The sequence below is a fragment of the Erpetoichthys calabaricus genome, chromosome 15 (assembly GCF_900747795.2).
Source record: "Erpetoichthys calabaricus chromosome 15, fErpCal1.3, whole genome shotgun sequence".
Taxonomy (NCBI): domain Eukaryota; kingdom Metazoa; phylum Chordata; class Cladistia; order Polypteriformes; family Polypteridae; genus Erpetoichthys; species Erpetoichthys calabaricus.
This window is the reverse complement of record NC_041408.2, coordinates 91,216,787-91,360,965: the sequence shown is the minus strand read 5'-3', so window position 1 is coordinate 91,360,965 and position 144,179 is coordinate 91,216,787. Positions and strand designations below refer to the sequence as shown.

Here is a 144,179-nt window from a genome sequence, read left to right as displayed (position 1 = left end):
ATACTGACACTAGAGGGCGTCCTGCTTAGCAATAACGTAGTGTAACTGGTTTAGAACTGAGATTGACACTAGAGGGCGCTCTACTTAATAGGAAAGACCCAGGAACTGAGATTTAATATAATTAATACTGACACTAGAAGGCACCCTGCTTAGCAATAATGCAGTGTAACTGATTTAAAATGGAGACAGTCACTAGAGGGCGCTCTACTTAGTAGGAATTACCCAGTAACTGAGGTGTAACGTAATTAATACTGACACTAGAGGGCGCACTGCTAGGCAGTCATGCAGTCTAATTTAGAATTCAGATTGACACTAGAGGGCGCTCTACTTAGTAGGAATGACCCAGTAACTGAGATGTAACAATACTGACACTAGAGGGCGCCCTGCTTAGCAGTAATGCAGTCTAAATGATTTAGAATTGAGTTTGACACTAGAGGGCACTCAGTTTAGTAGGAAAGACCCAGTAACTGAGGTGTAATTAAAAGTGACAGTAGATGTTGCCCTGCTTAGCAATAATGCAGTGTAATTGATTTAGAATTGAGTTTGACACTAGAGGGCGCTCTACTTAGTAGGAATGACCCAGTAACTGAGGTGTAACATAATTAATACTGACACCAGAAGGTGCTCTGCCTAGTTTAAATGCAAATGACTGCTTTGGGATTGAATGTGATATTAGATGGCACTCTATATAGTAGGAATGTCCCAGTAACTGAAGTGTAATTAAAAGTGACACTAGATGGGATGGCACCCTGCTTAGTAGTAAGGCAATTTGACTGAGTTAGAATTGAGATTGACACTAGAGGGCAATCAGTTTAGTAGCAATGACCCAACTGAAATGTAACATAATTAATACTGACACTAGAGGGCGCCCTGCTTAGCAGTAATGCAGTCTGACTGATTTAGATTTGAGATGGACACTAGAGGGCGCTCTACTTAGTAAGAAAGACCCAGTAACTAAGATTTAACATAATTAATACTGACACTAGAGGGCGCCCTGCTTAACAGTAATGCAGTGTAACTGAATTAAAATTGAGACAGTCACTAGAGGGCGCTCTACTTAGTAGGAATGACCCAGTAATTGAGATGTAACATAATACTGACACTAGAGGGCGCCATGCTAGGCAGTCATGCAGTCTAATTTAGAATTCAGATTGACACTAGAGGGCGCTCTACTTAGTAGGAAAGACCCAGTAACTAAGATTTAACATAATTAATCCTGACACTAGAGGGTGCTCTACCTAATATTAATGCAAATGACTGATTTGGAATTGAATGTGATATTAGAGAGCACTCAATGTAGTAGGAATGTCTAAGTAACTGTGGTGTAATTAAAAGCGACAGTAGATGGCGCCCTACTTAGTAGCAAAGACCCAGTAACTGAGATGTAATTAAAACTGCCTTCTCACTAGCGGGTACTCTGCCTGGTATTAATGCAACCTGACTGATTTGGAATTGAGAGTGACACTACAGGGTGCTTTGCTTAGTAGAAATGTCCCAGTAACTAAGGTGTAATTAAAAGTGACACTAGAGAGTGCAGTACTTAGCGGCAGAGGGCCAATAATTAAAATACAAAGCAGCGACAGTATAGGACCTACACACTTGACATGGAAAGGCCCAGAGTGGAACTACATGGTGCATTGAAGAGGCAGAAAAACCCAAAAACTAAAACAGAGTAAAGCATTAAACCAGAAGGCACCAATAACGGATGTGGTGAAGTAAAGTGTGACAGTAGACAGGACACTGCTGACTTCCAGAGGATCAATAACTAATGTGGAATTAGGAAAGACAACTCAGAGCCCACTATTTAGCAGGAGAGGGCACTCTAATGAGTCGGTAAAGCTCCATTATTCAGGTAGAGTAAAGAGGGCCACAAGAGGGCGCACTAATGACTTGGAAAGGCTGCATTATTTAAGTTGAGTAAAGAATGACAGTAGAGGGCGCCCTCCTAAGTTTGAAATTCAATTACACGGCTGGAACAGACAGCGCCACAAGAGGGCGCACTGATGACTTGGAAAGGTGGTTTTATTCAGCAGAATAAAGAGTGACAGCAGAGGGCACAACATTCAAACCACTGCCAGGTGAAGTGAATAACAGAAAGTGAATAACCCTCTCAATGGGGTATGTCAGGCAGCCATTGAACACTCCGCTGTTAAAGATGATGTGTTGGAAGCAGGAAACACGGGCAAGCGGAAGGATCTGAACGACTTTAGCAAGGGCCATATTGTGACGGGTACACGGGTGGGTCAGAGCTTTTCCAAAATGGTGGATCTTGTTGTGGTGTTCCAGGTTTACAGAGATAAGCGCCAAGGAAGGCCAACCGGAAACCCAAAGACAGGGTCATGGCCAGAGGCGTAGCTAGGGTTTTCAGTGCCCGGGGACAACTGAAGATGTCGCGCCCCCTCCTGTTTGCCAAAATGCAATGGGGAACATCATTTCGGCGCCCCCTGGATGCTGCGCCCGGGGACAGATGTCCACCCTTGCACCCCCTAGTTACGCTACTGGTCATGGCTGCCCAAGGCTCACTGATGCACATGGGTGGTAAAGGCCGGCCTGTGTGGTCCAACGCCACCGAAGAGCTACTGGAGCACAAACTGCAGAAAAACTTAAAAAGTTAGCCGTTAGAGAAAGGAATCAGAACAAGCAGGGCATCACACAGGGAAACACGCGGGTATGACATCGTCTTCTCATTGACATGACTTCCTCCTAAGGCTCTGGTCAGCTCAGTTCAGCCGTGAGACGCCCCCCCACATTCACTTTGTCTCATCCCATCTGCCGTGACTCCTCTTCACTGTTCCACAACTCAGCAACTGACGACACCGCAGTGTGAGACCTCAAAGTGAACAGCCAGCGCATCACTTGCTCCGCTTACCTCTTAAAATCGAGTCTGCGGTGGGCGTTGAAAGGCAAATAGTGACGAGAAAATGAAAACTGGCAGCATCGGGGCACGGCGACGGAAGTTCAGCTCTCGACTGCTAGCTGCTCCCGCCAATTACATTACGTCAGAGGATTGAACGGGTGCTACTTCTGTTACTTTCTATTTCATTATTCTGAAAAAAGGTGTAATGCTGTAATGAGCAGCAGTGGCCGTGCCAACTCTGACTGAACAAGACTTAAAGTGTGCAGTGCGGAAGATTAATGACATTGAGAAAATGAAGCTGGAAATGTTTAGGACCTTCCTACTGTCACTGAACACTTTGGTGGACTACTTGATGACAAAGTGCTTAACAAACAAACTAATAGTAGATAGATAGATAGATAGATAAGTGAAAGGCACTATATATCTATCTATCTGTTATATAGTACCTTTAACTCTATCTATCTATCTATCTGTTAGATAGATAGAGTGAAAGGCACTATATATCTAATAGATAGATAGATAAATAGATAGATAGTCACACATGTGTGAAAGATGGTTTCCTTCCAGGCTCACCTAGGGGATGTGGTATCACCCCAGGACAATAGGGGGCGCCGTTGCTAACAGTCTTGTCTCCTGTTTCCCTCACATCACTGAGAAACCGCCCCTTGACATCAATGGATTCAGAGAGGCCCCGCCCCTTCCAGGTCTGGCTGATTTAAATGGAAGAGATCCCCAGAAAGTCTCATTTGGATCTGAGTCCAGACCAGTACTATCCAGAAACGCCACTAGAGGGTGATAAGAGGTTATTGCCTGATTTTGTGCTGGCACCACTGTTAAGTTTTTTTTTGTTTTTTTTTTTGCGCAGTTGGCACCCAAAGTAGTACTGGACTCACTCTACCTTCTCACCCCCCCCCCCCCTTTACAATATATGTATATATAAAAAACTGAAATCTCTCATTCATAGAAGTATTCAGACCTTTCATTCACAACTTCGTGGAAGCCCCCTTTGCAGCAATTTCAGCTTCTAGCCTTCTTGGCAAAGTCTCTATAAGCTTTGCACACCTGGTTTTGGGCAGTTAATCTTATTCTTTCTGGCAGATCCTCTCAAGTGCTGTTAGATTGGATGGTGTCGTGATTTTTGACCTTACTGTAAACATGTCATCACTTTGTCATTATGGGTTATTGTGTGTACACTAATTGATAAAATGACAAAGTGATATATTTACAATTACATCTACAATACAACAAAGTGTGCAGATACTGAAGGGGTCTGAATATTTTGTGAATCCATTATGTATAGCCTGCGGTGGGTTGGCACCCTGCCTGGGATTGGTTCCTGCCTTGTGCCCTGTGTTGGCTGGGATTGGCTCCAGCAGACCCCCGTGACCCTGTGTTCGGATTCAGCGGGTTGGGAAATGGATGGATGGATGGATTATGTATAGCACCTTCCCTATATCTATCAATCTGTCTATCAATTATATAGTGCCTTCACATCTGTCTATCATTATGTATCACCTTTCTCATCTGTCTTGCACATATAATGCCTTCCAAGCCCATATTTTGTATAGAGCCTTACAAAGTTCTTTCCATACCTTTACATTTGTTTTATATAGTGCCTTTCAAGGCGGTTAATTTCTATACTTCACCCTTCATACGTTTTATCTATTAGACGGCCCTTTTACCTTTTCTCCATCACTTCAGCGCTTGCCTCCCACGCTCCTTCTCCCAGGCTGATCCGCCCTGAGACCCCACCGATGTCGACTCCTCTGTCTGCCCTCCGTTCATTCGCCGCACAATTCAATCGGTTTTCGCCTCTTTTAGAATCAATGACGTGCAGGGGCTTTTGACAGGTCCTTAATAGCCCACCTAACAGTCATTTTTTTTTTCTTTTAATCAATAAGGTAATTCCGAATTCCAACAAAGCTGGAGGCCGTTGTTATGTGGTAAACGAGTGGCGATCATCGATCTGCGGGCCCCTGCAGTCATCTTTTTGATGGACGTTACTTAGCCAAACAGCAGGGGCCTCTTGTATAAACTCCGTGCGTAGAATTCACACTAAAACATGGCGTACTGACAAACCTGGAAATGAGCGTTCGCACAAAACACTTCAGATGCATGAAACGGTGCGTATGCCAAGTTCCACGCACTTCTCTCTTTTAAACCCCAATGCAGGTGAAATTTAACGCACATTCACGCGCCTACAGCCCCACCCCGACTCCACCCAGAATTTCACATATTTGAATATGCAAATCAATATAAATAGCCCCATCCGTTCGGTGTTTTGTTAACCCTTAACTACTCGCGCTGCTCTATTTTGCACACCAATCACAGTTATTTTTGTCCAACGTCCTTTTACTTGAAACTACTGGCAGCATCCGCCATCTTTCCTCAGCTTGATTCACTATACAAGTCCCTCCAGTGTGCCCCCAGCCGGTTTTATGAGTGCGATGCCCAGTCGCCAGTTCCATATGGCGCATTTGGTGCGTGCCTATGTATGCCAACGCCGAGACGTCCTGTCTGCAAAGAGCATTCAATAAATGAAGGGACACGTGGCACCAGCGCGAATCCTGCAGCTGATTAAAGTGTTACCAGTAAAAGAACGAGCTCTGGAGACCCCGAGGGACCCAAGGAACGAATTTGGGAAACCCTTCATTAGAACATGGGTTCCCAAACTTAGCCCTGGTGACCCACCCCACTGGGGCTGCAGGTTTTTGACCATTCAATAACTGAAATGACACGGGACACCTGCGCAAATCCTGCAGTGGATCAAAGTGTGACCGGTAAAAGAACGAGCTCTGGAGACCCCGAGGGACCCAAGGAACAAATTTGGGAAACCCTTCATTAGAACATTAGAACAGGGGTTCCCAAACTTAGCCGTGGGGCTGCAGGTTTTTAATCATTCAATAACTGAAATGACACGTGACACTTGCACAAATCCTGCAGTGGATCAAAGTGTGACCGGTGACGAATGAGCGCTGGAGAAGTGGAGCAGGTTTATTTTCAGATAGTCCTAGACTGGGATTAACTAATATGGTATTAAATTACAGTAAAACATGTGGAATTTAATGTTATTGCAATATTTTAAAATCCAGGATTTTAAATCACCTGTAGCTCGCAAACCGTTTCAACTATTGACCTGAAATGTGGTACACATATACTACGTGACGTCTACTATCCGCTTTCGGGGTGATGATTGACTTTCAAGGTTATTCCATTTTTATTCTTATGTTATTTTGTTGTAGAATCAACACTCGGCAGCGCGCAGCGGGGCGGCCGTGCGGCGCATGCGTACCTGCGCCGTTGTCATTCCCTACCTCTTCATATCTTAAATCATTCTTAAGTCTTCAATCTGCCTCAAGTGCCAGCTTGAGTGAAAAATTAAGGAAAAGTAATTGAAACACAAACACCGACTTAATCAGTTTTAACGCGAAAAGATGCCGACGAAAGAAGAGAAGAAGCGGGCCGCCAGGATGGAGAAAAGAAGAGCGGCTCGGGAAGCAGCAAGCGCATCAACCTCTGAGCAAACGAATGATAAACGTACAGAGAAAGAAAGAGGAGGAAAACTAGGAATGTCCGAGTCAAGTGGATTCACTGGTACGTTATCGTGCAGTGCCCCGTTACCGGTACTGTATATATTCGTTTGTCTATTGGAGCTGATTATTTCAAAAAGGGGTCCTACGGCGGGCGCTTCTGGGGGTGATGTTGGCCTGTCCTTTTATCAGCCGCTTTACCGTTAAGGATCGTGAGCGGTAGAGATCGGCCAGTTTCAGCTTACCGGGTCCGACTCGTTCCTAGTTAATGTAAGGATGGACTGATACTTCCTCTCCCCTTACAGAGAGCTCCGTGACCACAGGTTTGCGCTTTATATCCCTAACGGCTGTCAGCTCAATCCCCACCTCTGACTCGCAGTCTGCTCTACAAACAGATTTGAGTTAAAGAGACATTTGTCAACATTCCCCGTAAAGTGCCTCAACCAAACGAAGTAACGTTGACTTAAAATTGTTCTTTAAAGCCATTATGGGCAGCTCACAATGAAAGGTGCTATATAACCCGTGCGCATTCAATTTCCAAAGAAGCTTTTAGCTGCAGCCCCGCACAATTTAAAGCCAGCAGCACAATTAATGTGCGGAAAATGCAAGCCGCGTAGGAAAACTGTGCCTGCTGTGTAAATGATCGTCGGTGAGCTTAATGAGAATAAAAAGTTAAAAATTAAACTTGAAACGAGTCACTTCTCATCGCCCACTCTGTAATATTTTCACCTTCTTGATGTTGAGAAAGTTTAACTTATAAAAAATGCAAATAAACAAAACATGGAGCGAGTTAACATAGAAGGGTCTGAATGTCCACCTGTAGAAGGCAATAATCAGAAAGAAACTGGACACGCTGGACCTACAGAGAGCCTGCCATATCGGCCTGTCAGTCAGCTTGTGTCCTTCTATCCATCTAGGGTCATTGTTGCCGCGTGTACCTAGCGCTATTCAAACCTAACCAAACAGTAGCTATCTACCAAATATATAGTGCCTTTCACTCTATCTATCCATCCATCCATTTTCCAACCCGCTGAATCCGAACACAGGGTCACGGGGGTCTGCTGGAGCCAATCCCAGCCAACACAGTGCACAAGGCAGGAACCAATCCCGGGCAGGGTGCCAACCCACTGCAGTCACTCTATCTAACTATTATAAGAGAATACACAGACAATCGTGAAGTGCTGGGGCAACCTCAGGAAAAACTCCTATAAGTGAAACAAAATACGGCTAATAGAAACGTCTGTGGAGACATCCCAGTGATAAGGACTTCCAGCAGGAAGAGGCGGGTCTAGGGGGTCTTGACGTGAAAATGGTAACGCCCCCAATCTTACAGTCTGCAGAGGGAGGAAGAGATAAGGTGTTAGTAAACCGCGCCATCCTGTGGTGTGGTGTGGTGTGGCAGCAAATTACCGTCACCTGAGCCTGTAACCTGTCCCTAACGTGCATGTGTGTGACTCTGTCCAGGGCCAGCACCACCATTAAGGTGAATAAGGCGCAAATTGAAAGAGGGAGTTGGGGGGGGGGGACCCAGCCGCACAGGTTAGCTACCGAACTGTCAGTTGGTGCACTAATAAGCTTGGCCTAGGGCACAAAATATAATAGGTAGATAGGTGGAAGATAAATAGATGGATGTGAAAGGCACTATATGATAGATAGATGGACATGAAAGGCACTATACAGTATAATAAGTATAATAGGTAGATAGATGGATATGAAGCACTATATGATACATAGATAGATATGAAAGGCACTATATGATAGATAGATAGATGGTTGTGAAGCACTATATAATAAATAGATGGATGTGAAGGCACTATACAGTATAATAAGTATAATAGGTAGATAGATGGATATGAAGCACTATATGATACATAGATAGATATGAAAGGCACTATATGATAGATAGATAGATGGTTGTGAAGCACTATATAATAAATAGATGGATGTGAAGGCACTATACAGTATAATAAGTATAATAGGTAGATAGATGGATATGAAGCACTATATGATACATAGATAGATATGAAAGGCACTATATGATAGATAGATAGATGGTTGTGAAGCACTATATAATAAATAGATGGATGTGAAGGCACTATACAGTATAATAAGTATAATAGGTAGATAGATGGATATGAAGCACTATATGATACATAGATAGATATGAAAGGCACTATATGATAGATAGATAGATGGTTGTGAAGCACTATATAATAAATAGATGGATGTGAAGGCACTATACAGTATAATAAGTATAATAGGTAGATAGATGGATATGAAGCACTATATGATACATAGATAGATATGAAAGGCACTATATGATAGATAGATAGATGGTTGTGAAGCACTATATAATAAATAGATGGATGTGAAGGCACTATACAGTATAATAAGTATAATAGGTAGATAGATGGATATGAAGCACTATATGATACATAGATAGATATGAAAGGCACTATATGATAGATAGATAGATGGTTGTGAAGCACTATATAATAAATAGATGGATGTGAAGGCACTATACAGTATAATAAGTATAATAGGTAGATAGATGGATATGAAGCACTATATGATACATAGATAGATATGAAAGGCACTATATGATAGATAGATAGATGGTTGTGAAGCACTATATAATAAATAGATGGATGTGAAGGCACTATACAGTATAATAAGTATAATAGGTAGATAGATGGATATGAAGCACTATATGATACATAGATAGATATGAAAGGCACTATATGATAGATAGATAGATGGTTGTGAAGCACTATATAATAAATAGATGGATGTGAAGGCACTATACAGTATAATAAGTATAATAGGTAGATAGATGGATATGAAGCACTATATGATACATAGATAGATATGAAAGGCACTATATGATAGATAGATAGATGGTTGTGAAGCACTATATAATAAATAGATGGATGTGAAGGCACTATACAGTATAATAAGTATAATAGGTAGATAGATGGATATGAAGCACTATATGATACATAGATAGATATGAAAGGCACTATATGATAGATAGATAGATGGTTGTGAAGCACTATATAATAAATAGATGGATGTGAAGGCACTATACAGTATAATAAGTATAATAGGTAGATAGATGGATATGAAGCACTATATGATACATAGATAGATATGAAAGGCACTATATGATAGATAGATAGATGGTTGTGAAGCACTATATAATAAATAGATGGATGTGAAGGCACTATACAGTATAATAAGTATAATAGGTAGATAGATGGATATGAAGCACTATATGATACATAGATAGATATGAAAGGCACTATATGATAGATAGATAGATGGTTGTGAAGCACTATATAATAAATAGATGGATGTGAAGGCACTATACAGTATAATAAGTATAATAGGTAGATAGATGGATATGAAGCACTATATGATACATAGATAGATATGAAAGGCACTATATGATAGATAGATAGATGGTTGTGAAGCACTATATAATAAATAGATGGATGTGAAGGCACTATACAGTATAATAAGTATAATAGGTAGATAGATGGATATGAAGCACTATATGATACATAGATAGATATGAAAGGCACTATATGATAGATAGATAGATGGTTGTGAAGCACTATATAATAAATAGATGGATGTGAAGGCACTATACAGTATAATAAGTATAATAGGTAGATAGATGGATATGAAGCACTATATGATACATAGATAGATATGAAAGGCACTATATGATAGATAGATAGATGGTTGTGAAGCACTATATAATAAATAGATGGATGTGAAGGCACTATACAGTATAATAAGTATAATAGGTAGATAGATGGATATGAAGCACTATATGATACATAGATAGATATGAAAGGCACTATATGATAGATAGATAGATGGTTGTGAAGCACTATATAATAAATAGATGGATGTGAAGGCACTATACAGTATAATAAGTATAATAGGTAGATAGATGGATATGAAGCACTATATGATACATAGATAGATATGAAAGGCACTATATGATAGATAGATAGATGGTTGTGAAGCACTATATAATAAATAGATGGATGTGAAGGCACTATACAGTATAATAAGTATAATAGGTAGATAGATGGATATGAAGCACTATATGATACATAGATAGATATGAAAGGCACTATATGATAGATAGATAGATGGTTGTGAAGCACTATATAATAAATAGATGGATGTGAAGGCACTATACAGTATAATAAGTATAATAGGTAGATAGATGGATATGAAGCACTATATGATACATAGATAGATATGAAAGGCACTATATCATATAGTGCTTCATATCCATCTATCTACCTATTATACTTATTATACTGTATAGTGCCTTCACATCCATCTATTTATTATATAGTGCTTCACAACCATCTATCTATCTATCATATAGTGCCTTTCATATCTATCTATGTATCATATAGTGCTTCATATCCATCTATCTACCTATTATACTTATTATACTGTATAGTGCCTTCACATCCATCTATTTATTATATAGTGCTTCACAACCATCTATCTATCTATCATATAGTGCCTTTCATATCTATCTATGTATCATATAGTGCTTCATATCCATCTATCTACCTATTATACTTATTATACTGTATAGTGCCTTCACATCCATCTATTTATTATATAGTGCTTCACAACCATCTATCTATCTATCATATAGTGCCTTTCATATCTATCTATGTATCATATAGTGCTTCATATCCATCTATCTACCTATTATACTTATTATACTGTATAGTGCCTTCACATCCATCTATTTATTATATAGTGCTTCACAACCATCTATCTATCTATCATATAGTGCCTTTCATATCTATCTATGTATCATATAGTGCTTCATATCCATCTATCTACCTATTATACTTATTATACTGTATAGTGCCTTCACATCCATCTATTTATTATATAGTGCTTCACAACCATCTATCTATCTATCATATAGTGCCTTTCATATCTATCTATGTATCATATAGTGCTTCATATCCATCTATCTACCTATTATACTTATTATACTGTATAGTGCCTTCACATCCATCTATTTATTATATAGTGCTTCACAACCATCTATCTATCTATCATATAGTGCCTTTCATATCTATCTATGTATCATATAGTGCTTCATATCCATCTATCTACCTATTATACTTATTATACTGTATAGTGCCTTCACATCCATCTATTTATTATATAGTGCTTCACAACCATCTATCTATCTATCATATAGTGCCTTTCATATCTATCTATGTATCATATAGTGCTTCATATCCATCTATCTACCTATTATACTTATTATACTGTATAGTGCCTTCACATCCATCTATTTATTATATAGTGCTTCACAACCATCTATCTATCTATCATATAGTGCCTTTCATATCTATCTATGTATCATATAGTGCTTCATATCCATCTATCTACCTATTATACTTATTATACTGTATAGTGCCTTCACATCCATCTATTTATTATATAGTGCTTCACAACCATCTATCTATCTATCATATAGTGCCTTTCATATCTATCTATGTATCATATAGTGCTTCATATCCATCTATCTACCTATTATACTTATTATACTGTATAGTGCCTTCACATCCATCTATTTATTATATAGTGCTTCACAACCATCTATCTATCTATCATATAGTGCCTTTCATATCTATCTATGTATCATATAGTGCTTCATATCCATCTATCTACCTATTATACTTATTATACTGTATAGTGCCTTCACATCCATCTATTTATTATATAGTGCTTCACAACCATCTATCTATCTATCATATAGTGCCTTTCATATCTATCTATGTATCATATAGTGCTTCATATCCATCTATCTACCTATTATACTTATTATACTGTATAGTGCCTTCACATCCATCTATTTATTATATAGTGCTTCACAACCATCTATCTATCTATCATATAGTGCCTTTCATATCTATCTATGTATCATATAGTGCTTCATATCCATCTATCTACCTATTATACTTATTATACTGTATAGTGCCTTCACATCCATCTATTTATTATATAGTGCTTCACAACCATCTATCTATCTATCATATAGTGCCTTTCATATCTATCTATGTATCATATAGTGCTTCATATCCATCTATCTACCTATTATACTTATTATACTGTATAGTGCCTTCACATCCATCTATTTATTATATAGTGCTTCACAACCATCTATCTATCTATCATATAGTGCCTTTCATATCTATCTATGTATCATATAGTGCTTCATATCCATCTATCTACCTATTATACTTATTATACTGTATAGTGCCTTCACATCCATCTATTTATTATATAGTGCTTCACAACCATCTATCTATCTATCATATAGTGCCTTTCATATCTATCTATGTATCATATAGTGCTTCATATCCATCTATCTACCTATTATACTTATTATACTGTATAGTGCCTTCACATCCATCTATTTATTATATAGTGCTTCACAACCATCTATCTATCTATCATATAGTGCCTTTCATATCTATCTATGTATCATATAGTGCTTCATATCCATCTATCTACCTATTATACTTATTATACTGTATAGTGCCTTCACATCCATCTATTTATTATATAGTGCTTCACAACCATCTATCTATCTATCATATAGTGCCTTTCATATCTATCTATGTATCATATAGTGCTTCATATCCATCTATCTACCTATTATACTTATTATACTGTATAGTGCCTTTCATATCTATCTATGTATCATATAGTGCTTCACAACCATCTATCTATCTATCATATAGTGCCTTTCATATCTATCTATGTATCATATAGTGCTTCATATCCATCTATCTACCTATTATACTTATTATACTGTATAGTGCCTTCACATCCATCTATTTATTATATAGTGCTTCACAACCATCTATCTATCTATCATATAGTGCCTTTCATATCTATCTATGTATCATATAGTGCTTCATATCCATCTATCTATTATAGTGCCTTTCATATCTATCTATATGATAGACAGGTAGATAGATGAAAGGCAATTATATAGCAATTTCACCTTTACATCTGTCTATTATATAGCACCTTCCATATTCTATCGATCTAATCCTGCCAACTACGCCTATCTATCTATCTATCTAATCTAAGGCACCACGTCCAGTTTCATGGTTAAAGGCTTTGAGAGGTCGGTCCCCCTCTATACTATGTCAGCTTTTGTATTTTGCCTTTGCCGTTATGAAGCATCATTAAACAGAGTTGTTCTCCATAAAGATCCAGACATGCATCGACTCTTCTCTCTTTTCGTGCTTGCCGGCTGGACGCCTGACCCTCCACACAGGCGCGGCACTCAAACTCTCCGCACGTTCTGCACATCAGACTGGCTGCTCAAGGCTCCAGCAGGTGCCGGCCTGATGAATTGCAATCAGAATACTAACAAGGTTTCAGTCCAAAGGGGCAGCCAAGAAATTCAGCACAGGCCACGCTGTCCACACTTTATACAACTACAATAAAACTGGCAATAAAATGAATATAAAAGCATCCATGCAAGAAATGTATTTTTTTTTTTTTTTTTTTTTTTTTACAAAATCCATAGAAGGTTTTCGGCACAATAGGGGGACACAGCTGAGTGTTTACAAAAGGACTGAGAAGTTCAAAAATGGTCACATGGGAGGAGAGGGTTGTCCATCCATGTCCACCCCCAATGACAACACTGAGCAAGTCCATACCACAATTCTGATTTTGGCCAGTGGTCCACCTTCAGCCCATAAAAAGCAGATTACTGCTCGCTGCAATTTTTTGGTTCTGCTTAAGCTTTATAAACACACTGGTGAGGCCTCATCTGGAGTACTGTGTGCGGTTTTGGTCTCCAGGCTACAAAAAGGACATAGCAGCACAAGAAAAGGGCCAGAGAAGAGCAACTAGGGTGATTCAGGGCCTACAGGGGATGAGTGATGAGGAAAGATTAAAAGAGCTGAGCCTTTACAGGAGATGAAGAGGAGACCTGACTGATTGAAGCGTTTAAAATGATGAAGGGCATTAGTCCAGTGGATCAAGATGGTGACTTGAAAATGAGCTCATCAAGAACATGGGGACACAGTTGGAAACTTGTGAAGGGGAAATTTCACACAAACATTAGGAAGTTTTTCTTTACACAAACAATGACAGACACTTGGAATAAGCGACCAAGTAGTGTAGTAGACAGTAAGATGTTGGGGACTTTCAATTTGATGGTATTTTTAGAAGAAATAAGTAGAGAGAACTGGCAAGCTTTGTGGGGCTGAATGGCCTGTTCTTGCCCAGAGTGTTCTAATGCATGAGATTCCAGAAGCAGATCCACTCGAGGGAGCGGATTATTTAGAAAAGCCACGGAGGCTTAAAAGGCCACTCGTGACACCCGTTTTCAATTGTGCCACCACAGGCTCATTTTTGTTTCGTTTTCCATGTGATTGCAGTAAACTGGGAGACCCCGTTGGCACCCCAACATTTCAACAGTTTTGCTTGGCCCTTAATTTACCACCTCCACCCTCCACGCTTGTTTCTGTGTAATGCTGCTTGTGGTCTGCCCTGCTCCCTGCATGTAGAGCCTAAGGAGGCGGGGCCCTCTCATCACGCAGCAGCAGTACTGAAGCCTAAGCTCTGGAATGTTCTACACCTTTGGCATATTATTATGTGTTATTTTTTTTTTTTTTTTAGATTTGCTTTGCAAGTGCCTTGAGCATGAACAAGTATTATTATTGTTATTGTTGTACACTGGAGTTCTCCAGCTCTTCATCGCTACTTTTGCAATAAGGGTGATTACAGTTACCGATTTTATAATTTGACTGCGTTTTGTTTTTGCATTTTAAGATAAGAAAAAAAAAATATTTTTGCTTCCTTATGTTCCTGTCTTGTTTTTCCCGATTATTATTTTTGAAATCTTTTCTGAATTCATCTTTAAATACTGGGGTGGGCTGGCACCTTGCCCGGGGTTTGTTTCCTGCCTTGCGCCCTGTGTTGGCTGGGATTGGCTCCAGCAGACCCCCGTGACCCTGTAGTTAGGATATAGTGGGTTGGATAATGGAAGGATGGATGGATGAATCTTTAAATATAAAGATCTTGGCTTCTTTTGTGTTGGATCAGAGGTTTCATGGTTTTCCTCCTCTACGTTTTTGAACATTCTGAGAATTTTGTTATTTAATGTTCTGTAGACTCGGTGTGCTGGTGCACTCACCATGGAGATGCGGAGATCAGATTATTGCTTCATTATCTAAACTCGGCGCTGGGGACCTGCTGTGGCTGCAAGTTTTTGTTCCAAGCAGCTTCTGGTTTTAATTGGACGCCTGGGCTAATCAAGAGAACTGTTATTGCCCGGATTCTTTGTTTCGGAAACAATATAGAAAATAGAAAACTATATATATTAAAATGTACCAAGCAGTTATATGGAAATAATGTATTTTTTTTTTGTTTTAACAATATAATTCTTTGCATAGGGCGGCACGGTGGTGCAGTGGTAGCACTGTTGCCTCGCAGTTAGGAGACCCGGGTTCACTTCCCGGGTCCTCCCTGCGTGGAGTTTGCATGTTCTCCCAGTGTCTGAGTGGGTTTCCTCCCACAGTCCAAAGACATGCAGGTTAGGTGGATTGACGATTCTAAATTGGCCTTGGTGTGTTTGTGTGTGTCCTGTGGTGGGTTGGCACCCTGCCCTGGATTGGTTCCTGCCTTGTGCCCTGTGATGGCTGGGATAGGCTCCAGCAGACCCCCCGTGACCCTGTGTTTGGATTCAGCGGGTTGGAAAATGGATGAATGGATGGAATTCTTTGCATTTATATAGCAGTTTTCTCACTACTCAAAGAGCTCAGCAATTGCAGGTTAAGGGACTTGCTAAAGGGCCCAACAGAGCAGAGTCCCTATTGGCATTTACGGGATTCGAACCGGCAACCTTCTGCTTGCCAGTGCAGATCCCTAGCCTCAGAGCCACTTTAATCTTGATTTTCACTTTCATTTTTCCAGGTGTTCTAATTCTTCAATTAATCCATTATTGTCTAATGAGTGGCTCTGACGCTAAAGTAGCTGCAGCCTCTCGTGATTCAGTGCTGTTTGCTCTGCTCATTTTTAATTGTCATTATTAAGATAAAACAAAGGGGGGAAAACTGCACAGAGAAAGAGCAAAATACAAAAGAGAGTTAAGCATTTAAATCTCTAGTAAAAGCAGAAATATTTGTAAATGTCTTCTAAATGTAAAACTTAGGCTCCTGTGCTTTTCTAAATGTAGAAGAGGAGAAAAAAAAAATACCAGCTAACTAAATGAGAGGAGCGTCATCAGGGGTTGACATCAACTAGGAATCTGACAGGAACAAAAACCCACAGCAACAGGGGCTCCCCAGGGCCAAGTTTGTGAACCCCTGTAATCGTGTATGAGAGTTTATTATTTATGATGTTACTGCGTCACGTAAAGTGTGGGCCATATAGCAAGAATACCATACCATGATCCAGAATTATGGGTGGGCTATATAGAATTGATACAGTAAACACAAAGAATAAAGTGTGGGCCGTATAGCAAGAATACTGTAGCAAAATATAAAAAGTGACATGTAGGCTGTACAGAATTTATAAAGTATGTACAATAAAGTGTGGGCTGTTTGACATGAATACATTAGATAGATAGATACTTTATTAATCCCAAGGGGAAAATCATATACTCCAGCAGCAGCAGCATACTGATAAAAAACAATATTAAAGAGTGATAACAATGCAGGTATACATACAGACAGTAACTTTGTATAATGTTAACGTTTACCCCCCCAGGTGGAATTGAAGAGTCGCTTAGTGTGGTGGAGGAACGATCTCCTCAGCCTGTCAGTGGAGCAGGATGGTGACAGCAGTCTGTCGCTGAAGCTGCTCTTCTGTCTGGAGATGATCCTGTTCAGTGGATTCTCCATGATTGACAGGATCCTGCTCAGCACCCGTCGCTCTGCCACGGATGTCAGACTGTCCAGCTCCGTGCCTACAATAGAGCCTGTCTTCCTCACCAGTTTGTCCAGGCGTGAGGCGTCCCTCTTCTTTATGCTGCCTCCCCAGCACACCACCGTGTAGAAGAGGGCGCTCGCCACAACCGTCAGATAGAACACCTGCAGCATCTTATTGCAGATGTTGAAGGACGCCAGCCTTCTAAGGAAGTATAACTGGCTCTGTCCTCTCTTATACAGAGCATCAGTATTGACAGTCCAGTCCAATTTATCATCCAGCTGCACTCCCAGGTATTTATAGGTCTGCACCCTCCGCACACAGTCACCTCTGATGATCATGGGGTCCATGAGGGGCCTGGGCCTCCTAAAATCCACCACCAGCTCCTTGGTTTTGCTGATGTTCAGGTGTAGGTGGTTTGAGTCGCACCATTTAACAAAGTCCTTGATTAGGTTCCTATTCTCCTCCTCCTGCCCACTCCTGATGCAGCCCATGATAGCAGTGTTGTCAGCGAACTTTTGCACGTGGCAGGACTCCGAGTTGTATTGGAAGTCTGATGTATATAGGCTGAACAGGACCGGAGAAATTCCAGTCCCCTGCGGCGCTGCTGTGCTGCTGACCACAATGTCAGACCTGCAGTTCCCAAGACGCACATACTGAGGTCTGTCTTTAAGATAGTCCATGATCCATGCCACCAGGTATGAGTCTAGTCCCACTTCTATCAGCTTGTTCCTAAGGAGCAGAGGTTGGATGGTGTTGAAGGAGCTAGAGAAGTCCGGAAACATAATTCTTACTGCACCACTGCCTTTGTCCAAGTGGGAGAGGGATCAGTGTAGTATGTAGATAATGGCATCCTCTGCTGCCACCTTCTCCTGGTATGCAAACTGCAGAGGGTTGAGGGTGTGGAGGACCTGTGGCCTCAGGTGGTGAAGCAGCAGCCGCTCCATGGTCTTCATCACATGTGACGTCAGGGTGACAGGCCGGAAGTCATTCAGCTCACCGGGATACGATACCTTTGGGACTGGGGTGATGCAAGATGTTTTCCAAAGCCTTGGGACTCTCCCCTGTTCCAGGCTCAGGTTGAAGATGCGCTGTAGAGGACTCCCCAGCTCCAACGTACAGGCCTTCAGCAGTCATTATTAGCAAGATACAGAATTAAGTGTGCACTGTATAGAATTAATATAGGAACATCATCAAGAATTAAGTATGGTCTGCATAGCATTGATACTGTACCGTGATACAAAACTAAGTATGGGTTGTGTAAAACATATACAGTACAGCCATATACAATAAAGTGTATCCTGTATTGCAGGGATACCATAGGAAAATAAAGAATTATGGGTGGGCTGTATAGAACTGATATATTGAGATCAAATGAGATATATATAAACAACTATATATAATAAAGTGTGGGCTGTATAGCAATAAAGCTGTAGAAAAATTTAAAATTACATGTTGGTGTTCCCTGTAGGGGGCGGTAGCTGCCTAGTTGGAATATCCCTTTTGTAATTGTGGCTTTTTAAGTAACCAAAAACTAAATAGATAGGATATTCAAAGGCGATACCTCTCCCATAGTTATACGGCGGTAAAAAATCACGTAAGAGAAAATAATTTAGCTTTCTTTAATGACGATTTACACAGCATTACAGACATGAAGCCTATAGCAAGACAATACCAAGGTGGGATCTTCATCCATACAGTCTGCCATTATTCGTCGCTGCGCTGGAAGGCTTTTCAGGACGGATGACGATATCACCCATCCGTCCGTCGGCTTCAAAGTGTCTGTCTGTTGTCCAAGTCTTTTTTACTGGTTTCTCCACGTGCAGGCCCTTACTTAGGTTCCAAACAAGGGAAGAAGAGTTTGTGCTGACTTTTAACAGAGGACGACATAGTAGACATCTGTCTTTAGGCTGACTATACATTCCTCCAGCTATCTTTGTCTATCTTGTCCTAGGCTTGGCCCAGCAAATCTAAATGCCGAGCTCCTCTGTGGTAAATCTGGCTCAGCTATGCATGTACAAAGAAAAGAAAAACAGATTTAAAATGTCTGCACAGAGACAGTGACATCTATATTTCTCTTCTGGTTCGTCCTGCTTCGATTTCAAAACCGGTCCCGTCCACACACAGCCGACACGGCATTTCTCGATTCCTATTCGTTCTCTTCCATGTCGTGCACTATACTGGCCTGCTGAGTGTAATCCATCCAACAAGTACTCGAGGTGCTGCCACAACGGTAATGTAGCTTTACCACCTCTGCGGGAGCCTCCTGTGTCTTTACAGCAGCTTCTTACACAGCAAACATCAGAAGCTAAAAATGATTGTGAACACATTCGCGAATACAACTCTTCTCTAGCGTTTGCTTCCATGGGTGCATAGATAACAGCCTCCTGGCCACGGACCATACTGTTTTAAAATACATGGGCAAATTTATCACCAAATCTCTCCATTATACGCCAACACTTCTTCCTCTCCAGGATATGGACAGTTGTTTTTGACACAGCACAAGCTACTGAAGTACGCTTACAAAATAAAGCAAACTCTGCATGCAGCGAAAATGTACTTCTCCAGCGAGATTCCATGCTCAGGACCTTCAACCCCTTCGCTAAATCATACAAACACACGCATGAAATCACTCAGTCCAATCCAACAGCATCTGTACGAATGGTTTTCAAGGAAAACCCTGGACAGGATTTATGATGATACAATGCCCCGACATGTCACACCGACATTGCAGCGATTTTCGTCGGAGAAGATGGCGAACCGCCTGCCGAAAGGGACATTTGCGTCTATCCCATTGGCAACTCCTGTAAACAGATTTCCACGCTCAATATGAATTGCGATCCTATGGTTTACTCACTTTTATTCCCTTACGGAGACATTGGCTGGCACAAAGATTTACAACATGTTCCCGATAAAAGAACCGCCAAGCGAATAAGGCTTACTCAATGCCAATTTTACGCGTACAGATTAGCCATGAGGAATACATTTAGTATTTTGCACTCCAGCGGCAAACTATTCCAACAGTATGTCGTAGATGCGTATGTTAAAACAGGGCGCGCGTCTCAACTATCTCAGATTACATCAAGATCTCCGCATGGAATAATACAAAGAACTATCAGACGCACTGCAAGCAAACGCTGAAAATAACAACGTACGTGTAGGCAAAATGATCAGATTACCGTCCACATTTCCAGGAAGTCCAAGATACATACAACAAAACTATCAGCATGCCATGGCCATAGTACGTAAATTCGGAAAGCCCGATTTATTTATCACTTTCACATGTAATCCTGCTTGGCCGGAAATTTTACATGCACTGTCGGATACCCAAAGACCGGAGCACAGGCCTGATATTGTAGTACGAGTCTTTTGGATTAAGCTGCAGAAATTACTTCGAGACATTCTACAACAACATCTTTTTAGGGTTGTTATTGATTATATTTCTGTGATCGAATTTCAGAAGCGTCAGTTGTACGTGGCTTTTTCTAGGGTTAGATCTTTTGACTCATTATCTGTCGTCTCCACCAAAACACCTATTCACAACTGCGTCTTTCAAGAAGTATTTATTTCTTCTTGATTTCTGAATTCCTTTCTCACTGTTTTCCGTTCCTGTTCTTACACCGCCGTATGCTATGGCGGGCATCGGCTAGTTAAACTTATTATAACAGTAGCCTGTACAGAATTTATAAAGTACAAGTATATACAATAAAGTGTGGACTGTTTCACATGAATACATTAGCAGCAAGATTCAGAATAAAGTGTGCACTGTATAGAATTAATACATTACATCTCGCCTGAAGAAGGGCCCTGAGTTGCATCAAAAGCTTGCATATTGTAAGTTAGCCAATAAAAGGGGTCATTTTGCTCAACTTCTCAATACAGTAACATCATAAAGAATAAAGTTTGGCCTGCACAGTATTGATACTGTACTTGATACAGAATTAAGGATGGGTTGTATAAAACATGTACAGTACAACTGTATACAATAAAGTGTATGCTGCTATTACAGGGAAACCATAGTAAAATATAGAATTATGGGTGGGCTGTATAGAATTGATATCAAATGATATATATTGTATATATAACTATATTCAATAAAGTGTGGGCTGTATAGCAAGCATACCATAATAGACAATTAGTACACCTGTATGGAATTGATACAGCAACAACATAAAGAATAAAGTGTGGGCTGTATAGCATGGATACTGTAGCAAAATATAAAACGACATGCTGTCTGTAAAGAACTTATAAAATACAAGAATATACAATAAAGTGTGGGTTATTTTTCATGACTACATTAGAAAGATACAGAATTAAGTGTGTGCTGTATAGAATTAATACAGTAACATCATAAAGAATAAAGCGTTGCCTGAATTGCATTGATACTGTACCATGATGCAGAATTAAGGATGGGTTGTATAAAACATATACAGTACAACTCTATACAATAAAGCGTATCCTGTATCGTAGGGAAAACTTAGCAAAATATAGAATACATTGTGAGCTGTATAGGATGGATACAGTAGAACAATATAGAATATATATGGGTTGTATAGAACTGACAATAGCAATATAAAGAATAAAGTTTGGGCTGTATAGCATAGATACAACACCGTGATAGAAAATTAAGGATGGGCTGTAAAGAATATAAACAGTGCAACTATATACAATAAAGAGTGTGTTGTACAACATTGAGATATTAGCATGATATAGAATTAAGCATGGACTGTAGTGAATTAATATAGTAACATCATAAAGAATAAAGTGTGGGATGTATAGCTGGATACAGAATGGAGGGTGGGCTGTATAGAACCTACACAGGACCACTATGTACAGTGACGTGTGGGCTGTATAGCAGGGACACCATACCATGATACAGAACTAACAGTATGCTGTAGAGAATTCATATAGAACAATAAACAATCATGCTTTTACTCCATATAGTAGTGTGTATACATTAGCATGAAAACAGAATTATATATAGTGACATGAAAAAGTCTGGGAGCCCCTCTTAACTCTTTGGATTTTTGTTTCTCATTGGCTGAACTTCCTTTTAATATCTGACATGCCTTATGGATTTCAGCAGTGACATGAAATGGATTGGATTAACAGAAAATATGCAACATGCATCACAACAAAATTAGACAGGTGCATAAATGTGGGCCCCCCAACAGAGATATGACATCAATACTTAGTTGAGCCTCCTTTTGTCCTCTAGACGCTGTCCTCCTATAGCCTCTGATGAGTGTCCGATTCTGGATGGAGGTATTGTTGACCATTCTTCATACAAAATCTCTCCAGTTCAGTTCAATTTCATGGACAGCCAGCTTCAAATCATCCCATAGATTTTCTCTGATATTCAAGTCAGGGGACAGTGACGGCCATTCCAGAACATTGTACTTCTCTCTCTGCATGAATGCCTTTGTAGATTTCCAACTGTGTTTTGGGTCATTGTCTTGTTGGAATATCCAACCCCTGCATAAGTAACTTCAACTTTGTGACTGATGCTTGAACATTATCCTGAAGAATTTGTTGATCTTGGGTTGAATTAATCTGAACCTCGACTTTAACAAGGGCCCCAGTCCCTGAACTAGCCACACAGCCCCACAGCATGATGGAACCTCCACCAAATGTGACAGCAGGTAGCAGGTGTTTTTCTTGGAATGCGGTGTTCTTCTTCCGCCATGCAAAACGCTTTTTGTTCTGACCAAATAACTCAATTTGTGTCTCATCAGTCCAAAAGACTTTGTTCCCAAATGAATCTGGCTTGTCTAAATGAGCATTGGCATACAACAAGCGACTCGGTTTGTGGCGTGAGTGCAGAAAGGGCTTCTTTCTCATCACCCTGCCATACAGATGTTCTTTGTGCAAATTGCGCTGAATTGTAGAACGATGTACAGATACACCATCTGCAGCCAGATGTTCTTGCAGGTCTTTGGAGGTGATCTGTGGGTTGTCTGTCACCATTCTCACAATCCTGCTCATATGCCGCTCCTGTATTTTTCTTGGCCTGCCAGACCTGCTGGGTTTAACAGCAACTGTGCCTGTGGCCTTCCATTCCCCGATTCCATTCCTTAGTTACAGAAACTGACAGTTTAAACCTCTGAGATGGCTTTTTGTAGCCTTCCCCTAAACCAGGAGACTCAACAATCTTTGTTTTCAGATCTTTGGAGAGTTGCTTTGAGGATCCCATGTTGTCACTCTTCAGAGGAGAGTCAAAGGGAAGGAAGCACAACTTGCAATTGAGCACCTTAAATACCTTTATATCTCATGATGGACACACCGGTCTATGAAGTTCAAGGCTTAATGAGCTCATCACACCAAGTAATCAGCATTGAGCAGTGACAGGCATTCAAATCAGCACAATGACAAGGGGACACACATTTGTGCACAGCCAGTTTTTCACATTTGATTTCATGTCATACAACTAAATACTGCGTCAATAAAAATCTTTGTCCGGAAAACACCGCAGTACTCAGATGTTCCTAGGAAATGAAAGACAGACCACTGTTATCTTTATTGTTGAAAGGAGAGTCAATTATTATGCCGGCTCAGAGGGGGTCCCAAACTTTTTCATATGACTGTATCTATCTCTCATTATATATAAATAAATATATATATATAATTACATATTATATATATATTATATATAATATCTCATAATTTAATTGTATTTTTTGTTACAATGACAGTAAAGACTTTCTGTTCTATTCTAATTACAGTGGGCTGTATAGCATGAATACAGAACTCAGGGTGAGCTGTATAGAACTTATACAGTTCAACTATATACAATAAAGTGTGGGCTGTACAGTATGGTACAGAACTAAAGATGGGCTCTATAAAAGTTATACAGTACAATTAAATACAATAATGGGTGGGCTGTATAGCATGGATACTATACCGTAATGCAGAACTAAGAGTGTGCAATATGGAATTCATACAGTAGAACTATATACAATAAAGCTTGTACTGTATAGCATGCATGCAGTAGTGTGATACAGAATTATGGTGGACTGTATAGAACTTATACAATACAAATATATGTAATAAAGTGTGGGCTGTATAGTATTGAGACAGAATTAAGGATGGTTGTATGGAACTTATACAGCACAATTATATTCAATAATGGGCGGGCTGTATGGTATGGACACTAAATTATAATATAGACCTAAGAGTGCATTGTATAGAATTCATACAGTACAACTATATACACTAAAGCTTGTACTGTATAGGATGCCTGCAGTAGTGTGATATATGATTACTGGTGGGCTATATGGCATGGATACAGAGTTAAGGGTGGGCTGTGTAAAACTTATACAGTACAACTATATCTAATGAAGTGTGGGCTATATAGCGTGGATACTATACCATGATAGAGTAGAATCAAGAGTGCGCTGTATAGATTTCATATGTTAGAAGTATATATGGCATGCTTACGGTAGCGTGATATAATATTAAGTGTGCGCTGTATGGAATGAGTACGGCACCATGGTACAGAATTAGGCATGGGCTGTAAAGAAATGATACGGTAGCATCCTAAAGAATGACGTGGGGCTGTATAGAATTGATACGGTAGCTCAATATAAAATTAAAGGTGGGCTGTAAACCTCACGTGCTGTTAAAGGTCAGAGTGCAAGAAAATTATACATTACACTGGGGGTCCAAATTAAAATTATCTGCACAGGTAAGAGAAGGCACAGTATATCTTTAAGGAGACTTTCCACAATTAAACATTAATAAAGGAGCTCAGCCGACCAGGCGTATGAAATTGATCAACGTATAATTAGTCACTTTTGGATTTTTTTTTTGAAATGCAGAATTTCAACACCCTGGGGTAAAGCTGGCCATTCGCATCGATCACACAAATGGATCGGCAGTTTAAGTAAAGTCAAGCGGCGGGCATTCTGCTGATTTCAACTCCCAGGGGGTTGACTGTGATATTCTCCCTCGGCCGTGTGTGTCTCCTCTATGCTGCCATCTGGAAGTCGGCCTTCATTCTATCGATAAACTCTACCTGCCTCAATTAAGTTGGAGGCACAAGCAGGGATTAACTGGAAATTAATTTTCAGGAACTGGCGTCCTCAGGGGGATTGCTCCTTTGATGACCGTGATTTGTGTACTCAGCAACAGATACAACACGGCGGCAGCTTAACTTTAATGGAAATTTGCTGGAGCTGAGATCAGAGACATGACACTAGTGAGATGCAATTTAATGGGCCATTCTTTCAGCTAATGGCCCCCGCAGTGCTGTCAAAGAAAATAAAATGAACTTTACATCACTCAAGGTAGGTGGGCTGCCTTGCAAAAGGCTGCTCGGAGTAAATTTTACAGAAATTTCTTTATACAGAGAACTACAGACATCCATACGTTTTCTGAATCTGCTAATCTGGAGCGGGATCACAAGGAATCTGGAGCCTATCTGAGAAATGGGCATCGAGTACAAGGCAGGAACAAACCCTAAAAATGGCACCAGCCCATCACAGGGTGGATCTCCACACACACACACATCAGGGGGCAAGTTAGCTTTACCAATCCTGCCAAGTATATGAGGAGAACATGCACACTCCTTGCCGAGACCACCCAGCACCACAACTTAATACAAGGCAGCTTTGTAAGCACAGTGCCACCTTGAATCGCAGACACCTGGAATAAATGCCCAAGCAATGAGGTGTCACACACATGCACTTGGGTGGCACTCAAAGGGCTCTACTCAGGGTAATGACCCGCTGGACCGATGACCAGTTAGCGATGAGCACTACAGCCTGTTCTTCTCTTTCTAGAGACCCCCAGAAGGAAAACCCGTGTGAAAACATCACTCCCCCTGAAGGGCTCACTTCCGGCCCCTGATGATGACCTCACTTCCACTTCCTGCCCTAAAACACGCCCTTCCTGCCTCCCTGCTATAATGCCGACCCACCTGTCATTATTCTTCAGTTCTTTGCATGGATGGGCGTGAAGATTTTTTTCTTTGTCTTGTCTCATTAGAAGACTGGATGAGAACAGGCCATTCAGCCCAACAAAGCTCGCCAGTCCTTTCCACTTATTTCTTCCAAAAAAGCATCAAGTCGAGTTTTGAAAGTCCCCAGCGTCTTACTGTCTACCACACTACTTGGTCGGCCATTCCAAGTGTCTGTGGTTCTGTGTGTTAAAAAAAAACGTCCTAATGTTTGTGTGAAATTTCCCCTTCACAAGTTTCCAACTGTGTCCCCGTGTTCTTGATGAACTCAGTTTAAAATAACAGTCTTGATCAACTGCACTAATACCCTTCATCATTTTAAACACTTCAGTCAGGTCTCCTGTTAATCTTCTTTTGCTTAAACTGTAAAGGCTCAGCTCTTTTAATCTTTCCTCTTAACCCTGGACTCAGCCTAGTTGCTCTTCTCTGGACCTTTTCTTGTGCTGCTATGTCCTTTTTGTAGCCTGGAGACCCAAACTGCACATAGGACTCCAGATGAGGCCTCACCAGTGTGTTAAAAAGACTGAGCAGAACCTCCTGTGACTTGTACTCCACACATCAAGGCGCTATATAACCTGACATTCTGTTAGCCTTCTTAATGGCTTCTGAACACTGTCTGGCAGTCGATAGCTTAGAGTCCACTATGACCCCTAAATCCTTCTCATAAAGGTGGGCTCTTGATTTTCAGACCGCCCATTGTGTATTCAGACCTCACATTATTACTTCCTATGTGTGATACTTTAACCCATTTAATTTAATGTCAGTAAATATAAAGGCTCAACTCTTTTAATTTTTTCTCATAACTCATCCCCTGTAGCCCTGAATCAGCCTAGTTGCTCTTCTCTGGACTTCTTGTGCTGCTATGTCTTTTTTAATAGATTGGACACTAAAACTGCACACAGGACTCCAGATGAGGTCTCACCAGTGTGTTATAAAGCCTGCGCAGAACCTCCTGTGACTTGTACTCCACACATCAAGGCGCTATATAACCTGACATTCTGTTAGCCTTCTTAATGTCTTCTGAACACTGTCAGGAAGTCAATAGCTTAGAGTCCACTATGACCCCTAAATCCTTCTCATAAAGGTGGGCTCTTGATTTTCTGACCGCCCATTGTGTATTCAAACCTCACATTTTTACTTCCTGTAATTTTTTTACATTTACTGAAATTAAATTTCATCTTCCACTAATCTGCCCAAGCCTGTCTGCTGTCCAAGTCCTTCTGTGATGATTTAACGGAGTCTAAATTATCTGCTAATCCACTTATCTTGGTATCATCTGCAAACTTAACCAACTTGTTACTTATAATCCTATCTAAATCATTACTAGATATTAAACATAGCAGCGGAGTTCAACTACAGGACTGCCATAAAAAACAGGCAATACCACTCCTGAACATGAGAGGGCGCTGCTGGTAACACCTTCTCCTTTTTTGCCTTCAGGACAGACAAGCCTGCTGTCACATGATATTGGATATCCCGCCCCTTCCACCCTGGATGGGATAAAAAGAAAATCAACATCAGAACAAAGCATTCAGTTTGGATCCCACCACAGCAGTTCGTTGAAGAGTATTGGCTTGGTGACGACCTATGTGGTCTCCATTTCTTTTGTATTTGGGCACTTTATTTATTTTCTTTTTCTTATTATATTGGACTTGCCCCTTTGGTACCCCATCTTTGTGTTTATGGGAAAGAATCTCTTTGGCTTATTGTGTTCCTCTTTCCTGCATTGTTTCTCTCCAACTGTCTTTTAGCCTTCCTAATATTTTTTGTGCCCCATGCCCTCATATGCCCTACAATTAGCACTGGGCTTACCCCCCCCCCCCCCCTTTGTATCTCCTTATTTACCCACCTCAGTGTTCTCCTTCATCTTTACTCCTTCTCAATTTCTATATGAATGATGCACACAGACGACCCTTCTCTTACAGGTAAGATCGATTTCTCTTCAGGCTCACTCAGATTTTGGTAAATGAGTCTCAAGCGGCGCTGCGCAAGTTGTCATGAAGTCTGGAGGGCGACTGGCAGACATGTTTAAAAAGTTCTCAAAACCTGGAGCTACGGATGGGCCCTTATTTCGTTCTCTCTAGCAGTGCAGATAACCCAAGCAGATGTCTTGTTAATGACGCACGCGCCCCTCTGGAAAAGACAAAAAAAATTCAATTTCTGTCTCTGACAGCCTCGGTTAAGTTGAGTGATTTATTTAGGCTGCCAGCGTGCCATCAGTCTGGACTGGTAAAGTACCCGAGGAAAGCAGGGACATCTTAACGGCATCATAGGCCCCCTCTGGAAAAGTAGTGCACTTGACAGCAAAACAGAAATATACACAGGCATCCGAAACAGTGGGGGGGCCCTATGCTGCTGGGTGCCCATTGTGCCCATAAATGAAAGGTGCTATATAAAGTACTGTATAGATAAGAAAAACTGTTTTTCTTTCAAATATTGGTGACTGTCAAGTTTAAAAAAGTAACCAAGACCTTCAACCAAAATTTAATTTTTCATTTTTGGAGACTGCAGGGATCCAAATCTGAGAGCCGTTACAACCGCATTGCAGGAGTATGGTCAACACGTTTTGACGGTTACAGCTTCCAAAACTTATTAGGACGTATCCAGGCCCTTTGCTTCCGATGGCTTTGCACTGAAAAAAGCGTAACCTTGATGTTGTTCATTCAACGTAAATTTTCTCTTTCAAGCAACTTAAGTGTTGTAGCTTGAAATATTTGGTTTCAGATCTCAATCAAAGTAAAAAAAAAAAATTGTACCAAAGTAAGTTATGGTGGAAGGTAATAAACATAAAAATCCTATTTTGGTTAACCTAATATTTTAGGTTGTTCATGTGCTGTGTGCGAGGGGCCGTTTGTATATTCTTCTGGTAGAACTTTCCAGCATGCTGGCTTTTCAACTGCCAAAAAAGAAGACGACTTTCCCAAGTGGAGTGGACGTAGCTGTACAGGTCTGGTCATTTTCAGCAGCAGACTTTTATAAACTGAGGATTTCTGGTAAGTAACCCTATTTCCATTCATCCATCCATCCATCCATTATCCAACCCGCTATATCCTAACTACAGGGTCACGGGGGTCTGCTGGAGCAAATCCCAGCCAACAAGGCAGGAAACAAACCCCGGGCAGGCTGCCAGCCCACCACAGGGCACACATACACACACACACCCAACCATTTTCCAACCCGCTGAATCCGAACACAGGGTCACGAGGGTCTGCTGGAGCCAATCCCAGCCAACACAGGGCGCAAGGCAGGAACCAATCCTGGGCAGGGTGCCAACCCACCACCGGACACACACACACACCAAGCACACACCAGGGACAATTAAGGATAGCCAAAGCACCTAACCTGCATGTCTTGGGACTGTGGGAGGAAAATGGAGCACCCGGAGGAAACCGAAGTGGTTTAAGAAATAATAGGAAAGGCCTATTTTTCCATCCATCCATTATTCAATCCTAACTACAGGGTTTTCTGGAGCCAATCCCAGCCAACACAGGGCGCAAGGCAGGAAACAAACCCCGGGCAGGCTGCCAGCCCACCACAGGGCACACACACACACACACACTTACCCAACCATTTTCCAACACGCTGAATCCGAACACAGGGTCACGGCGGTCTGCTGGAGCCAATCCCAGCAAACCCCAAGCAGGCTGCCAGCCCACCGCAGAACCCTGTTTCTCAACTGTTAATTTTAAGTGTAAGAACTCGAAATAAAACATACTTTCAAGAAAGCTGTAGAAACATTAAATATACAACAAAAAATTATTAAAGGTTTACATTGCAAAATGCCTGTGTATTTGCACTAGATTTTTAAATAAATGTAAAAAGTACAGCATTGCAATGTGTTATGTTCATATTATTTCTAATAGCATAAAAATAGGTTACGGCCAATAAACCATTTTAAATTGTAACAACTTAAAAAATAGATATACGTCAGTATAAAACAAGTGAATTACACCCAATCACTCTAAATGATTTGCCTCAACTTAAAAATTGTGGGTTCAATAAGATAATATTTTCAGTCTGAACCAATATAATTCTTTTTAAGTGTGAATCATTACCTTAATTATTTTAAGTTGAATGAATGTTATACTTTTTTCAGTGTGGCACTCCTCGCCCACAGGATGTGACCGACGGCTTGCACTGCCCTGGCTTGATTCGGTTCCACTCGTCTTCCAGATTCTTCCATGATTCGGTAATTGTAGCGGGCTCTTCTGCCATAACTTTGTCACCAGTTATCTTCCAGAGATTCTCAGTCGGGCTCATAACAGGACTTAAGGTCATTTATTTGTCAAAGTTTGCGGATATCTCACAAAAAAAGTGCCTGCTGCTCATTCTACCTTCCTACTCCCACCTATGGTCTGGAGCTTTGGGAACTCGATTGGGGATACAAGCAGAAGAAGGGAACTTCTGGGCTCAGCTTGAGAGACGGGGTGAGGGCTGCAGACATTCAAGAGGAGCTCCAAGTGGAGCCGCTGCTCCGCCTCATCGAAAGGAACCAGTTGAGGCAGTTTGGACATCTGGTTAGGATGTCTCCTGGACTCCTCCTCACAGAGATGCAACTGGGAGGAACCCTCAGGACAAATTTGGGATATACTGGAGTTATTAGATCTCTTGGCTGGCCTACACTCTTAAAAACAATGCCTCTTGAATGGCACTTTATGGTTCGTTTCTGGGTTGTGTGGTTCTTCGTAGCTCCATTGTTTGACAAAAGCACCATTTAATTCTGGGAAGGGTTCTGTGCATATGAAGTTGGGTCTTTGTGCTTCGAAAAAGCAGGCATGCACGGAAATAAAATGATTTTACATAACAATATGTGAAATAGTGAAGGGGTCTGAATATGTTCTGCATTGCATGTGCCATTCTAACAGATGGCACATCACAGACGTTCACACTGGTTTTACAAATCCCATGCCAAATGGCATATAAAAGAGTCAAAGATTGTATTTGTCATTCCAACAGATAGTGCCTCAAAACATGTGTAGTAATATTTACTACAAATGTTTGTGGTGTGCCATCTGTTGGAATGACAAATACAATGCATATGTTTTGTTTTAATCCATTTGGTATGGGATTCATGAAAGCAAAGTTAATGTCTGTGATATGCCCTCTTTAGCATTGACATATGCAACGCAGAAAACATTCAGGCCCCTTCACTATTTCACACTTTATGTTGCAGACTTCTGCGAAAATCATTTTTATTTCAGTGCATGAATGCTTTTCGTAAAAGCATGGTTTATGTTTGTGATGTGCCATCTGTTGGAATGACACATGTAATGCAGAAAATATTCAGACCCACTCATCTGTAGTAATGCAAATGTTTGTGATGCACCCAGGGCCGGATTTTCCTATAGGCTAACTAGGCTTCAGCCTAGGGCCTCAAGATCAAGAGGGGCCTACATTCAAATTGTTAGCAAAATTTTATTATCTCTCATGTAATTTACAAACTTAAAAATGGAAGGTGAAAGGGCCTCATAAGTGGAATAGCCTAGGGCCTCTTTTCATATAAATCCGGCCCTGGATGCACCGTCTGTTGGAATGACAAACACAATACACGTCTCTGTTTTAAGCCATGCAGTGTGTGATTCATACAAGAATTGTTAATATATGTGATGTGCCATCTGTTGGAATGAAACATGCAATGCAGAAATTACTTCTGACTCCTTCACTTTTCCACATTACTCTTCTGTAGTAATGCAAATGTTTGTGATGCACCGTCTGTTGGAATGACACATGCAATGCATTTTACTACTACATGCTTTTACAAAATACTTGGTGAAAACTTGAAAAAGTGAAGGGGCTAGAATACTTTCTGGATTGCATGTGTCATTCCAACAGATGGCACATTGCATACATTAAAAATTCTAACAGAGACATGTGCATTGTGATTGTCATTCCAACAAATGGTGCATCACAAACATTTGTAGTAATACTTATTACTAGAAATGTTTGTGATGCACCATCTGTTGGAATGACAAATGCAATACATTGTACTACTACCCTATAAATAAAATGCATTATTATTATTATTACATGCACTGCCAAAAATCTTACAAAGCAAATTTTAGGAAACAAAAACAGTCCAGAATGTGTATCGTCTTCCTGTGTCTATATAGGTTTCCCTACCACATCCCCAAAGATGTCCAGGTTAGGCTGGCCCTGTCTGGATTGGTGTGCACTGCCATGGAATGATGCTCCATTCACTGAACTGAATTGGATCAAGCAAGTTTGAGAATTCTACTACATGCATTACAAAATACACTGCAAATATGTGAAAAAGTGAAAGGGTCTGAATACCTGCTGCATTGCAGGTGGCATTCCAACAGATGGAACTTTGCATACTTTAATACTGCTTTTATGAATCCCATGCCAAATGGCACGTAACAGAGACATATGAATTGTATTTTTCATTCCAACTGATGGTACCTCACAAACAGTAAGTAGTAACAGATTAAGACAAATGTTTGTGATGCACCATTTGTTGGAATGAGAAATGCAATTTATTTCACTACTACAAAATACTTTGCGAAAATGTGAAAAAGTTGGAATAATTTCTACATTGCATGTTTCACAAATATTTGTGATGCACCATCTGTTGGAATGACAAAATGCACATGTCTCTGAAAGAATTGTTAATGTATGTGATGTGCCACCTGTTGGAATGACACATGCAATGCAGAAAGTATTCTAGCCCCTGGGCGGCACGGTGGCGCAGTTTCTTCCCACAGTCCAAAGACATGCAGGTTAGGTGGATTGGCGATTCTAAATTGGCCGTAGTGTGTGCTTGGTGTGTTTGTGTGTGTCCTGCAGTGGGTTGGCACCCTGCCCAGGACTGGTTCCTGCCTTGTGCCCTGTGTTGGCTGGGATTGGCTCCAGCAGACCCCCGTGACCCTGTGTTCGGATTCAGCGGGTTGGGAAATGGATGGATTCTAGCCCCTTCACCTTTTTACCAAGAATTTTGTAAAGCATGTAGTAGTAAAATATATTGCATGTGTCATTCCAACAGACAGTGCATCACAAGCATTTGCATTACTGCAGAAGAGTAATGTGGAAAAGTGAGTCAGAATAATTCCTGCATTGCATGTTTCATTCCAACAGATGGCACATCACATATATTAACAATTCTTGTATGAATCACACACTACATGTCTTAAAACAGAGACATATGCATTTATTTGTCATTCTAACAGATGATGCATCACAAACATTTGCAAAAATTATTAATACAAATGTTTGTGTGATGCACCATATGTTGGAATTGCAAATGCAAGGTATTTACATACTATATGCATTACAAAATACATTGTGAACATGTCAAGAAGTGAAGAGGAATGAATACTTTTCAAAAACTGAAACCTTTAATTTATGGAAGGCTACCTCACCAAACGCTCACAGATTAAGAAAACCTGTGCTATTGTATGTAAAGAGAGTCCTCTTAAAATCATTTTGGGGTATTTATTGAGCCTGTTACAGATCTAAATAAATAAAGGGGTCTTTCTGGAACCTTCATGCCGAGGAGTCTTTTGGGTACCAAAAAAGGTTTCCCTATGGCATTGCTCTGAAGAAGCACCTTTATTTTTAAGAGTGATAGGAACACCTCGGTACCCCCTGGGATGAGCTGGACATCCGGGCATCGCTGCTTAGCGTGCTGCCCCAGTGACCCTGACCCTGATAAGCATCAAACAAAATGGATGGACGGGTTACAAAAAAAGACAAAGCAGATCCTGGGCTGACTCGGGTACTAAGAGGTAGGAGCTATGAGGAGAGAGTTGGAGATCAAGAGGGGACATGATCTGTAAAGGAGCTCGTCCAGTGGGTCCCGGGTGTTATTTTAAAATCAGTTCTGCAACGAGAACGTGGGGACACGGCCGGAAACTTGGCAGACCGACATCACACAAACGTTAAAATGTTTTTCTTCATGCAACGAACCACAGACACGTGGTAGTAACACGCTGGACAGAAGAACTTTAGGGACCTTCGGATATCGAGTTGACGTCAATTTGGACGATCCCCGTGAATAGGACGGATGGGCTGGTTGGACTCAATGGCTGCTCTCGGCACAGTTTTTTCTAAAATTCTATACGTGTTTTCATGAAATTTGAGTCTCAGTACGTAGGATGGACGAGCTTGTTGGGCTGTCATGACAGTGTTCTCTAAAGTTCTAACGTCCTTTCAACAAATTGGAATTTTAATAAATAGGATGGAGGCGCTCGTTGGGTGCAATGGCTGCTCTCGGTACAGTTTTTCTAATGCGTTGTGCAGCGCCCTCAGTCTTTCCTCTCCATGTTGTGGTTGAAGCAGAAACCTCGACAGCCTTTAAGAAAGATCAGGATGAAATATTGGTGTAATACACTGTGAATTAAGGTCTGAAATAACCAGACAACCAAGGTAAATGTATGAATAAATAAGGGGAGTGGTTAGACACAGAGAATAATGGAGACGGGCGTCTTTTATAAAGTTCTACTTTATGTGCTTTCATAAATCAAAAGTTAATAATCTGCCTTGCGCTGAATCATTTACGGAAGTTTCTAGAGCGAATAAAGAATACTGCGATTGGGGACAGCTTATAGCGATCAGCAAAACAAGCGGGTTTGATGGACTGACTGCTCTCCTCTCGTTTGTCAAGTTTCTTATTAGGTGTCCTCGGTCCCATAGGTCACGTGTGTGACAGATGTCGAGGACCCTGATGAAAACGATACCAAAAGCGACACCCAAAAGCTAACCAGTGCTTTCAAATATTCATTTAATTAACAATTAGTCACAGATTGGCAGCTGGCACGGGGGTCCATTGCTAAGCAACTAAAACAAACCGCTTGCCAGATCTGAGTGACAAAGCAGCAGATGTTACCAGCGCCAGCGCGCACTTCACTTTAAAATACTGTACCTGCATGCAAGCCAGCAAAGCGCGGACCTGTTGTTCTTCTCCATGAATCCCCTCCGGGAGGGGCAAACATCTCGTTATTATGTCATTTAAGTAACCTCAAACTGTCATGGATTGTATCAATTGTGAGAGTGCAACAACATCATCTTGGGAATTTTCTTGTCATTATTTTTGAAAATCACCTTCAGGCAAAGTGGCAAAGTGAGCGATCCTGGACTATACGGAGAAATTCATTAGGGGAGGACTGAACCAAAAAAAAAAAAAAAAAAAACGTCCCAAGACCCTTCGGATGAAAACGAACAAAACGAAGTGTGCGGCTTTAGTAACTCACTGAAGGTGTCGGGTTGAATTCTGTCAAAATCTGTCGAAGGCAAATCATTCCGAAGCGGAGCTTGATGACGTCACTCCAATGGGCTTCTGTAATTTTGTCTATATTCTTATGAGAGGAAAAGCAAAACGACCAAGAGATTAAAAAGGGTCAAAAGGGCAAGCAAAAAACTGTCAAAAGGTCAAAAATAAAAAAAACGCACATAATAAAATGTCCACAAAGGCGTCGCGTTCAGATGCGCCGAGAAAAAAGAAGTTTGAAGGGATGAGGATGCGAGCAAATGTGGTAACGTCGCTAACTCTGAGGGCCGCAAAAAGCACAATTGGTCTTGCAAAGTAATCATTCCACTCACCACTTCTACCTAACTAAAATCATTCCTTCAAATCAAATTTATCAATGCCTTTGATCATTTTGAACACTCAGTATGTTGTTCTCTCCGGCCGACACTAAAGAGGTTTCATTCTTTTAGTCTCCATCAGGGTAGCGGTACACCGGGATTAGAAATGTTCTGAAAAAGTCAAATTTTAAAATGGTACGATACCAGCATCTCAGAGGTCTTTGGTACCCTCTTTTGTTCCCTCTGGACTCTCGGTACTGCAGTTGTGGAAAAGCAAAAGTCACAAAATAAAAACTGCACTCTTAAGATGTAATTGGAACTTTACAGGGGGACACCGCCCCTTATTGCTATGGCATAATCAGGAGTTCATGGGGAAGATCTTACCACTTTATTGCTTTGATGAGATCGGGACATCAGGGGGAACCTTCCCCTTACTGCTTTAATGGGACTGGGATTTCATAGGGGATCTCCTCCTTACTACTTCAATGGGATTGGGACTTCATGGGGGACCACCCCCTCACTACTTTGAAGGGGGACCTCTCCTTTACTGCTTCGATGGGAATGGGACATTATGGGGACCTCCCCCTTACTGCTGTAATGGAACTAGGATCTCATGGGATCTCTTCCTTACTACTTCATTGGGATCAGGACTCATGGGGGACCTCCCCCTTACTGCTTTAATGGGACTGGGATTTCATGGGGGATCTCCTCCTTACTACTTCAATGTGATTGGGACTTCATGGGGGACCACCCCCTCACTACTTTGAAGGGGGACCTCTCCTTTACTGCTTCGATGGGAATGGGACATTATGGGGACCTCCCCCTTACTGCTGTAATGGAACTAGGATCTCATGGGATCTCTTCCTTACTACTTCATTGGGATCAGGACTCATGGGGGACCTCCCCCTTACTGCTTTAATGGGACTGGGAGTTCATCCAGGATCTCACCCTTACTACTTCAAAGCGCTAGGGACTTCATGGGGGACGTCCTTCTTACTCCTATGATGAGATCAGGACTTCATGGGGGACCACTCCTCACTACTTTGAAGGGGGACCTCCCCTTCATTGCTTCAATGGGATCGGGACATTACAGGGACCTCCCCTTACTGCTTTAATGGAACTAGGATTTCATGGGGGACCTCCCCCTTACTATTACAATGTATTCAGGACTCATGGGGGACCTCCCCCTCACTGCTTTAATTGGACTGGGATTTCATGCAGGATCTCATCCTTACTACTTCAAAGCGATTGGGACTTCATGGGGGACCTCCTTCTTACTGTTATGATGTGATTAGGACTTCATGGGGGATCATCCCCTCACTACTTTGAAGGGGGACCTCCCCTTACTGCTTTGGTCGAGGTTGGGACCTCTCCCTTGCTGCTATAATGGAACTGGGATTTCATTGGGGACCTCCTCCTTACTACTTTATGGGGGGCCTCCCTCTTATTGCTTTGATGTGTTTGGGACTTCACGGCTATCTAGAGGTGCATAGTGATGTTTTGGCATCGGTAGCGAGCTGGTGTCGATACCAAAGTCAAACTTTGAGTACTCCATTAGGTGCGACTCACTACACTAGCGTTTCTCAACCTTTATTATTTGCAAGTATTTAGTATTTGCGACCCGAGTTTTCCTAACAGTTTTAATCACGCCCCCCAAGGTTTTTTTTAAAGGAGCCCACTAATACCAATTTGTTCTTTTTTAATTAATGATATATCATAGATGCATATTTTATTATACCTACTTAACTTTTATCGACATTTATCTAACTCTAGATTTCTTTTTCTAGTATCAGAATGTATCCATCCATCCATCCAACCCGCTGAATCCGAACACAGGGTCACGGGGGTCTGCTGGAGCCAATCCCAGCCAACACAGGGCACAATGTAGTTTAAGTTAATTTGTTTTGGTTTCAATAGATAGATTTTTCATATTTTCGATTCTTGTTTTCTTTTTTTCACATCTTCATGTCCCCCCTTTTGTTACTTTGTGCCCCCCTAGGGGGGCCCGCCCCACAGATTGAGAACCACTGCACTACAATAATGAAGTATAACTTTCATCTGTATTAAGTTTAAAAGTGAAGTCTTCCTATTGAGAATTTTTCCAGATCAAATTTCACGATGATTTTGAACCCTTGGGTCAGATGCTTGTGCTCGGTTTGTGATTTAACCCCCTGTAGACGAGGGATGCCCCCCCCTTCCCCTTGGTTTCAGAAACTCTTAGCGTTCCTGTGTTTCCATAAGTCTTCGGGAAATCTGCTGCTCTCATTATTGAGCAAAAGAGATTTTATGTCAAAGGGAATTTCTGGTTCAGCTCTAAATCACGTAATTGCTATCGCTTTTTAAAAGGACCCAACACCTCCAATTACTAGAAACAATCTGGGACTTTTCCGTGTAAGGCCGACTGCTTCTGCTTACGTCAGTCAGTTATTTTCCAACCCGCTATATCCTAACACAGGGTCTGCTGGAGCCAATCCCAGCCAACACAGGGCGCAAGGCAGGAACAAACCCCGGGCAGGGCACCAGCCCACCGCAGGGCACCTCTGCTTATGTTCTGTAATAAATCTTTCATTTGTCGTGATAGCTCAAGCCTCGGTATGAACCCAAAGCTCCCAATGCTGGCTTTATTTAAGGATCAAGTTATTAGCCATCTTTTTGGATCAACGCTCACACGGCTCACTCCAGACGTGCTGCCGATTCAGTTGTGCATATTGGAGCCCTCAGCCAACACAGAGGGGTGCTAATTAGCCTGAACCGTTCCCAAGAGAATGTCAGATCAGAGCATCTGAAAACCGATGACCCCTTATTACAGCCTTTCTGAAGTGATTTTAAAATGTGTCAATAATAAGGGAGTTTGCCTTCAGTGGAGTTACGTTCAAGAAATCACGAGGAGATCATTATTTGCTGTATTTCTACGTTCTGTAAGCCTTTGGCCAAATGAGATGCTCATTAAAATATTCTATTTAGAAATCTTAAATTTTAGAAGACTAGTTTAAATATCTGTTATAATGGATGACACACATGGGCTGGGGTCCCTGGTGGGACTGTCCCAACTCCATTGCATTGGCCTCTCAGCTGGTAAAGGGAGAGATCGGGGGAGGCTCCATACCAAGGCTGTATTCCCATGCAGTACCCATTTGGACACCTGTAGGGAATGCTGGGAGCTGTAGTCCAGTAGGGATCTACTGGGTGCCTCTAGGGGGTGCTGCAGAGAGTTACACTCCTTACTTTATGGGACTTCTCTATGACCCGGATGTACATGCAACGGGCAATGCCCTGGCACTGGAATTACTCCCGGGTCTTCAATAAAAGAAACTGCACTGCCTTGTCCAGTTGACGTGGAGCCAGGAGAAGTGACAGGCGGCACTCGCCTACGAGGAGCAGTGGAGAGAAGAAAGTAGAGGATTATTTAAATTGCTAGGCGGAGATGTTGTGTCTAATTAGAGTTTGCATTTGTAACCCAGGACTCTGTTGGTGTATTGGGTTTTATGGGGGGGGGGGGGGGGGTCTGTGGCACCCTCTGTTGACATGAAGTCTTGGACATGAGCCCAGCATATGGAGGCACAGGCTTTTTAAAGAAGAACATCCACATATTAAATAAGACTTTATGACAACACCCTCTGAACCCCACCTCATTAATGCCCCCCCCCCCCCCATTCCTCATTTACTATAGGTTAGCTTCGATTCCTCTGATGATGACTCCTGGTAGGGATTGAAAGCTTAGGAGTAACAAAATATTTTAAGCCAAAGGACTCATCTTCTCCCTTTGTGGATTTCTAGCTATAAATAAACAAACCGTATCACAAACCTTTGCTTCTATTCATATACACTAATATTTTTTATTTTATTTATATATATATATACACATACACAAATACATATACATATATTTTTGTCACAAAAAAAAAAAAACTCCCGACAGTCAAAAATGTTTGGGGCAGCCACTCGTATATTATGATCAAGATGTGGAGGTAAGATGGTGGTTTTAAGGGCTGATGGAGGAAATGATGTCATCTATGCAGGAACTGGAAGTGGCGTCTTCAGGACCGGAAGTGACATCAGAGGCACCCAAACTGGAAGTGATGTCATCAGAGGCACCAGAACCTGGTGGGATTCCCGAGAATGGTTTGCAAGGAACTGAAAGAGACAGTCAGCACACTCCGTCACCCCCTGGTCTGATAGTGTTAGCTGCTTCCTAATTGCATGTGTGTGACTTATATATATATATGTGATGGATGGATGGCATTTCAGTTGGGCCGGGATGCCCCTCAACAGAAGAAAGCAGCCTTTTCAGGGCACTACATTTCCCAGGATGCTAGATGGCAAATTCCCTGGATAGAAATGGTTCCCCGGATTACCGCAGGGCAGCATGGGACATGGAGTCTTTCTCTTCAGCCCTGTTGGGTACCGTGGGTGCCACCAGGGGGAATGCACCAAGAACCCGGGGACTATTGCTGTGATGCTAACCCGGAAGTACTTCGAGGTCACAAGGATGGAAGCCCGCGGTACTTCTGGAACACTTGAGAAAGATGACGTGGCGTTTGACCCAGAAGAAGAGGAATAACATTTCCGGGTCATGGACTATAAAAGGACTGTGGGGAAACCCAGCAGATGGAGCCGGAGTTGGGAGGTAATGCAATAGAGCTGCTGGGAGTGGAGGATTGATTGGTGTTATTGATTATTGCTTTATTATTTGAGAATTGTGGAGTGTGCAGTGCTTTGTGCACTTTATTGAAGAAAACTATTAAAGAATAAATTCTTGGTGCTTTAAACGCATGTCCTGGACGTCTGTCTGGTGGGTTCAACAGGACAACAGCGACCCCTAGCGTCCACAATATATACACACACACACAGTGTCCTTAAAAATGAAATGAGAGTATATCATCAAATCAATGACACTGGTGGGCTATTGATCTGGTCAGTTCAGTAGGAGAGGGGGTTGTTAATCGGTTTCAGCTGCTTGGTGCACTAGAGGGGCAACAATGAGATGACCCCCAAAACAGGAATGAATGGTTTAACTAGTGGAGGGAGGCCACTGACATTTTCCCATCCTCATCGGTTTTGTCACTCGTTTTACATTTGGCTACGGTCAGTGTCACTACTGGTGGCATGAGGCCATACCTGGACCCTACTGAACTGGCACAGGTGGTCCCAACTTCACCAGGATGGCACATCAATACGTGGCATTGCCAGAAGGTATGCTGTGTCTCCCAGCACAGTCTCAAGGGCATGGAGGAGATTCCAGGAGACAGACAGGCAGTTCCTCTAGGAGAGCTGGACAGGGCCCCTCATGGAAGGTCCTTAACCCATCAGCAGGTGTCTGAATACTTTCTGCATTGCATGAGTCATTCCAACATATGGCACATTACAGACAGGAGCACTGCTTTTGTGAATTTCATGCCAAATGGCACATAACAGAGACATGTGCATTGTATTTGTCATTCCAAAAGATGGTGCACCACAAACAATTTGTAGTAATTCATTACTAAATGTTTGTGGTGCACCATCTGTTGGAATGAACAAAAGGAATGCATTTTACGATTAAATTCATTATAGAATGTGTTGCAAAAGTGAAGGGGGTAGAATTCTTTTCTGCATTGCATGTGTTATTCCAACAGATGGTAAATCGAAACACTAACAATGCTTTTTGAACCTCATCCCAAATAGTATATAATAGATCTAACAAACGGCATAAATTCATTTTATTACTACAAATGTTTGTGATGCACCGTCTGTTGGAATGACAAATGCAATGGATCTTACTGCTACATTCATTACAAAATGTGTTGCAAAAATGTGAAGGCAGATGGCACATTACAAACACCCATCCATCCATTTTCCAACCCGCTGAATCCAAACACAGGGTCATGGTGGTCTGCTGGAGCCAATCCCAGCCAACACAGGGCACAAGGCAGGAACCAATCCCGGGCAGGGTTCCAACCCACCGCAGGACACACACACAAACCCACCCACACACCAGGGCCAATTTAGAATCGCCAATCCACTTAACCTGCATGTCTTTGGACTGTGGGAGGAAACCCACGCAGACACGGGGAGAACATGCAAACTCCACGCAGGGAGGACCCGGGAAGCGAACCCGGGTCTCCTAACTGCGAGGCAGGAGTGCTACCACTGCACCACCGTGCCGACCATTACAAACATTAACAATGCTTTTATGAACCCAATCCCAAATTGCATAGAACAAAGACAAATGCATCGTATTTTTCATTGCAACAGATGGTGCACGACAAACATTTTACTACTACAAATGTTTGTGAAGCGCCATCTGTTGGAATGATAAATGCAATGCATTTTACTACTACATGCACTGCAAACATTACCACTGAAGCCTACAATAGTTATTTAGATGTCATCGTATAATTTTGTAACTCTTTAAATGAGTGAAGGAGCCAAAAATCTTATAAAGCAAATTTTAGGAAACAATAAACCATGTGCAAGGTCTTCTTCCTGTGTCTGCGCAGATTTGCCTCCCACATCCCCAAAGACGTTCAGGTTAGGCTGGGCCTGTCCGGGTTGATGTGGGCACTGCCATGGACTGATGCCCCATCCATTGTATTGAATTGGATGAAGCAATGTTTGAGAATGAATGTACGGAGTGTACATTTCTAGAACATGAGGTGATATGGATTTAAAGCCATAGAATTGACCAAAGCCCACAGCACATGTTCCATTTGCATTTAGATTGGTCTAACGGTTTCTGCTGACCATCCAATACGCCAGACTACCAAATCTACAGAAAATGTCCAATTCTAACAAAGTGTATTCTCTTTGTTGTAATTTTTAATGAGCAGTAAGCTAAAATGATATACAGTAATATATAAAATCCTAGAGTGCAAAACACCGCCTGTAAATGAATCATCATGGAAGGTCTTCTGGTTGCTGGGATTTCATAAAGCTGTTTAGCTAAGATAACCTAAAGAGCTCCTCTTCAAACGGATTATTCTACTACTTCAGTAAGTGACACAGGCGCCACACGTCCATACGATCTGAAGGACAGCCAGCCCTAATGAGCGACAACAAATCTGTCACTCCGGCAGCAACCGGGCAACGTGGTCACGTGAGCCCAAGTGGCACTATATAGGCGATGGCTTGAGTTCATTTTAAAGGCTTATTGAGAATTTAACGGTTTTCTGACTGTAGGATATTTAAGGGGTGTCGAATTGCAATAGCACGGATGGCAGAAGATGTAAAACGAAATGAATTATTTTTGATTTGCCTGATAGATGGATAAATGGAATATGCAATTTAATTTTAGAGATTACGTTATAGTAAATATATGGGGGGGGGGGGGGGGGGGGGGGAAACAAACCTTGACATTACTCTACCGGCTGCATTCATGCCACATGAAATCGCTTTTTGAAGAGATTTCATAAGGAGAGAGACCGAGGGTGCGGAGGTCGAGTGGCACTGGGGGTTGTTTGCGGTGTGTGTGTGTGTGGCTGCGTATCAATGAGGGGAGTTGATTTTCCTCAATGGATTTTCCAGCCTCCCTCAGAAATGCGCTCCTCAGGCACGTCAGCTCTCACCCACTCTCAGGCAGCTTAACAAGTCAGCGGACCTCGGGATTCTTTAACATTCCGTGCGCAATGGCATTACAAGACCAGGATACAAAACCGTGCGGAGTCCGAGTGACATCCTCAACGAGATACTAAGAAAAAAAAAAACCGATAAAAATAAAGAAAGAAAGAGCAAAAAAAAAAAAAAAAAAAAAAAAAAAAAAAAGAGAAAAAAGTTTGGGAATGATGTCCGAAATCAACGGGAATGCGGTATGCGACAGCTGCTCACCTTTGCCGTCGGAGCTCAACAGCACCAGCAGCTCGCCGTACGGGAGTGACGATGAACTGCTGAGGTACATCTGGAGAGAATATCTGCACCCGAAGCAGTACGAGTGGGTACTCATCGCGGGCTACATCACCGTCTTCTTCGTTTCTCTGGTTGGAAATGCGCTTGGTAAGTCACTCGGAAAAGAGAGCGCGCTGCAGTGTGCAGGTGTCACCAATCCACACGACCCGCGTGTCCGTAATTGAATCGCAGGACGTGGCTGACACTAATTAAGCGTGTGACAACACTCGTCCACATTATTATATAGTACTTTTAAAGCTTTTGAGAATTTGTGGATTACTTTGAGACCCACGACGTTCAAAAGAAACTGCCGTGAAGGCGCTTGTTTTTTTTTTTTCTCAAATTTTTCCGCCTTATTACGGTGATGATGATTGTATTATTTTTATGTACAACTTCAATGAGTTCCATGATTAAAGGTGAGGATCGGCTCCGGAATTCGATCATTTACTCTTGTATTCCTATACATTCCCTTAGCTCTGATAATTTCTGTGATTCCTGTTTAGTTTACTTCTTTTTTAGTGATGGTGGCACTGAGCTTATCTCTGTAACAAAACACTTTCCGCAGAAACCCTTCACATGGATTTCTATACAAAATGTGACATTTTTTTTTTTTACCTTTTACAAGGGACATCTGACGTCTCCTGAATCGGCGCGCACAGCTCAAGTGAGCGCAAAAAAATGAGGGAATCCAAGAAGGGGGGAAAATGGTGAAAGTTAATAAATGTGAAATAATTAACAAACAAGCAAATAAGTAAATAAATAAAAGGGAATAGAGTTACAGACACACCGTTTAGTGTTTAGAGCCTTTAGTTGGAAAGGACAGCGAAACGAATGAAAGGCACTATATAATGATACACAGATAGATCGATCGATCTAATGAATGGCGCTATATAATGACAGATATGTAGCGACACTCATTTCGATCTATGTATCTATCATTATATAGCGCCAGTCATTTCGATCTATGTATCTGTCATTATATAGCGCCATTCATTTCGATCTATGTATCTATCATTATATAGCGCCAGTCATTTCAATCTATGTATCTATCATTATATAGCGCCAGTCATTTCGATGTATCTTATTATATAGCGCCAGTCATTTCGATCTATGTATCTATCATTATATAGCGCCAGTCATTTCGATGTATCTTATTATATAGCGCCAGTCATTTCAATCTATGTATCTATCATTATATAGCGCCAGTCATTTCGATGTATCTTATTATATAGCGCCAGTCATTTCGATCTATGTATCTATCATTATATAGCGCCAGTCATTTCGATGTATCTTATTATATAGCGCCAGTCATTTCGATCTATGCATGTCATTATATAGCGCCAGTCATTTCGATCTATGTATCTGTCATTATATAGCGCCAGTCATTTCGATCTATGCATCTGTCATTATATAGCGCCAGTCATTTAATGTATCTTATTATATAGCGCCAGTCATTTCGATCTATGTATCTATCATTATATAGCGCCAGTCATTTGATGTATCTTATTATATAGCGCCAGTCATTTCGATCTATGCATCTGTCATTATATAGCGCCAGTCATTTAATGTATCTTATTATATAGCGCCAGTCATTTCGATATATGCATCTGTCATTATATAGCGCCAGTCATTTCGATCTATGCATCTGTCATTATATAGCGCCAGTCATTTCGATCTATGTATCTGTCATTATATAGCGCCAGTCATTTCGATCTATGTATCTGTCATTATATAGCGCCAGTCATTTCGATCTATGTAGATACATAGATTGAAATGACTGGCGCTATATAATGACAGATACATAGATCGAAATGAATGGCGCTATATAATAGAAATCCATCCATCCATTTTCCAACCCGCTGAATCCGAACACAGGGTCACGGGGGTCTGCTGGAGCCAATCAGAGCCAACACAGGGCACAAGGCAGGGAACCAATCCTGGGCAGGGTGCCAACCCACCGCAGGACACACACAAACACACCCACACACCCAGCACACACTAGGGCCAATTTAGAATCGCCAATCCACCTAACCTGCATGTCTTTGGACTGTGGGAGGAAACCGGAGTGCCCGGAGGAAACCCACATCTCACCTCTACACCCCTCCTACTCCACACAGTAAATCAAACACCCAGTTGAAGTGGTCAGAAGTACCCGATGTCCTGATTAATACACATCAATGCTTTCAATTAATTACCAGTTTATCACCAGTTTGCCCCCCGCACCTGTCCTTCCATTTCTCACTAAACACTAATGGTTTTAATCCGCTTGTGGTTGCTAAATTTAAATTTCAATCTATATTTAATAAAATCTTTGAACAGTTGTAGTCTGTTGGTCACCAGGAGTTTTTATTCTCTCTTTCTTTTTCTTTCTTCTCGTCTTCAGCACTGCTAGTTTAGGTTGTCCTAACAGGAACTTTCCACTTATGCACTTATTACTAAATACTCTAAAATACACCAAACTCCTGAGAGTTCTTTTCCTCAAACCATAAAAAAAAAAAAAAAAAAAAAAAATCTAAGAAACGGAACAAAAGCTTCAACCTTTCACAATAAACCAAAAGATGAAAAATGGTTTCTCTTACAGCACAAAGAGAGCCCGGCTCATTTCTGAAGCTCTCATTGTATTAAGGAAAGAATTGGCGGCCAAGGCTGAGTGCACTTTTCTCCATTGCAGATCACCAAGTTTCTTTTGTAACTGAAAAACCATAAAATGCCCTCCATGCTGATGTGATGCACTCAGTGACCTCCAATTCTTTCTCCACACCATATCTGGCAATTCCTTCTCTAAGTCCTAAAACGTCACCTTGACACAAAGCTTGCACAGCCGTTTTAAACCCAACAATTCAAACTGTTTCTCGATCAATGAAGCAGATTTTAGAAGGTGTCCAGCTCTAAACGTGTGGTCTGGAGCGATTGGCCTCCCAACAAAAGTAAGCGACGACGTCCCGGACTCTCATGTACCCTTACTGACTACACAGGGAGCTCACTGCTAATCTGGGCGGCACAGGAAAAAAAAAAAAGAGCTCAGCCAGACGTACCAAACTGATCTTGAGGACCACCGCAAGGTGAGCAGGAGTGTGCCAGCGCCTCATGCTCTCATCAGTTAGAGGTCTTATTTTTAAATCCTTTAATTCAAAAGAATGAATACAAAATGGTCTGAAAGTAATAAAGAAAAGGAGATCACAGATTCAGATTATTAATCCCAAGAGGAAATTCCCATACTCCAGCAGCAGCATACTGATAAAAAATATTAAAGAGAGCGTGATAACAATGCAGGTATAACAGACAATAACTTTGAATAATGTTAACGTTTATAAAGGGGTGGAATTGAAGAGTCACATAGTGTGGTGGAGGAACGATCTCCTCAGTCTGTCAGTGCAGCAGGACGGTGACAGCAGTCTGTCGCTGAAGCTGCTCCTCTGTCTGGAGATGATCCTGTTCAGTGGATGCAGTGGATTCTCCATGATTGACAGGAGTCTGCTCAGCACCCGTCACTCCGCCACAGATGTCAGACTGTCCAGCTCCGTGCCTGCAATAGAGCCTGCCTTCCTCACCAGTTTGTCCAGGCGTGAGGCGTCCTTCTTTGTTATGCTGCCTCCCCAGCACACCACCGCATAGAAGAGGGCGCTCGCCACAACCATCTGATAGAACATCTGCAGCATCTTATTGCAGATGTTGAAGGACGCCAGTCTTCTAAGGAAGTATAGTCAGCTCTGTCCTCTCTTGCACAGAGCATCAGTATTGGCAGTCCAGTCTAATTTATCATCCAGCTGCACTCCCAGGTATTTATAGGTCTGCGCCCTCTGCACACAGTCACCTCTGATGATCACGGGGTCCATGAGGGGTCTGGTCCTCCTAAAATCCACCACCAGCTCCTTGGTTTTGCTGGTGTTCAGTTGTAGGTGGTTTGAGTCGCACCATTTAACAAAGTCCTCGATTAGGTTCCTATACTCCTCCTCCTGCCCACTCCTAATGCAGCCCACGATACCAGTGTTGTCAGCGAATTTTTGCACGAGGCATAGAGTGAAAGGCACTATATAATAGATAAATAGAAAAGCACCATTTGAGTAAAAGGCACTATATTATAGAGAGAGAGAGAGAGAGAGTGCTTTTCTATCTATAATATAGTGCCTTTCACTCTCTCTGTCTATCTGTATCTATCTAATAGAGTGAAAGGCACTATATTATAGATAGATAGATTCAAAGGCGCTATATAATAGACGGACTGATCATACGTGTATCCAGTGTGATGATTCGTGTTGTATGAATGAACCAGGAGGGCCAAATCAAAAGAGGTGAAGTTCCAGTTTCAGGTGGGTGGTTATTAAGGATTTATAAAAGTACGGCCCCCTTCTTTATTTGTCCCATTAATTGTTGAAAGTGTCCCTTCCGAGTTGGAGCTCCTGGTCTTCCTCACTTATGAATGCTCACTTCTGCTGGTCTCCGAGTTTTTATAGCGCGAGCAGGAAGGGGCGGGGTTTTGTTGGCTGACGTCCCTCGTCAATCTGACCAGTGCTGGTGAAACTGGAGCCGGTGTTGTGCACAGCGCCCCCTCTCTGCTCAGGGTGGTACTGTTTACTGTAGTTGAAGCCTGAAGATGTCCCCTAAATGCGGTGTCTATTTTAATTTTAATTTTTCTTTCTACAGAACGGGGTAATATGCATGTAAGATTTGTGTTATTTTATGAAATTAGACAGTTATTTCCTAATTTTCCAGGTTGTTACAGTCCCTCACATGCCATGTTATTTTAAACCAACCCCACCAGAGCCGTGTTGAAGTGCGTGTAAAACATGGCAAGCCTCTAGAAATGTCGGCACCTTAAGATATTCCGATGTTTTGATTCAGACTGGCGAGGAAAGCCCACGTACTTTTCCTGCAGGTCGTGAGGACCCCAGGGGACGCCGATGTGATTCAGCAGTAACATAAAAGCAGAGAGCACACGACTTGTAATTTGGGTGATTCTTGAAGGAGACGCTCGGCTGTGCCAACTGTAATTGTTCTAAATTTGTAAAAAAAACATAAATGGAAATCATCTCCAGTATTGACACGGCAATCGTATGTCACACTTAACGCTAATTTGCTGCTTTCTCTTGACGAAACTTGCAATAAATACGGGAGTTAATGGCCTTTCCTTGTTGCCGTGGTTACTCTTTCCTAATCTTCAGATCTCGCCGGTATTCTTCATGCAGAAATATGACACGGCTGTTTATTTGGGTAATGCGTAGGATAATAGGTATTGTTTTGTAGTGGAAGAGTAGCAATCAAGAAATGAATTGGAATAAGTAAATTCATAAACACATGAACGGTAAAAGCTATGTAGAAAATGAAAATCAAATTTCAGCCTAATGTATTAGTCTGTGGACCTTTACATGACATGTTAATGTCACGGGTGTGGCATCAGCGTGTTCTTTATTTGTACAAGTCTATGTGGCATGTCCAATCACTCGCTCATAGCCCACTCTACTCACACCTGGCAGGACCACCTATTGGCTCTCCCAACAGCCTCAGTTCTTCACGGCCTGATGTTGGACACATTCCTTGGAGGTCCTACTCCATGATGACCTGATCGGATTTGTCACCTGCACATGCCTCTCCAAGGTGTCCTTCTGGATTCAGGTCTGGTGACTGGGAGGGGCTACCAAAGGACAACCTTGGCCATTGTCATGTTCGTGACGCCAGTTTGCTTTGTGACATGGGCAGGGGCAGATCTACCTACTGTCAAGGGCGTTCTGGGTGTGATGGCAAGGGGTTGCCTTTAATGTTTGAGTATCTGCTGGTTGAAATGGCCATGTGGGGGACCGGGACCGGGACACCCCCCCCGGTAGATTAAACGATTGAGTAAACTCAGATTTAAAAGTAAGTTCAAAATATGATCAGGTATCTATTAAAAGGAGTTAAGTCACTCAGGGGTCCGTGGGGGTCTTAATCTGGTCTTGGTCATGGGGCATCATCATATTGATAGTAGCCACTGGACAGCATGAAGGGATGCACCTGGTCAGTGGCAATTCTCAAATAGGCCGTGGCATTCAAGCGATGATTGATTGGTTTTAATGGGCACAAAGTGGGCCAAGGAGACATTCCCCATACCATTACACCACCACCACCACTAGCATTCTGGACTGCAGACACAAAGCAAGGTTGGGTGCATGGATTCATGCTGTTGGCACCAAACTCTGACCCGATCAACTGTGTGCCCCTGCAGACATCGAGACTCATCACACCAGACTGTTTTTTCTGGCTGTCAGCTGGCCAGTTTTGCTGAGCCTGTGCCCACTGCAGCCTGAGCTTTGTTTTTAGTGGACGTTAGAGGGACCCGCCGTGGTCTTCTGGTGTGGTAGCTCATCCACCTCATGGTTTGACATGTTGTACATTCTGAGATGCTTTGTTCAGAGTGGACATCTGAGTTACCGTAGCCCTTCTGGCCTTTCAAACCCGCCTTGCCCTTTACCATCTGACCACCCTCATCAACAAGGTGAGTTTGGCACCATTCTGGGTAAACTCAACAGCAGTGTCTCTTAAGCTTTTTTTTTTTTCACAACCCAATGTTGCCCTTCTCAGTGTCCATGGCAACCGTCAGTCTTGGCCCTCTTAGAAATCTCCGGCGACACTCATAGGGGGTGAAGCCCACCTTGGGGGAAGAAGGAAAAAAAAAAAAAAAAAAAAAAATCGATGCCAACACCCACAGCATAGTATTGTCAATTGTTTAACCCGCCCACGGCAACTCAACGGGTGGCAAACCGTGACCAAAAACGGGTGGCGACCCATAATTTAAGAAGCCATACTCAAGAGACTGTTGTACATGAAAATCCCAGGAGATTGGCGGTTTCGGCCCATCTAGCGCCAACAGTTATGCCATGGGTGAAATCACTGAGGTCACATTTGTTTCCCCCATTCTACTGTTTGATGTGAACATTAACTGAAGCTCCTGACCCGAATTTGCAAGATTCCATGCATTGCACTGCTGCCACATGATGGGCTGGCTAAATCATTGCACGCATGAGCAGGTGGTCCTAATGATGTGCCCAGTGTGTGTATGCCGTTATTCTTCTTTCATCCGCCGTATATTTGTGACTTTATAGGCTGAATCACTTTGTGTTTATTGTTCCACTTTTAAAAGTTACTTTAAAAACGTTTCACATACCTAAAAACAATGCATTCAGATAATTGAGTTATGTAAAACAAGAATGGGCATCAATGTGCCAACATGGTGTGTGCCAGCAGTCATACCAGAACAGGTCACCCAGACAGTACTTGGGTGGGAGACCATCTAGGAAAAGCTTGGATTGCTGCAGGAAGAGGTGTAGGTGAGGCCAGCAGGGGGCGCTCATCCTGTGGTCTGTGTGTGAATCCCAATGCCCCCAGTGCAGTGACGGGCACACTGTATTGCAAATGTTCCCAACATCTTTCAAATGAGACCCAAAGCCTGACTCTTCATGGTCATTAAAGATTCCTGGGTATCTTTTTGTAAAAAGAGTAGGGCATTTCCCCCAATGTCCAGTCTAAATTGTGCATCACGGCCTGGTCCATTCTGGCCCGCCAAACACCCTAATTATGTCTGTCGCCTCTTCATTACCTAATACAGCGTTTCCCAATGTTTAAGTATTTGCGACCCGAGTTTTCATAACAGTTTTAATCGCGCCCCCCTAACGTTTTTTGAAACTCTGATAAAATTTATTCGTATATTTTTTGCTGCCGATACACTGCTACAAGTTTAAAATTTCCCTACGAATAGCGAAATTGCACCACATATAGCAACATTTGCGCCCCCTTTTTTCTAGGGGAGCGCGCCCCACAGTTTGAGAACCACTGACCTAATAACTAATGTGTGGCGAGTATACTTGCACAAAATGGCTGCGGTTTCATCATCCAGGTTGATGCTCCACATTGGTGGTGGCTGAATTGGCCCCTCCCTCTCTATGTAAGGCGCTATATAAAATTGGAATGACTTCTTCAACAGTATTTGTTATCAAAATACATTTTGATTAAAAGAAAAAGGTTATTAATATTCAGTGCATTTTTGCTTCAGTGGGCACTAATAAAGGGTGCAGCAAGACGAAAACCAATTGTGTGGGTTGGCACGCACACTCGCGTCTCGCTTACCTCGACAGTTGTTCTTGTTATCCTCCATACTGTTTGATGAGCATCTTGCCGTCGTTGGCTCAGAAAGTGCATCTCCCGTTGATTAGATTTACTTTTCTATGTTTGCGTAGCTGTGCAGAAAATATTCCATGTGTCAAAATGCAATTAAATTATGTTTATTGAAGTATCAAATATGGAACAGCTCAGAGACTCTGCAGAGACCCGCACATGTGACTACAACCACTAGAGGGCAGAATGGAAGTGGAGCAGCAGGTGGACTGGCGCAGGTACAGCAACCTGTCCTGTCAGTCGAGGCTCATAAGACTAAAGAGATGACCGCGGACTTTAGGGACGCCCACCCTGTCCTCACTACACTTTACGTCAAGAGTGCTGTGGGCCTGAGATGGGTAAAGCACTTCATTCACTGGCATGAAGCTGGCGGAGAGCCACACTGAAATAATAATCTCCCCTCGTGAAGTCGCGATTTCCAAACACGATTCACTTCTCACTGGCAAGTTTACAGTTCCTGTTATGCAACACACAAAACTGGCACAGGGAGATAAATTGTGCGGATTGGTTGTGTAGCGAGCTCCCCTTTTGTTGGATAAGGAGCCCGTCACACACAAAATATCTCCTACTCTTAGGAAAAAAATAGCTGATTTTGGAACTGAGCTCTTCAATTAAGTACAAAAAATAAAATAGGAAAATCTGGGTCCGTAAGCAGATTTTGAAACTAAATCCCTAAAACTTTAGCGCTACACTGTTGCAATTAGCAGGTTTTGAAGCTCAAACATATTTTCGGCGCATGACCAACTGCATGAAAAGTTCACTAAATTTTACCAAAGGGTGTAATTCGCAGATTTTGGAACTCACATCTTCAATTCTATTAGGAACGGCAACCGTCAGAACCTAAGCCTCAATTTGGAGTCCCCAGATGAAATGAACTATTGTGAATTTATGCTTGTGAAATAAATCACCCAATCAATCTTTTCATCAATCACAAAAACAATATATATTATAACTGAAACAACAATAAACGCCCTTTTAAACACTATACCTATATACAACCCCCTTGAACACTCTAATATACTACCCAGCATTCGGCGCAATAGCAAAGAAAACCAGAAAAATGAAAAAAGAAACATCCTATTTCTAAACAACCCACATATCTTCACATTTACTTAGATCTATGTTACATCCTCTTTAATAAAATCCCTGTGTGCGTCCAGGTGTCCGTGTGTCTCTTCTGGTGAAGTGCGCATGCGCGGGGCACTGTGCGATGCGCGATATTACTGTCAGAGAAAGTTACAGGCGTTTTACGGAAATAGAAACCAGTATTACTGCGAGAGGAAATTAAAAGGTACACAATACAGTGACTCGTATTACAGCCACATACAAGCCAGTAGTACTGTCACAGAAAAGTAAAGGTATTTTACTGAAGCGCACGCCTGTATTACCGCCAGAGAAAATTAAAGGTATATTACGGACGCACAAGACAGTATTACTGTCTCAGAAAATTAAAGACACACAATACACGGCGGCAGCCCACAAAGAACGGTCAGCTCAGAAAGTAAACATCAACAAAAGAAAGGCTGAAAGACAAAGAAAAATACGACCAACAAAAAAGAATAAGGTCAAAGTCCCTTGCCATTTAATATAGACTGTTTCTACTAACGTTTATGCACTACTGTTCTAGCGTCCGTTATTGTAACGGGCTGAATGACTAGTATATAAATAACAAGCGGACGCATACATACAATTCCCGCAATGTACCCCAGTCCCTTTTATATTAACGTTGTTTAAAAAGTTTATCTTCACTCAGCCAGGGGGGAAAACTGCAGTAACTCTAGCGACCAATCCAGAGGTGATGCCGCCGATACTTTTACTGAACTTATTGATAACAAGAAGCGATCTCACCGGCTTAGTGTCAGTTCTTTTGAGGAGGGATGAAAATCCGTCACACCCGGGAGTCTCCGCGCTAGCTAGCGTTCGTCCATGGCCGACGCCCGCTCCATAACAGCCAAGACAAGACGTGAACTCCGAAGGTCCTGTTAGGTTGAAAGGAAATCCTATCCGTGCACCCAACAATCCTTATTCCCGAGTCTTACTTGCTTGCTTTACTGCTTACAGCTCCTTCTCTCTTGTTCACCTTCCTCTCCTTCTCCTTTCTTGTTTTTGTTTTTTTTTCATACTCGCCCCCTTGCCTTTTTAAAGTCAGTTAACCTTTACGTCACACCAACGTACCGTTCGTCAAGGACCCACAGGCGTAGTTTGGCCCCCAACTCCCCTTAAAGAGATATCCCCAGTAAGTTATTCTCTAGGACCCCTCTAAAAAGAAGCAAGAGGCGGATCCAGCTAAAAAGTACGCAAAACATAATATGTGACAACAGTTACAGTTGACCTCAAGCACTGGTGCCATTTTACAAATCCATGAGTAGTTTAGATTTCGGAAGGCTATCGATAAAGATGGAGTGCTGCACGTCGCACCACCCAAACTCTTTATCAGCTGCCTTTCCTGGTGCGCCGCACACTGAATCACATCGAAGCAATAATCTCTCCCTAAAGCTGTGATTGCTTCGAAGTAATGAAGTGCGAGGGTCTCCCACATGGACCACCCAATCGCGCCTCACTTCGCACCGCATCACTCTTCTTTGCAGGTCACATAGTTTGCATAGAGGTTACAGTTTCTGTTGTGCGGTGGGAACGCATCATGCAAAAGAGACCCGGGGGCTTCATCATACTGGCGCGCATTGTTTCCTGAAAAGAAAATTCCTGGAGTGGAAAAATGCTAAACGTTAACGAAAAATCCACCCGAGTTTTGCTTAATTTGAACAGATTGTAGCATATCGATAAAATGCATTATCTGCACCACTGAACCCATCCTAAACAATTTTTGCAAAGATTCCCAAATTTCCAGGCTGTGTTTCACTCCAAACTCTATATAACCCCCCTAACCAAGGAACGTTAGTTAATTACCACACTTGAAGTTTATTATCCTGCGGTGGGTTGGCACCCTGCCCAGGATTGGTTCCTGCCTTGTGCCCTGTGTTGGCTGGGATTGGCTCCAGCAGACCCCCGTGACCCTGTGTTCGGATTCAGCGGGTTGGAAAATGGATGGATGGGTGGATATATATATATATATATATATATATATATTTATATTAGGGGGCTTCGCCCCCTGGTCACTTCGCTCGCCAACCCCCTGGCCTGTGCTACACGCCAGCCACTTCACATCTGTGCCGCTCATGTATGTGGATTTCACTTTCACCAAACAACACATCTTTTAATTCTCGTAGATATGCCTCTTCATTGGGAAGAAACACAACTTATCCCTGATGGCAACACAAATTAGACGATCCATAAGTCTCCGATGTAAAGTTTAAAGCCGAACAATATATTTGATCTCTTTTCGCTGTAATAATATCCTTTTGTTTGCGCTAATGCGATCTTTACTATCATTTTTTGGAGACTTTCGAATGTTCGTACTTCTATAGACTCTAACCTGCTCTTCATGTGTATGGCGCCAACGTTTTTGAATTCTTTACGACGTTCTACTTTGTCATCTACTCTTTGCCCTTTATTTCTGGTCCCGGGCCTGGTTAAATCTCTTGAAACAAAGTCTCGTCTCGCAGGACATGAAAGTGTCTCTCTGAGAAAATCATATCTCATTTCCTTTCAAGATTTTTTTATTATAATATATATTATAAATATACAGTCATATGAAAAAGTCCCCTCTTAATTCTTTGGATTTCTGTTTCTCATTGGCTGAGCTTTCAAAGTAGCAACTTCCTTTTAATATCTGACATGCCTTATGGAAACAGTAGGATTTCAGCAGTGACAGTAAGTTTATTGGATTAACAGAAAATATGCAACATGCATCATAACAAAATTAGACAGGTGCATAAATGTGGGCACACAACAGAGATATGACATCAATACTTAGTTGAGCCTCCTTTTGTCCTCTAGACGCTGTCCTCCTATAGCCTCTGATGAGTGTCTGATTCTGGATGGAGGTATTGTTGACCATTCTTCATACAAAATCTCTCCAGTTCAGTTCAATTTGATGGACAGCCTGCTTCAAATCATCCCATAGATTTTCTCTGATATTCAAGTCAGGGGACTGTGACGGCCATTCCAGAACATTGTACTTCTCCCTCTGCATGAATGACTTTGTAGATTTCCAACTGTGTTTTGGGCTCATTGTCTTGTTGGAATATCCAACCCCTGTGTAACTTCAACTTTGTGACTGATGCTTGAACATTATCCTTAAGAATTTGTTGATATTGAGTTGAATTCATCCGACCCTCGACTTTAACAAGGGTCCCAGTCCCTGAACTAGCCACACAGCCCCACAGCATGATGGAACCTCCACCAAATTTGACAGTACATAGCAGGTGTTTGTCTTGGAATGCGGTGTTCTTCTTCCGCCATGCAAAGTGCTTTTTCTTCTGACCAAATAACTCCATTTTTGTCTCATCGGTCCAAAGCACTTTGTTCCCAAATGAATCTGGCTTGTCTAAATGAGCATTGGCATACAACAAGCGACTCTGTTTGTGGCGTGAGTGCAGAAAGGGCTTCTTTCTCATCACCCTGCCATGCAGATGTTCTTTGTGCAAATTGCGCTGAATTGTAGAACGATGTACAGATACACCATCTGCAGTTAGATGTTCTTGCAGGTCTTTGGAGGTGATCTGTGGGTTGTCTGTCACCATTCTCACAATCCTGCTCATATGCCGCTCCTGTATTTTTCTTGGCCTGCCAGACCTGCTGGGTTTAACAGCAACTGTGCCTGTGGCCTTCCATTTCCTGATTCCATTCCTTACAGTTACAGAAACTGACAGTTTAAACCTCTGAGATGGCTTTTTGTAGCCTTCCCCTAAACCAGGAGACTCAACAATCTTTGTTTTCAGATCTTTGGAGAGTTGCTTTGAGGATCCCATGCTGTCACTCTTCAGAGGAGAGTCAAAGGGAAGGAAGCACAACTTGCAATTGACCACCTTAAATACCTTTATATCTCATGATGGACACACCGGTCTATGAAGTTCAAGGCTTAATGAGCTCATCACACCAAGTAATCAGCATTGAGCAGTGACAGGCATTCAAATCAGCACAATGACAAGGGGACCCACATTTGTGCACAGCCAGTTTTTCACATTTGATTTAATTTCATACAACTAAATACTGCGTCACTAAAGATCTTTGTTCGGAAAACACCGCAGTACTCAGATGTTCCTAGGAAATGAAAGACAGACCACTGGTATCTTTATTGTTGAAAGGAGAGTCAATTATTATGCAGGCTGAGAGGGGGTCCCATACTTTTTCATATGACTGTATATACTGGAGAATATAACTTGACAAATCTGCTCGCACGGGACACGTGGACCTCAAAAGCGGGGCCCCCTTAGGCATGGGGTCTGGAGTGGTCACCCCACTTGCCACCACTAAATGCCACTCTTGCACTGACGCACATCGTGAATACAAAGTAATTACAGGCTGCCATCTATTGCCAGTCCTAATCCCAGTGTTGATATTGTATGTGCTGCCGACTCCGCTACTATAACTGAGATATGACATTGCGTTTGATGTTCTACAAATACAAATAAGTGTTGGAATATGGAATGAATAATGCACTTTAATTCAACAGATCGACAGGTTGATTCCGGCTGGATATGGAGCAGAGTTGTGCCCACCCTCATTGTGTTGTCAGGCCCAGGGACCCCTGGATTTAGGATCCATCCCTGCCTAAGAGTTTACAGCTCTGAACTGGAATTATCATGGGTGGCAGATGCCATGTGTGTGTAAATCTGAATGAACCTGCTGGCATGCCTTATTGATGAATTTCAAGTGGGTGAAGCTTCTTATCTTTGATGCCACACTTGTGCCCAGCTGAGCTTGTAATCAGAGACTATTTCTGCCTCCCTGTTGGAAAGATTTCTCAAATAGGCTTCCTCAGAAGGCGAGTTCTTCTTGTCCAAGGTGGCCGCAGCGACTGTGCAACTCCTTTCCGCCAATATGGTGTGGTGTGAGCTGTTCTCCTGCCTTTTGTAGAAACGCTAATCTAAATGGCCTCTTCTCTGGTTTCACATTTTCAGGGTGTACAGAAATACTTGCCAGCTTCGTATCTGCTGCGCCCATTCCATGTGTGCTTAAAAGCTGGCATCCTTGTAAAATGAGGCGTGAAAGAGTTAATCGAGAAATTAGAGACAGTAAAATCGAGAAGGGGTCGCCGAATCATCATGGGGTCTAACGTTCACACCGTCGTCCGCAGCTGGCATGCTCCCTTAAACCCCTTTAATAGTCACGCACAGTGAGTGGAGTGGGCGATGAGGGCACATACACAAGCAAAGGTTGGCGCCTCAAGTGCATTTTATTAACAAAGTGTTCCAAACAACAAGTGCTGTGTTTCTTCCAAAAGGAAATCAATATTCCAATAAAATCAGAGCAGAGGTGAGGATTAAAACCCAACGAAACATAAGCTAAAGACCAAGTGTAAAACCACAACGACATCGGGTTTCTAATCTCCTTGGCACATCTACGCCTCCCCCAGGGCTGTTTAACATAAGGGCACTGGCTGGGGGCCCCAGGAGCATAGGGGTCCCCGATGTTTCTGATGCCTATGTATGTTTCAAAACACTATTTCGCCTTGGGGGGCTGACGATGCTGCTAAGACGGTCCTGAAGCTCACCCTACACGCCTTGAGACGCCGACTCTAATCCCGACTACCATCCTTTGGCTGTCCGTCTTGCACAATGCCCACCTTGGTGTTTACAGGATCCCCAGGGGTCCTCATGATCGCCCCTCACTCACTTCCAAACTGATCAGCGGGGGACGATCCACCCATGGAGGGCCGTCGTTCTCACTCCCTCGCAGGGTCACTGACCACCTCTAAATTCTGCTTTTCTTTTCTCGCTCCTTGGTTTTTCATCCTGAATCCACCCCCCCCGTCACTCTATACCCTTATTGGGGGTTTGTCGCCCTCCTTACAATCAGCGCGGTTCAGCACGGATAACAACTCCTCAGCTGTCACCGTACCCTCAGAGCCTGAGCCACACTGTTTTTACTTGAAAACCAGCACTCCACCATGGACCCCTGATGTGCATCCTCACACCGAAGTTATTATACTTTTCAAGGTTCCCCTCACCACTGAGGTTGCTCCTTCATAAATCATTCCAAAATTTCTGTAAATTGAAGTGTTCTGTTGAAATGTCTCATCTTGTCTGAAATTGTAAGTGGGCCCAGTAAGCAGGCAAGTAAACAGGAACACGTGAACGTCCAGCACCAGCTGATGTTGAAGGGCAGGTGGGTCTCTCTGCACCACAAGGTGAAGTCCACCAGCCTCCTCTTCTCCAACTCATGGATTTCATTTCTGAATCCTATGACCCTACATGGATTTAAATCAAGGATCGGCATTTCCCTTGCCCGGGAAAGGGTACCCGGGGCCCCACCCTGGAGCCAGGCCCTGGTGGCTGGACCTCTGACCACGGGGCCCAGCCAGGCTCGGCCCTGAAGGAGCAACGTGGTTCCGCTCTCTCGTGGGCCCACCATCTGGCGTTCCGACCCTCGGTTACCAAAACTGGCTCTTGGGACATGGAATGTTACCTCTCTGGCGGGGAAGGAGCCTGAACTGGTGTGAGAGGCTGAGAGGTACCAGCTAGATATAGTCGGGCTCACCTCTACGCACGGTCTGGGCTCTGGAACCATTCCTCTTGAGAGAGGCTGGACTTTGTTCCGCCCTGGAGTTGCTGTGGGTGAAAGGCAGGTGTGGGCTTGCTTCTGGCCCCCCCGGCTCGAGGCCTGTACGTTGGGGTTCTCCCCGTTGGATGAGAGGGTTTCTTCCCTGCGCCTTCGAGTTGGGGGAAGGACTCTGACTGTTGTTTGCGCTTACGTGCCGAGCGGCAGTTCGGAGTACCCAGCCTTCTTGGAGTCCCTGGAGGAAGCGCTGCGAAGCACTTTACTGCCTCAAGTGTAGGAGTTCAAGTATCTCGGGGTCTTGTTCACGAGTGATGGAAGAATGGAGCAGGAGGTCGACAGACAAATCGGTGCGGCATCCGGCTCTGCAACAGTCCGTCGTGGTGAAGACAGAGCTGAACCAAAAGGCTCAAAATCTCACAATACATGGCCCCATTCATCCTCTCCTTAATACAGGGCAGTCATCCTGTCCCCTTCGCAGGAAAGCACCCCCAAAGCATGATGTTTCCACCCCCATGCTTCACAGTAGGGATGGTGTTCTTGGGATGCAACTCCTCCTTCTTTTTCCTCCAAACACGGCGAGTGAAGTTTAGACCAAAAAGTTCTATTTTGGTCTCATCTGACCACATGACTTTCTCCTATGCCTCCTCGGGATCATCCAGATGGTCATTGGCAAACTTCAGACGGGCCTAGACATGTGATGACTTGAGCAGGGGAACCTTCCGTGCAATGTGTGATTTGAAACCATGATGGCATAGTGTTCTACCGACAGTGACTTTTGAAACTGTGGTCCCAGCTCTCTTCATGTCATTGACCAGCTCCTCCCGTGTAGTCCTGTGCTGATTCCTCACCTTTCTTATCATCTGTGATACCCCACGAGGTGAGATCTTGCATGGAGCCCCAGTCCAAGGGAGACTGATAGTCGTCTTTAGCCTCTTCCATTTTCTGACAATTGCTCCAACAGTTGATCTGTTTTCACCAAGATGCTTGGCAATTTCCCCGTAGCCCTTTCCAGCCTTGTGGAGGTCCACAATTTTGTCTCTGGTGTCATTTGACAGCTCTGTGGTCTTGCCCATGGTAGTAGTTGGAGTCTGACTGACTGTGGGGTGGACAGGTGTCTTTAAAGAGCTCAGACAGGTGCTACTAATTAAGATTACTAAGTGGAGTAGAGGTGGACTTCTTAAAGACAGAGTAACAGGTCTTTGAGAGCCAGAATTCTTGCTGATTGCCAGGTGTTCAAATACTTATGTGCAGCAGTGCAATACAAAGAAATTCTGTACAAATCATACAATGTGATTTTCTGAATTATTTTTTTACATTCTGTCTCTCACAGTGGGAATGTCAGACCCCTCCATGATTTCTAAGTGGGAGAACTTGCAAAATCGCAGGGTGTTCAAACACTTATGTTCCTCACTGTAGGAGCGGAAATTTATCTATGGTAGCGCTGCAGCTTTGCAGTAAGAAGACTGAGGGTTCGCTTCCCAGGTCATCCCTACGTGGAGAGCACTTTGAGTAGCAATAAATGTAAAGAATTAATTATTTGTTATTATTATCAGGCATCAGTGATGATCGCTTAGGCACCCACTTTGCGACCCACTACCATTATACAAAACCAGTAATGGCGCACTGCACGAATACACTTGACTTGAGCATTCCTAGTATTCATCCTCTTTCTCTGTACGTTTATCATTCGTTTTGCTTCCCGAGCAGCTCTTCTTTACTCCACCCTAGCGGCCCGCTGCTTCTCTTCTTTTGTCGGCATCTTTTCGCGTTAAAACTGATTAAGTTAGTTTTTGTGTTGCAATTACTTAGTCCGTTTTCTTTAATTTTTCACTTAATCTGACACTTAAGTCTTCAATCTGCCTCAAGAATGATTAGCGAAGGTGGTAGGGCACGAGAACGGCGCCTGTACGCATGCGCCAGCACGGTCGCCCTGCTCCGTGCTGCCGAGAGTTGATTCTACAATAAAAATAAAAATAAAAAGAGTAATAAAACTGTCACCCCGAAAGCGGATAGTAGACGCCACGTAGTACATGTGTACCAAGTTTCAAGTCAATAGGTGAAACGGTTTGCGAGCTACATGTGATTTAAAATTCTGGATAGACAAACGAACAGCCACGGTAACGTATTATAGAAGAAGATAGGAACTCGTGACTCACCTGCCGAACCCAATGGTTGAGAAACAAGGATACGTACCCTTTGAGATGTGAAAATGGCTTAGTAATACGGATTTTTAAAATGTTAACTATCAACGTCACGGGTCTCTGTGTGAGGCAGACCACGCTGGGTGATTTTCTGACTTCTGCATTTTAAAAATAACAAATCACTAATATCGATGTGAATCTTAGTACCTCAGGGCTGCCACAAGCCTGAGAAAACTTTTAGACAGACGGACAAATTTCGAGGCAGCATTTATGGTTGGCCCGATCCAGTCAAGGTATATACTTTATGATAATTAAAAACCGTGGAGCCCGAGGCGCCTGCTAATTTCATATCTCTTACCGAAAAAATAGCAGCTTTTATGTCAAGTGTTTTCCAAAAGAAAGGAAGATAAAAGGTAGAGAGAGCGGCAGATTTCGCCATTTGAGGAAAGCATTTCATGTTCAACTCCATTTGTAAGCCGAAATTAGACTCCTTTTTCCTCTGAAGTATCTTGTTGATTACATCCACAAATAAGTGCCATCGATTGATGGCACAAAATTAAAGAATACAATGATAGTATAATAATATTGGGCATAGCAAAAATTACAGCACTTTAACAAGCCCGTGTCGGCTCCGTTCTGAAGTCTTGGCCCCCCTTGGGATCGTCTCATGAATTTCTAACGTTGTCAGTTCTGAAATCCCAAATGAAGTGCTCACCTTACTTTAAAAATGTTTCAGTACCAACATCTACCCTTAACTGGGTGGCACAGTGGCATAATGGTTAGCACTGATGCCTATATATATATACAGGGAGAGTCAAAATTATGTTAACATTTGAATGGCAGACACAATATATTCACAAAACAAACTTCATGTGTGCAAGATGATTTACAGGAATGTCTCATCCTGTTCGCCATCATGTTCAACGCACAAAAACCAATGCGCAACAGTACCATTTAAAGCCAATTGATATGACAAACTTTCCTGCTATACACACACGCGTTCCTTCACCATACCCCATAACCAGAAATCACAGGGTGTCAAATCAGGGGAGTGTAGAGGCCATGGCAATGATCCACCACGAACTATACATCGACCTGGAAAGGTGTGGTCGAGATAGAAATAGACCATTAGTGTTAATATAATTTTTACTCACCCTGTATATATATGTGTATATATATATATATTATATATATATACAGTAATCCCTCCTCCATCGCGGGGGTTGCGTTCCAGAGCCACCCGCGAAATAGGAAAATCCGCGAAGTAGAAACCACATGTTTATATGGTTATTTTTAGAATGTCATGCTTGGGTCACAGATTTGCGCAGAAACACAGGAGGTTGTAGAGAGACAGGAACGTTATTCAAACACTGCAAACAAACATTTGTCTCTTTTTCAAAAGTTTAAACTGTGCTCCATGACAAGACAGAGATGACAGTTCTGTCTCACAATTAAAAGAATGCAAACATATCTTCCTTTTCAAAGGAGTGCAAAGCAAGCAGTCAAAAAAAAAATCAATAGGGCTTTTTGGCTTTTAAGTATGCGAAGCACCGCCGGTACAAAGCTGTTGAAGGCGGCAGCTCACACCCCCTCTGTCAGGAGCAGGAAGAGAGAGAGAGAGAGAGATAGAGAGAGATAGAGAGAGATAGCTAGAGACAGATAAAAAAAATCAATACGTGCCCTTTGAGCTTTTAAGTATGCGAAGCTCCGTGCAGCATGTCCTTCAGGAAGCAGCTTCACACAGCCCCCCTGCTCACACCCCCCTACGTCAGCGCGAGAGAGAGAGAGAGAAAGTAAGTTGGGTAGCTTCTCAGCCATCTGCCAATAGCGTCCCTTGTATGAAATGAACTGGGCAAACCAACTGAGGAAGCATGTACCAGAAATTAAAAGACCTATTGTCCGCAGAAACCCGCGAAGCAGCGAAAAATCCGCGATATATATTTAAATATGCTTACATATAAAATCCGCGATGGAGTGAAGCCGCGAAAGGCGAAGCGCGATATAGCGAGGGATCACTGTATATATATATATATATATATATATATATATATATATATATATATATAGATAGATAGATAGATAGATAGACATGAAAGGCACTATATGATAGATAGATAGATAGATAGATAGATAGATAGATAGATAGATAGATGTGAAAGGCACTATATTAACAGATATATAGATAAACGTGAAAGGCACATATAATAAGATAGATAGATAGATAGATAGATAGATAGATAGATAGATAGATAGATAGATAGATAGATGTGAAAGGCACTATATTAACAGATATATAGATAAACGTGAAAGGCACTATATAATAAGATAGATAGATAGATAGATAAATAGATAGATAGATAGATAAACATGAAAGGCACTATATGATAGATAGATAGATAGATAGATAGATAGATAGATAGATAGATAGATAGATAGATGTGAAAGGCACTATATTAACAGATATATAGATAAACGTGAAAGGCACTATATAATAAGATAGATAGATAGATAGATAGATAGATGTGAAAGGCACTATATGATAGATAGATAGATAGATAGATAGATAGATAGATAGATAGATAGATAGATAGATAGATAGATAGATAGATATGAAAGGCACTATATGATAGATAGATAGATAGATAGATAGATAGATAGATAGATAGACATGAAAAGCACTATATAATAGATAGATAGATAGATGTGAAAGGCACTATATTAACAGATATATAGATAAACATGAAAGGCACTAGATAGATAGATAGATAGATAGATAGATAGATAGATAGATAGATAGATAGATAGATAGATAGGGCGGCACGGTGGCGCAGTGGGTAGCGCTGCTGCCTCGCAGTTGGGAGATCTGGGGACCTGGGTTCGATTCCCGGGTCCTCCCTGCATGGAGTTTGCATGTTCTCCCCGTGTCTGCGTGGGTTTCCTCCCACAGTCCAAAGACATGCAGGTTAGGTGGATTGGCGATTCTAAATTGGCCCTAGTGTGTGCTTGGTGTGTGGGTGTGTTTGTGTGTGTCCTGCGGTGGGTTGGCACCCTGCCCAGGATTGGTTCCCTGCCTTGTGCCCTGTGTTGGCTGGGATTGGCTCCAGCAGACCCCCGTGACCCTGTGTTCGGATTCAGCGGGTTGGACAATGGATAGATAGATAGATAGATAGATAGATAGATAGATAGATAGAGGTCTTGTGAGGAATGTCAATTCCATGGAATTAAAGTTTGGGGTATCAACCAAGCCATCCCCATTTACTTCAGTGCCTTTTAAAAATAAACAAAAGCCCAAACTTGCAGTAACACGGCTTCTCTTTGCTTTCTTGTCCGGCTTGGCAGCTCCATCTTGCAGGTTGCTCAGTCAGCTCAATGACACCTGTTTCCATCTGGCTCAGAGTTTATAGGCTGTAGACTGGAAGGGGTGGAGTTAGTTGCCCTCACTGGGTGTCTCCTCAGCACTGAGGAGGGAAAGGGGGAGGAAATGATTGGCGCCAGCGTCCCCTCTTGTTCTGGAGGGGTAGTACATACCTTAGGTGAGCCCTGGAGGTGATCCTCCGATGCACATGCGTGAATATCTTTATATATAAATAAATATAAATATATATATCCATCCATTATCCAACCCACTATATCCTAACTACAGGGTCACAGGGGTCTGCTGGAGGCAATCCCAGCCAAAACAGGGTGTAAGGCAGGAAACCAACCCCGGGCAGGGCACCAGCCCAAGAAGGGCACACACACACCCACACACCAAACACACACATGGGACAATTTAGACTCGCCAATGCACCTAACCTGCATGTCTTTGGACTGTGGGAGGAAACCGGAGTACCCGGAGGAAACCCATGCAGACACGGGGAGAACATGGAAACTCCACACAGGGAGGACTCGGGAAGCAAACCCGGGTCTGCTAACTGTGTGGCAGCAGCGCTACCCACTGCGCAACCGTGCCACCCCTAAATATATATATTAATGTGTATATATGAATTGTGGCAGACGGCCGGGACATCCCTTCACTATATATTCATGGGGAGCAGCTCCTGGATGCTGGATGAACCCCCCCCCCCCCCCCCCTCGTTTGGAGCGATGGCAGCCTCCCGCAGGGCTCCATGGGAGATGGAGTTCTCCACAGCCCTGTTGGTATCTGGGGTGGCCGCCAGGGGGCGCTGCATGGGCTCCTAAGCCCAACTGGATGAATCTTCAGCCCCACCCGGGAGTGCAACTGGAAACAGGTGATCAAGCATCTTGGAGCACTTCTGGGTGGGCCATAAAAGGAGCCAGCAACCACCACTCAGCAGCCGGAGTCGGGTGGAGGAGGACAAAGCTTGAGGAGGAGTGGTGGTGGAAAAGAGAGGGGGGTGTGCCATACCTTGTGTGTTTTCAGTTTGTGCCTGGGACTGTGTTGTGCCTGTGGGGATTACGGGGAAGACGTGCCCCACGGGTGAAGAGAAATAAAAAGTCTTTCGATTTTATACGTGCCTCCCGTGTCCAATCTGTGTCGGGTAGGCGCTTATATAGTGCCTTATTACAATATATATATATATAAGTCTACAGCTGAAAATTACTGGAAAAGTCATCTAATGTGACATGCCCTTAACATGTCACCCGCTGGGCAAATCTCGTTCATTTCATTGGTAACGCTAGAAAATTGCTGTGCTTGTAAAACTCAAAAATGTGATAGCAAAAACCGATAAAGCATTTGACTTTTCCATTTTTCAAAACCCAAACCACAAGAATCAAACATTACAGGAATTTCAGAAAAAAATGAAAATGAAACGACTTCATAAGGGGTGACCGATAAGTTTGTTCTCTTCATGAATGGCTTTGGCTTGAATTTTCGGTTATGGCTCATCTCCTTATCCTTTTCATTAAACATCTTACCGTCTCTGGTGGAGTCAGTACAATTCTTCATTATTTTTCTCCCCATGCTAATTGTAGAGTTTTAGCACATTGCGCAGAACAAATAGGCAAACCAAAGCAAAACCTCACCAGTCAAAGATCAGAAATGACTAAGGGTGCCATCCAGATGTTGTGATATCCGCTTACCTGTGGGGTCTGCTGGCTCTGCACAATGAGCCCAGGGTGAGGACTGAACCTGGTCCTCCTCTTTAGCCATAATTGAGCTGCTAACGCTAAATCCCTTCTACTTGTTAAGATCTTTCACTTTTTATTTTGAAGCACTTGACACATCCTGAGTTACTCCAGCATGGCATTCGTTTCACAGCCACAGGTAATCGAATCTGTCATCGTGTGATTTACAGCCAGCTGACCTTTTTATCGACTCTTTCGTTATGAAAAAGATCATCTGGGTGTCTTTTTAGGAAGTGATGGCATTAGCTGCCACTTTTGACAGTGATCATGACAACCTGAAAATGCCAGGCAATCTCGGTGCCTTTGAACACTGAACACTTCCCGCTTCGCTGCTGGCAAACCAGCAAGCTCTTTCCATCTTTCATTCTGTAGGGGGAAAGAACAAGTGAGGCCTTCAGAGAGACCCTTCCGCTGTGTAGTGTGACCACCGCCAATGTGGTCATTGCAGTCGAGAGGTCTGCTAGCTCTGCTGGGCATGGGACATCCCCTCCATGAAGGTGAATAAGTAGACACTTCTAACATGGAAGGCCCCATGCCTGCTGTAAGTCTCTTTGAGTCAGGACATCAAATGGAGAGGGCCGGGACCCTGAGTGACCCCCACCAGTAACACTTGGAGGACTGGGGATGCTCAAGTGTGGGGCCAGACGAGTCCTCTTTAGCCAGGCTGCGTAATTCATTGCTTCTGACACTTTGGGGTTTGGGGTCATCCTTTCTGTATTTTGTGACACCTTGCTGGTGGATTTTTGGTGGGCATGGGCACATCCTGAGGAGGGGTAAATGTAGCTTGAGAGAGCGAGGGACAGCTTGTCGTTCTGCTATTTGATACCCAATCCATTGCTTACTCGGATGAGCAGGGAGTCCTCTTTTGTAAAGCTGGATAAGAAGCTGCTTCTGAGTCACAGACCTATGAGGAGTTAAATATGTGAGCGAGAATAACTTCTACATGGAGCTTCATTAAACTTTATTTGTGGCTTTTTACAGAAACTCCTTAAACAAACAGATAGATAGATAGATAGATAGATAGATAGACATGAAAGGCACTATATGATAGATAGATAGATAGATAGATAGATAGATAGATACACATGAAAGGCACTATATGATAGATAGATAGATAGATAGATAGATAGATAGATAGATACACATGAAAGGCACTATATGATAGATAGATAGATAGATAGATAGATAGATAGATAGATAGATAGATAGATAGACAGACATGAAAGGCACTATATGATAGATAGATAGATAGATAGATAGATAGATAGATAGATACACATGAAAGGCACTATATGATAGATAGATAGATAGATAGATAGATAGATAGATAGATAGATACACATGAAAGGCACTATATGATAGATAGATAGATAGATAGATAGATAGATAGATAGACATGAAAGGCACTATATGATAGATAGATAGATAGATAGATAGATAGATAGATAGATAGATAGATAGATAGATACACATGAAAGGCACTATATTATAGATAGATAGATAGATAGATACACATGAAAGGCACTATATTATAGATAGATAGATAGATACACATGAAAGGCACTATATTATAGATAGATAGATAGATAGATAGATAGATAGATAGATAGATAGATAGATAGATAGATAGAGCGGTATTTAAAGCTCTCCACCACCTCACTGATCTCCTCCAGACTTGCACTCCTCTCACTCACTCAGATCCTCATCTGCAGCTCGACTTTCTGTACCGCACATCAGACTCAGTGCTATAGGAGCTCAAGTGTCTCTCATTGTGCTCCTCAACTCGGGAATTCTCCTCCCTCTCATATCCGTCAGCTCGATTCAATAACACATTTTAAAACTGCCCTCAGAACTTATCCTTTCAAACTGGCAGACCAATTGTGAATTTTGCACGCTTACTGCCAGTTATCTTTGTTTGTCTTTCTATTAACACCACTCAATGACACAAATAAACAATTTTATTGTATACAAATTGGCTTAATAATTTCTGAAAACATTTCACTGATTCCTCTCTCAATCTCTCACACACACACACAATGTGGTTACTTAAATATATACAGGATAGGATCTAAAATCCATGACACAGAACTGTCTTATAGCTTTTTCCGTGTGTTGCCACTCTGTAACTTGAGAGTATTAAGTCTGTCAATATGGTGCAGCCTTAGTTTGTGGAAGATGGACACAACTAAAGACATGAGGATAAAATGATGGTCATCAATTTCAAACTGTGTTTCCTCAATGAGCTCCATCATCTGACCCAATCTCAGCCCAAACAAACTGATTGATCACAGATCCACTGACAGCTTGTCCTAATGTCGACTGTCAGCTACTTTGACCACCTTGACTGGACCCTCAGAAGGACTCATCAGACCTCCTTTGTTTTTTAATGTGAGTGATTGGTCGCTTTGATCATGTGATGCCGGTACAGCATCTGTTACCAAACTAGCACAGCACACATCACAGGACAGCTTTCTCGAAATCCCGTCTAAGGGCTACCTGACCTCCCACTGCTTCCTGAGGTGGATTTCTTTTGGAAGCCTTCAAAGTTTGAGAAATGTTAACAGCTAACAACAATCTACATAGTTAGTGACTAAATACATTTAGCCAAAACGTTGTTTGGAGGCTCACTTGAGCACATAAATGCATAGCTTTGCTAGCTTAGCCTGGCGTAGCTAAAGTTAAGATTATAAAACGGGATTTTCTAACGGCCAAATATAACCAAAACAATTGTTCGGCTTTACCTACGAAATGTAATCCCTGTGATCTGGTTTGCAGTGTACAGCGGTTTGTACAATCCCAAGCAGCACATGCGTGAGGCATCTTCATCCATTACAGTAATCCTTCCTCCATCACGGGGGTTGCATTCCAGAACCCCCCGCGAAAGGTGAAAATCCGCGAAGTAGAAACCATATGTTTATATGGTTATTATTATATATTTTAAGCCCTTATAAACTCTCCCACACTATTATAAACATTTCACACACAATTATACAGCATAAACCCTTTGTATTCTCTTAGATATTAGGTAAGATTCGTTGAAATTATGTATGTAAACACAGTTTACAGTAAAACCTAAATATTATTTTAAAGGTATCGAGCGTCTATCTATCTATCGCTCATATAGTGCCTTTCATATCTATCTATCATATAGTGCCTTTCATATCTATCTATCTATCATACAGTGCCTTTCATGTCTGTCTATCTATCTATCATATAGTGCCTTTCATATTTATCTATCTATCTATCATATAGTGCCTTTCATATCTATCTATCTATCTATTATATAGTGCCTTTCCTATCTATCTATCTATTTATAGTGCCTTTCATATCTATCTATCTATCTATCTAATAGTGCCTTTCTCCACTATCTATCTATACAGTCACTATCGACACAGCCAGCTTGCTGGTGAGCTTTGTTGCTGCATGTCAGTCACCTACTACAGTGCTGCCATCTAGTTGGAAATCTACGTTATAATAAAACATTCAGGTGTATGTGTCTGGTCCCTCAGAGCAATCTGATTGGTCAGTTTGGCTTTGGTGTGATTGGTCAGTTTGGCTTTGGTGGTGCGTCGAAACAGGAAATGCAAGTGTAAAATGCACAAGGAGGAGTAAAGGCGCACACTGAGAGAGCTGGGCACCCCCCCCCCCCCATGATTATGCCCCCCAACACACACACACACACTTTCTGGATTGCAAAGACATTTACATGGGAATAAGTGAGTCACAGCATCAAAATGGCTGTAAAAGCCTGCCCAAGGTGACCGCTCTTTTCACACGACGTCCCTTTGAAGAGGACTCCGATATCTCGGTTTGTTATTTTGTATTCCTGGGACCGTTTGTTCAAAACAAAAGCATGGACTGCATCATCAGGATGTATAAACTCCTCTGCCATTGGTAGCTCAGACACCCCCAGTCGGTTCAGATGGCCACAAGAGGACAAGCGGTGGCACTTTTTGTATTGTTGTTTGCATTGGCTGTAGGGCTCTCCCACCCACCATCCATTTTCACTTTGACTGCCTGCATGTCTGAAACAAGCAACAAAATCGAACATCTGCTGTCAAAACAGAAAAAAACAAAATCCACCTACCTGTGAAAATAATTTTATATTATGCTTCCAATTTTTTTTTCCTCTTTTTTTGCAATAAATAAGCCTGGAGATTGCATACCTACAGTAGTGGAGCCAATAATTCTGAATTTTGACAGCTGTGTCTCTGAAGAAGACATCAGGTGCTGGGCCAACTTCTTGCGTGCAGCAATCAGTGGGTAGCTAGACAGGCAATTAAAGAGCTTGGAAAGTACCGGCAAAGGAAAAGTGTGTTTCATAATTAACTCAACGTTAACCATCCAGCTACTGCAATTTGTGATATCAAATGCATCAAGGGGACCGTGTGTCATTAGCGGGTATTTGATAATTAACTCAGCAATAAGCCATCTCCTCCTGTAATTTGTAAAATTAAATTCAACAGCGACGAATCAGGAAAAGTCATTAACAAACCTTGCAAAATGCTTAACAGATTATTAATTTTTGTACATTCAAATAGCTACAGATGTCATTGAGTGATATGCAGAAATTGGAAGGTTTATAATAGATTCCATTAATAAATCATTCGTTAATTCAGTACATGTAAATATATTTTCACTAGGGAATCTAGCATAGAAATTATTTATCTCCGGTAAAGCTTTCAAAAATGTCTTATTATATGTAAATTAAGTTATTATAAAGTGTTAGTAGTTCAATAAGAGGGCCACCTGTCAGAGCAGTGATCCTTAACCTTATTTTGAGTGACGGACCCCTTTATGAGTCTGATGAAAGATATGGACCCCCCCCACTTCCCCAGAAATATTCATATAAACAACTTTGCATGCAATGAATAGAATGTACTTTATTTATGGGGACTAGGGGGCTCTGCCCCCTGCTCGCTTTGCTTGCCCACCCCTGGGTTTGGCTAACCGGATATACAATTTAAAGAGATTGTTATTTTCATGGACATTGTTACATATGTATTATTTTCACTTTTACTTTAAAACAATGATGACGATGCTGTGATCTTCGTGGAGTCAATGGAGGCTCTGATGGGAGCTCTCGAGAGACCGAGTGAGGAGTCTTGCGAGGGTCCTGATAAAAACCAAGAGCCAGCCCTTTAATGACCTCTTGGGCACGGCCATCAGCAGTGTGTGAAACAGTCGAGAGTCAAGTCGAGAGGTTTACTGACCTCAGCAGTGACATTCATGTCTCTGGTGACTCTTACTATGAAGTCAGTAGACAGATTGGGAGAGCACGGGGAGTCATGAGGTCACTGGGAAGGGGTGTGTGGCGCTCCCGATATCTCAACAAAACGACGAAGGTCCAAGTCTTTAGAGTCCTGGTGCTTCCTCTCTTGCTATATGGTTGTGAGACATGGACGCTATCCAGTGACCTGAGACAAAGACTGGACTCCTTCGTATGTGTCTCTCCGGGAAATCCTTGGGTACCATTGGTTTGACTTTGTGTTGCTCATGAAGTCCCAAATGAGGCATATTACCTGCATTGTGATGGAGCGTCAGTTACGGCACTACGGCCATGTGGCGCATTTCCCTGAGGGTGATCCGGCTCATAAGATCCTCATTGTTGGGGACCCGAGTGGCTGGACCAGGCCAAGGGGTCGCCCATGTAACACCTGACTGCGGCAGATAGAGGGTCATTTCCGGATGGTGGGACTGCCTGAGAGGTTGCCAACCAGGATCCCGAGTTGCTTTGTCATGTACCAGTGCATGCTCCCCAAGTTGACTTGACTTTAAAATGTTAGTAAAAGCAATATCTGGAATTAACTTTTCATCAATATCGCATTGAAGTTTGATTCCATGTTTGGGCTTTCATGAAGCAGGGTGGTGGTGGCAGCATCACTCTGTGGGGCTGAGTACTGGGGGAACTAGACAGGGTAGAGGGGAAGGTGAACAGAGCAAAGTACGGAGATGATAGCCTGCTGCATAACGCCGTGGACCTCAGACTGGGCCCATTTGGTCCACAGCACAAAGCAAAGACAACACAGGAGTGGCTTAGGGACAAGAACCCAGGAAGAGCCCAGACCTGATCCCAATCACACATCTCTGGAGGAGACCGGAAAACAGCCGACCACAGAGGGTCCCCATCCAGTCTGAGGGAGCTTGAGAAGATCTGCAGAGAAGAATGGCAAAAAATCCCCAAATCCAGGAGTGTGAATATTATTATCAGTATTATTAATAATAATAACAACATAATGTATATAGCACCTTTTCATACATTTACATGTAGCTCAAGGTGCTTGCCACAGATTAATCAACAAAAACAAAGATATATCATATTAACTTGAATTATTATCAATACGTAATACTATGATAATTTCTAATAAATGCAAGAGTACTAAATACAAAATTAACTAAGGATTGTTAAGCAAAACTTAACCACTAAAGTGCAAAACAAACCTTCCCTCTTATCAGAAAAAGGTTTCCTAATTAAAATGTTTATACATTAAAGCTGACAAAAGAACAACCAGATCTAATAAGCACACATACAGTATAAAATTAAATATATACAGTATATATCTACATTTTGCCTTGGCATATGTGCATTAAAGTTAATGAAACGATAGAAAGCATATCAAATAGTCCCTAGTGGTTTCCATTAATTTAGGATGAAGATGAAGTTCTTGATTCTTCAATGTGATTGCTTGACCAGCTGACATGAAGGAGAGGAAAACGAAAAACTCCTACGATGGGCCATAGGAGAAAAATAAACCTCTGGAGGGCTACAGTTGTAGGACAGAAATGAGCAGAAAAGTCTGATGGTACTAAGTTTCAGCATCATGGAGAGTCAGAATGACCTCGGCCAGCCAGTCGCCCACCTTTCACTGGGCACAGTTGAATCAGTTAGCACAGCGGACCATAAGGACATCCAAGTGTATCCAGCAGGGGGCTCTCTTTCTCCCCTGGGATGTGTTTCTTGATGCACAACAGACTAGAGCCAATACCATCCCTTTTGTACCCATGGCAGAAAATAATTACAAACCAGAGAAAAATGGTACAAAAAAAGAGATAAATGTATTTAACTTTATGGGGCGGAGTGGTGGCTCTGAGGCTAAGGATTTGCACCGGTATCCTGAAGGTTGCCAGTTCGAATCCCCGTCACTGCCAAAAGAGATCCTACTCTGCTGGGCCCTTGAGCAAGGCCCATAACCAGTAGTTGCTCCAGGGGTGCTGTACAATGGCTGACCCTGCACTCTGACCCCAAGGAGTATGCGAAAATGAACAAATTCCTAATACAAATGATGACATTGATGACACTGCTATCGTGGGCTGCATCAGGAGTGGGCAGGAGGAGGAGTATAGGAACTTAATCAAGGACTTTGTTAAATGGTGCGACTCAAACCACCTACAACTGAACACCAGCAAAACCAAGGAGCTGGTGGTGGACTTTAGGAGGACCAGGCCACTCATGGACCCCGTGATCATCAGAGGTGACTGTGTGCAGAGGGTGCAGACCTATAAATACCTGGGAGTGCAGCTGGATGATAAATTGGACTGGACTGCCAATACTGATGCTCTGTGTAAGAAAGGACAGAGCCGACTATACTTCCTTAGAAGGCTGGCATCCTTCAACATCTGCAATAAGATGCTGCAGATGTTCTATCAGATTGTTGTGGCGAGCGCCCTTTTCTACGCAGTGGTGTGCTGGGGAAGCAGCATAAAGAAGAAGGACGCCTCATGCCTGGACAAACTGGTGAGGAAGGCAGGCTCTATTGTAGGCATGGAGCTGGACAGTTTGACATCCGTGGCAGAGCGACGGGCGCTGAGCAGACTCCTGTCAATCATAGAGAATCCACTGCATCCACTGAACAGGATCATTTCCAGACAGAGGAGCAGCTTCAGCCACAGACTGCTGTCACCGTCCTGCTCTACTGACAGACTGAGGAGATCGTTCCTCCACCACACTATGTGACTCTTCAATTCCACCCGGGGGGGTAAACATTAACATTATACAAAGTTATTGTCTGTCTGTATACCTGCATTATTATCACTCTTTAATTTAATCTTGTTCTTTATCAGTATGCTGCTGCTGGAGTATGTGAATTACCCCTTGGGATTAATAGATAGATAGATAGATAGATAAAGTATCTATCTATCTATCTATCTATCTATAGTGTCTTTCCTATCTATCTATCTATCTATTATATAGTGTCTTTTCTATCTATCTATCTATCTACAAGAAATTGTACAAGGCAAAATAAAGAACAAAAAAAAAAAGACTTTAATAGATAACATTCACTCCCATTAATTCAATGTATACTCCTATATACATACATATTCAATACAAGGAGAAGCCAAGGGGGAGAATGCTGACAACCAGATGTCCCATCCAGCAGGGAATGTCGATGGTGTAGATCAGTGATTCTTAATCTGTGGAGCAGGCCCCCCTAGGGGGGTGTGAAGATGTGAAAAAAAGAAAACAAGAATCAAAAATATGAAAAATCCATCTATTGAAACCAAAACAAATGAACTTAAACTACATTCTGATACTAGAAAAATAAATATAGAGTTAGATAAATGTCGATAAAAGTTAAGTAGGTATAATAAAATATGCATCTATGTTATATCATTAATTAAAAAAGAACAAATTGGTATTAGTGAGCTCCTTTCAAAAAAATGTTGGGGGGAGGGGGGGGCATTTAAACTGTTATGAAAACTCGGGTCGCAAATACTTAAAGGTTGAGAAACGCTGGCATAGATGCACTTCTGACTTCATGTTGGATCCTCGTCATTTTAAAAACTCAAATATTTACATATTCATAGAATTCTTGTCAGATATGGGCAACTACCAGAAATGCTGTGTGCCACAATAACATCTTCACCCATTCTCATCTTTTATGGCTTCTGTAGACTCTGGCTCTGTGTTGGTCTAGCAGACATTAGCACTTTTTTTTTTTTTTAAATAACCTGCTTGTGTGTCCTTCACATGTTTTCTGCCCATCTCTCTAACCTCACTTCCAGCTGTCATTTGTCTGTCACTCTGGCAGTCCCCCCCTTCGGTTGAACTGCATGGCTTTGAAATAAGTTTCAATGATTGTATCAGCATAAAATAACCTTCTTGTTATGCCAAGGCCTCCTCATTTCCTCCAGAACCCCAGGTGACTGCAGAATAAGATCACTCTGGAGCAGGTGTGGGTGGCATATAGTGCCACCATACAGGATCGGAGACAAAAAACACATAAAAAAAAGCAATGGATTAATGCTGGGTGCTTGTTAACACGTCAAGGAGCTAAACCTATAATCAGGTTGCTGTATTATGATATAATTACTGGAAAGCCAGATTAAAAAAAAAATAAGAAGTTTTCTGAAATGTTCCACAGATTTATCCAGGCGTCTTTCTACTTGTAAATTATTCTAAAATTTTAGGTGCGTACGAATAGAAAGCTACCTCACCAGTTCTTTTATGCTTAAATCTAGGACTAACAAGCAAACAAGAATTTGCAGATCTAAGACTGTGACATAAGGAAATGGGCATTCGGAGGTGTAGGTAGGGGCGAGATTGGTTCAAGCCTTGTACACAAATTGAAATATTTTAAAATCGATTCTAAAGGACACTGGCAGCCAATGTAAAGATATTAGTATTGGGGTTATATGCTCATATTTTTTCTTTTTGTTTGAAATTGTTGCTGATGCATTCTGGACGAGCTGTAGCCAATTTGTAGCGGTCAGGGGCCGCTAAGATTCACACCGTCAAAGATGACGGTGATTTGTTTATTTTAATAGAAGGGATCCCAGGAACGTCCCCAGCCTTGGATCGACCCACACACACTCACAACAGAGACAATAAAGCACACTGGGAAAGCAAACAATTACAAATATAATGACACCAAATAAATAATGAAATCAGTAATACCACCCCTGACCCCTTCGGCCATATTACATATAAACAAAAATACCACACAGCAAAGTCCATATAAACCAAACCGGATGAAGATGAAAAGTGACCAAGTCCAGCGATCTGTAAGTTGAAAGGGAGAAGGAAAAACACAGTCCTACCGGTAGTTACTGATGATGTTGATGGTTGATTCAGGAGCGCTCCAATCTTCCGGAAAACCAAATAATCCAACACAGTTCTCAGTGCACAGGTAGACAGACAATCCAGACCCCCAACAAACGAATACAGTCCAGGACAAAAAGATTAGAGAACCAATAACAGCAGGCAGAAACGACAAATAACCGCAACACACAACGCACCAAGACAAAACAAACTTTTTTTTTTCTTTTTGCCCTCTGCCCTCCTTTTAACTGCCCGAGGCTACCTTTGACCCCAGCAGCCCCAGCAGGGACTGCTGGGAGATGCAGTTCTTAAGTAGCACTGCTACAAATTTACATCCTTTTTAGGTAGTCCTAATAGAAGAGCATTGCAGTAATCTAGCTGGTAGTGATGGCAAAATGAAGCCTCGTGAAGCTTTGAGGGTTTCTTTCTATTTGTGCCAAAAAAGATTTGAAGGTTTGAAGCCTCAGCCCCAGTATGAACAGCGACATCTGGTGGTTAACTGAGGTCAAGGCAAGCGCTCAAGAGTACAAGTGAAGCAGCACTCACTGTTTCAGTCTCATGTCACCAGTTAAAGGACAGAAAAGTCTGTGTTCATTTTATTCTGCTAAGGTCCTTGTCCATTTATACTGCTAGGGCGCTCTGCCCCCTACTCACTTCACTCGCCAACCCCCGGGATATACAATTTAAAGAGATTGTTATTTTCATGGGAATTGTTACATATGCATTATTTTCACTTCTACTTTAAAAACTTCAGTTAAAACAATATTTGGGATTAACTTTTCTTCAAGATCGCATTGAATTTTGATTCTGTGTTTGGATTTACAGATTGACAGCACAACGTATAACTGCCCGTGAGTGAATATCGTTTCTTTCTCTCTAATAAATAAACCAATTTTTTCGAATGTTTGTCCCTGTGATTTGTTAATTGTCATAGCAAAAGCTATTCTCATGGGAAACTGTTAACGTTTTAATACAAATGGCATATCAAGATCTCCTTTTGTGTCTAATGTTATTCACTGAATATGTACTACATTACCTTTCTTGTGGCCTATTAAAATTTTACATGTTAGAATTGTTCTACCAATTTTGAATACAACTAATCTTGTTCCATTGCACAGTCCATCACTCAGACATAAATTACGCAATAACATTACGATACATCCTTCTTTTAACAGTAATTTGGCTGGTGGAAGACTGGACGGTGTTAACGCTTGTAGATATTCTATGGGTTATTGTAAATTGATGTTTTCTTCTTCCGCACGATCACCACCAACTGCTTCAACATAGTCTATTGATACACATTTAATCAATTTGCCGTGTAACCGATCGACAATTTTCGCGTTCATTCGTCTGACTTTATCGTTTCTCGCTGCCATATTTAGATGAATGGGTGATTCTAAAATGGATCTTTGTAAGTGTGTGTGTGTGTGTGTGTGTGTGTGTGTGTGTGTTCATACGTAAGTGCTTTAATGGATTGGTGTCTGTCCAGGTTAAGTGCCAGAATGCACCTGATGACCGTGGTCTTGTTTGAAAATAGTTTTAAGTAGGGCGTGAGTTGAAAGAATCTCATGGTAAAAGTCTCCATTATTGCCAGACTTCCTTCCAAAACGTCTCTTCAAAAAGTCACATCTTGTCGCAGGATTAGTCTCATCTTATCCCAAAATATTTTTATTATAATGGAGAGATTTAACTTTTGAACGTCGTTTTCCTCTGTTAGTCATCATCTGTCACCAAAGCTCTGCAAATCTCTCTCTCTTCTCACAAGCCAACATTGCTGAATGAGAATGATGGATTTTATATAGGCTACCTGTTAATTTAGCGCCAAAGCCGTCAAACCGACAAAACGCTGTCAAACCAGAAAGGTGCGCTCTAAAGCACTGATGACGTTCAGAGATTCAAACGTCACAGGTCACGTGACAGCGGTGTTTTGACACAAGCTCCAACACAGGGATTCGACTCACTACACTTCAGATTGACTGACACAAGCTTTAACACTTTGGTATCATTTTCCCATCTCTACTAGTTGACTAAATACAAATGCATGTATTAATATTTTCGCCATCTTTAAATGTTATAAGGGCGGCACGGTGGCGCAGTGGTAGTGCTGCTGCCTCGCAGCTGGTTCGCTTCCCAGGTCCTCCCTGCGTGGAGTTTGCATGTTCTCCTGGTGTCTGCATGGGTTTCCTCCCACAGTCCAAAGACATGCAGGTTAAGTGGATTGGCGATTCTAAATTGGCCCTTGTGTGTGTCGTGCGGTGGGTTGGCACCCTGCCCGGGATTGGTTCCTGCCTTGTGCCCTGTGTTGGCTGGGATTGGCTCCAGCAGACCCCCGTGACCCTGTGTTCAGATTCAGCGGGTTGGAAAATCGATGGATGGATGGATAAATGTTATAAGAGATCGCACCCTTGATACGTTCCTTAGATGGAAGAAAGTGGTCTTGGTAATATCATTAATATACAACCTGAAATTAAGGTCCGAGTCAATAATAAATACGTAAATTCTTGAACTGTGGTTTGATTCACAGGGCCAGATGATTAATTCTGTTTCTGCGATCCTCACTTTGTTTATTGCGGCCAACAACTAACAATTCTGAATAGTTCTGAAACTTCTTAGGTCAGACCCTTAAAGACTCCATGCTGGAACCGAAGAAAGGGTCTGAATGCTTGTGTCAATGAGATATTTCAGATTTTTATTTTGAATAAATTTTCTAAAAATTCCTAAAAGCCTCTTATCGCTTTGTCATTCTGGGGTAGCGAGTGCTGCTTCATGCGGGAAGAACATGAACCTCAATGATCTCAGCTCAATGCTGCAACACGGCAAAATTAAAACAAAAGTGACGGGGTCTGATGACTTTCTGAAGACACTGTAGGCACGGCAGATTGTCTTCCAACTCTGTTAAATTAAATTTATTAGAAGAGACCTCTGCTCTGAGTTTATAAGCGTCACAACAAATGTCGATGACTATCATGGGAAGTTATTTCCTAAAATAAAAAGGAAACTATTGAATTTAGACTAACAAGGGAATGCAAGACGATTAAAGAAAATCCACCATTCAGATCCATACACTTAAACCAATAATCAAAAGCCCAAAAGGTCATAACCAGAGAAGATCCATGATTCGTGAAGTCTCTGGAGAGACCGAAACACTTTTCGGTTTCCTCTTTCATGGTCTTAAAGGGGTCTCTGTGGCAGCGTATGGAGCAGGAGCAGATATCCAGCCACCACTAAGTGAAGCACTGAAGAAAAGCTGAGCAGAAGGACCAGAAGATGAAATCTCATTCCAAATGTCCAGCAAGGGCAACCAGGAGATCAAATGTGTCCATCATTAAAGCCAGAAGAAGATCTACGGAGAAGAATGGCAGAACGTCCTCAAATCCAGGGGTGTGAGGGTTGATGTGTCGGACCCAAGAAGACTCCAGGCTGGGAATCAACCAAAGGACGAAAAGCTCTGAATGCTTCTGTCAATGGGATATTTCAGTTTTCTTTTATTTTTGATTTAAACTTCTAAAATCCACTTTTTGATTTGTCATTCTGGGGTACTGAGAAGAAAACAAGAATTGAAATGATTTTAGCAGAAGGCCCGCAAACTAATAAAATGTGAAAAGAGTGAAGGGGGTCCGAACGCTTTCTTCATCCGCTGGATCAGTTTCTGCTCTGTTGCATGTGGTGTTTCCATCTTTTGTGCCTTGGCATGATGTTCATATTATAAAACTAGCAAAATACCCGCGCTTCGCAGCGGAGAAGTAGTGTGTTAAAGAGGTTATGTAAACATATATATACATAAACATATATACATATATATATATACATATACACATCCACATATATATATACATATATCAACATATATATACACATACAGACACATATATACATATACATATTTGTATATCTACATATATATACACATATATACATATACTTATTTGTATATCTACATATATATACACATATATACATATACATATTTGTATATCTACATATATATACACATATATACATATACATACATATCTATCTACATACATACACATATATCTATCTATCTATATATATATATATATACACATACATATATATATATATATATATATATATATATATATATATATATATATATATATATATATATAAATATATAGCTGATTGCCCAGTGGATTCGCTCACTGAGTGCAAGAGAAAAAAATAAAATGTATGTATAAAATAAGTTTAATTGCCAAATTTATTTTTCCACAAATAAAGGGCACTTACAATAACATAGAAATCAATATAAACAACATTAACATCATTATCATATGAGAATATGAAGTAATATATAAGAAGCACATTGCATATAAATATAAATTATTAAACAGTAAAATGTTCTTCTATAATACCCTACCGTGGCTATTCGTTTGTCTGTCCAGGATTTTAAATCACCTGTAGCTCGCAAACCGTTTCACCTATTGACTTGAAATTTGGTACACATATACTACGTCACGTCTACTATTCGCTTTCCCACACATATGAACATATATATATATATATATATATATATACACATACATATACACACACATACACATATATACATATACATACATAGTGCGTTGCAACACGGGCTGCGATTGTTACATGGGAGGGAGAGGACAAATCACAGCTTCCCGCTTTCTAATCGGGCTTGTGATTGCTGCTTTGACGGATGCCCAGATCCCACAGTATTTCCCTCTTAGGAGAGGCGTTAGGCAAGTGTAATTGAATAGCGGTGCTGCAAGTTATTACTCTTTTTATCTTTATTTTATTTTATTGTAGAGTCAACTCACAGCTGCGCGCACCAGTGAGTGTGTGGCGGATGCGTACGGCTGACGTTTTCATTGTCTACCACTTCCGCTAATCATTCTTGAGGCAGATTGAAGACTTAAGTGCCAGCTTAACTGAAAAATTAAAGAAAACATACTAAGTTTTAAAAAAAATCAGTTTTAACGGGAAAAGATGCCGACGAAAGAAGAGAAGCAGCGGGACGCTAGGGTGAAGAGCTGCTCATTAGGCAGCAAGCTCATCAACCTCTGAACAAACGAATGGTAAACGTACAGAGAAAGAGGATAAATACTATGAATGGTCATGTCAAGTATATTCACTCCACGTTATCGTGCAGTGCGCTGTTACTGGTATTTTGATAAAAGAATCTGAATAACATATAAGAAGCGTATAAATTATTAAACAGTAAAACATTAACATTTAAGAAGTAAAGATACATTGAGTACTACTGTAGTGCTTTCGGGTATAGTACATTTTTTGTTTGCCCATTACATGCATAAATGTATACATTTTTTGGTGTACCTACCCAAGAACACGCGACATGACCCGGCAGTTAAAAATTTATCGCTCCAGGAATTTTAACTCTGTTACAAAGTCATCTAATATGGTATTGCAAATGGCAGCGGGAGCGTTTCTATAAACTCAATTTAAACTTACTGTTTACACCGTGCTTTGAAGATGCATAGTATGCGACACGTGTTTCGCCGTAATTGTGGGCTCATTAGGAGTACACAGTCACTGCACTCCCTTACGGGAATCGATCCTCGGACGTAGAGGCGAAGCTCCTAACGTTGTGCCACGGCGTGAGGTTCGTTCATTTGACAGCATGTAGATCGGGGTAATTACATTGCAGGCATTCGTAGTCTGATTCACAATCTGATTGTATGGGTGGTTACCTACCAGGTAACGCTTGTGGTTGGTGAGCAAGTCGGCTAACTTCTGCCACGGTGCCCTCTTTCAGTTGCGAGAAGCAGATCATACAATGGTTGAAATAGTTTAATATATATAGCAAAATCACCGCGCTTCGCAGGGGCGAATATGGTATTGCAAACGGCAGCGTTTCTATAAACTTAATTTGAAGTTACGGTTTATACCGTGCTTTGTTTCATATTCTTTTCCTACTTTATCAATTGTGTAATGTGTTTTTTGAACAGGTTTGATTCATGGAAGTGATCACTCCTGCTGCGTTCAGTCACTTCACGTGAGCCGCTCTCTTGTGTGATGTTGCGATGTCCACGGGTTTATTTAATGTTAGCTAAGACCCGGCAGTTAAAAGTTTCTCGCTACAGCAATTTTAACTCTGTTACAAAGTGATGCAAACTCTCGTTTATACCTCGTGTCTTCTCATTAAACTTGTATCTCGCGAATATGGCATTGCAAACGGCAGCGGGAGCGTTTCTATAAAGTTAATTTAAGGTTAGGTTTATACCGTGCTTTTTTATACCTCGTGTCTTCTCATTAAACTTGTATCTCGCGAATATGGTATTGCAAACGGCAGCGGGAGCGTTTCTATAAAGTTAATTTAGACTTACGGTTTACACCGTGCTTTTTTATACCTCGTGTCTTATGAAGATGCTTGTATGCGTCACTCACTCGCTTCTTATTGTTTCGCTGCCTTGTCAATTGTGTAATGAGTGTTTTCTTCAGCGCTCTTTGGGGCTCCTCCTTCTTTTCTACGTACTGAGTTCACAGTCAGTTCACGTGATTACGTGGGAGGCGTGATGACGCGACACGCAACTCAGTCTCCTACGGCCATCTTGCTGCCTTCCATTACAGTATATGGACAAAAAAGAGGTTCCAGTTATGACCATTACGCGTATAATTTTGAAATGAAACCTGCCTAACTTTTGTAAGTAAGCTGTAAGGAATGAGCCTGCCAAATTTCAGCCTTCCATCTACACGGGAAGTTGGACAATTAGTGATGAGTGAGTGAGTCAGTCAGTCAGTGAGGGCTTTGCCTTTTATTATTATAGATGAAGGATAACATTTTCTAAAAATGCATGCTGCTGTTTATAATATATTTTTGCCCCTCCGGTTCAGAATCCCCGATTCACTTCCCTTTTATTGCCACTTGGTCTTCTCCACACGCTGTAGTTCTTCTTTGTCTATCTGAAAGATTCCACCTGGTGATAGGATGTGTCTCCTCCACGGGGATGCCAATTGCTTTGTGTTTTGTGCCTCTGACGCTCTTGTGATGCTATAATTGATAATACAGGTTGCAAAAAGGGGCTAGATACTCAACAAAAATTGTCCATTACATGTTGTTAGCAATCCAGACCAGAAATAAATCTACAGCAGCTGAGTGCTGTGTATTGTTCTGACTTGGGGCTCTACAGCTGCAATCTGCTTCTTTTTCTGTGGCCATTATTTTCAGGATTCAGAGCCACTGAGCCATTACAGAAACCTCGCTGAGGCACATCCTGGGGAGTAATGTGTCCAATGGATTTATTGAAGGTGCAGGCCACGGTGTGCATGACTAGCTCCAAAATGACATATTTAACCCTGAGTGGGTGACCCTCCGGGATGACCTCGATGTCACCAAGGAGGACACATTCAATAATCCGTATTGGAGCATTTCTCAACCACATCCTTCATGAGACAAGGCCTCAGGATGTTGATAAGGTCACCAATTATAAATTAACTGTTGTCACAGCTTCTCTCTGCTCGTTCTTTTCAACAGCATTTTGGTTCAAATAATTTTATTTGCCTGATGCTTTTATCCAAACTTCTATTGTCACACAAAATGATAAAATGATTCACTGAGTCACAACGACAGAGGTGTGATGCCTCCAAAATGACCACTGAAGCAGGCCAGAACCATCACTGGTACAGCCCAGAAGAGACATCCAGCTGGGGAAAGGTGCTATATGAATAAAATGTATTATTATTATTATTATTATTATTACCTGCAGGCCTTGGCCTAAACAGGACTAAAATGGGGAGCTGGTATAAAAAAAATTCAAAATGTAAAGTTTCAAAGTTTATCAAAAGGCCTTACAAGAGAGCAAACTCTGGCTCGTAAACAAAAGTCGCTAGGTTAGAAGAAGGTTTGGTGAAACAAGTGAAAAGATTGTCATTTAGGATCAGTTAATGAAACAAGGATGAAATAAACTCCGTGCCAAAAACACAAACTGATCTTTCACCAAGCAATTCTTTACCAACAATCAAAAACCATTGAGCAAAAATAAAGTCAGAATACCGAGATAAGAAAGACACAGAGAATCACAAGTGAAGTATGAGAGTTGTCACACACGTCCGCATAGGAGGAAACTTAAAGGACCAACAGAAGGTAATTCCACGCCAGGCCAGGGGGTGGTGTGGGTGCACTAGACCTTTCTGTGATATCTAAACAGGCCAAACACTGCAAATTCGGCCTGATTGTGGCCCCGATGACGTCACTTCCGGACCCCCCCCCGCCACCTGCCAAGAAGATGTCACTTACGGTTCCGGCTCCAATGCCATGACCACCACTTCTGGCCTCATTGGCATCACTTCCTGTTCTGTCCCAATTGATGTCACTTCCGGTTCCGGCCTCATTGACATCACTTCCGCCAACCTGCCATAAATACCAGATCATATGAGTTCTGTTCTGGACTCAACTCTGTACACATCTGTACTTAATATTTGCCTTTTTGCAGTCCGGATTCAAGTTTGCAGGTGGCTGCCCCAAACCTTTTTCGTGTGTCAAGGCTGTTCATTTCACAGAGTAAATCAAAAAAGTGATGGCAATTTAAAAATTACAGGTAGCCACAATGGGTAAAAAGCTGACCCAATGATGGCTTATGGGTACTTCAAACACACAGGGCAATGCTCTGTCATTAATAAAGCTGTAGCCAAGGCCAAGTGAACATGGACGCTCCACTGCGCCATTATCAAACAACGCGCCATTGTGAGATTTCTTTGGGTAGAGGGAGTGAAACCTGCTGAGATTTACCAAGGGATGTTGGCTCATGCAGATCAATTAGCTTTTGGGTGCCCACCTTGCACAAACTTACCTTTCACCCCAGGTCCATAGCTGAGATCCAAATATGCAGCAACGGTGCACAATGTAATCTGTCGGAATTCTCTGATGAAGGCATTCACCATGTCGATGTGGGCTTGTGTGCACGATGTCGAAGGCTGAGCAGAACGAGTTTCGGCAATTACACCTAATCTTCCTCCTTTAAACCTTTCCACCCATTCATGAACTTTACGCTGAGTCCTGCTGTTTTCACTTTTGCACTGAGCCAACATCCTCTGGTGATTTTTCAGCAGGGAAGTGGGCGGTGCCTTGTCATGACGGGCATGTGGCCCCACCTCTTGGGGAACCACCCACAAAACACAAGAGATATAACCCATAGAATAAAGCAAATATTAATAAACAAAAATTCAAAAATGAACAGAAAGACATAAAATATGGATTACAACTTATCATAACAGAAAGACACATGAAGGCGAACAATTCCAAACATAATATAAGTAGTAATATGTGAATCGTAATGACTAAATGATCATTCAGTGAGCAATATTGCTGAGTCCCGAAACATAGCAAAATGGGTGTGAGGCCTCCATAAGGACCATAAAAGGCAGGGCCTTAACTTAACCAGCCTGCCCAAGGAGACTTACCCCAAATCCAGCTCTCCCCAAAACTGTCAACTGCAGGCTTCGGGCCTAGCAGACTCCGAAAATGGTAAGTTGGCAAAATAAAAAGAAATGTTCAAAAAACTAAGTAAAAACCTCATTTGAAGAAGGGTAACCTAAAACCTTCAACTTGTATTAACAGAGCAAAACAAGAATCTTTACAAATAGAAAAGATAGAAGAATAAACAAAATGCTACAGAAAGTGAAAGTAGGAAAAAGGGAGTAATCCTAAGTAAACAATACAATACAATACAGTTTATTTTTGTATAGCAGCCCAAAATCACACAAGAAGTGCCGCAATGGGCTTTAACAGGCCCTGCCTCTTGACAGCCCCCCAGCCTTGACTCTCTAAGAAGACCAGAAAAAAACTCCCAAAAAAAACCTTTGTGGGGGGAAAAAATGGAAGAAACTTCTGGAAAGGCAGTTCAAAAAGAGACCCCTTTCCAGGTAGGGTGAGCATGCAGTCAAAAGGAAGGGGGTCAATACAATGCAATACACAGAACAGAACAAATCCTCAATACAGTATCAAAATAAAAATTTTACAAGTACGGTGCAGAATTTAACAGTGGATGAATCACATAATATGATTTGGATTTGGATTGAAACCAATCTCAATTCACAAATCCAGGAAATGTGGCTCAGACACAGGAAGCAGAGGGTGATGGTGTGAGGATGTTAAGAGTGGTGACCAGCAGGGGGCAGTGCTAGGGCTGCTGCTATTTTTAATATATATAAATGATTTAGATAGGAATATACAGTAAGTAACAAGCTGGTTAAGTGTGCAGATGATTCCAAGATAGGTGGATTAGCAGATAATTTGGAATCCGTTATATCATCACAGAAGGACTTGGATGGCATACAGGCTTGGGCAGATTTGTGGCAGATGAAATTTAATGTCAGTAAATGCAAAGAATTACACATAGGAAGTAAAAATGTGAGGTTTGAATACACAATGGGCAGTCGGAAAATCGAGAGTCCACCTTATGAGAAGGATTTAGGGGTCATTGTGGACTCTAAGCTATTGACTTCTAGCCAGTGTTCAGAAGCCATTAAGAAGGCTAACAGAATGTCAGGTTATATAGCGCCTTGATGTGTGCAGTACAAGTCACAGGAGGTTCTGCTCAAGCTTTGTAACACACTGGTGAGGCCTCATCTGGAGTCCTGGGTGCAGTTGTGGTCTACAAGCAACAAAAAGGACATAGCAGCACTAGAGAAGGTCCAGAGAAGAGCGACTAGGCTGATTCAGGGCTACAGGGGTTGAGTGATGAGGAAAGATTAAAAGAGCTGAGCCTTTACAGTTTAAGCAAAAGAAGATTAAGAGGTGACATGATTGAAGTGTTTAAAATCCATACATCCATCCATTTTCCAACCCGCTGAATCCGAACACAGGGTCACGGGGGTCTGCTGGAGCCATTCCCAGCCAACACAGGGCACAAGGTGGGAACCAGTCCTGGGCAGGGTGCCAATCCACCACAGAAGTGTTTAAAATGATGAAGGGAATTAGTCCAGTGGATCGAGACTGTTATTTTGAAATTAGTTCATCAGTTGGAAACTTGTGAAGGGTAAATTTCGCACAAACATTAGGAAGTTTTTCTTTACACAAAGAACGATAGACACTTGGAATAAGTGAACCTGAGGGGCTCCACTCCCCCATACACCTCAGTGCCAGTCATCTGCCTAACTAAAAAACACATCACACATGCGAATAAAGTGACACAGTGACATGTGACAAAATGACAAATGAATACGTCATATCTGTGGATTTGGAATTGCATTGTTACAGCATTCACGTTTTAATTCACTCAATATTTTTTGTGAAGTTTTAATGCAAAAATGTGAGCTGTGGACACTGACATTTAGTAAATGTACAGGCAAAACAAGCTTATTCAGTTTGTTTAGGTTGAAATAAGCTATGAGAATAAACGTTAGAAAACAGGAGTAGCTCTCAGCGGGGGGAAAAAAGGTTTATGACTCCTGTTCTAGAGCAAGGGTGTCAAACTCCAGTCCTGTTGGGCTGCAGTGGCTGCAGCTTTTCATTCTAACCCTCTTCTTAATTAGTGACCAGTTTTTGATGCTAATTAACTTCTTTTGTCTTAGTTTTAATTAACTTGACTCAGGCCCCATAGTTATTTCTTGTTCCTTAATTAGCAGCCAAACAATAATGAGAGGCGGCACGGTGGCGCAGTGGGTAGTGCTGCTGCCTCGCAGTTGGGAGTCCTGGGGACCTGGGTTCACTTCCCGGGTCCACCCTGTGTGGAGTTTGCATGTTCTCCCCGTGTCTGCGTGGGTTTCCTCCCACAGTCCAAAGACATGCTGGTTAGGTGGATTGGCGATTCTAAATTGGCCCTAGTGTGTGCTTGGTGTGTTTGTGTGTGTCCTGCGGTGGGTTGGCACCCTGCCCGGGATTGGTTCCTGCCTTGTGCCCTGTGTTGGCTGGGATTGGCTCCAGCAGACCCCCGTGACCCTGTGTTCGGATTCAGCGGGTTGGAAATTGGATGGATGGACAATAATGAGACACAAAACAAGCCGCCACACGGCCAGCTTACCTGCACCCATCACACAATATCTGAAAATAAAGAAAGGTGAAGATCTCAGTTAGGTTGGTCTGCTCAGACATGTTTTTGGTGTTCTTAGGATAAAACAGAAAAATCAACAGTTTTGGAAATGTCTGCTGTGGCAGAATGAGAGCAGCAACGAGCCATGGAATTAAACAACGAGTTTAATTGACAGCAAGAATCGGCTTCTTACTTAAAAAAGTGGTTGGAGTTTGAAGCTCCAATTTAGCTGGTCAACTGTTGGTTTGTTTCACGTATCATTTGTGTTTGGCTGTCATTTAATGAAGAAACGAATCAATTCAGAGGACTGAATCCTTACAAATAGCTATTAAAATGAAGGGAAAAAAAGTTAATTAGCAGTGAAAATTGGTCACTGATTAGGAATGAAAACCTGCAGCCACTGCGACCCTCCAGGCCTGGAGTTCGACACCCCTGCTCTAAAGTCTTCTTCTTCTTCTGGGATTTTGAGGTGATCTGCTCAAACGGTGGCCCTGTTGCATTGGTGACTGTTTCAAAAACAAATCACATGGGGGACGTGACCTAAATCTGCATCAGTACAGCAGCAGACACTCGACAGACGCTTCCTACTGTGGTTATGTTGGCGTTTTGTTATTTACTTGTTTCTGTTACTATATTATAATATATGCCTTTCTGGGGATAAACACTGAGGAGGAGACAGAGCCCCATAGAACTAGAGAAGGCAGCCAGTCCAATGGTTGGTCCCCCACCTTGTGTCCAGCCCTGCCAGGACAGGCTAACTGCATGAAAGTCGACAGATGGACTCTTGTTCTAACACGCTTACCCCGGGCCAAGGCTCTCACCAAGTCTGCTAATTAGTTGCTTTTCCCAAAAGCTTATTAAGTGCAATGTGTGAAAGTGACAGAAACGCAGTCCAGAGGCGTACGTGGATTATGTAAAACTGAGATCATTTATTGTTTCGAATGCTGTGCGCTAATAATAACTCACTCTGAAGCTTTGATAGACTTTCTTTTCATTTGTTGAAAAGATGAATAGTTGCATTTACTTAATGATAACGATTGCAAAACATTTTTTTCCAAATGATCATTAGAACGGGAATGGCATGGTGGCACAGTGGTTTGGTACTGCCACCTCACAGCTCTCTTCCGGACCCACTTGTAATGGTGATGTCCTCCCATCCATCCGTTTTCAAAACCATTTATCACATGGCATGGTTGTGGTGAAGCAGGAGACCATCCAAGCAAGCATTGGGCACAAGGCAGGAACAACGTCTGGACAGAGTGGCAGATTGTCCATGGCCAAACTTTCATTGAGTTGTGATCTCGCAGGTGGTTATTCATCCATCCCTCCATCTTTTCTAACCCATTTATCCAGAGAAGGAGCTGCAGGCAGCACTCATCGGGTGCAAGGCAGGAACAAACCCTGGACAAATATAAAAATAAAAATTTTAGAAGTACGGAGCAGAATTTAACAGTAGATGATATCACATAATATGATCTGGATTTGTTTAGAGTCCTGGAGACCTCATCCATCAAGCTGCCTCCCCCATTTGGCCATTCCACAGCTGAAACAGCGCTGGGCCAGCCAATCCGATGAAAGGACCCCTCTTTCCCATGATTCCTGTGATCCTCCATCAGGGATGACTTTACCTTAGGCAGGCAAAACAACTTGGCAGGTGGGCAGTGGCACTAAGTGCCACATGTGAGTACCGAGTAGAGAAACAGAACAGGTGAGGGTTAGTAACAAATTCTAACTATCCTGTTACTTATGTTTTAGTGTTAATGACTAACAACAGAGATGCAGTCTGCACAGTTAATCAGCAGCTCTAGTCAGGGTGTGCTAAACTGAAGTCGTGAGTCTTCAGCTGGGATTTTAAAAAAGCTGAGACCGAAGGGGCATCTCTTATAGTAGCAGGCAGACCACTTCACAGTTTAGGGGCCCTGTAACTAAAAGCTTGTCCTGCCACCATTATTTTATTAATCCTTGGAATCATAAGCAGACCGGCATCTTGAGATCTTAATGTGCGCTCAGGTTTGTAAGTCATGATAAGTTCAAACAAGTAAGCCAGACCTCGGCCATTTAATGCTTTATATGTTAAAAGGAGGATTTTGAAATCTGCCCTAAACTTAACCGGGAGCCAGTGTAAGGATTTAAGAACTGAAGTTATGTGTTCGTATTGTCTTGTTCTTGTAATAATTCTTGCAGCCGCATTTTGGATTAACTGGAGGCTGAATACAGAACAGTTTGAACATCCAGCTGAACATCGCATTGCAGTAGTCAATCCTACTAGAAATAAATGCATGAATTAATTTCTCAGAATCCTGTTTATTTAGAAAGCGCCTTAATTTCCTAACATTTTTAAGATGGAAGAAACCTGATTTGGACAACTTTGTAACGTGCGCTTTAAATGACCTGCTAGAGTCAAAGATAACTCCTAGATTGTGGGCTGATTCAGTAAAATTAATGGGGATTCCAACTGAGTTCAATGATGACAGAATATTGTTGTGATCAGCGTCATTCCCTCCAACAATTAACATCTCTGTTTTATGTGTATTTAAAGACAAGTAGTTCTCTTCCATCCACTCCTTCAATTTACTAACACAACTAATTAAAGACAACATTGGAGAAACTTTATTTGATTTAAATGAAAGGTATAACTGGGTGTCATCTGCATACGAGTGAAAATTAACATGATATTTCCTAATGAGAGATCCCAGTGGAAGCATGTAAAGTGAAAACAGTAAAGGTCCCAGTACTGAGCCCTGCGGGACACCATATTGAACTTCTGTGTATAATGATGGAGTCCTGTCAGCACATTTCTGTACATATTGGAATCGATTTGATAAATAAGAACTAAACCAAGCGAACACGCTGCCTGTAAGCCCAACATTATTTTCTAGCTTTTGCAGTAAAATAGAACGGTCAATGGTGTCAAATGATGCACTTAAGTCTAACAACATAATTACAGTGGAGTTTCCTTCATCAGAGGATATCAGAATGTCGTTTGATATCTATCTATCTATCTATCTATCTATCTATCTATCTATCTATCTATCTATCTATCTATCTATCTATCTATCTATCTATCTATCTATCTATCTATCTGAATTATATAGCGCCTTTCACATCTATCTATCTATCTATCTATCTATCTATCTATCTATCTATCTATCTATCTATCTATCTATCTATCTATCTATCTATCTATCTATCTATCTATCTATCTATCTATCTATCTATCTATCTATCTATCTATCTATCTATGAGTTGGACATGGATAGGCAGCAGAAAATGGATGGATTATTTTCCCCCTCATCAAGCAACATTCAATACCCTGAGGGCCAGCTTGGGTGGCAAAATTTGGGGGGACGTAATTTTTTTTCCATAATACTGACCTGTGAGCACTCAACACTCAACACAAACTTCCTGCCCTCACCTGTGGTTGTGAAAGAACTCGATTGTGGGTTCAAGTGGTGCAAAGGAACTCCTTCACTGGGGGTCTGAGCCCAGCCTTAGAGAAGCCGTGAGGAGCGTCGACGTTCAGGAGGAACTCAAAGTGGATCATCATAAGGAGCTAGCAGAGGGGCTTTGGACAGCTGATTAGGATGCCTCCTGGACGTGGAGGTATACCCCCGTACACACTGGAGAGGCCATATCTCCTAAGTGACCCGGGAACACTTTGGCATCCCGCTGGAAGAGTGGAAGTAGGAAGAAGGGAAAAGGGACATCTGGGCATCTTTGCTTAGATAGATAGATAGATAGATAGATAGATAGATAGATAGATAGATAGATAGATAGATAGATAGATAGATAGATAGATAGATAGATAGATAGATAGATAGATAGATAGATAGATAGATAGATAGATACTTTATTAATCCCCAAGGAGAAATTCACTGCTGCCACCCCATGAGTTGGACATGGATAAGTGACAGAAAATACATAAAAATATGACACCTAACACAAAAATTAGAATTAATTACATAAACACACATCAATACATAACACAAGCCTGCACGCCAGCTGCAAAATGATCCCTTGTACAGCACACTTTTAAGACTTGGAGATGTTGTTATTTTATTAAAAATGCTGCATAAAACATTTGAAGTATCCTTAATTAAAGCACCCTTAATTAGAAATTACTCGTTAAAACATTAAATGAGCCATTGTATTGTGGAAACAGAGAAGCTATTGTCTGGATGGTAGATTTCAAACCCTCAGCAGGGGGATCATGATGAAATGTCGCTAATTATTCAGCCACCACTCACAGGTGTCATTAGCTCGATTGTGACCGGCCACATGCTGTGACACTTGATTTAGTGTAAAATTAAAGCTGCCATTTCCTCGTATCCTTTACTCGCCTTTGTTAGAAATCGCACTTTGCAGAGCAATGCTGTTCAGGTTTACCTTTGGCTTTTGTGGGGTTTTTTTTGTATTATTGTTGTTTTTGTTATTTGGAATTTTTATTTTTCAGATTTCTATTGACAGTCATATGAAAAAGTCTGGGAGCCCCTCTTAATTCTTTGCATTTTTGTTTCTCATTGGCTGAGCTTTCAATGTAGCAACTTCCTTTTAATATCTGACATGCCTTATGGACACAGTAGGATTTCAGCAGTGACATTAAGTTTATTGGATTAACAGAAAATATGCTACATGCATCATAACAAAATTAGACAGGTGCATAAATGTGGGCACATCAACAGAGATATGACATCAGTACTTAGTTGAGCCTCCTTTTGTCCTCTAGACGATGTCCTCCTCTGATGAGTGTCTGATTCTGGATGGAGGTATTGTTGACCATTCTTCATACAAAATCTCTCCAGTTCAGTTCAATTTGATGGACAGCCTGCTTCAAATCATCCCATAGATTTTTTCTGATATTCAAGTCAGGGGACTGTGACGGCCATTCCAGAACATTGTACTTCTCCCTCTGCATGAATGCCTTTGTAGATTTCCAACTGTGTTTTGGGTTATTGTCTTGTTGGAATATCCAACCCCTGCATAAGTAACTTCAACTTTGTGGCTGATACTTGAACATTATCCTAAAGAATTTGTTGATATTGGGTTGAATTCATCTGACCCTCGACTTTAACAAGGGCCCCAGTCCCTGAACTAGCCACACAGCCCCACAGCATGATGGGACCTCAACCAAATTTGACAGTAGGTAGCAGGTGTTTATCTTGGAATGAGGTGTTCTTCTTCCATCATGCAAAGTGCTTTTTGTTCTGACACAAATAACTCAATTTTTGTCTCATCAGTCCAAAGCACTTTGTTACAAAATGAATCTGGCTTGTCTAAATGAGCATTGGCATACAACAAGCGACTCTGTTTGTGGTGTGAGTGCAGAAAGGGCTTCTTTCTCATCACCCCGCCATTCAGATGTTCTTTCTGCAAATTGTGCTGAATTGTAGAACGATGTCCAGATACACCATCTGCAGCAAGATGGTCTTGCAGGTCTTTGGAGGTGACCTGTGGGTTGTCTGTCACCATTCTCACAATCCTGCTCATATGCCACTCCTGTATTTTTCTTGGCCTGCCAGACCTGCTGGGTTTAACAGCAACTGTGCCTGTGGCCTTCCATTTCCCATTCCTTACAGTTACAGAAACTGACAGTTTAAACCTCTGAGATGGCTTTTTGTAGCCTTCCCCTAAACCAGGAGACTCAACAATCTTTGTTTTCAGATCTTTGGAGAGTTGCTTTGAGGATCCCATGCTGTCACTCTTCAGAGGAGAGTCAAAGGGAAGGAAGCACAACTTGTAATTGACCACCTTAAATCCCTTTATATCTCATGATGGGACACACCTGTCTATGAAGTTCAAGGCTTAACGAGCTCATCACACCAAGTAATCAGCATTGAGCAGTGACAGGCATTCAAATCAGCACAATGACAAGGGGGCACACATTTGTGCACAGCCAGTTTTTCACATTTGATTTCATTTCATACAACTAAATACTGCGTCACTAAAAACACTGCAGTACTCAGATGTTCCTAGGAAATGAAAGACATACCACTGTTATCTTTATTGTTGAAAGGAGAGTCAATTATTATGCAGGCTGAGAGGGGGTCCCAATCTTTTTCATATGACTGTAAATTCTGTTAAGCTTGCTTATCATTTGTTATTTGTATCCTATTGTGGGACTGACCCAGCCAGTCAAACGGCTTCTTCTTCTTTTGCCACTCTACGTAGGGTCGATGTGCCTGATCAGCCTTCACCAAACAGCTCAGTTCTGCACTTCTTCCCCGTGTCAAGCCCTTCTCCTTCACATCTTCTTTACTTGATTCCACTTTGGCCTCCCTGTTTTCTCTTCTTCGTTCCCATCACTCTTTTGTCCACATCTTCATTGTCTCTCCTCATCACATGTCCACACCTCTTCAGTCTCCTTTCCTGTATTTTCTTAGATTATCTTCTCTTACTTGTGTTGTACCTCTGATGGTCTCATTTCTTACTCTGTCCTTTTTTTTGGATGCACACCCTCCCCTGGTCCTTCCAGCTGCACACCACAAGAGGAAGGATAATTGTACTCTGGCCCGACGTGGAATTACCTTCTTTTGAGCCCTTTAACAGCCTCCTATGCACACGTGTGTGACACTAGACATCATTGTTTAAGACTGCTACTCCCATAAGATAAGTGGCAAAGAATGGATGGATGGTGTTGAAGCAGGCAGACACGGCAGGGGTACCCTTTAAACGGCCGACCCCTTACCCATACCGGCCACTGCACTACCAAGATTTATTCCTTGGATCACCTGATGTTTCTTGCTCTAACAACAAGCCGTACTTCTTACAAGTTGTCTTACTTTTCCCGACACAACGAAATAACCAGAAAACAGTAACAGATATGTCAAATCAAACACAGATGTATTGTAAATTGAAAAGACAGACAAATGTTCAATAATATATATGTTACGGCCAAAACCCGAAGTTTGGCCAGTTCCCGAATTGGCCATTTCGCGAGGTGGCGAGAACTCCCTGGCCATAATTCGATGCGCTGATGTAAGACTGTCCACTCAAGGTGTGAAGATGCTTAAAAATTTCAGATGCAGATTCAGAAGTGAGTTTTCCATTCTGCACGAGAAACTGCTCAAGGCGGGTCTTGTCCAGAAAGTGGACACCACTTGAGAAGACCTTCCCCTCGCCCAAACACTAACCTTAAGGTCAATAAAATAGCTCCCTGATGTTACGTCACTATTTTAGGGCTAAAATGATAACAGAAATTGTGAAACCTACTTATTTACTGTGACAGTAGGGGGGCGCTGTCGCACCTCCAAACCTGCAGACAACACATCCAAACACCAGGTAAAATTCCAAATAATGAATCCATATTACTAACCGAGAATGGTAAACCGGATGGCATGGATGCAGGTACACGGCGATGGGACCATGAGACGTACTGCGCAGGCGCGTACAGCGCACGTCTCATAAACCGCAAGCGAAGTCGTATCCACCGCGCACAAAGGAGTCACGGCCCAAAAACGAAAGAGCTCAACTGACGTGGATGAGAAATGAAGCAACAACGCGCCCATAGTTAACGACTAACGGCACAGCCACACATAAAAGAGGATTCTGCGCTGCAGCCCAGATTCAAACGGAAGAGGCTACGGAGGCCCCACAGGTCCACAATGAGTGAAGGCGCAGGCGTCACCGCCATATTGTGAGTGGCACTACTGCGGAGTGAAGTTAGGAATAATGTGCTACTTGCTTAATGCTTAACGCTTTACACCGAATGCAAACACAATACAGCTCAATGATACAAACACGAGCCCACCTGGATAAGATCAATGAACGCAGGCGCGTACAACATGTGTCTGAAACTGCGGAAGTAAACCAGGCACGGGTTCAAAACGAACGAGCTCAACTGACGGATATACAAACACGAGCCCGCCTGGATAAAATCAATGAATGCAGGCGCCTACAGCGCGCGTCTGAAATGCTGCAAGCAAAGCGGGCACGGGTTCAAAACGAACGACCTCGACTAATGTATTTCAGGATACCCAACGCCGGGGGTAGGCGAGCGAAGCGAGCAAGGCGCGGAGCCCCCTTTTTTATTATAACAAAATGTGCACAAAGCACCTCCACCTCCACTATACACAATAATAAATCAATAATCAACAATAAACACTAATCAATCCTCCTCTCCACCCAGCAGCTCTGTCACACTTCCTCCCAACTCCGGCTCAGTCTGCTGGGTTTCCCCACAGTCCTTTTTATTGTCCTTGACCCGGAAGTGCTTCTGTCCTTCAGTCCATGTGATTCCATAGCACTTCTGGGTCAGATCAAGAGTTATATTTTTCTTCAGCCCGAAAGTACTTCAGTTCTTCCGTCCCCGTGACGAGGTAGCACTTCCCGGCTATAATAGAAACACTTGTGCCTCCCTGCAGCGTCCCCTGGTGGACCCCCATGGTATCCAGCAGGGCTGTGCTGCCGAACTCCATTGACCATAATGTCCTGAGGGAATTCGGGGCACCTCCATGTTGCAGGGAGGACTCCCTCTAGCAGCCTGGGGTTGTTGGCCGGGATAAACTGCCGGCCATCCTTCACAATACCTAATCTTAACTATTGTGAAACAACCAAGTGGCATCCGCTTTCTGAACAAGAGCCGCCACGGCTACACTCCATGCAATTGCACTACTAAGTGTGCAACAAATCGCTGCTCATGCCTTTTTTCTTCTGACTTTGGCTGATCGCTCCATACCATTTCGCAAACTGGCTGGCCAAATCCCAAAATCGAGGAAGAGATCGGACATTGGCCGGTCAATTTACAGAGACATCGGCCATTACCCGATTTGGCCGGACACTTCCCACTTTGGCCGATTTTGGGTTTTGGCTGTAACATATATAAATAAAAACACAGAACACAAATGCAAACCCAGATTAGTTAAACACAGCAATTGAAATGTGGTGGTAAATGAGTCCAAAATTAAGTCCGGCGGTATTAATACTAGCTGTAATGTATTGTGCTCCTTCCCGAAAACAAAACGACCTCGCCGTGAAAAGTCCTGGCAATGGCTGGGATGAATCTGAACCCCGGGGTTTCTCGGCTCTGGCTGTCATGATGTTGAATCAGTGGTTGAAACAGCAAGCAGTGGAATAAAGCAATGATCGGCAGTGATGAGTGTGAAAATGATCGGGTAGATTGTCTCCTTTCGATTTGTCTCTTCTCTCTCTCTCTTTCTCCTCGCTTCCCCCCTCTCGCCTTCGCTCCTCTTTTTTAAATACAGAATGTCCCGGATGTATCTGGTGAGTTAATAGGTGATTTTCATCTCGGGGCTGCGGTCTCTCCCCATCATCCTTCCCCTCTTCACTTACGGGGACAGCATTCAGTGACGCACATATAATGGACAGTAAATGGGACAATGAAATGAAACGCACTCAGCACAAACAAAAGAACATACTATTATTATGTAGCCCTGCAACACCCTCAGCCCCAAAGAAAGCATTTAGAGTCTTAGGACTGGCAGCAGAATCAAGATTTATTGCATGGCGAACATACAGACTCAACTCAGATGGAGCAACAAGCGTCCAGCCATAAGCACCTTTTACTTTTATTACAATTCTTATCATTTAAGCCCTTATTCTTCCTCTTCTGACTCCTAGAATCCCATCACTCTAGTCCTGCCTCAAATTAATTCCACCAATAATTCTTAGCTGAGGGGGTGTCAAACCCCACTCTGTTATCTCCTACTACTATTTCAGCGCTCGCTACCATAATTTACAATCAAAGAGTTCACACTCCCTCTCTAAGCGAAGGGGCCCTCCCTTTGCGGCTCTCTAGCACATCTAACCTCTGGCTTATGAACCATTGGTGGTTTCAGGCTTATACAAAATAATCTTATATATAAACGTCTACATGTGGAAGTGTGTGTGTGTCTGTCTGTCTGGCCCGGAAGTGAGAGGTGGAGTCGGGGTAAGGGCTCCACCTCTGAGGATACAGAAACTCACTTAGCCGCTAATACAGAAGTGAGGCGAGCACATCGGCAAAACAAAACCTCCTAGGAGAGAGACGCCCTGAGTAGTTCCTTTCAATTCTCTAACATCTCTATATTTCGATTTTTTTCTGACGATTTCAATCGTTTCTAGGACCCCAGGCATTTTACAGCATGGGCTTACACAGCTAGTACAGAATATGTAAACAGGAGCCTTCTTAATTCTAACACTCACACGTTTAATGCTTAGTATGAAACAATGCTTACTATCCCATGTGCTCAGAATACTTTTCTAGTATGTGTAAATGACCAATATTTAAGAATACAGTATTCTATAATGGATGGAAGGATGGGTGGCTGGGTGGATAATGTGAATCCACCTGTTCAATATGTTAGGGCCTGTGGTCAAGTTTGACTGAGAAATTTAGAAAAATGCACCCAGAGAAAGCTATTTACAATGCAATGCAGGAAATATTGTTTGTGCCAATTAGGAGCTGATTCAATAGAGAGAGGAGGGAAAAAATGAGAAATAAACTCGCAACAAATATTGGAAAAAGAAAATGAAGAGCAAAAGCAGCTTCCATTTCTTTGATCAATACAACCTGCTCTGGCTTGTCACGTTGAGACCCTGCGGCGTTGCCTCTTGCAGGATAAAGTTCTGTGAAGGTCTCTTTGGCTGTAATTTCACTTCTTATGAACTTTCAAGCATGTCTGGTGTGAACCGAATATAATGGGGGCTTTATTTGTTTTTATAATAACACAGCTTATGAAGTGCTATCTATACAGGCTGAAAGAGATCTGCTTCTGACCATACACTGACTCTTGTCCGTGAGCAGCAAAACCCAGGCTGCCACCTCCATGCCAGGAAATCAGGGTCTCTGTCTGAGACTCATTATCAGGAGAAAGCGGGCGATGGTACAACCAGAAACTGCAAAGAGTGTGGGCCTGGAAGCAAACTGGGTGGGCAAGAAATAAGACATTTTGGTCGGGGTCTTCCCTGATATTTACAGTGGCTCGGTTTATTGATGATCGATTTATCTAATATAGTGCCTTTAACATCTATCTATCTATCTATCTATCTATCTATCTATCTATCTATCTATCTATCTATCTATCTATCTATCTATCTATCTATCTATCATATAGTGCCTTTCACATCTATCTATCTATCTATCTATCTATCTATCTATCTATCTATCTATCTATCTATCTATCATATAGTGCCTTTCACATCTATCTATCTATCTATCTATCTATCTATCTATCTATCTATCTATCTATCTATCTATCTATCTATCTATCTATCTATCTATCTATCTATCTATCTATCTATCTATCATATAGTGCCTTTCACATCTATCTATCTATCTATCTATCTATCTATCTATCTATCTATCTATCTATCTATCTATCTATCTATCTATCTATCTATCTATCATATAGTGCCTTTCACATCTATCTATCTATCTATCTATCTATCTATCTATCTATCTATCTATCTATCTATCTATCTATCTATCTATCTATCTATCTATCTATCTATCTATCATATAGTGCCTTTCACATCTATCTATCTATCTATCTATCTATCTATCTATCTATCTATCTATCTATCTATCTATCTATCTATCTATCTATCTATCTATCTATCTATCTATCTATCTATCATATAGTGCCTTTCACATCTATCTATCTATCTATCTATCTATCTATCTATCTATCTATCTATCTATCTATCTATCTATCTATCTATCTATCTATCTATCTATCTATCATATAGTGCCTTTCACATCTATCTATCTATCTATCTATCTATCTATCTATCTATCTATCTATCTATCTATCTATCTATCTATCATATAGTGCCTTTCACATCTATCTATCTATCTATCTATCTATCTATCTATCTATCTATCTATCTATCTATCTATCTATCTATCTATCTATCTATCTATCTATCTATCTATCATATAGTGCCTTTCACATCTATCTATCTGTCTATCATATAGTGCCTTTCACATCTATCTATCTATCTTCTGGAATACGCAGAGGGGATCCTCTTTGAAGATGAGCAGCTAAAATGAGAACTGATAATTAAGATCATTCAAATACAGGCATTAGGAGGGGGCCCAGCTTGATTGGCATTTACCATAGAATACCAGAAGTAGCAGGTCCACCACTGGCGGGCACCCTGTGCTTTTCACAGATGAGAACGGGTTCACCCTGAGCACATGGGACAGACGTAAAAGGGTCTGGAGAAGCAGTGGAGGATGTTATGCTGCCTGTAACATCGTTCAGTATGAGCGGTTCGGTGTTGGGTCAGTGATGGTATATCTGAGAAGGCATATTCATGGAGGGATGCACAGACCTCTAGAGGCTAGACAACGGCACCGCAGGACCGCCATTAGGTATCGGGATGAACTCCTTGGACCCTTTGTCAGACCCTATGCTAGTTCCTCCTGGTGCATGACAATGCCCGGCCTCAGGTGGCGAGAGGATGAAGGAATTGATACATTGACTGACCCCCACACTCACTCACCTGACCTCAATCCAATAGCACACCTCTGGATGGGACATTTTGTTTTGGTCCAATCCGACGCCTCTGACTGTCCAGGAGCTCAGTGATGCCCTGGCCTAGATCTGGGAGGAGATCCCCAAGGACACCATCCGTTGTTTCATTAGGACGTTGTCAGGCCTCTGGGGGCATACAAACTACGGAGTATGATTTGGAGTTGCTGCAATGAAATTTCAGCCAAATAAACTCGCCTGTCTGCCACATCATTTTTTCCCTTTGATTGTCGGGGTGTCTTTGAATTCTGCCCTCTGTAGGTTCATCAATTTCATTTCCATCACATGATGTGGCTGCCATCCTTTTGTTCCTAACACATCACCATACCAGTCCATAGCAGTAGAGATAGCCAGCAGGATGTTTCTCCCACTGAGATCTGATGTGTTTTCAAAGTGTTCCTTTCATTTTTTTAAGCAGTTTATAATGCACCCCTGCTGTATTTGTCCTGGCACCGACCTGGCTTTGCCATTGTGGTATTTACACACTAACCATATGACCTGCCTGTTAACAGAACACATTTACAGATATTTGGTATCTCTTACCCTACATGGTTTTTCAGTGGTCTTATTAAGTCTTTCTTCGGTATCTACATGTTTCTGAACCACTTCCTCTCTCAATCGCATTCCTGTAAACCTCACTTGTCTGTCATTTCAAGAAACCTTTCTCAACTGCTGTCTATGTTTGTATTTCCCGTCCTTGAAGACAACTCTCAGCGTGCCTCCTACTTCTTTACTTCTCCTTGTATGTCTCACACTTGCACATCCTCTTTAGAACTCATCACCAAAGCCAAACTGATCAATCAGACTAAAACCAAACTGACCAATCAGATTGTTCGAAGGGAATGGTCACACACCCAGACCGTTGGATTTTGTTATATAGTCTTTGTTTTCTTTCGGCTGCTCTTGTTAGGGGTCGCCACAGAGGGTCATCTTGTTCCACATCTTCCTGTCCTCTCCATCTTGCTCTGTCACCCCCATCACCTTCATGTCCTCTCTCAGCACATCCATAAACCTCCTCTTAGGCCTTCCCCTCTTCCCCTTGCTTGGCAGCTCTATCCTTAGCACCCTTCTCCCAATATACCCAGCATCTCTCCTCTGCACATGTCCAAACCAACGCAATCTCGCCTCTCTGACTTAAGAATGTAAATTTATTTACCATCAACTAGATGGACCTTGGATGTCAAATGGGTCCTGTTTGTGGTGTATTTTAATTTAATAGTCTAATCATTTTAACCCATTTTAATTTTGATATATTTCTGCACGTACTGTCCTTCTCTCCCATTTGATTAGAAACTTTGGTTTTATAAATCTGTATTATAAAGCTGAGTAATGGGCCATTTAAATATTTTGGCAGCAATCATTCCTTTTTGTTGAAGAATAAAAATGGACCAGCCTGTCTTTAGTGATATTGAAATATTTAGAGTAATTTGAAGATTAGATGGTATGTGGTTCATTGCTAGCTCCATCTCAGTTAAGAAAATGCATCAGTTGGCAGGACCTGCTAAGGTTTCAATTAACACTCGTGAACCAGATTGCTATTTGACAGGCTTTGATCACACTTTGTGTGGAATACAGGACATGTTCTTCAGTTTTATTTTTTTTCGGTGTTGACTTGTTGACCTTGCGGAGGGCTGTCAGTTAAAGCCCATTGAGAAATTCTTTGTGTGGTGTTGGGCTCTACAAAAAAAATTGTTGTACTCATGAATGGCTTCCATTTAACTGCTCTACCATGACTCATGCCTTTTCCTCAAGAGTTGGCTTCTTTCGAGCCACTCCACCATAAACGCCTGATTCATGAAGTGCTACTGAGATGGTCGTCCTTCTGGCAGGTTCTCCCATCTCAGCTTCTGAAGCTCCCTTAGAGTGACCCGGAGGTTTTTGGTCACCTCCCTAACCAAGGCCCTTACTCACTTTGGCCAGACAGAAGAGTCCTGGTGATCTAAACTTCTTTATTTTTACATTTATGGAGACCACTGTGCTTTGAGTACTTGTTGATGGAGAAGCATAGAGAAGGCCAAAATAAGTTGTGTCTTTGTGGACCTGGAGAAAGCATATGACAGGGTGCCTCGAGAGTAGATGTGGTATTGTATGAGGAAGTCAGGAGTGGCAGAGAAGTATGTGAGAGTGGTACAGGATATGTACGAGGGGAGTGTGACAGCGGTGAGGTCTGTGGTAGGAGTGACGGAGGTGGGATTACATCAGGGATCGGCTCTGAGCCCTTCCTTATTTGCAATGGTGATGGACAGACGAGATTAGACAGGAGTCCCTGTGGACTGTGATGTTTGCTGATGACATTGTGATCTGTGGCAAGAGTAGGGAGCAGGTTGAGGAGACCCTGGAGAGGTGGAGATATGAGAGGAGAGTAATGAAGGAGAGTAGGACCACCAAGACAGAATACATGTGTGTGAATGAGAGGAAGGACAGTGGAATGGTGAGGATGCTGGGAGTAGAGCTGGCGAAGGTGGAGGAGTTCAAATACTTGGGATCAACAGTACAGAGTAATGGGGATTGTAGAAGAGAAATGAAGAAGAGAGTGCAGGCAGGGTGGAGAAGAGTGTCAGGAGTGATTAGTAGCAGACAGGTATCAGCAAGAGTGAAGGGGAAGGTCTACAGGACAGTAGTGAGACCAGCGATGTTATATGGGCTGGAGATGGTGGCACAGGAGACAGAGCTGGAGGTGGCAGAGTTAAAGATGCTAAGATTTGCATTGGATGTGACGAGGATGGACAGGATTAAAAATGAGGACATTAGAGGGTCAGCTCAACTGAGACGGTTGAGAGACAAAGACAGAGAGGCGAGATTGCGCTGGTTTGGACATGTGCAGAGGAGAGATGAGGGGTATAATGAGAGAAAGGTGCTAAGGATAGAGCTGCCAAGCAAGGGGAAGAGGGGAAGGCCTAAGAGGAGGTTTATGGATGTGCTGAGAGAGGACATGCAGGTGATGAGTGTAACAGAGCAAGATGACGAGGACAGGAAGATATGGAACAAGATGATCTGCTGTGGACTCCTCTAATGGGAGCTGTCAAAAGAAGAAGATGATGATTCAGTCCTTCATAGAAGCTTTTTTTGGCAGCAAATCAAGCTTTGAGTCTACTTAGCGGTAAATTTCTGCAAGCTTTGCACACCTGGATTTTGGCAGTTTATCCCAGGATTGCAAATGTATTCAAAATCAAAAACTGAAATCTCTCCTTCTAAGAAGTATTCAGACCCTTCATTCATTCCTTTGTAGTTACAGAGTAACAGGGATTATGGAAGAGAAGTGACAAAGAGAGTTATGACAGGGTGGAGTGGCTGGAGAAGAGTGTCAGGAGTGATTTGTGACAGACGGGTACCAGCAAGAGTGAAAGGGAAGGTCTACAGGACGGTAGTGAACCAGCGATGTTATATGGGCTGGAGACGATGGCACAGGAGACAGAGCTGGAGGTGGCAGAGTTAAAGATGTTAAGATTTGAATTGGGTGTGGCGAGGGTGGACAGGATTAGAAATGAGGACATTAGAGGGTCAGCTCAACTGAGACAGTTGAGAGACAAAGACAGAGAGGCGAGATTGCGCTGGTTTGGACATGTGCAGAGGAGAGATTCTGAGTATATTGGGAGAAAGGTGCTAAGGATAGAGCTGCCAAGCAAGGGGAAGAGGGGAAGGCCTAAGAGGAGGTTTATGGATGTGCTGAGAGAGGACATGCAGGTGATGGGTGTAACAGAGCAAGATGATGAGGACAGAATGATATGGAAAAAGATGATCTGTTGTGGCAACCCCTAACGGGAGTAGCCTAAAGAAGAAGAAGAAGACTGCACTTTGAGAAGTCAAAGCTTTACAATTTCATTTTATCTTCTTGACCTGATCTCTGCCTCACCACCACTTGATCGCGGAGGTCTACAGAGAGTTCTTTGGACTTCATGGCTTGGTTTTTGTCCTGACGTTCAAGGTGAATTGTGGGACCTCCTATACATAGCAGGTACACATGGGCCTTTCTAAATGGCGTCCGGTCAGTTCAACTTGTCACAGGTGAGCTCTAGTAACATTCTGGAAACATCTCAAGGAGAATTAAAGCAAAGAGGGTGGACCTGAGCACAAAATGGAAGGCCACAGCAAAAGGGTCTGAAAATTTCTAGGAACGAGACTTCAGTTTTGAATTTTTAATAATATTGTAAACTTTTCCGAAAAAACATGTCCTCACTTTGTCATGATGGATTATTCAGTGGGGACTGATGGTCAAAAATGGCAAATGTATCCATTTCAAATGAAATCGACAGCACTGAATCATCTTGTGGAGAAAATCACCTGCTCAAAGATTATTGTAAAATTGATTTAGAATGTGGAAAAAATAATGAAATATAATACTGGAATAAAAGAGCCTGGGCATCTGCTAGATTTTAATTCAATTATGAGCTAAGCTTTAATGAAAAAAAGGTCCTTAAGTATCCAATTAACAGAAATGAAATTCTAACTACAAGAGCTGAGTACGTAACAGTAAAACCACAGAGAAATCAAGTATGAAGAATATCGATTCTCAGTACAAATCCTAGAAATACTACAATTAACAAGCAGAAATAGAAATAGAAATGGTTAGAGATTGAATGAATAAAATTGGGAAAAACAAAACCTCAAATAAACAACAGAGAAACTAAATATTAGAAAAAGAACAATGAGAAGAAATACATTTTTGGAAAAAAACATAAAGGAAAAGGGAACAAAATCATAAATAAAGAAAAAAGCACAAAAAAATTTAACATGACATTACTTATGAATTTGTCCCATTTATTTTATGGATTGTACTGCAGATAAAGGGAGCAGAAGATTAAACGTGTGTCAAATGCCAACCTGAGTTTGTAAATTAAAATCAAAATGATCTTTTCACTAAACCTTTCACAGTTCTTTTATTGTCACTGCACTTAGCATGATGGAATCGCAGCAATCCTGAAGGTGTATTCACATATAATGGACATAAGTAAATTATAATGCAGTACAACAGAATACAACACAATAGAATAACTAAATATTGCACTTAGGTAAAATGCACGTATGAATCGAGTGCAATAATAGAAATCAATAAATAGTATAACTGGCAAAGAACGTAATCATGTAGTGCAAGAATGACTGTTGTTCTGTGGGTCATTGTCAGTCATTCAAAGAGTTTATCTATAGATAGATAGATAGATAGATAGATAGATAGATAGATAGATAGATAGATAGATAGATAGATAGATAGATAGATAGATAGATAGATAGATAGATAGATAGATAGATAGATAGATGTGTGAAAGGCACTATATAATAGATAGATAGATAGATAGATAGATAGATAGATAGATAGATAGATAGATAGATAGATAGATAGATAGATAGATAGATAGATAGATGTGTGAAAGGCACTATATAATAGATAGATAGATAGATAGATAGATAGATAGATAGATAGATAGATAGATAGATAGATAGATAGATAGATAGATGTGTGAAAGGCACTATATAATAGATAGATAGATAGATAGATAGATAGATAGATAGATAGATAGATAGATAGATAGATAGATAGATAGATAGATAGATAGATAGATAGATAGATAGATAGATAGATAGATAGATAGATAGATAGATAGATAGATAGATAGATACTTTATTAAGCCCAAGGGAAATTTAAGACAAATTTAAGGATATGTCTTAGTGAGTAAGGACTCAGGTTAACAGCAGTTTTGGGGTAACAGACAAGATCCAAGTTAGAGGTGGTCTACACCAGGGATATTCTTGACGTCCTTAACTCTTTGATCTTGTTATGGGAGCAATGAGAACCTGGGAACTTTCTGCTTTCCCTCAGGGATGAGGGGAAACTGAATGGAGCAAAGTAAAGAAATATCCTTAAGGAAAATCTGCTCCAGAGCACTCTGAACTTTAAACTGGGCTGGAGGGTTCTCCTAGCTAAAGGGTATAGCAAAGACAATGCAGGGGGTGGCTTAGGGGCAACTCTGTGAATGTCACTGAGTGGCCCAGTCAGAGCCCTGACTTGAAACCAATAAAGCATCTTTGAAGAAACACCTCTTGTTGGTCTCCATCAATCCTTCTGTGGAGCTGTCACAGGCGGTCACGATAGATAGATAGATAGATAGATAGATAGATAGATAGATAGATAGATAGATAGATAGATAGATAGATAGATAGATAGATAGATAGATAGATAGATAGATAGATAGATAGATAGATAGATAGATAGATACGTTTATTTGCCTTTCTCTGCACAAAACACAGTCCTGCACAGCACACTGTGCTCCTCGCACCAATCACCTCTCCCCCGGGCTTTTCTCTCACTGTCCGTGGGCTGCCTTTCCTCTTTCCATGGGAGCTTCGTCCTTCTCCCACTCCTGACTCTCTGATTGTAGGGAGGCGGCCCCTTTTATTCTCACCCGGATGTGCTCCAGGTGCTTGATGTTCTTCCGGCAGCACTTCCTGGTGTGGCAGAAGTGCTGCTCTTGCACCTGGAAGCACTCCGGGCGTCCCTGGCAGGATCATCCTCCATCTTCCCAGGTGTGGCGGAAGTGCACGTTCCCCGGGTTCCCTGAGGACTTGGGGCGCCCCCTGGCAGTGGCCACTGGCCCCAATGGGCTTGAGCCTCCTTGCTCCTCTCCCGGGGTCCTCTCCCGATCCAGGGCGGTTGCCCCCTTGTGGCCCGGAGGATGAATATGCCACCTCCCGGTCCTTCCAGGCATCCCGGCCAGGTCTGTCCTCCAGCCTCCTGCGACAATAGATAGATAGAATTTATTTGACTCATTTATTTAATCATTAAGAACTGGAGCTGATCACAGTTAAATAAACTTTTCTCAGGGTGGGGGGTGTAGGGGGTATCCCCTCTGAATGAACTGCATTGCAAATATATAATCAAATAAGTTCATACATAACTACCATAATAAAATATATATTAAACATGCAGATGATTCTTATTGAATGACATTGAAAACACAAAACATGACAATGTAGTTAAAATGCATAATTAAAACAAAACAATACATCACATAATTTATATGTGACACCACTTGTGCACGTTGTCCATGTGTAAATGATTCAGTTCACAAATCAGATGAAGGAGAATGGTGTGACTCGTTCGTGGGTAATGATTCTGTTCATGAATCAAAAGAGTAAGAATTCATTCTGGATATAATGATTCAATTCATGAATCAAACTGAGAAGAATGGTGTAACTTGTTCTTGGGTAATGAATCAGTTCATGAACCAAATGAATAAGAATTGTGTGACTTGTTGTCAGGTAATGATTTGGTTCATGAATCAAATTAATGAGAATCGCATTGCTTATTCTGGGGTAATGATTCAGTTCACAAATCAGATGAATGAGACTTGTGTGAATTGTCCTCTGGTAGTGACTTAGTTTATGAATCAAATGAATGAGGATTGAGTGACTTGTTTTTCAGGTAATGATTTGGTTCATGAAATTACGCAAGGGACAGCCCAGACACCCTGCGGAGGAAAAGTATTTTCTATAAATTAAAAATAATTTAATTTAATTAATTTAATTAATTTAATTGTCACACTGGTGTTTTATAATGGAGGTTATGGGGCATGGCACACCACTGTAAAATTAAAGCCTACTAATTTCCTGAGTGAGTCCGATTTTAAGTGGAAACAAGTTCCACCATAAATAACATGCCTTCCGTGTTTTCCAATGCATGTTTAGGACAATAAAAGGCATCAGGAAATAATCATTTTATTGCATATTCCTGGTACAATTTTCCCTGAGGTAAGGATGAGTTTTCTAATTCCTTGTGTGATAGCAGCGACTTTTGTGGGAGGAGTTCTTAACTCGTGGGAGGAGTAAATCAACACAACAGGAAAAAGTTTACTGTGATTTGGTCTTCTGAGAAGAAACCACATCCCTTGGGGTGAAAGGTTATTACAGAGGAACACCAGATCTCAGGAAACGCGCACAGCTGGCCTACAATTGCTGACTCCCATAATATTGTTATTTTTATAATTGGAAAATGACCTGTATAAGCTATTTTATGATGTGTGTGTGTGTAATTTCAAGACATGGAGCAATGCTTGATACCTTTCTTGGCTTGAAATGTTCGGTAAGTTTTTAAGTTTTTATTTTCCAGTGCCCCATAGCCTCCATTATAAAATACCATGGCAGAACATATATTTGTTAAAATTTATAGAAAACGCTTACATAATAGAACACAGTTTCATATAGCGAATGCATATACATCATGTTTGTGAAGAAATAACTTCAGCTTGAAAAATATCAAACTTATCCTTTAAGTCTTGTTTATACTTATCGCATGAAGCTAGCAGGCAGACCATAATGCACAGCACACACACCGTCAGTGACCAAAACACATTTATACCTTTTGGCGGCTCGTTTGATTGGCGCGTCAATATTCTTCTAGTCTTGGTGAATTTCACAGACGCAGATCGGGTAGTGACAGTGCCGAATATTACTGGCTTCATGAAAAAGAACGAGAAGATGGAGTGTCAGACCCATTCACCAAACATGGAGACAGGAGGGAGAATATGATATTCTTTCAAGTGGTGAGTGGTGTCCACGATGAGGAGATGCTCTTCAAATATTTTTGCATGTCTTTCATAACCCTTTGTGTCGTATTCAGCCCTTCGTTCATCATTCTGGCACCCACTTAAGCCTGGTAAGATCACATCTGTCAGGATCCTCTCCTCAGAATTGATTATTTTGGATACATGACGCTACCTCGGTGCATAGTAAATGTTCTGCACGCAGCGCACGGACAAAATCCAGCAGGCACAAGGCATGTGTCTCCATGTCTAATGTCATTTTCAACATGCAGACCTTCATGCATGCATAAGGCAGGTGTTACTATTTTCAGGAGCTCCTCTTAACCAAAACCTTGCACTGCAGCCCAGTGCCCTCTAGTGGCTGCTTATCCATACTACTCTGACCATGGGCACCTCTAGCAAAATAGAAACGGGCACTTAGGGTGTTTTCTGCTGATCCGCCGTCTTTCATCCTTGTCAGCTTAGCTTTGCAGCCTGTCACCACATACAAAGCCGTATTGTCCTCCATTGGGCTCCACTGTCACTCAGTTAAACTCCTCACAGCAAGACATTAGGACTTTCAAGTCAGGGCGAATGGTACCCTTTAATCCGCAAGGCTTTTATGCAACAAATCTTTATTAAAACAGCAACTGACATTGTTCTCCGTTCTTTTTTTTTGTTTCAAGTTTGCACCGCAGTATGGAAAAACCATCACATGCGAACAGTGACCAACTACTTCATTGTGAACCTGTCCTTCGCCGATATCCTCGTCACCATCACCTGCCTTCCCGCCAGCCTCATCGTGGACATTACGGAAACCTGGTTTTTTGGAAAAACTCTTTGCAAAATCCTCCCCTATTTGCAGGTAAGATTACGAAATGCTGTGCTTTCAAAGAGATCTCCACTGATCTTCTTCATCATCTTGTATCTCTACTTTAAGTAGAATTCTTGTTGATTAAGTATTGTACTAGGAGGCTTTGCCCCCTGCTCACTTCGCTCACCAACCACAAACCCCCCTGCTCGATAGTCCCCCCTGTCTCTGTCGCTCACATTGTGAAGAGGGGGGCTGAACGCACCCCAAGGAGATGCGGCCGCTCCTCCGAAACCCCCTCTTAGATGGTGATACAATGGGAAACAAATTGTTTTTTTTTTTTACCTCCTCTTTGCTCCATCAGCTGCTGGATTGCTGCTGCTGCCGTGCCGCATGATCTGCATCTGATCTCTTTTCGCTATTACCTTTTCGTCAATATCGCTTTGAATTTTGATTCCATGTTTGGAATGACATCGTGACAACGCCACGCATAACTGCATATGAGTGAACATTGTTTCTTTCTCTCTACAAGAAATGTGTCTGACAATACCATTCATACAAATAATAATTCTTTGTATTTATATAGCGCTTTTCTCACTACTCAAAGCCCTCAGCAATTCCAGGTTAAGGGCCTTGCTGAAGGGCCCAACAGAGCAGAGTCCCTTTTGGCATTTACGGGATTTGAACTGGCAACCTTCTGATTGCCAGTGCATATCCCTAGCCTCAGAGCCACCACTCCGTCCTATGAGAAATTATTTCTCTCGCGGGATTTCACTTTCACCAAACAGCAAATCTTTTAATTCTCGTGGATAGACCTCTTCTTTGGGAAGAAACACGACTTATTTTTTTCCCTGATGGCAACACGAATTAGACGATCTACAGGTCTCCGACTTAAAGTTTAAATCCAAAAAATGTATTCAATCTCTTTTTGCTGTTCCGTTATTTCACCGAGTAATAATTTCTGTTTGTTTGTGCTAATGTGATCTTTACTATCCTTTTTTGAGACTTTCAAATTTTCATACTTCCATCATCTCTAACCTGCTCTGCATGTGTACCGCGCCAACGTTTTTGAATTCTTTCTGACGTTCTACTTTGTCATCTACTCTTTGTCTTTTATTTCCTGGCCCCAGGTGTCGTTAAATCTCTTGGTTTAAAGACTCGTCTCACAGGACATGAAAGTGTCTCTCTGAGAAAATCACATCTCGTCTCCTTCCAGCCTTCCAAGATTTTTTTTTTATAATAGAGAGATTATATATCCATCCATTATCCAACCTGCTATATCCTAACTACAGGGTCATGGGGGTCTGCTGGAGGCGCAATGCAGGAAACAAACCCCAGGCAGGGTGGCAGCCCACCGCAGGGCACACACACACGCACACACACTAGAGACAATTTAGGACCACCAATGCACCTAACCTGCATGTCTTTGGACTGTGGGAGGAAACCCACGCAGACACGGGGAGAACATGCAAACTCCATGCAGGGAGGACCTGTGAAGAGAACCCGGGCCCCCTTACTGCAAGGCAGCAGTGCTACCACTGCGCCACCATGCCGCCCCCATATTATATTATATTATATTATATTATATTATATTATATTATATTATATTATATTATATTATATTATATTATATTATATTATATTATATTATCTGCGGTGTGTTGGCACCCTGCCCGGGATTGGTTCCTGCCTTGTGCCCAGTGTTGGCTGGGATTGGCTCCAGCAGACCCCCGTGACCCTGTGTTCGGATTCAGCGGGTTGGAAAATGGATGGATGGATGGATATTATATTATATTATATTATATTATATTATATTATATTATATTATATTATATTATATTATATTATATTATATCCTCTTTAATAAAACCCCTGTGTGCATCCAGTGTCCATGTGTGTGTCTTCTGGTGAAGTGCGCATGCGCGGGGCACGGTGCGCTGCTTCAAAGGCGCCTAACGTGTCACACAAGACAGAGAGGGCGGGACCTATAAAATATCGTGCAGCCAATCCAATCGGATTTCGATAAATGAGGTAAGACCTAAAACATAAAACACGAAAAATCCAATCAGGTACTGAGACGTGGAGACCAGCTTCCCCATTGTTGTGCAAGTGTTCACTCTGAGGATGTCAGATTTGCGATTAAGAAGCTTGGCCCGGTAAAGTGTAAAGTGTCAGTCGTTAAAGGGGTTTTCCTAAATATATGAATTTTCATGATATTACAATACGATGGCTTTTAAAAGTAGATTTATTTTCGCTCACATTAAATCAGTTGCTGGGGAGAATCTGCTGATTGCCCACCGTTGTGACAGAAAATTACACGCATATTATGGACAGCAAAGCCAGTATTACTGTCAGAGAAAATTACAGGCAATTTACGGAAAAAATTTAATGAGGTAAAAGGTCCTTTGCCATTTAATATAAACTGTTCCTACTAATGTTTATGCACTACTATTCTAGCACCCGTTATTGTAACGGGCTTAATGTCTAGTTATATTATATTATTCATCCATCCATCCATTATCCAACCCGCTATATCCTAACTACAGGGTCACGGGGGTCTGCTGGAGCCAATCCCAGCCAACAGAGGGCGCAAGGCAGAAACCAATCCTGGGCAGGGCACCAAACCCACCACAGGACACACACACATACACCAAGCACACACTAGGGACAATTTAGAATCGCCAATCCACCTAACCCGCATGTCTTTGGACTGTAGGAGGAAACCCACGTAGACACGGGGAGAACATGCAAACTCCACGCAGGGAGGACCCAGGAGGTGAACCTGGGTCTACTTACTAGGAGGTAGCAGCGGTACCACTGCGCCACCGTGCTGCTATAATATAATATAATATAATATAATATAATATAATATAATATAATATAATATAATATAATATTATATTATATTATATTATATTATATTATATTATATTATATTGTCCTGCAGTGGGTTGGCACCCTGCCCAGGATTGGTTCCTGCCTTGTGCCCTGTGTTGGCTGGGATTGGCTCCAGCAGACCCCCGTGACCCTGTGTTTGGATTTAGCGGGTTGGACAATGGATGGATGGATGGATTATATTATATTATATTATATTATATTATATTATATTATATTATATTATATTATATTATATTATATTATATAAAAAAATCTTGGGACGAGACTTTTTCAGAGAGATAATTTCACGTCTCCCAAGACAAGACTTTGTGCCAAGCGATGAACTGAAAACCTCACAGGTCCAAGCAGGGGCAGAAATAACAGACAAACGGTAGAAGAAGAAAAGACAAGCAGGTTAGAGATAATGAAAGTACTAAAATTCGAAAGTCTCAAAAAACTGATAGTAAAGATCGCCTTACCGCTAACAAACAGAAATTATTACTTGGTGAAATAATGGAACAGCGTAAAGAGATCGAATATATGGACATAGGTGATATGGCAGAGCTACTACAAGTTTAATTTCAAAGAAACCACAGTTCGCTCAGGTTTATATTTATGATCACGGAGAAGCGATGCAACATAGAATAGAAAGAGTTAAACAATCGGACATATTAGAAATTCTACAGCCAATAATGGATACAAATCCATATGTCCATAAGTATCGCACTTTACACTAAATTTATCTGAAAAACACGGACAAAGAAGTTTTCTTGGATTTGAATCCGAAAGATCACGCTCACATATATAATAAACCAACACGTGACGAATAATATCAGCGATAATAGTTTCTATAGATGGAGATATCAAAGACAGAGTTGATATTTGTGTTTATGCAAAAGCACAGCACGATTCGTCACAAGCAGCAGATGCAGGACATGACGAGCGCGTAGTGCATTGAAAAAAGTATAACATTGATGTTGTTCATTCAACATAAATTTTCTCTTTCAAGCAACTTAAGATTAGTCGTTTAGTGTTGTAGCTTGAAATATTTGATTTCAGATCTCAATCAAAGTAAAAAAAAAAAATTGCTTGTACCAAAGTAAGTTATGGTGGGGGGAATAAACGTAAAAATCCTATTTCAGTTAACCTAATATTTTAGGTTGTTGGTGTGCTGTGTTTGAGGGGCCGTTTATATATTCTTCTGCTATCACAGGGGTCGGCGAGCGAAGTGAGCAGGGGACAGAGCACCCTAGTTATATTATATTATATTATGGTGGATTCAGAAAGAATTGAGACCCCTTCATTTTCTGCACACTTTATTGTGTTGTAGATGTAACTTTAAATTAATAAATTTGCCATTTTTGCTGATTAATCTACAGTCCCATAATGACAAACTGACAACAGGTTTTTAGAAAGGTCTGCAACTTTATTAAAACTCAAAAGCTGACATTTCTCGTTCCTCAAAGTGCTCAGACTCAGGATATTTCTCTCCATGACATGCAAGTCATTTTAGAACTTTGATGTCATGTGTTTCTGCGGTGGGTTGGCACCCTGCCCTGGATTGGTTCCCTGCCTTGTGCCCTGTGTTGGCTGGGATTGGCTGCAGCAGACCCCTGTGACCCTGTGTTCGGATTCAGCGGGTTGGATAATGGATGGATGGATGTCATGTGTTTTTTTCTGGATTTTTGGTTGATATTCTGTCTCTCTCCATTAAAATAAAACTGTCATAAAATTAGAGACTGATCATTTCTTTGTAAAGGAGCAAACTTACAAATTCAGCAGGGGATCAAATCCTTATTTCCCCCCACTGCAGTTGAGACAGGGTTCCTGAGAGAGGTGCCCTTGATCAGCAGCCTAGGAAAACCAAGAAGCCACTTGGCGTGAGGTGCCTAATATAAAGTGCAATATAAATAAAATTTATTATTATTATTATTATTATTACATATTGTGGATTAGCACAGTGTTTGCCCTCAGTTATTGCCACCCTGGGCAGAACATGCCAACTCAGCACAGAAGGCACCTCGCCCATACAGGAATCATCAGCCTCACTTCTCCCCTCAAGCGTGTAGCATGCCACCATCTTCTATAAGCGACTAATGACTTTCTTGTCTTTCTAATCTCGTTCCAGACGGTATCGGTCTCTGTCTCCGTTCTCACCTTGAGCTGCATTGCCCTGGACAGGTGGTACGCCATTTGCCATCCCTTGATGTTTAAAAGCACAGCGAAACGGGCAAGGAAAAGCATCGTGATTATCTGGATCGTGTCCTGCTTCATAATGATCCCTCAAGCCATAGTGATGGAATGCAGAGGCATGGTGCCGGAGCTGACAAACAAGACGCTTTTATTCACCGTGTGCGACGAGCACTGGGGAGGTGGGTGACTCGGTTGTGGGAATGTGAGCTCAGGGTCGAGTCTGCAGACGGGGAGGCTGACAAAGGGGATGATTTGTGAAATGATTCCTAAACTCTAGAAGATTCTCACATGCTTTTCATTCATTTGTAGCAGCTGTGACCGCCGGTACACACCAGGTAGGGATCAGGGAGGTGCGGTCAGTGGAGGCGGGTGAGGCTGTCATCATGAAAAGTAAAAAATATAAAATAAATGTGTCCACTGGTCTGTGAAATTTGTTTCTTGTATATGAATCCAATAACTTTGATCATTTTTATAGACAAAATCGCTGAACTGGTGCATTGCTGGTTCAAGTACAGCAGAGAAACGCGAGGATCGGCAGTGACGAGTCTCACCTCCCCTCGGACTGCGCTCTCTTCACAGGTTCTATTCAATAAGGGCGCGCACAAAAAGGCGACCTTCAAAAGGGCGACATCAATTGGGCGCGGAGAATAAAAGCGCACATAAATAAAAGCGATCTTCAAAAGGGCGACCTCAATTGAGCGCCGAATAAATGCGCGCGCAAATAAAGGAGCGCTTCAAAAGGATGACCTTCGGAGCGAATTAAATTAATTGTCCTTGATTATGCTAATAGACCGTATCTCGAATATCTACGTAGCATTGCACATAATCTACAGCTTCAAGTGTAACTTGCTTTCACCTTTTTATACATTCAGTCATTGCCTTAATCTAATTTTCTGTAATTTTGAAAACAACGAAATATAGAGAGCTTTGGAAATAGTTCGTTAGAAGTTCATGCATTAATTAATTGGATGTTTTAATATTCTTGCTTTCACCTTTTTATACGTTCAATCATTGCCTTTATCTAATACATTTTCTGTAATAATTTTGTTGCGTTTGCCTTTATTCGCTGCGCCCAATTGACGTCACCCTTTTGAAGCGCTCCTTTATTTGCGCGCGCATTTATTCGGCGCTCAATTGAGGTCGCCCTTTTGAAGCTCGCCTTTATGTGAGCGCCCTTATTGACGGATACCCTCCTGACACACTCACGGGGTTGATGCGCGCAATTGGTGCCTGCCTATTGCTGTCTCTCTGTATGTCGCCAATATATGCTGGCCACCTGTTTAATGTTGTGCTGTCACGTATTTTCATTCCGTATTTAAAGGGGGGTCACTCAGCTGTTGCCCCAGTCCTCTTTTTTTAAATCCTTACCAGTGGCGTGCGGTGAGATTCATGGTTGGTGAGGCGCTGACTCCTTCAGAGTCACATTTACAAATCTATGAACCCCAAAGAGTCGCGTATTCACTATTCATTTGGAAGCCAGCATGCACATTGACTACTGGTTATGTTTCATATCTCATTCTTTACACACACACACACAGGTAAGGCGCATAGTTAGCTAAGAAAGAACGTGACATTAATAGCGTTGCGCGCGCGCGAGAGCTCAGAGAGCGCATGTGCTCCTCACCCTCCACGTGTTCTAAATTTGCCGTTGCAATTCCACAATTCCTACTCATTCAAAACAAATGAAAGTATACAGGTGCTGGTCATAAAATTAGAATATCATGACAAAGTTGATTTATTTCAGTAATTCCATTCAAAAAAGTGAAACTTGTATATTAGATTCATTCATTACACACAGACTGATGTATTTCAAATGTTTATTTCTTTTAATGTTGATGATTATAACTGACAACTAATGAAAGTCCTAAATTCAGTATCTCGGAAAATTAGAATATTGTGAAAAGGTTCAATATTTAAGACACCTGACAAAATATCATTTTGTTTCAGAATATAATAATTTAGTGCATTAAGCATAATTAAATTATTTTTGGTAAAAACAATTTTATTATGTGCAACCGATGCTCATATTTTTTTTATTTTAATCTGACATGCCATTTTTTTCAGTGTATACGCACATCATGTTCTGCGCGTGGGGCTCGTGATTGAAGCCAAATGTTTCACGACTTGCCTAAGTAACGTCACTGCATGTTGTAGCGACCCTGGCTGAATGACGGTCAACTCTCAGACTGATGCTTTATGAAGGTTTATTACCGTTTCAGTGACCTTGTTTCATAAACACACCGTAAGAGCTACAGTATAAAAGGCAAAGTATCAAATAAAAAAACATAAACATTCATAACTTTTGTTTTACAAATAACACGGAGAAATTAATACCTTGTTCACTTTTCAGCGAGGTGCTTGTTTGTTAACCCCATATGTCGCCATTTTCCTTTGCTATTCCCGGCAAAAACGGCACACTTAATTATGTAAAGCAAAGACACCCAATAACTTATCAAAATAAAAGTCACTCAAACACTGTGATTTAAGCCCTGCTGAAGCACCACGTGTCCTTTGCACATGTCGCCTGTTGTGAACATTTTCCATTTCCCAATATTGAGCAGAGAGTTGCAACCCACCAGCAGCAGTCCACAACGGTTGAGAAGCTGCAAAGTACAATTAAGGATTAAAAATGTTTTCATAATAATAATAATAATTCTTTGCACTTATATAGTGCTTTTCTCACTACTCAAAGCGCTCAGCAATTGCGAGTTAAGGGCCTTACTCCAGGGCCCAACAGAGCAGAGTCCCTATTGGCATTTTACAGGATTCAAACCGGCAACCTTCCGATTGCCAGTGCAGATCCTTAGCCTCAGAGCCACCACTCCGCCCATAATTTCATAAATGATAAATGTGTGTATGTTGTCACACACATGTGCTTGGGAGACAACTTGAGGACTCATCGAATTGTAATTCCACCCGAGTCGAGGGATGGCGCTGTTGCCTAAAGCTTCCCCTATTCTCTCACTTGATGCTACGCGAAAGCTACAGCTATGCAAGTAGTGTACTGACTATACTTGCCTGCAGGGTACTTTATGTACATCTATGTAAATTTATGTAAATCTAGAGGATTCCACCAGGTGGCACTGTGGGAAATCATCCCAGTGAGAAAACAACATTGTGTTATGAGTTGAGGGAAGAAAGAGGTTGAAAATAAAAACTCCTTGCATTGCATTGCATTGCTGTTGCGAAGGTGTGACATAATAAAAAAAGCGGCAACAAGAACCCAGAAGATGGTGTGGGACACTTTTAAATGTATCGCGTCACTACGGTGGGGAATATGTGACGCTTGTATCGCCTATGCGAGAAATGGATGAAGAAAAGCACCGTGAATGCATTCGCATGTCAGCATTTAAGTTTGATGAATCACCTCACCGCATCAAACCGTTCATCAAACATCATAGCATGAAGATTGATCCTATTGGAACTGCAGTACTGGTTGCTGTTACACTTGCGCCACCCAGACTTTTGCTGGTACTGCAACTCACACACGTGTCACGTTAATTTCTAACGATGTGCTCAGGGGACACATCAAAAGAGTGCTGGGAACACGTGGTAGCCATGATGCGTACGTGGAAGCATTCTGAGCGTCAGGCCCTTACGTTTCGGATGACCAGCACCAATGACATCACTTCCTGAAGAGGGTTTCCCTGGCCCCGCCCCCTTTCCACCATTTTGACTATTTCTTACTGGGTTCCCACCATCCTGTTGAGTCAATTCGGTTTGCTGACTCAAGTCTAAAAAGACATACTTGGCGATTCTTCAATCTTTTCATTTTTGTTTTCCATCAGTTATACAGGGTTCGCCTGCGTGGTACCCCAATTCTTCAACTTGTTTTTAAGTTTTGTTTTACAATCTTTACATTTAAGCCATGCTGTAGTTTGAGCGTGCAAGAATGACTGGAAAATGGGCCTTGTCGTCCCTATCTGGAAAAGGAAGGCTGATCGTCTGAACTGGGACAACTACAGGGGGAATAGTACTGCTCTCGGTGCCGGGTGAGGTCCTTACTAGGGTCGCCCTCAATAGGATCCGTGATCACTTGCTCACCTACCAGCGACTAGAACAGTCTGGCTTTATACCTAAGAAGTCGACCATCGACCACATCCTGACACTGAGGGTCCTCATGGAGCGCAAACGCGAACATCGGCAGAGTTTCTTTGCAGCCTTTGTCGATTTTCGTAAAGCGTTTGACTCAGTTGATCGAGTTGCCTCGTGGGACATCCTGAGATTTCACGGGATCCCATCGAGGTTGCTGGATATCATGGCTGGCCTGTACGCTGGTACTGTGAGTGCTGTGTAGAGTTGAGGTGGACCCTCTGTGCTTTTCTCAGTTGATTCTGGGGTCCGTCAGCGGTGTGTTCTGCTCCTACTCTGTTCAGTGCGGCATGGACTAGGTTTTGGGCAAGGTCGTGGGGGTCCAGCGAGTGGAAGGAATCTATTGGTGAAGAAAGAGTCATGGAGTCAATAAAGGCTCTGATCGGGAGTATCGAGTGAGGAGTCGGAGTGTCTGGGCTTGCGAGGGTCCTGATAAAAACCAAAGAGCCAGGCCTTTAATGACCTGGTGGGCACGGCCATCAGCAGTGTGTCTGTCTGCAGAGAGATTGTCGACCTCATCATTCAGTGGTTTACTTACCTCGGCAGTGACATTCATGTCTCTGGTGACTCTTTCTATGAAGTCAGTAGACGGATTGGGAGAGCATGGGGGGGTCATGAGGTCGCTGGAAAGGGGTGAGTGGTGGTCCTGATATCTATGAAAAGGGAGAAAGGTCCAAGTCTTTAGAGTGCTGATGCTCCCTGTTTGTGATACATGGATGCTATCCAGTGACCTGAGACGAAGACTGGACCCCCTCAGTACTGTGTGTGTCTCTTCTGAGAATCCCTGGGTGTTGCTGGTTTGACTTTGTGTTGCTCACAGAGTCCCGAATGAGGCACATGACCTGCATTGTGAGGGAGCATCAGTTACGACACTATGGCCATGTGACACAATTACGTGAGGGGGATCCGACTCATTGTTGAAGACCTGAGTGTCTGGACCAGGCCAAGGGGACGCCCACATAACACTTGGCTGCGGCAGATAGAGGGTCATTTCCAGAGGGTGGAACTGGACCCCATGTCTACCCTGGGGGGGTTGCCAACCAGGATCCCAAGCTGTTTCATTGTGTGGTGGGTGCGGCAACGTGCTGTACCAGTGCCTACTCCCCAACCTGACCTGACCTTGGTGGATTTCAATGTAGATTCAAACAGTGCATGTTTCAAAAAATGGCGTGTGAAATTTGAAAATACTGTGGCACTCATAATTGTTTTATTTTTTGCTTGTTTCTACAGCTGCCGTGTACCCTAAAGTGTACCACATCTGCTTTTTCATTGTTACGTACCTGGCCCCTTTGTGTTTGATGGTGCTGGCATATATCCAGATCTTTCACAAGCTGTGGTGCCGACAGGTAAAAATCAAACTCCAGAATTGCTTCTTCCAATTCCATGTGTCCAGGTAGCGAATATCTTAACTGTGGCTTTGTCTCATTATGTGGACTGTTGACTTACACCAGTGGGCCCCAACCTTTTCTATGACTCCCGGACCCCTAAAAAATTTTGATTTATGTTCGCACCCCCTACAAATGTCATATCACATTTCAAGTTGAAGAAGTCAAGTTTCTCATCTCTGAACCACATAACAGTACTGTGGGTGAACAAATTGATCTCAAAAAAAGAAAATCTTTGAACACAGTGCATGAAATTTAAATATAAATTGAGCGATTTAACTTCATATGAATGGGCTGGAGTATCCTGTGAAGCATCAAGCACTGTTAGGAAATGACACACAATCAAGGATTGAGGGGTTTGGGGAATTGGAGACCCCCGTAAAGCAATGAGTGTTGCTAAGTAGTGAAACCCAGTTGACAAGCTTCGGCCCCTCGGCTCCCCCCACTGATAACACCTGCTGTGAAATGCCAAATTTCCCGGGACACAAACAATGATCAATCTATCTATCTATCTAATCCTGCCAACTACGCTTATCTATCTATCTATCTATCTATCTATCTATCTATCTATCTATCTATCTATCTATCTATCTATCTATCTATCTATCTATCTATCTATCTATCTATCTATCTATCTATTATATACAGTGCATCCATAAAGTATTCACAGCGCATCACTTTGTCCACATTTTGTTATGTTACAGCCTTATTCCAAAATGGATTAAATTCATTTTTTTCCGCAGAATTCTACACACAACACCCCATAATGACAACGTGAAAAAAGTTTACTTGAGGTTTTTGCAAATTTATTTTGCAGAGTGGTGGCTCTGAGGCTAGAGATCTGCACTGGCAATCGGAAGGTTGCCGGTTCGAATCCCGTAAATGCCAATAGGGACTCTGCTCTGTTGGGCCCTTGAGCAAGGCCCTTAACCTGCAATTGCTTAGCGCTTTGAGTAGTGAGAAAAGTGCTATATAAATGCAAAAAATTATTATTAAAAAAAAATTATTAAAAATAAAAAACTGAGAAATCCCATGTCCATAAGTATTCACAGCCTTTGCTCAATACTTTGTCGATGCCCCTTTGGCAGCAATTCCAGCCTCAAGTCTTTTTGAATATGATGCCACAAGCTTGGCACACCTATCCTTGGCCAGTTTCGCCCATTCCTCTTTGCAGCACCTCTCAAGCTCCATCAGGTTGGATGGGAAGTGTCGGTGCACAGCCATTTTAAGATTTCTCCAGAGATGTTCAATCAGATTCAAGTCTGGGCTCTGGCTGGGCCACTCAAGGACATTCACAGAGTTGTCCTGAAGCCACTCCTTTGATATCTTGGCTGTGTGCTTAGGGTCGTTGTCCTGCTGAAAGATGAACCGTCGCCCCAGTCTGAGGTCAAGAGTGCTCTGGAGCAGGTTTTCATCCAGGATGTCTCTGTACATTGCTGCAGTCATCTTTCCCTTTATCCTGACTAGTCTCCCAGTCCCCACAGCATGATGCTGCCACCACCATGCTTCACTGTAGAGATGGTATTGGCATGGTGATGAGCGGTGCCTGGTTTCCTCCAAACGTGACGCCTGGCATTCACACCAAAGAGTTCAATCTTTGTCTCATCAGACCAGAGAATTTTCTTTCTCATGGTCTGAGAGTCCTTCAGGTGCCTTTTGGCAAACTCCAGGCGGGCTGCCATGTGCCTTTTACTAAGGAGTGGCTTCCGTCTGGCCACTCTACCATACAGGCCTGATTGGTGGATTGCTGCAGAGATGGTTGTCCTTCTGGAAGGTTCTCCTCTCTCCACAGAGGACCTCTGGAGCTCTGACAGAGTGACCATCGGGTTTTTAGTCACCTTCCTGACTAAGGCCCTTCTCCCCCGATCGCTCAGTTTAGATGGCCGGCCAGCTCTAGGAAGAATCCTGGTGGTTTCAAACTTCTTCCACTTACGGATGATGGAGGCCACTGTGCTCTTTGGGACCTTCAAAGCAGCAGAAATTTTTCTGTAACCTTCCCCAGATTTGTGCCTCAAGACAATCCTGTCTCAGATGTCTACAGACAATTCCTTTGACTTCATGCTTGGTTTGTGCTCTGACATGAACTGTGGGACCTTCTATAGATAGGTGTGTGCCTTTCCAAATCATGTCCAGTCAACTGAATTTTCCACAAGGTGGACTCCAATGAAGCTGCAGAAACATCTCAAGGATGATCAGGGGAAACAGGAAGCACCTGAGCTCAATTTGAAGCTTCACGGCAAAGGCTGTGAATACTTATGTACATGGGATTTCTCAGTTTTTTTATTTTTAATAAATTTGCAAAAATCTCAAGTAAACTTTTTTCACGTTGTCATTATGGGGTGTTGTGTGTAGAATTCTGAGGAAAAAAATGAATTTAATCCATTTTGGAATAAGGCTGTCACATAACAAAATGTGGAAAAAGTGATGCGCTGTGAATACCTTCCGGATGGACTGTATATAATAGATATAGTGCTATAGTACTATAGTGCCTTTCACAACTATCTGTCTACTTACCGATTTATCTATTTTATAGTGCCTTTCACATCTGTCTGTTTATCTATCAGCAGAACGAAATATGCGTTACATCACATAAGCCACGCATGCGCTTTCTCACCCTCGTCGAGATGTAGTGAATTGGCTCATTTGATTCGCTGAAGAGTCGTTCGAAAAGATCAAATTGTTTCCGATTTGCCCGTCACGCCACAGTAAGTGTGACATGCAGGTGCCTCGGCCCTTTCAAAAATCGTAGGCTTTTATTAAGAATTCATGCAGCGAATTCAGTTCAGTTCAGACTGGTTGTTATCCTTATAAAGTACAATAAAATTCTTTCATGCGCTGTTCACCACCATCACGCTGCCAACTCGGGGTGACATTTACTTCGCAGGCTTTATAAAAGAACAACACATTACGTAAAGCGGGAACAGCAGACGCCGTTTAGAAAATAATAATAATCGTACGATCTATGCGCACGGCCGACTGTTGTTGCCATAGCAGAACATAACCGCTAAGTGGATTTGGGGTTTTGGCTTTTGAGTTTCACGGTTGTCACGGCACCACACACAACGTGGAGCAATAAAGGCATCCTTTCCTCGAGATTACAGTTTTTTGTTTTGTTTTGGTTTTATCGTGGGTTCAAATAACTCAGCGACACGCGCTTTATAAAGCAGTAGCTCTTTACTTGAACCGCCGTGGACACGCCATGAGCAACAACTTTTGAAAACACGCTGATTCGTCCTGCCGCTTCCGGTATGTAAATGAACGCAGACATCACTAATAGATCTCAAGTTCAGAGATCAACATCATTTATCATTACATCTTCCTTTCTTTACAAACTCAAAAAGATGATTTCTTTAATGTGGTCTCAATGTATTTTACAGTTTTCTAAATTTCACACAATAAGCAACATCCAAGAATTTTCATATTCGTAATTTCTTTTTTCACATGATTAATGCAGACATCACTAATAGTTCAAGTGTCAATATCATCTATCGTTACAATGACAGCATCAAGAATCTGTGATTCAGTTTATTGCTCGTTTAATTAACTTTTTTTTCTTTCAGATTCCTGGCACCTCCTCAGTTATCCAGAAGAAGTGGAAGCCGCTACAGTGCTCAGCACAGCCGCCGGCACCCGGCGAGCCGTTAAAGGTGAAGACCAATGCCGTCGCAGCAGAAATTAAACAGATTCGCACCAGGAGGAAAACGGCCCGAATGCTCGTGGTGGTCCTCGTTGTCTTTGCGGTTTGCTATTTGCCAATCAGCATCCTCAATATTCTAAAAAGGTAAAAATTTACACGGCAGGCTCCGAATTTAGACACGAAACGGACTGGCACTGCTGGGATGTTCAGGATCGAATGGGTTCAAAGGGTCTCATGTGACACCACAAAACGTGTGGACCTGCGCCATCGGTGAATCAAACTTTACTTTATGTAGAGCCCACCGCTACAAATACGTCTTTATTGGACGTGACGCCATTCGTTAATATAACAATTGGGATTAATAAAGTAAATATCTATCTATCTATCTATCTATCTATCTATCTATCTATCTATCTATCTATCTATCTATCTATCTATCTATCTATCTATCTATCTAACACCATCAGACCCCACACATACCAATTCAGTCCGTGTTTATTTGATATAGTGCCTTACACAGAGCACACATCATCAGAAGATGCTATTAAAACCAATCAGGAATATCATTTAATAAGTCTTTATTTTATATAGCGCCCACCACGGAGCACAGATCATGAGGCACTTTAAAAAGCAAACAAGAACTCAGCTTAGTCAGTGTTCATTTTATAGAGTGCCCTTCACAGAGCGAATAGTCACATATTGCTCTTAAAAGCATTCTGCAGTACATTGAAACGAATATACAACCTTCAGGGAAGACACCACACTAAAACCACATACAAAGCAGAGTTGAATCATTTATGTTCAGATTATTATTATTAAATAATAATAATAATATCTCATCAGAATTCGCTGTATTAGTGTTTGCACACTAATGTGCACCAGGTGTTTGTCTTCATGAAGCTGCCACACTTGATGGTGAGGCCAGTTTAGTCAATGTTGAGTTTATGTAACAGTGCAGATCGTCACAAGGCGCTTTATAAAGCAAAAAAGGGTAGAAATTAAATCAGTTTTATATAGTGCTGCGCACTGGGCTAACATTCAGAAAGCACTTTATAATGCAATAAAGAATACAGTGCACTCAATGTTTATATACAGTATGTAGATGTGTATATTGTGACGCGTGAGTCGCTGTCTTCCGCCCCAAAAACGAATCTGAGTCTCAGGACTTTAGTAAAAACCAGCTGCTGTATTCAACCTGAAACAGGAACAGCACAGTTAATTATTATAGCGAGATCTACCACTCTCCTATACACGGGCAGGGTCGGGGTGTTGTTAGTGGCCAAGTTATACTGTTCCCTGCATTATAATGTACCCTACATCACCCATCGGCGACTGGTGCTTATAGTGGCGCTTCAGCATGTTGTCCCTTTGGGGGCGAGGCGGGGAGGGCAGGGGTTGGGGGTCCCAAAAGTGTATATATATATATATATATATATATATATAGAGAGAGAGAGAGAGAGAGAGAGAGAGAGAGAGAGAGAGAGAAAGACATCCATCCATCCATCCATTATCCAACCCGCTGAATCCAAACACAGGGTCACGGGGGTCTGCTGGAACCAATCCCAGCCAACACAGGGCACAAGGCAGGAAACAATCCTGGGCAGGGTGCCAACCCACCGCAGATAGAGAGAGATATAGATATATATAGATATAGATATAGATAGTTAGGGCGGCACAGTGGCAGCGCTGCTGCCTCGCAGTAAGGAGACCCATCTGGGTTCGCTTCACAGGTCCTCCCTGTGTGGAGTCTGCATGTTCTCTCCGTGTCTGCGTGGGTTTCCACCCACAGTCCAAAGACATGCAGGTTAGGTGAATTGGCGATTCTTATTGTCCCCAGTGTGTGCCTGGTGTGTGTGTGTCCTGTGGTAGGTTGGCACCCTGCCCGGAATTGGTTCCTGCCTTGCGCCCTGTGTTGGCTGGGATTGGTTCCAGCAGACCCCCCGTGACCCTGTGTTCAGATTCAGCGGGTTGGAAAATGGATGGGTATATATATATATATGTATGTATATGTGGTGGATGGCTGGGGTCCTTGCCCAGCTGGGATGCCCGTATAATGGAAGCTCCGGGGTATAGAGCATATCCAGAGCATTAACTCCCTCGGAGCATTAGATAGATAGATAGATAGATAGATAGATAGATAGATAGATAGATAGATAGATAGATAGATAGATAGATAGATAGATAGATAGATAGATAGATAGATAGATAGATAGATACTTTATCAGTATGCTGCTGCTGGAGTATGTGAATTTCCCCTTGGGATTAATAAAGAACAATATTTAAGAGTGATAACAATGCAGGTATACAGACAGACAATAACTTTGTATAATGTTAACGTTTACCCCCACCCCAGATGGAATTGAAGAGTCGCATAGTGTGGAGGAGGAACGATCTCCTCAGTCTGTTAGTGCAGCAGGACGGTGACAGCAGTCTGTCGCTGAAGCTGCTCCTCTGTCTGGAGATGATCCTGTTCAGTGGATGCAGTGGATTCTCCATGATTGACAGGAGTCTGCTCAGCGCCTGTCGCTCTGCCATGGATGTCAAACTGTCCAGCTCCATGCCTACAATAGAGCCTGCCTTCCTCACCAGTTTGTCCAGGCGTGAGGCGTCCTTCTTCTTTATGCTGCCTCCCCAGCACACCACTGCATAGAAGAGGGCCCATTAGAGTAGTGCAGTGGGTTTATACATACGAGGGACGTTCAAAAGATTAACGCACTTTTTTTTAAGAGTTTCAAAAACAAATCACATAGTCACCTTCGTTTGCGATGTAATTTTTGAAGCGTCTACCAGCGTTTTAATAATAGTACTACATTTTATTTATTTGTAGGTGCCTTTCTAAACACTCAAGGACACAGAACTATAGATTAAACACAGATTATAAAAAATAAAATAAAATACAAAAGTTAAAATCAGACAGAGCAATTGTAATCAAAGAGAAAAAGCAATCTTAAACAAATGAGTTTTAAGTTTAGATTTGAAAAGTGAAAATGATTCAATATTTCTAAGCTCAGATGGTAGTGAGTTTCAGAGCTGGGGAGCAGAGCAACTGAATGGTGGTAAGACGGACGAAGGGGACAGTCAAGTGGATGGAGGAAGAGGATCTGAGGGTGTGGGAGGGAACGGCAACATGGAGGAGGTCAGACAGATATGGAGGGGCGAGGGTGTGGAGAAGAATTTTGAATTGAATTCGGAGCTGAACTGGAAGCCAATGAAGCTGCTGCAAAACGGGAGTGATATGGTGAACAGAGGGGGTTCTAGTAATGATGTGGGTGGGCAGCTGAATTCTGGACCAGTTGAAGCTTATAAAGAGATTTGCGAGAAAGACCAAAGAAAAGGGAATTGCAGTAATCCAGATGAGAAGTGACAAGGCTATGAACAAAAAGAGCAGTGGTGTGGAGAGTGACGGAGGGGCGAATACGATTAATGTTAGGCAAGTGGAAATATGGGGAAATATGTCTCCCCCAAACTATGCGGCTCTTCAATTCCACCCCGTTTAAACGTTAACATTTAACATTATACAAAGTTATTGTCTGTTTTTTACCTGCATTATTATCAATCTTTAATTTAATATTGTTTTTTAGTATCAGTAAGGTGCTGCTGGAGTAAGTGAATTTCCCCTTGGGATTAATAAAGTATCTATCTATCTATCTATCTATCTATCTATCTATCTATCTATCTATCTATCTATCTATCTGGAGATCGGGAGATGTTATTGATGTGGGACTGAAAGGAAAAGTCCAATTACTACTCCTCCTCCCAAAGAAAATATAAAAGTTCGGAAACTTTTTGAACGTCCCTCATATATCTATCTATATATATATATATATATATATATATATATATATATATATATATATATATATATATATATATATATATAATTACATTCGTAGTCTGAATCCCGACCTGATTGTATGGGTGGTTGTCTAACAGGTAACGCTTGTGGTTGGTCTGCCATTCCGCAAACATCCGGCCACGGGGCTCTCTTCAGTTGGGAGAAGCTGATCATGGTATGTTGCATAGTTTACTGTCAAATAATGTAGTACTAGGGTGTTGTACCGTGTTAGCCATTATGAATGTAGAGAAAAGCCAAGCAAAATGACACCTTTTATTGGCTAACATACTTAAATAACTAGCAAATGGCTCTTACACTTCCAGCCCCTATAAGTTTATGCTAAAGGCAGAAATCAATTACTACAACGTTACTTAGTAAGAGTCGTAACTTTTCAAGAATATTTGTATAAAGACATAAATTTAAACTTAAATGAAACTTCAACTTAAATTGAAAAGCACAAACACAAGCGTGCAAAATGTAAGATTAGACATCTCAATGGATTGTTCTTTTCGGAGCTGGCGCAGTTTGCTCACTGGTCTGTCCCAGTGCGCTGGTTTTGGTCTGCACACAAACTCTTCTGACTCCCCGTTTGTCAGTCACGAGGTGCAGTTTTATCTAAGTTGAGGACACAGTGTCACCTGATTCAAAGTTTCTTCTTAGTGAACGCCGTTTGAGACGCTCTTGAAGTACTGGTAAATACTCTTTAGTCCATCTTTTCCAAAACAAATCGGCAAGGTACTTTGCTGCTTTCCAGCGTCTTTGGAAATAATTATCATTAGGAGAATAAAGTTCTGGGGGTATACTGGCTTGAAACTTGAGTAACAGCAAATGATTGGGTGTCAGCGGCTCCGGGTCGTTCGGGTTATCTGATACCTTTGTAAGGGGCCTGTTGTTGAGGATGGATTCAGCTTTACACATCACTGTTAGGAATCTCTCTTCGTCGAGTGTCTGCTCGTTAAGTACTGATCTTAGGACTTTTCTTATGCATCTAATATTTCGTTCCCACACATCGCCTCGGTGGGAGGCCATTGGTGGAATAAAAAGCCATTTCATTGCTGACCGAATATTTTCACCTGCTTCTCGTAGCTCTCTTTCTACTTCTAAAAATTGTGCCCCGTTATCTGAGCGCATGATTTTAACTTGCCCTCTTCTGCAAATAAATCGGAATATGGCTTGGATACAGGAATCACTGTCTAAGCCGGGGACAATTTCTATATGCGTTGCTCTTATTGTTAGGCAAGTGAAAATTACTCCGTACCTCTTCACTAAGCTCCGTCCACTTTTTACTTGAAAGGGACCGAAATAATTGACTCCAGTGCTGGTAAAGGGTGGCTGGCCAGGGAATAGATAATCTTCTGGTAATTCATGAAATAGGTTTTCTTCTACCCCACGGACTTGCGACTCCGATAAAACAGGACATTTTACTGGTTTCTGCTCATTTACTTTGTCCGTTTCTGCGGTGCTTATAGGGCCTTGAGCATTCCTTCCGTCAAGATTTAATTGCTCTTGCAAACTTTCTGTGCGAAACGTCGCTGTACCGCCAGAGTCTTTTAGTGCGCATGTTTCCACGCCTCCTTCATTCATTTTAGGGACCGCGGCTTGGGCACACTCTTCACCTGCCCCGGTGGCAGTGCACACCTCTAATGGCTCCACAGAAGCATACGAAGTAGAAATCATCATCTTTTCCTCTTTTTTAGGAGGCGTGGCTTTATCGTCGGTACCCATTTCCTTATTCATATGCAAAATGACTGGATGTAAATGAGAGCATATTTGGCATTTCATTTTTTCTACACAGTCTTTACCAAGATGCCCTTGCTTAAGGCACTTAAAGCATAAGCCTTTCGATTTCAAAAAGTCAATTCTACTTCTGTATTTTAGTGTCTGGATTGCACTGCATTCAACAAGATCGTGACCCTCATTGCAAAATAGACAGGGCTTACCGCACGCGCGACCAGCCTTTTTGACCGAGGTGTCCGGACTCCCCTTTTCAGCAGCAACAGCAAAGCCTGTAGCACAACTGCTTTTCCTCAGGCCGCCTTTCAGAGGAAACGTCCCTTGATTATTGCTCTTGCCCCTTTCCTTCTTGAAGGCATGGCGTTGAGGGGCTGAGCCGTACACAGGATCCAAGGCTGTCACTGCCTGTTCTTCCAGAAAGTTCACCAGGTCGGCGAGTCGTGCGCGTCTTTTTTCTCTGCCTGCGATACTCCGAGCTACGCTTTGCCACAGTCCTCGCAGCTCTTGTGGAAGCTTGGAGATGATAGTACAAAGGGTTTCGCTGTCCTCAAAAGCACACCCGTTCTTCATGCTGCAGGACATAACGGTCGTACAGCTATCAAGAAAGACCGCATAATCCCTCAGGCCTTCTCCATCGTTCGGCTTTATGTGCGGCCACCTTTTTGCCTTCTTAATGTATTCATCTGCTATCCGTAGTTGGTTTCCATAGACGCTTTCAAGAGTCTTTCTGGCCTTTGTGTAACCTTCCGCTGGTGGCAAGTATCTACAGCCTTTAACAATTTCATGGGGTGGGCCTTTGGTAAATTGCGCTAAAAAATCTAATTTATCCCGGGGGCTCTCGATCACCTCGTCAATAGCACGATCAAATGTTCCAATAAAGTTCACATAGTCCATTGGGTCACCACCAAATACTGGGACCTTTCTATATGGCACATAAGGTACTTGTGCCTTATTCTGCTCTTGGGGAGTCTCGTATTTACTTTCATTAGTATACAAAGAATTGCAGATACCTGCACCGTATGGTTCTTCATTCCTCTCGTCTGGTTTTTCAGGAACATTATAGGGATTTGGTGTACTTGGAGTGTGACTGCGTCCTTTAAGAGCTCTCAGTCTTGCATTGGATTCTGTAATTGCTACCTCTGACGCCAATTGGTCTCTTTTAGCCTCTAGCGGTGCCTCTTCCATATCCACGGCCTGTTGCCTTTTTGCAGCCGCGGCGGGGTCAAGCAGTGCCGCGTGCGCCCCATCTTGTGCCCTGATGACCCCAACAGAGGTAGCTGCTGAACTTGCTCGACTTTTATGAGGTTTTGCAGAGACCTGATAGACACCGTCAATAAATCTGTACTCCTTGAACTGGTTTGGAGAATCGGGAGGCGGCTCGAGGAGACTTTTATTTTGACGCGTTTCCGTAATCCATTCCCCCGTCTGTCCAAGAAACGCACGTAAAGTCTTCAGTTTAGCATTCAAACCTTTACGTAGCCTTTCACGTTCGTCTTCGTTGCTTTGCATGGACAGCAATTCGTTAGTTAACCGTTTATATTCCGTTGTCGAGGCATAGAACTCCGTTTCAATAACTGTGCTTATTTCTTCACAGTTCGTTTCATTTCTCTTTAAAGTCATTACGTACTCCATCAAGCTGAGTACCTGTTCATATTGTTGGTCTACTTCCGACTGAAGATCGACACTTGGTTCGAAAGGGTCGGCCATACGTTCGGAGGTTAACCGGGGCTGCGCTGGTCCGGTGCGCTCCTCACTGTCATCATGGAGTTGACCCACCACTGTTGCGTCACAATCGTCGGGGTGGCCACTCGGGCTTCCGCGTGGAGATGTCATTTCGATCATGCACCAGGGTAGGCTCCCTTTAAGGTGTTTAAAAAGTTTATACAGTGTTCAACTCCGATCAGACGACAAAGGTTAAAAGTACCTGTCGAGTCTTTCAAATTGTTTCCGTCGCGGACCGAGTTCAGGCTTAAACAGGCAGGTTTCAAACTTTTAGTGTAGCCGCCGGTAGGTACGGCAGGATCAAGCACGAGTCAAACGCGTGCCGAAAGGAATTTCACGTCCAAAAGTTCGTTTAAAAACGTTTTGTGAAAATTCACAGCTAACAGTCCACACAAGAATAAAGAAAAATGGTCTGTTACACACGTAGAATAAAGAGCAAAAAAAAAGTCTCATCTCTAAACTTAGCCTTTTCTTGTCAAACTTCAGTTGTTTTCAATACTAAAAGATGCTTTACTTCACCTTCAGTACGCTCTAAACGTATGGCGCTTGCAAGTTCAAAAAACAGCACGCGGAGTTACACACTACCGGGCACTTTAAGGCGCGGTTTAAAACCGTGTGCCCGCCATGCCCTACGTACAGCAAGACAGGTCACTAACTGAGACTAATCTGTAGTCGGAGGGACAAGAAACATTTAGAATATACCAAGTCAATTCAGCTTGTGGGGGTTATAAGAACCACTCATAGACTATGCACTTTTTAATAGGAAAACATTTAACTTAATTTAGCAAATACTTCTGTCTATTTAACCGCACTTAAATAACTAGAAAATGGCTTTTACACATCCGGCCCCTAATTGTTTATGATAAAGACAGAAATCAATTACTACAACATACTACTACAATTACTAAATACATGGGAGTTGATAAATCAACAAGTGAAGTCAATTTGAAAGTTACGCGATAACCGCAACAGGTAGAAGCTGTCGCAATGTAACGCCTTCGCAATGGCTTATGGGTAGTTCGAGCGCGCACACCACCCCGCTCCGCCGTTAGTGTAAAAGTCAAGTGAACTCGGACTCTCCACTACGGGATTGCACCATTGCTGAGCAACACGCCGCAGCGAGATTTCTTTGGGCAGAGAGAGTGAGACCTGCTGAAATTCATCGAAGGATGTCGACTCAGCGCTAGAAGTGGAAACAGCAGGATTCAACCACAGGTTTATTAATGGGTACGAAGATTTAAAGTGGGAAGAAGAAGTGGAACCGAAGAGACTCGATCTGGTCGACCATATACAGGGGTGGGCAAAGGTAGGTTTACAGTTGTTCGTATGGAAAAAGACATGCAGGTTATGATAATTGCAATTGTTTTTATTATCTCAATAGCATTAAGAAGAAGAAGAATAAGAAGATAAATAATATAATAATTAGTAAATAATACAAGAATAAACTCTGTGTTTTGCGTACTCACAACTGTAAACCTACTTTTGTCCACCCCTGTATTTACACTCAGTGGATTTACAAAGTCTTCAGACCCCTTCACATTCTGCACACTTTATTGTGCAGTGTTGTATTTTTAATTTTATTGGAAAAATTTGCCATTTTGCCTATTAGTCTACACTCAGTAACCCATAATGACAAAAGTGAAAAATGTATACACATTTGCACTGAATTGAAATGCTTGATTGAAAATCAATACGAACAGTACTTTATGGTATAGACTCTATACCATACTATACTACTATAGAGTTAAAGAATGTATATTGTATGTAAAGAATATAGACAGAAATTAATGCACTGTATGATTAACAGATAAAGACATAGTGTGATAAGTTCTATTTGATAGATAGATAGATAGATAGATAGATAGATAGATAGATAGATAGATAGATAGATAGATAGATACATGAAAGGCACTATATAATTACAATATAGATAGATAGATAGATAGATAGATACATGAAAGGCACTATATAATTACAATATAGATAGATAGATACATGAAAGGCACTATATAATTACAATATAGATAGATAGATACATGAAAGGCACTATATAATTACAATATAGATAGATAGATAGATACATGAAAGGCACTATATAATTACAATATAGATAGATAGATGTGAAAGGCATTATATAAAAGATATGAAAGACACTATATAATAGATGTGAAAAACACTATATAAAAGATAGATAGATATGAAAGGTGCTACAGTATATAATAGATAGAGTGAAAGGCACTATATAATTGATAGATATATAGGAAAGGCGCTATATAATAGATACATAGATAGATAGATATTAAAGGCACTATATAATAAACTGATAGTATTTAATTTTAGTATAGTAGGCAGGATTAGATAGATAGATAGATAGATAGATAGATAGATAGATAGATAGATAGATAGATAGATAGATAGATAGATAGATAGATAGATTCTTTGTTACAGATAGTTTGACAGAGAGACAGAATACAAGGCACAATATAATAAAATGTCTGGCACTGTATAGTCGATAAATAATAATCTAATTTTATCACATAAGTATATGGATGACTTACCTGTTAAATAGCCAATCATGCATCCAAATAAAATAGCTGACTGCTACCACCTAGTGGTTGGAATCTAATACTGCCGGACAATTAACTTGGGGTTAGTAGCCCCCTGTAAATTGGCACAAGTGCATAACACAGCATAGCATTTTCAAACCCTTCTATTCATTTCAGGTTAATGGGTGACAGAAGCCAGCCTGACAACATCACATGTAAGACATTAGTCGATCCTGAGTGGGGGGGCCACTTCATTGTTCGGCTCACTTTCACACAGACTGAAGAGAAGATAATTTAGGCTTAGCAATCAATCTAATAACTCAGGTCTTTGAGAAGAACCAATGTAACCAAAGAAAAACTCATGTGCTGGTATCCAGAAGGTTGCCGGTTCGAATCCCCATCACTGCCTAAAGAGATCCTACTCTGTTGGGCCTTTGAGCAAGACCCTTAACCTGTAATTACTTCAGGGGTGCTGTACAATGGCTGACCCTGTGCTCTGATCCCAAAGGGTATGCGAAAACTAACAAAGTCCTAATACAAGAAATTGTATAAGGCGAAATAAAGAACAACAACAACAAAAAAAAAGACATGGAGGAACGTGTAACCTCCACACAGACAACAACTGGGTGTGAGATTCAAATCCAGGACCCTTAATATGTAAGGCAGTAATACTAACCACTGTGCCATCAAGCTGCCCGTTTTCATAACTGCACTGCATGGAATTTCAAACTTCAGCTTTTCTAGTAGAAACGTTACAAACCATGACTATACAAGCATACTGTACATAATATGAAATATGTACGTTCCATTGCAGAATGAGTTTACAAACCTAGATGATTACACTTTTTAATTTTCGGATTGGGAATCCACAGTTATGAACTAAATTGTCACATTCAGTGTTTCTGCTGGGTTATCTTCCTGCTCATCACATTGATATGTTCTTATATTAGCTGGAGACTTCAGAAGTAGAGAGCCTTTAATGAATGTGTCTTTAGCGCCCTCTGCTGATCTTAGTTTCTCACTACAAAACAAACTTAAAGCCCTTTCCTTTCCTTCGATTGTTTAAGCTCGGTCTTCCACCGCAGCGTCTCAAGAATAAGTGAGTATACAGTGCATTTATATATTGTGGCCTGCAGAGGGCGCCCCTGCCGCCTAAACCTGACCCAAGTTCTGCACACACGCTTTTTTTTTCTTTTTCCCTGTGGGAAAGCCTTCCCCCGTTTCCCACCTACACAGAACAGTTCCAAAGCACACACACAGCACACAGCGCTTTCTTTTCTTCTTCTTCTTCTCTTTCTCTTCCTCTTAATCCAACACAACTCCTCCTGCCAAGCTTCATCTCCGTTCCTCCCGACTCTGGCCCCTAGAGTAATGGCAGCTGGCTCCTTTTATAGGGCACCCGGAAGTGCTGCCACACAGGGCTCAACAGTACCTGCTGTACCCCCTAACAGTGCCCACGGAACCCAGCGGGGCTACCCCAAATTTCACCTACCAAGGAGCGCTGTGAGAGTCCGAAGCACTTCTGCAACCCAGGGGGGCTGCCATCTAGCATTCCGGGGAGGTAATGCCATGAATATGCTCTCTCCCTCGGTCCCTCCACTACATAGGCATCCCGGCCGGGGTTCATCCACAATATAAATACTACTATATGTACAGTACATAGGCTACACAGTCTGTATATATATATATATATATATATATATATATATATATATATACATATATATATATATATATATATATATATATATATATATATAATGTGTGATCTGCTTCTTGCAACTGAGACCTGAGCGACACCGTCAATAAATCTGTACACCTTGTACTGGTTTTCAGAATCGGGAGGCGGCTCGAGGAGACTTTTATTTTGACACGTTTCCGTAACCCATTCCGCCGTCTGTCCAAGAAACGCACGTAAAGTCTTCAGTTTAACATCCAAACCTTTACGTAGCCTTTCACGTTCGTCTTCGTCGCTTTGCATGCAGAGTAAGTCGTCATTTAACCTTTTATATTCCGTTGTCGAGGCATATAACTCTGTTTCAATAATTGTGCTTATTTATTCACAGTTAGTTTCATTTCTCTTTAAAGTCATTACGTACTCCGTCAAGCTGAGTAACTGTCCATATTGTTCGTCTGCTTCCGACTGAAGATCGACACTTGGTTCGAAAGGGTCGGCCATGCGTTCGTAGATTAACCGGGGCTGCACTGGTCCGGTGCGCTCCTCACTGTCATCATGGAGTTGACCCCCCCACTGTTGCGTCACAAAAAAAGTTTCTTCTCTAAAGTTAGCATTTTCTTGTCAAACGTCAGTTGCAACTAAGAAGGTGTGGCAGATGTTTGCCAACTGGCGGACCAACCACAAGCGTTACCTCAGCGTTTCTCAACCTTTAAGTATTTGCGACCCGAGTTTTCATAACAGTTTTAGGAGCCCACTAATACCAATTTGTTCTTTTTAAATTAATGATATATCCAAACATCCATCCATTTTCCAAATATGCATCTATGATATATCATTAATTCTGCAGTGGTTGCCGCCCTGCCCGGGACTGGTACCTGCCTTGCGCCCTGTGTTGCCTGGGATTGGCTTCAGCAGACCCCCGTGACCCTGTGTTCGGATTCAACGGGATGGAAAATGGATGGATGGATATATATATATATATATATATATATATATATATATATATATATATATATATATATATATATATATTGTGAAATAGTACGGCCCGGACACAGACAGGCAGACACGTTTACAGCCATCACCACACATTTATTTACACTATATTATTTACAGTCTCTAAGTGCACCTCCACCAAACCCCCACAGTCTCCCAAAGTCCAGGCTTCACTTAGCCACCTCTCTTCGTCCCGGCTTCTTCCCCAGCCGTCTCTCTCTCTCTCTCTCTCTCTTTTCTCACACACTCCAGGCCTCTCCTTGCCACCTCCTCTCCGACCTCGTCCAACTCCTCACCCGACTCCAGCCTTGATTGAAGGGAGGCGGCCCCTTAATAAAGATCTATCTATCTATCTATCTAAATAGGCAGGCAGCTGATGACCACACCCGGCCACCTGCCACAATATATATATATATATATATATATATATATATATATATATATATATATATATATATATATATAGTTTCCATCCACCTCTTCTAAAGACTTTCAAATACCATGTTTCCCAACTCCGCTCATGTCATGGTCTTTTTCAATCATTCTTTAGTCGAATTAGTCTGCATTGGTCCTCATCTAGTCACATCACCCAACCTCTCTTAAGCTTGTAGTCATGGACAGCTGCCCTTGCATTTACCTGTAAAATGTCTTGATGCACCTTTAAATTCCTTGCTCTGTCAATGATTTAAATGTGTCGTAAAAACAATGTTAATGTTAGTAATGTGCCATCTGTTGGAGTGACAAGTGCAATGGATTTTACTACTGCATCTGTTTGTGATGCACCATATGTTGGAATGACATACACAAAGACCCTCATCCTTTTATTAAGGTGCAAAATAAATTCAATGCTAATATATGTGATGTGCCATCTTTTGGAATGACAGACACACATACAATTTTATTAAGGTGGATATCTATCTATCTATCTATCTATCTATCTATCTATCTATCTATCTATCTATCTATCTATCTATCTATCTATCTATCTATCTATCTATTATGTAGTGCCTTTCATGTTTATCTATCTATCATATAGTGCCTTTCACATATCTATCTATCTATCTATCTATCTATCTATCTATCTATCTATCTATCTATCTATCTATCTATCTATCTATCTATCTATCTATCTATCTATCTATCTATCTATCTATCTATCTATTATGTAGTGCCTTTCATGTTTATCTATCTATCATATAGTGCCTTTCACATATCTATCTATCTATCTATCTATCTATCTATCTATCTATCTATCTATCTATCTATCTATCTATCTATCTATCTATCTATCTATCTATCTATCTATCTATCTATCTATTATGTAGTGCCTTTCATGTTTATCTATCTATCATATAGTGCCTTTCACATATCTATCTATCTATCTATCTATCTATCTATCTATCTATCTATCTATCTATCTATCTATCTATCTATCTATCTATCTATCTATCTATCTATCTATCTACACTGCTCTTTCATCTCAAAGTTCAAAATATTGAGTAACTGACAGGGTGCCAAGTAAAACAATGAGCTCAGGATCCCAACAAAAATCATTCGATGTGTGGGTGGGTGTTGTTGTTGTAAATGATTTATAATTTATAGTAACTGCAGTAAAATCTACACAAGAGTTTTGAGACGGTCATCTTTTTTTGTAATTAGTGACCCATTTTGTTTTTTTGTTTTTTTTAGGGTCTTTGGCGCCTTTGACAACACAGATGACCGAGAGAGTGTTTACGCCTGGTTTACATTTTCACACTGGCTCGTGTACGCCAACAGCGCCGCAAACCCAATTATCTATAATTTTCTCAGTGGTAAGTATCATTTCTTTTTTGATCATCCAAATGCTGTTCACTGCGGTGGTCAGGGGTCAGTCAGGCTACAGCATGGCTCGAACGATCGGGGTCCTGCCTACATTGTTTGTGGTATTTGTGCCTTATTTCTGTCCATCCATCCTTCCATCTTCTAAACCTGCTTATCCCTGAGTGGGGTTAACAGGGAAGCAGGCGCCCAAAACAGGAGGCATCTGGCACGAGGCAGGACCAGCACCTGGACAGGCCACCTGTGCATCTCAGGGTGAATACACACACACACACACATCTATTTGTATGTACTTCACATTTACACCTGCCAATAAGTTGCGTCTCCAGTGTCTGCTCCTGTCTATCTATGCGGCACAGTGGGCTGCGTCAGTGAAGCAGCCATCAGAATGGAAACGGGCTGCTCATGATGCCTCACCAAAAATAAGTGGAAAGAAAGTGTTGTGTCCCAGTCCATCAAAGGGCGCACTCATCTGTATTTGGTCATTTTAGAGGTGCTGGTCAACCTGACACACACATTTTTGGAATGTCCACACAGGCACAGATGGAGAAGAAGCAGATGCCATTAAAGACGATAACAGATTTTGAACCCATGTCTTGGGTGCTATAAGGTGGTATCACTCACCACTGTGCCACCCTAGGGCTAAGATTTGTTATACCTTATGGAGGAAATGGTAACTCAACTTCACACATGCTGCTGCTGCCACCACAAAGCTCACTTTTTAAAGCCACACTGGCGCCTGGGATGGCCCCCTTTTCTACGACCTACCTTACTGCTGCCAATTTTTTTTTTCTTTCCCACTGTTGTATGTGGGCAGAAAACCCATTTGCACGACCACTCATGTTAGACAAGATCACTGCCTGTTTCTGACCGACTCTGAATCTGGCCAGTGTGATTCTTCACCAGTGTGTTTACACCTGCCCTTTTAATGTGGTCAAGTGCCATCTGGTGGTGACACACGTTAATGCGGACATGGTGCTTTTACTCGACTTAATGTGCTGACTTGAGTGCTTCCGGAAAAATCTGCGCCCATCGTAAACAGGAAGCACAAGTCACATGGGGATGGCATTTTGAACTGAAGAGAGGAATCTTGACCAATGAATGAGGGGGAGCCGGGGACCAAAAAGTCATGTAACTTGCTGTTTATGATGGGTGCTTCTTTTCCTGAAAACATTTATTTTAACATCATCATTATCATCATCATCATCATCATCACTAATGCACTTGCCATCATCATCACCACCCCCAAATGATCATAATCATCATTAAATTCAATGTCCTCACACTGATGCTGTCATTATCCACTCATTACTGTCAGTTTTCTAATTATCAACACATCCTCCTCCTCATCATCATCATCAAACTGTTACCATTATCACCCAATTTAATTATGATCTTCAATATCATTGTCGTCATCACTTCCTCCACCATTATCATTACCACCTTATCAATAATCCTCATTATCTTCAAGTTATCATTAATGTCATATTATCATTAATATCATTATGATACCCACCATCCTTAGACTTAGTATCACCAGCATCATCACCATCATCATCACCACTACCATTATCATAATCACCTTCTCAATAATTAACATTATCTTCAACATTACCACTGTTATTGTTATCACATCATCTTTATTATCATTAATATCATTAGGACACCGTTATGTCTTCATCATCACCACTACCAACACCTTAGCATTTTCACTTGATCATAATCATCATCATCATCATCATCATCATCATCTTCATCACCAACCCCATCATTTTCAGTATCAGCAACACCACCATTGTTACCAGCACTATGAACTTGTCATTATCACTTCATCTTAACCACAGGCACCATCAGCTTCATCATTACCACCACTGTTATCATTATCTGCTCTTTATATATGTGTATATTTATACTCAACAACATCATCATAACCAGAATCACCACCAAACACCCTAATTGTCATCAAGTCTTTGTGCTTATTATCATCTCATCACAATCACCATCTTCAACATCAACATCAACATCAACACCAGCACTAGTGCTATCTTAATCACATCTTTATCATTAGCATCGCTATTTTCACTATCATCACCACCTCATCATCATCATCACTATGACTAACATTATTGTGATTACATCATTATTATCATCCATATCATGCCAACTCATCATCATCATCATTAATTTTAATACCACCACTACCATCATTACCTTAGTTTTCATTAGCACCTCATGATTATCTTCAACTTCATCACAACCACCACCAGTGCTATCATGGTCACAGTATCATTATTATCATCACCATCATCATCATCATCGTCACCATGACTACCATTATCGTTATTACATCATCATTTTTATCATCCATATCATAGCAACTCATCATCATCAGTTCTTCATCATCATCATCATCATTAATCTCAATACCACCACTACCATCATTACCATAGTTATCATTATCAATGTCTTCAACATCATCACCACCACCACCAGTACTGTCATTGTCACAGTATCATTATTATCATCACCATCATCATCGTCAACTTGGCTACTATTATCATTATTACATCATTATTATCATCCATATCATGGCAACTTATCATCACTTCTTCATCATCATCATCATTAATCTCAATACCACCACTACCATCATTACCTTAGTTATCATTAGCACCTTATGATTATCTTCAACATCATCAACACCACCACCAGTGCTATCATTGTCACAGTATTACTATTATCATCACCATCATCATCATCATCATTACCATGACTACCATTATCATTATTACATCATCATTATTATCATCCATATCATGCCAACTCATCATCATCAGTTCTTCATCATCATCATCATCATCATCATTAATCTGAATACCATCACTACCATCATTACCATAGTTATCGTTAGCACCTCATGGTTATCTTCAACATCATCAACACCACCATCAGTGCTATCATTGTCACAGTATCATTATTATCATCACCATCATCATCGTCAACATGGCTACTATTATCATTATTATACATCATTATTATCATCCATATCATGGCAACTTATCATCACTTCTTCATCATCATCATCATTAATCTCAATACCACCACTACCATCATTACCTTAGTTATCATTAGCACCTTATGATTATCTTCAACATCATCAACACCACCACCAGTGCTATCATTGTCACAGTATTACTATTATCATCACCATCATCATCATCATCATCATCGTTACCATGACTACCATTATCATTATTACATCATCATTATTATCATCCATATCATGCCAACTCATCATCATCAGTTCTTCATCATCATCATCATCATCATTAATCTGAATACCATCACTACCATCATTACCATAGTTTTCATTAGCACCTCATGGTTATCTTCAACATCATCAACACCACCATCAGTGCTATCATTGTCACAGTATCATTATTATCATCACCATCATCATCATCAACATGGCTACTATTATCATTATTACATCATTATTATCATCCATATCATACCAACCCATCATCATCATCATCATTATCACCATGACTACCAATATCATTATTACATCATCATTGTTATCATCCATATCATACCAGCTCATCATCATCGTCATTGTCACCACAACTACCATTATCATTATTACATCATCATTATTTTCATCCATATCCTACCAGCTCTTCATCATCGCATTATCATCATCATCATTAGTCTCAGGACCACCACCATCATTATCACAGTTAATCATCTCTTGATTATCTTCAACGCCATCAACAAGAACCCAATCAAATGCTCGGTTTATGTCTAATTGAATTCCTCCTTCTTTATTCTCTTTGTTTTCAGGCAAGTTTAGAGAAGAATTTAAAACGGCCTTTTCTTCTTGCTGCTTCACCATGAAGCACAGGAGCACAGAGCATCAGAGCAGAGGACGAGTGAGCACCGAAAGCCGCAAATCGCTCACCACACAAGTCTGCAATTTTGACCACATGTCCAAAACGTCTGAGCAGGTCATTCTGACGAGTGCCACCCCACTGAGGTCGAGCGTATACAGAGAGCAGCCCAGCTGGACTTGAAGGCACAAAGAACAAAGATGGTGGCTCCTCTGACACTTTTGTCTTGTTTTAGACAGAAATAACACATTAAGTTGCCCTGTTTTGTAATTTAAAAAGTAACGAATTTCAAGAAACTGATTTCATGCGACTTGCACTTTTTGCTTTGTGTATCTAATTTCCTCCATTCGCTACACCGAATAGCAATGGTGAACGTCGAGGAATTCCAATGCATCAGTGACTTTGACCTGCTGCTTTGTTCTGCCGAAGTTCTCCTACGTGTTTTTAAGGTAACGAAGTCCGCCTCGAGATCCTGACCCAGCCCGCCATTTGGATTGTGTGGAGTCAGAAGTTCATTTCTGGTGCCTACAGACTCCCGGATTCAGCCTTTCGCAGATCTGGTAGACTGTGACATTCATATCATGGCTGAAGTCTTCTACACTCTGACTGTGTGCTTTCTGTAATTTGTCTACTTGACTCGATTTGAATATTTAATGTGGGGATGAATTTGTATGCAATGCATAGGTTTTCAAATAATAAAATTGACATTTTTTTAAGGTGTCTTGTAGGTAATTTTTGTGTATATTTGAATATATACAGTACTGTGCAAAAGTTTTAGGCAGGTGTGAAAAAGTGCTGTAAACAAAGAATGCTTTCCAAAATGGACGTGTTAATCATTTATTTTCATCAATCAACAAAATGCAGTGAATGAACAAAAGAGAAATCGAAATCAAATCAATATTTGGTGTGACCACCCTTTGCCTTCAAAACAGCATCAGTTCTTCTAGGTACACTTGCCCACAGTTTTTGAAGGAACTCGGCTGGTAGGTTGTTCCAAACATCTTGGAGAACTAACCCCAGATCTTCTGTGGATGTCGGCTTCCTCACATCCTTCTGTCTCTTCATGTAATCCCAGACACACTTGATGATGTTGAGATCAGGGCTCTGTGGGGGCCATACCATCACTTCATACCAGGACTTCTTGTTCTTCTTGTTCTTAATGACTTTGGCTGTATGTTTGGGGTCGTTGTCCTGCTGCAGAATAAATTTGGGGCCAATCATACGCCTCCCTGATGGTACTGCATGATGGAGAAGTATCTGCCTGTA

The 144,179-nt window shown here is 41.8% G+C and overlaps 1 protein-coding gene across 1 annotated transcript; it reads left to right on the top strand.

Annotated features, from left to right (window-relative positions):
• The first annotated feature begins 43,557 nt into the window (after positions 1 to 43,557).
• hcrtr2 (hypocretin (orexin) receptor 2) lies at positions 43,558 to 143,613 on the top strand. Its single transcript, XM_028820382.2, has 7 exons — positions 43,558 to 43,810; positions 110,386 to 110,564; positions 115,516 to 115,759; positions 120,903 to 121,018; positions 124,618 to 124,838; positions 138,895 to 139,016; positions 142,867 to 143,613. The coding sequence occupies exons 1-7, from the start codon at positions 43,600 to 43,602 to the stop codon at positions 143,094 to 143,096; spliced, it is 1,323 nt and encodes a 440-aa protein (XP_028676215.2). The 5' UTR covers positions 43,558 to 43,599; the 3' UTR covers positions 143,097 to 143,613.
• Positions 143,614 to 144,179: the final 566 nt, after the last annotated feature.

Coding starts and splice junctions, on each gene's coding strand:
- hcrtr2 (XM_028820382.2), top strand. CDS start 43,600: ATGATGTCCGAAATCAACGGGAATGCGGTATGCGACAGCTGCTCACCT. Junction 110,565..115,515: donor AAATCCTCCCCTATTTGCAG/GTAAGATTACGA, acceptor ATCTCGTTCCAG/ACGGTATCGGTCTCTGTCTC. Junction 115,760..120,902: donor GTGCGACGAGCACTGGGGAG/GTGGGTGACTCG, acceptor TTGTTTCTACAG/CTGCCGTGTACCCTAAAGTG.